General features: G+C 43.8%; 2 protein-coding genes across 2 annotated transcripts in view; both read right to left on the minus strand.

Moving 5' to 3' along the window:
- Positions 1 to 3,140: 3,140 nt before the first annotated feature.
- On the minus strand, positions 3,141 to 58,906 carry SPATA6 (spermatogenesis associated 6). The gene is made up of 13 exons (XM_065409445.1): positions 58,859 to 58,906; positions 52,680 to 52,817; positions 50,641 to 50,689; positions 48,900 to 48,941; positions 47,481 to 47,605; positions 40,834 to 40,914; positions 37,988 to 38,266; positions 36,028 to 36,115; positions 32,685 to 32,725; positions 29,780 to 29,961; positions 15,730 to 15,829; positions 7,250 to 7,338; positions 3,141 to 3,321 (listed from the first exon to the last, which is right to left on the minus strand). The coding sequence occupies exons 1-13, from the start codon at positions 58,904 to 58,906 to the stop codon at positions 3,141 to 3,143; spliced, it is 1,443 nt and encodes a 480-aa protein (XP_065265517.1).
- Positions 58,907 to 95,172: 36,266 nt separating this feature from the next.
- The window catches only part of AGBL4 (AGBL carboxypeptidase 4), a 1,406,728-nt gene continuing 1,357,721 nt past the window's right edge, over positions 95,173 to 144,179 (minus strand). The window contains exons 12-13 of the mRNA XM_065409275.1: positions 113,446 to 113,542; positions 95,173 to 95,293 (exon numbers count right to left, since the gene is read on the minus strand). Coding sequence (XP_065265347.1) covers positions 95,173 to 95,293; positions 113,446 to 113,542 — 218 coding nt within the window. The remainder of the gene's footprint in view (positions 95,294 to 113,445; positions 113,543 to 144,179) is intronic.

Below are 144,179 nucleotides of genomic sequence, written 5' to 3' on the forward strand. Positions count from 1 at the left end.
GCACACAAACAGGGGAGGGGGCCAAACACTTGTTTTAAAAACGGCTTGCAGATTTCAGATGGACAGAGTTGTGTGGCTTGACTCTTAAGTCACATTTCGCATACACGTTTTCCCCTAACAACAGAACTGGATTCCAATACAGGGTTTGGAAGAAAACCCTCAGCTATATCATGGTGTACATATTACAAGCACAATCCTGCTATCAGAGAGGTGGTTAGCGGATACTGATGATACTAGCTGATTCTAAGAGGCAAAACATCTACACACAATAGGAGCGGGGCCAAAGGGTGGCCATTCAATTTATAGCACACGTTACGTTATATAGCAAAACTTCATATGGAGAATATTCCTATCCAGCAAAATTCAAATATGAACGCTTCGTTTCCTCTCCCGTTCTTCCTAAAGGAAGCCCAGACTAAGCAAGCCTGTAAGTTCCCCCCAAATTTAAAGAACTAGGATTGCCACCTGTCAATCAGGCTAAAATGGAACATAAATTACAGCCTCGTCTTTCCCACCAAACTCCTGCCCCTTTAGCCCACACTTTCTTTCTATCCTCCAACTCATTATCCTGGCTTCTCAAGGTGGGTCTCTCTCCCCTGTCTTCCCCCATTCCTTGATTTTCTGGCTGCACATGTGGGGCTGGGGTCTCCAGTCTCACACACAAGGAGATGGCACCTCTATGTTCAGCACCTCCCATGTGTTTAACTAATTGGGCTCAAATTAGTAACTAATTGGCTGAACTACCAGAGATGGGTAGTGGTGAGTAGCACTCCTATATCATAGAATATCAGGGTTAGAAGGGACCTCAGGAGGTCATCTAGTCCACCCCCCTGCTCAAGGCAGGACCAATCCCCAGTCAGATTTTTGCCCCAGATCCCTAAATGGCCCCCTCAAGGACTGAACTCACAACCCTGGGTTTAGTAGGCCAATGCTCAAACCACTGAGCTATCCCTTCCCATAGAGAGAGAATGGGCCAAGGTGCAAAACAAAGGATAGCAGGTGATATCCTAAATATTCTTAGTCCCCACACCACGATTACACCTGTCCTGCTGAGACTGTGAAGGATGCTTGTGGCTGCTAAAATTTTTTAGACAACAGGAAGCAGTCAAGGTGAGGCACACAGAGCGTGTGCATACACAGCACACGCTTCATGTCCTGCAGGTCTAGCATGCCTAGGGCAAACACCAGCTTTGCTCTGGTTACCTGAACAGTAGTAAAGTGCATGCTTACAGTTTTCTCTCAGCTATGACACTGAGGTCAGGCCAGGAGGGAATACTGAACAAGGAGGGGTTGACAGCATGGGCAGGAAGACAGGACTCATGGCAGAGTGCTCATTCACATCAGGAAATCATTTCATCCTGCACTTGCAATGTAGATTTTGGTTGGGTAACTCTAGGTCACATGCTGGCAGAGAGCCAATCAAATTCTGCCTTGGCTTTTCATGATGCGTAAGTGGTCTTCCCAGTTTCTTTCTGCCATCTTTTCATTGGTCATTTTTATCTATTACAAAACTATTGTAGTACAGACCAATAGGGACCAGAGCCACAGAAAAGCAGCCCAGTTTAATGGATGAGCACAGGGCCAGGATCCAGAAACTTGTACATTCTAAACCCTGCTGTGCTGTGAGTACCAAGCTTTGGATAAGTCTGTGCTGTACATGTCCATCTCTAAAAAGTGACTTACTAATACTTCTCTAGATTATAGGAGGTTGTGAGGGTTAAATAACTGGTTAATTTTTGTTTTGCACTCTGAAAATCTAAAGCACTGCAAGGGCCAAGCATGATCAAGGCCAGGAACATGGAGATGTTAATCCAGCTATTGGTTTAGCTGTTACCAGGAGCAGAAATGCCTGTATTCAGTACATTTCCTTCAAAAGCCCGCTTTCCCGAAGCTGCGCTGCACAGCCTTTCAATGTGTTCTGCACCTGACTTACTCGTTCGCTGGCTGCTTCCTTAAATCAATTAGGTTATCTTAGTATTAAAGCACGGATTGGAGTAGGCCAACATTTAGTCCATCCCCGTATGATGGCAGGTTACAGTCCTAGATTTCTGCCATCTGTACAACTAGTTTTCTCCTTTGTCCAAAAGCAAGATATAAGATGGCACTAGTGTGACTGAATCTGTCCCAGCTGCCTGCTTCTGTAGCGAATGCGCCAGGATACACATTTCCTTTTGAAATGGGAGAAACAAGCGGGAGATGGACATGCTTGCCCTTTTAAATCACTCAGATGGGCAGCTTGCCCTGGTCTGTTAATGTGGGAGCTGTTCACTGTGAGGCTGAAAAGGTTCCCTCTCCTGGGAAAGCATCCAACTACTGCCGAACATTTGGTGGCCTTTAACGAAAAGATGCAATTGCTGCCAATACATCCCCAGCAGGCTAGTAAGGATGGGCTCCAAATGTGGTGGGATTGTGATGCACGGACTTCATAATGCTTGCATGGGGCATCTGGCTCTAGCCCGAAAGTGATCTGGAAACTTTCAGACATCGTTACATTGGGATGCATGAAGAAGAGATGTTTTCTTATAATATATAGATAGTTCTTTTCAAAAGAGCTTGCCAGTAATAGAAATTTCCTGGCTGAGAGTGCTGAGAAACACTTTCAACACAGCTACAGGGTTACTACTGTATCAGAATTTTTCCCTTCTCCATTTCTAGACCTGGAATGAGCAGACATTATCCTTCTAAAAAAATCCCTCCAAACAGATAGTCTTGTACTATGATCATCTCACTAGCTCTTTAAACACTGGGGCAGGTTTCACTTTCAACCACTTATATTTAAATTGCTAATAACTGAAACAGAGTTGGCTGCAATCAAAGCCTGCATTGATGACTGATAGGAGCATCCACTTTACTCAGCGCCTGCTTCAGAACTGAAAAGGACGAAGAGGGGGTGGATGAAATAGCACCATCCTAGTTTCTTAAGGGAACAATGCGCCTGCTTAACTTTAATTGTTTCAGATTTTCTTTTTATTTTAAAATTTTGCTTTTGGGGTCCCAGCCTCAAAGCCCCACTAGCCCAGAAGAGTTCTTCCCAGTGAACAATCCATGTTAAAAAATAGAGTACAAATATTTGTTACACAAAAATAATTCTCATTAAAAATAGTAACCTTGTGCACTGTACATTTCTGGTTGTATTGCTATCAGGAGTGTATTTTTCTTTTTGAAATGGTGCCACAAGCTTTTTTGTACATGTTTCTGTATATTTTCTCCAGGCTGTCTTCAAAGATAGCTCTGTGGGGTTTTCCTTTATACACAGCTGCACGGTTGGACCAATATTCACCATTATCCAAGTGAACGGTGGTGTTCTGCTGAGCCGATGAACTGTTAACATAAGCAAAGCCAAAATGATCAGTCTGAGGAGAAGAGGAATCATGAATCTGCAAATGCAGTGTGAACAGTAATAGAAATTAAAACAGTAATAGATACAGTGCTGAGAAACCATGACATTTTACAAATAGAAATATAATTATACCGAAATTATTCTAAGAAACAGAAGCCCATGTTATTAAAATACAGAAGACTTAGTTCATGTAACCAAGTACACTTTATAAATACCTCTGCAACAGAGGCAGAATTCGTTTTGGAACAGAATGTGGTTGCTTTACTGTATTTTGATTGGCAATGTGATTAGGCATTGAGCCCTATGCAGCAGCTACATAGGATGCGTGTGTCCTTTGAAGGTCAAAATGTAACCATAAGCAGCTATTTCAATATGAAGACAATCTATTCAAGGTAAATTAAATGACTGCAGTTGCAGCTATAATGTGTTCTATCCTCACCATCTCAGGTTAAAAATATATTTTACCAAATACATTATGATATAATGGCAGTGGAATGTTACTTGTTTCTTCCCATTATGTGTCAGTGTTTTAATATTTGTAAGAAAAGATTTTCATATACCAGTAGCTTCCAGAATTCATTTTCCTAGAACTATCAAGTAGAATTTATCCTCTGAAAGTCTTCATTACCAAGCACTGACAAATTTTAATGCATTTATATATCTAAGCTTCATGGATTGTTTGCTTTCTGTTAGAACCTTTGAAATAAATGGTTGCATTATAATAAAACCAACCAGTTTGATTTTATGTTATTATATCTGAAATTAGGTCATCAAACATTAAAAAGGTAAAAATCAGTTCTGGGGGTAAATTTTTCAAACACACCTAAATGACTTAGGTGTTTTTGAAATGTTTACCCCTGTTCTCTAAAGGTTCAGATCCCAACCCTACCATCTTCTGGATGGGAAAATAAACTGGACATGTAAAGTTTACTGGTGGCCATTTTTGTCTAGAAAATAGAAGTAAGATTTGATTTTACAGCTAAACTTCAAAATTGTGTTGCTTATGCATATATTGATCAAGTCAAGTCACACCACTCCAGCAGAGTGACAGAATTTCCAGGTCTTAATATTCTGTCTTGAAGTTAATATGTATTAAACGATGTGACAAAAGGGGGAACCAACGTATGTGAAATTATTCATGAGGGTATTTTTAGGTAGCAACAGCATCTCGTACTGAGGTTTCCACTGAAAGGTGCACTTAAAACAACGGGAATGGGGTGGGGAAGGATGAGAGATTTAGGGCCAGATCTCTAAAACCTGGTCTCTCTTTTTGCACATGATAAACAGAAGGTATAATCTTCCACTTACAATTATATGCTGGGGCACAAACAATGTAATTTGGAAGCCAGTCTACAGGCTATAGAAACAGGGAGTTGGGTGAAAAATGCATCAGCTGTGCCCACAATTGTGGGCACAAGGCTGAAAATGCATAAAGGCCATCTTGACACTTAATCCCCCCCCCAAAACAGGCCTTGGTATTTTAAATCAATTGACTATTTGCAGTAAATTAAACATAGCTTTCCTTACCATCCAGGTAGAACTGCACTTTACAGCTTTGACTCATAAGAAATCAACACACAAGGAATGTCAAATCAACAAGAGATCCTCATAGTCCCATAGTGAATTTGGACAGTTCTATAGAATTGGAGGCTAGGTCAAGATACCAGATTTGTATTTTCTTTTACACAGCCCATACCACTATCTATCCTCCAGAAGAGAAGTCACAGTCCACAGTCCAGCAAATAAATATCCTAGTAGGACAATGCATCCACCTTCATGTATACAACTCAACCAACAGTTCTACTTCCTTATTTAGACAGATTGCTCCCTATAGTCTGTATTTGCACTTCCTTCTAATAAAAACGTAATGTGGGCCAGAAAAACTAAAGTTCCTCACATGCCTCCATTCAAAAACCATCACAGTAGCAAACCAGGCTGACTCATGAAGAATGAGAGTAAAGTCAGCAAATTCCATATCAAGGTCATGACAAAGCCTTAAAGCTTAGGGGCTGTCTATTTTTGGTGCATTTCCATTAGTCACTCCTTGCTCATGAGATATTCAGCACTGGTATGGACAAAGACAGCCATGTTACAGAAAAGCCAGTCTCCTGTCTTAACTGGAAAGCATCCTGACAATCTGAGCTAAGTGACCTGGGAATTACACACACAAATCATTAACAGCAGGATTTCTGCACACAACTCCCCACTCTGAAATACCTGTCATGTGCTTTTATTCCTTCATACATCTCCTTTAGGAGTCCCAGAAGTTCTTTTCAGAGTGAGTCATACACTAAATATTTCACACAACATGGACCTTTTCCATACTCCCAGTGGTTTTCAATCATCTACTTTACTGCAAACATTTCGTTGGCAGTACCATGTCCTTCTCTGAACTCTGTCTCTGTCCTGATATCCTGTTGACAAAAACTGTGCAAACCCTGAGCAGTCAGATTATGTCTCTTTGCCTTTTGTGGAGTGGAATTAGTGTTGCCAGTGTCTAACCCCAAGATGCAGTACTTTCCCAACTTGAACGCCCCATTTCATATCCCGTCATTTCTTGATGCTGTAGTACTGGGGTTATTTCCCCCCCCCCCTCAAGGCTTGAAGTTTCAACATCAATCTTAAAGTCTCAAAGGTGCCTCAATACAGAGATGTGTGTACACAGACACACAGATACTTTGTTTGCTTCAACTGTCAGGGCAAGGGAACATAAGGGATACTGCCACTCCTTTATCCTAAGTGTAAGTATAGAAGTGTTATCAACAACTTATGTAGCAATTGCTCTAAAACTTAATAAAGCGAAAAGTAAGTGTTCTCTGACAGAAGAGAGTATGATTGTTATTGTAACCCTTAGTTACACCCTAACTGCAGAAATTAAAATGTAGGGTTTTTTAAACGATGCCAATAGCAAACCACTAAATGTTACAAGTTCACTACACTGCATAATATGAATGTTCTTCCTGTCTGCACATACAATGACAACTTGGCAGTCATTGTGAAAGTTTGCATCACATTTAAGTGTCAAAACATAGCGATTTTAGGTCAAAACCGCCTAGATGTAGCACTGCAATTCTGGAGGGTTTTTTAAAAAACAAAAAGCAAAGGTACATAGACCTAATAATGTTTTATATGTACATAGTGCCTTTCATCCTCAGAAATCCCAAAGTGTTTCACAAACTACCACCAACACCCTTTCCTCACCCTCCCACCCCCGCAACTGCAACCATCTCTAGGATACGGGATGGCAATGAACCAATGAATGCACTATGAGTAGGAATGCTGGAGCAAGAGCTTCTTCAGATGAAGAGTGCCAGAAGATACCAAGCCTATGTAAATCAGATAGGACCTCAATTTTTGAGGTCTCATCTGAAATACATACACTAAACTGTCGAGTACTGTGTTTAATCCACCCTATCACAGATGAAGCATAGAGTACGACACTTGATCTTAAATTAAAAAAAAAAAATCCTCTCTCAGTTACATGCCTGGGAAAAGCTGTCTAGCTACTAAGCATCAATTTTCACATTTCTATAATTTAAAAGATAACCAAATACTTTTTACAAAATAGAAAATTTGCTCTCTGGCTGACATTATAAAATCCAAATTACTGCCCAAGGATCATTTTTATGACCATGTACATCCTGAAAATAGGGATTAATGAAGGTTAGACTGACAGTGTCAGTCATAGCAGCATGGAAGACACAGTGATAATTAACTGTATTTTGCTTTTAGGTAAAAAATCTTAGTAGGACTAACTCAGAGAAGCATTTGGCCATTTTACAGCATAAATAGAAAATGAATTCTTTAAGTATCCATTTTGCAGCTAGATGTTAGCAATGTGGTGTACATGTTGTTTCTATACCAATTACCAGACAGGACAGTATATATAGTAGTAACCAAACTTCATACCTGCTCTGTAGTTCACTGCCACATAATGAGTCTTTACACGAAACGTCTCTTGTCTTACTTGAGTCTCCTTTCGATGAGTTACTCTCATCCTAAAAAACAGAAATCAAATTCTCATTAGCCCGGTTTCTGATTACAATAGTTTCATTTAGAAATAGTTTCCTTTCATTTAGTAAATGACTATTAAACTGCTTACATTTCTTGAGGGAGAGAAAGGAAAAGGTGTAATGAACCAAATACTACCTATGATCAGTTTTAATTAAAATCACTGGAACTCAGCTAATAATTTTCAGGTAATAAACTGGAAAGAATTTCTGGGAGCTGTACATCCAAGGGCCTGTGCAGAGGATGGTAGTCACTCATGCTCACTATACACACACAGGGTTGAGTGCTAGGAAGCATGCTGGTGGCAGCACTGCATTTGTATCTTGCAGAAGGGGTATGTGGGGCTCAGGAGAAGGGTATGTCTTTAGTTTAATGGACTTTAAGGTAACTGTGATGTATTTACTAGGGTGACCAGATGTCCCGATTTTATAGGAACAGTCCCGATAATTGGGATTTTTTTTTTTTTTAATATGGGCTCCTATTACCCCTCACCCCCGTCCCGATTTTTCACATTTGCTATCTGATCACCCTAGTATTTACTGACTCTGCAGAGATAGTCTTAAAAAGTAACTACTTAGGATTCTTCATCTTCCGAGTGCTTAACAAACATTAAAGAATTAGTCCTCTGTGCAAAAGGTAAGTAGCATAATACCCACTGAAAGTCAGTAGAGCAACCAAGACTAGAAGGTAGGAATCCCTTTGTGACGGGTCCCCCGCCCCCCTGGGGTGCCACTTAGAACTGGGGTACCACTGGCCCGCCTGACCCACCAGCCTGGGTTCCCTCTCTGCTGTATTGTTGGGCAGCCTGCCAAGCCCTTCCTCAGGCTTCAGACTGAACTTTACCAGCACACGTACAGGTAGGGACAGACCCAGCTGCAGCTTCACACAGATGCTGAGATTAGCTCTGCAGGGAAAGGCTCAGCTAAGGAACTACCCAATACTCAAGTGCACCCCACCCCCCTCTAGAGGGTAAATCCAAAATTATACCGTCTTGCGCTGCACAGAGATTCGTACAGTGTAAGCTCGTGAAATTCGCCCCCTCCCTCAACGTGGAGAGGAATATACACAGCTTTCGGCCCCACAGTTATATTTTCCACCCACTGGTCTTAGACAAAACAAAACAAGTTTTGTAGTTATTAACTACAAAAGATAGATTTTAAGTGATTATAAGGGAAAGCAAACAGATCAAAGCAGATTACCTAGTAAATAAAACAAAACATGCAATCTAAGCTTAATATACTAAAGAAATTGGAGATGTGTAGCAAATTCTCACCCTAAATGTTGTTTTAGGCAGATTGCAGAGCATCTTGAAGGCAAGCTGCACTTGCTTGCAACTTAAAACTCCAGTTATTCCTTTCCCAGGCCAGACAGCCCTCTAGCCTGGGTTCAGCCCTTCTCCCCCAGCATGTTTCCTAGGTGTTTACAGCAGTCATCTTGGGCGGGGAGCCAGTGAAGAAGGAACCACGATGATGTCACTCCCCTGCCTTAAACAGTTTTAACATATGGTGGGAACCCTTTGTCTCCCAGTTTGATTCCCGTGCCGGGTCAGTGGAAAAACACTAGTATTATCATGGAGTCCAGTACCAGGTGACTTGGTCACATGTGCCTGTAGGGCCCCACAGCCATGACTCAGAGGCTGTTTGCAGTGTCCCCAGGAAGGCTTCCCAGAAAGGCTCTCCTGGCGGGAGATTAGCATCCTCTAAAACCTATTGTTCTCCCTAATGGTCCTTCCCAACCAGCCATCTAGACTGATTGCATTCTGTCTAATGGGCATTCCCCAGGTGTAAACACATTTGTAATAGATGCATAAACAATATTCCTAACTTCAGATACAAAAATGATACATGCCTACAAATAGGATAATCTTATCCAGTAAATCATAACTTTTTCAATGATACATCACATGACCTATCTTGTATAAAATACATCACAGTTATGCCATAATCATATCTTAACAATATCTTTATGAAGAATATGGGGGCGTAGTGTCACACCCTTCCCTTGCTTATCCACACCTACTGTGCAGGTATAGAATAAAGGACTGTACAGAGTCGAAGCTAGAAGATGTTTTCAGCAGAAGCCAACTGCTGCAAGGATTAGTGAACAAATTACCTTTCACGTATGCCGTTAATATAATCAAATTGGTTGAGAACACAAAACTGGGAAACAGGACAATGAATATAAAGGAAAAAAGAGAAATAAAATGGAGAGCAAGCTGAATGGCCTAGGACTGTGGAAAGGCTAACGCTATTTATCATGGAGAAATAGAAGGTAATGAGAGTGTAAACAGGAAATCTGACTCTGCCCTCAGCAGGCACACTCTACAAAGCACCGAGCAGAAGGAATCAGGTGCAGTGATAAACCCTGAAATGTTTGCCAGAAGCAAATTAAATTTTGGAAGGCATAAGAAGATGCATCAAATGTAAACAGGAAGATGCTGTCCATAGAGCTGTCTGAATAACTGAGTTTTTGGTTTGCTAGCAGGTCCAAAAAAGAAAAAGAAATCAAATAAATATTCATAGGAGCAGGGACTGGAACACCCAGGTGAGCGCTGTAACCACTAGGATTATAGTTTAGAGTTGTTCTCATGCTCTCTGGCCCAACGGATATACTATGTGGAACAGCTTCAAGAGGAGATGACGGAGAGCCCCACCCAGAATACTTTATAGCCTGGTGATTAGGGCATTCACCTGGAAGGTGGGAGACCTGAGTCCTTCTTCCAGAGTGGGGATTTGAACCAGAGTCTCCCAAGTGCCAGGTGGGTGCTCTAACCACTGAGCTACTCTGTATAAGTGGGGCACGACCATTGCCTCCTCTTCCGTTTTGTGAATGGTACCTACGTCTCCTGGTGAAGCCAGCCCCCCCCCCGCCCCCCAAAAAATCAACACTTCCTGTTTTTTTCTTGTTCTCAACTGAAACAATTTGCCAAAAATCAACAAATGCACAAAATGTTTTGGTCCACCCAAATCTACATGTTTTGGCGAAAGAGCTTCAGATTAAATATTTTGCCCAGCTCTAGTTTTCCCACATGTTATAATTAGAGCTGTAGTAGCCCCCTTTAGAATATTCTCCAGAGTTTTGGTCCCAGTACTTTAAGAAGGCACTACAGATATAAAAACTTGCAAAACACAGTTGGCTGATGTTGCACTTGATCTCAAGGTCTGTGGTTATTTGGAAAGGTTAGAGACATTAGGCCCTTGCTCGCTGGAATAACAGGAATTAGAGACCCTTCCGTAAGTATAACAAATTTGGACAGGAGTGGAGACCTGAGCCAAGACCTCAGTTTCCTGTATGCTAATTTGCTTGCTGTATTATTACCTTGTCCTCCCCTCCTCATCTGCCTCACCTACCTGTTGCCTCCTATCACAACCTAGATTTTGAGATCTCTAGGATAAGAAGTGTCTTTCTACCAGGTGTTATAGAGCACCCTGAATTATGGTGCCTCAGGTGATGGTGCAACACAAATTAATGATACATAATACATGTCAAAAAGCAATTCTCTGCTTATTTAAGTGAAGAAAGGTGATGTGAACATGAACAAAAGAGAATAAGAAGCAGTGCTTTTATCTGAAAGCCAGTCAGTTATAAGTGTACCAAAAATAAAAGATCCCATCCTGCCTGATGTCCTGCCTTCTTGTTTCTTCTCAAAGGGTCTCACTCCCACCTGCCCTCCTAAATGGGATAGTCTTTTTGGGCAGGGAGATGGGGTCACAGAGACTTGCCTTACCATTGTTCAACACAGCCTGTACTAGCCCATCCACTCACCTGCAGAACTGGCCATGTCTGCTCAAGCCAACACAGCACATCCTGTCAAGTCTGGGTGAGCGTGAGGGAGAAATGGTTCAATATGGCGGTAAGAGACAGGAAACCCCTTGTGCAGAGACAGCTTAGGAGTGGCATGAGGCTTTATTTTTGTGTTCTCAAATGATGACTTTTCAAGACAGGGCCAGTGGAAAAGGGGGGTTTGGAGGAAAAGACTCACATTTCCCCATTTGCAGTTCCTCTTTAATAGTTAAAAGCCATTTATGGCTTCATGGGAAGACAATGTAGCCCAGGGGTCGGCAACGTTCGGCACGCGGCTCGCCAGGGTAAGCACCCTGGCGGGCCGGGCCAGTTTTTTTTACCTGCTGACGCGGCAGGTTCGGCCGATCGCGGCCCCCACTGGCCGTGGTTCACCGTCCCGGGCCAATGGGGGCAGCGAGAAGCGGCGCGGGCGAGCAATGTGCTGGCCGCGGCTTCTCACCGCCCCCATTGGCCCGGGACGGCGAACCGCGGCCAGTGGGGGCCGTGATCGGCCGAACCTGCCGCGTCAGCAGTTAAATAAAACTGGCCCGGCCCGCCAGGGTGCTTACCCTGGCGAGCCGTGTGCCAACGTTGCCGACCCCTGATGTAGCCGGTCATCAGGCTGTTTTAGCAAACTAGTAAATCCTTTTATCTTAGAGTCATGGTCTGGTGTTCAGGAGAAGCAGTCAAGGACTATTGGAGCTGGTTTAGGCTGTGCAAACTTTCATTACACATAAGTGCTAGACCATGATAAAATTCAATTTGCCATCCTAAATTCATTGGAACATCAGAAGAGACTGACCTGAGCTGTACCTGCTTTTGAGTGCTTAGAACACAGAAAAATGTTACCAACATCTTGTATTTAACGGGCCGCAGTGCAGCTCACACAAGGTCATGAAGTTCATGGACAGTTTAGGGAAGGTACAGTGTGTGCACTTACATTTAGTCAAATAGTCTTAACATGCACAGAAAAAAAGTCTCTCTAATAGCTTTGAAAAATAGCCAAGGATGGACAGAAAAAATCAGATTAGGAGACTAGGTTCTCATACCTGAATATGAATGGGTGGGTACAAACATATGAATTATATGAATTTTAGTTACTGTCTATACTGTAAATCTGGGGATTCAGACCGAATATCTTTCATTTGACAAGAATTTCAGTCTGTGCGTATACCTAGTTTTGTAAATAAATTTGTAGATTAATAATTTGAAAAGTCAAATTTTTGTCCTCCCTCCAAAAGAGAAGTTACAGGAGCTCATGGATGTCATTTTAGGCTAATCAGTAACAATTCATTCTCATCCCTTCATGTAAAGAAGTCATATATAGCACCAGAGGGTCCTGTGGCACCTTTAAGACTAACAGAAGTATCGGAGCATAAGCTTTCGTGGGTGAATGCCCACTTCATCAGACGCGTCTGATGAAGTGGGCATTCACCCACGAAAGCTTATGCTCCAATACTTCTGTTAGTCTTAAAGGTGCCACAGGACCCTCTGGTGCTTTTTACAGATTCAGACTAACACGGCTACCCCTCTGATATATATAGCACCATTAGTGTCAAACTGTACCTTTCAGTAAATATGAAAATCCAACAGTCTAAAGTCAGAGCAGGTACAATATAACACACAGCTGGTAGAGGGCGCTAAGGGTACACTTCACTGAACAAGTATCGCTCTCAGAGGGTATGTCTATACTACAATTAACACCCATGGCTGGCCCATGCCTGTTGACTTGGGCTAAGGGGCTGAGCCTCGCAATCCAGAGCCAGCAGGCGTTGAGCCCCCGGCTCGAAGCCACTAGGCACAGGCCAACTGGCAGTGTAGACATACCCAGAGAGGCTGCATAGAACTTGGAGTGTGAAGCCGGGGAAGCATGAAAGGAGACATGAATTTTAGCATGGGAAAAGGAGACAAGGGAGAGTTAAACAGGAAGTATGGCAGAACATAGTGAGGAGGCTGGGTTGGGGGTAGAGATGAAGGAAAGTATAAAAGCAGAGTGGAGCTATGGAGAGCTTTGACAACATGTGGATCTTAGCAGATACATTTTGGATGAACTAAAAGAGGAAGAGAAGAGGGGAAGGCCAATGAGGAAGAGGTTACAGTAACCTAGGGAGGAAATTACTAGAGCATGGGCTATCACCTTGGCAGTGGGTGTGAAAAGAGGAGACTATTTTTGGAAGTATTGTAAAAAAGGAAATGATAAGTTTTGGCAATGGTTTGGCCATGATGGAAGAATCAAAGACTAATCAAAAATGACACTAGGCATGAGAGCCTGTAATACAGGAAAAATGGTGGTGGCATGAACCAATTCAGGAAAAAGCAAAGACAACGGGGCGTAGGGGAACAGCCAAGACTGGGTTCACGATCGTGAATCAGAGGTAGCAGCAAGATGCAGAATTGGAAGTAACAATAAGAAGCAGAGAAGTAGATTTATGGATAACTACTGCTGTAAAGATAGTTATGGATGAGATGACCCAGAGGGAGTGGGAGGACAGAGCCAAGAATGGAGTCCCAGGAACTCTGACGAAGAGGGAGAGGAAGAGAAGATAGTGCCATAGACTATAGAGCTAGTTAGAAAGGAAGGAGAAAAACCAAGACACGGTTGGATTGAATTGGAAGACCAGGGACAAGGAGGCGTTATCAGTCCTTTCAAAGGTGAAGAGAGAGCTAAAGCTATTAGATCTTGCCAAGATATTATCCTGGGTTTCTTTTGCAAGAGTGATTTTGCCACTTGATGCTACAGAAAGCTAGTCTACAAGGTGTCAAAGAGAGAGTTGGTAGGAAGGAATTGTCCATATGATCAAGAGAGGAGGGAAAGTACAATACAGTAGTTGGGATTCAGTAAGATTTTCATGATGGGAGAAAAACAAGGGAATGTTTAATATTAAGAGAACGTAGAGGATAAAGATGAGGGAAGGAAGGAGGCTTGGTCTCATGTCCAGTGACAAAAAAGTGTGATAGCACCAACATCTCAAATCAACCTTTGAACAAAACTGATCTATCCATACTCGCAGTGAAACCTGAGTACAGGTATAATTGCTATTTGTGCCAGAGTGCTGAAGATGTAGGAGTTTGTATTTGTGAAGTTCTCAGTAAAGAATGGTTTAAGATACTCAGTGCTGCAGTAAGCTGGTATGGCATATAACATGCTTTGCTCACCCTCAGCTATGTTGCATGCACAGGTGGAGCGACAAGAGAAGTCTGTGCTTTGGAGATAAGAGATCTCGCGAAGGGAAATTTCTCTAACAGTATTCACCCCATACAATGGTAGAGCTTCAAGAGGGGAATTATCGGACTAAATGGAACATCACAAAAGCGTTTAACAGATTGTCATACTGTTTAACTTGTCAACAGAGCACAAAGGACATAGATGAACTTGAGCAACTTGAAACTTCAGGAAATAGGTTCAGACTAAAGAGATTTCTGGCTACATAGATTTGAGGTTTTTTAAGCGCAGTTCTACTCTGAAGAGTGTTATGAAAAAAAGAAGAAGAGATGCCTTCTTGTCTTTGGATAGGGTAGCACAACAAGTCAGGAGACCAGTTTCTATTCCCAGCTGTGCCACTGACCTACTGGGTGACCTTGGCAAGTCACTTCACCGTTCTGCACCTCAGTTTCCCCATCTCTAACACTAGCTCTCTTTCATAAACCCTTTAAGTTCCATGGATGAAAACATTTAAGTATTATCACTACTGTGTAGATCTGCTCCAATTTGAGTTTTACTAGTGTTTTTACTCTCATTACCTCTGACTAGCCAACACAGCTATAGGAGAGTGACTTGGATTCCAGCCTAGCTTACAGATCAGCAGCACTGTTAATTGCATTTCAACTACAGAATTATTGTTGGGGGACCATGAGCCAGAATGAACACATACTGACTTTCAGATTCCAGGTTGAGTTAGGCAATTATAATAAAATCTTTTTACTTGTAAATTGATTTGACCTGGAGTCACCAAGACACAAAAACGGAATCTCATTATGCCAATTTTACAAAATCATTTTCAGAGCAGAATTGCTTTTATGGCTGTAGAAGCTTAACTTTTAAAAAAATCTTGGCCTATGTTTCTAGGACTCCAACACACTAGAATATGGGTTCACTTATCTAACTACAAATGCCCTTAAGTTCTGAGAGAAGAATGAAATTCGCTGATCTAGGGCATAAACTTCTTATTTACGTAAAGAGCACTCTCTTCCTCCACCATTCAGAGAAGGTCAGGTAATGAAGAAAAAATTACATGCATCTGAGGAATAAAGATACCTGTACAAAACAGCTGAATACAGTATCCCCGGCTGGGTGACGTTCAGGCACCTGGGAATTAAGCTTTCTGAAGTCACACAACACATTTCTATTAAGTTTATTTTAAATTGGAGCAGGAGAGAGAAATGTAAAGATTAACACAAATGTCACTATCCCTTGATGCTCTGTGAGGGAGTTACCCACAACCCCGTCCATAAAGGCTGCATAGTGCCTGCCATACTGTCCATGACTTCCACAGAAAAGAAACCTTTTATTACTCAAAACCTATAGGAGGCACAATTTTTTTCCTAAAATATTTTGTGGCAAATAATGTTTTTTAGCTTGTAAACATAAAACTTACAAATGTTAGCCTTTGCCTAGCACTGTGCGTCCTTAAAATGTTTTTCACTCGTTTATGGATCTCTTCTCCATTTGCTGGTGTAGACCAACCAGAATTAAATCTATAGGAGAGGGGGGGAAATAGAAGAAATATTCTTAGTTTAAAGAGGGCCAACACTTTTTGCTGTGAAGTTTTTTTTAAATTAAGAAACACAAATTATTACTTTCTATTTGGAATGTATAGAAGGTTAAAGTTCAATCCTCTCTTTCTCCTCTGGGATAGAGCTAAAGCAGTGATACTCAGATCTTGGTGGTATTCAGGAGCCAAATTAACAATCAACATTACCCAAAAGAGCCACAGTAGTGTGAATTTATTGTTTCATTTACTATATATTCATATTTAAGCAGTACAACGGGGAAATACTTAGCATATATATATATATTAGTATTCTCACAAAAAATGACTGACCAAGTATTATTATTATTTTATCAACTACAATTGGTTAATAACATAGGATAGTAAAAGCATCCTGATTGGTTAATAACTTAGATTGGTTAATAATTAAATCACACAGCATTTTAATATCATGTGCAGCAATGAACCTCAGTCTGAGTATCACTGAGCTAAAGAAACCTTTCGAAGGGGCGCATTGGGAAAAGATAGCCACAATTTCAATGATGTGCAAGCGTTGTCCATATTATCTGTGCACTGATTTGTAACTGTAAAGTTTGTGTGTCATATCTGTACTATTGCTATGGTATAGAAAAGCTAAACAATCATTTCATCCCCAGCAATGAAATCCCATTTTCTCTTCTTACATGAAGAATTAGATACATTAAATTCCCTCCACCAAAATGAATCAACAGAACAAACCCCAAACCACCAACAAACCCCTGAAAGTCACAAAACAGTTTTATGAAACTGCAAATTCAGTTTCCATCTTACAAGACGTAGCCAAGTTCTAAGTCCTAATTTTTTTTTTAAAAGACGCCTACATCAAAGAAGAAACTCCATCTGTTAATGCAAAACAAACGGATGGATTTTATTCTTTCATGACATGCACCCTGTTTATTTCATTTTACTTGAAAAAGTAATTTAAAAAGATTTCAGTTCTACCTTTCCCCATGCATTTAACTTTTCAGAATAGGAGTTAATCTTAAATAGTTATTTTTCTCCACTAAGATTTTGGGATCAGCTCTTTTTACACGTGTTCTTCATTGCTGACCTACACTTTTGCTGTCTCTCTCACACACCCCTCGCCAAACACTTTACTATGTTAGAATATTATTATTCAGGTTGCAAAGTCCAGCACTCAGAAGTTAGGAGATGCCAGAATTAAGGTTCCCTGTGCAACCTTAATTCAGCCCCCTTACATCTACGCATTACGATACAGTCTTTCATTAGATGATCAAGTACTATTTTTTCCCACAAGACCTCTGCCTCAATCAGTGCAGTGGATTTCTTCTGAAGATAAAACAGGGCTGTGTAGTGAAGGAGGCTGTTATCTGTACAAGTCCTGTCTCATTTGTTGCAGAATTTGGAAGGCATGTAGTGAATGAGGCCAAGGACCGCAGGAAGAGAAAGGCTGGTCTTCTGGTTAAGGAGTTGAATGCTGCCTGGAGGATGGGTTTCTATTCCTCCTGCTGCCACAGTGTTCCTATGTGATGCTGAGGAAGTCACTAACAGTATGTGATCATGCAATTAAAGACTATGACAATGCATATGCACAAGGGAGACGCATTAAGGTTGCACAGAGAATTTTAATTCTGCCATTACATAACTTTTGAGTGTTTGACTTTGCAACCTTAAAAATGTTCTTTTAACAGTTTTTCTGTGTGTAATTTCCTCAATTTTTAAAATAGCCAACTGAAAAAACAGGATTTCTACCATGTTGCATCATATTAGCAGGGATGGAACCTTTAGATCCACTACACAGTCCTCTGCTACTTGAGCTAATGGAGTAACTGATAGCAATAGTAGGTTGTCAACCTCTGTGTGGACCAGCAGTAGAGTGGTATGGGACCTTTGCCAGCAGGTTTCACAGATCTCTCCCCCCAAGCCCTGTCACCTTGCCCAGCTAGTTCCACTTCCCCCTTTCCAGCTCCACACCTGATCTCTCTCTCTGCTCCCCACACAGTAGCTCCCAGTCTCTTCTCTCAGGCTCCTCATCCCATCAGTCTCCCCCACGCCTCCTCCCCCATTACTTTCCCCAGTATCCACCTACACTGGTTCCTAGCTCCAGTCTCTTTGTCCAGCAAGTCCCAGTTTATGAAGTCTCTACTGAGCATGTGTGAACTGCAATTTTTCAATGGCTTACAATTTGGCCAAATTTGGGGCGATTTTAATGTGGACAACACAGGGCCATACTCTGAGAAATTTCAAGTCCCTGCTCAAAAGCACGGAGATGCTAGAGCTGTTTAAAGAAAAGGGCACTCGAATTCTTAAACATGGACAAAATGTACCTTTCACTAGCCTCTTTCTCAGAACTCAGGGAATCATTTTGGCTGAAATTTTCAAAACCAAAATCAGCCTGAGGCAGACACCCAGCATGGAAAATTTCAGCCCAAACAGTTGAAGTCTGGTAAAGTTATAAACTACTGAAAATAGGGTCTTATGGGATATGTTGGGCAACCTTAATAATAGGCAGGGCTACCACCCCAGCCTATAATTATTATTGATTGTTTAGGCACAGTTGCTAGATAAAAGGGGGGGGGGGGGAGACTGTTTTTTGCTGACCAAGAGTTTGCAAAGAAGGAAGGCTAAACTGATGATGATCAAATATGTTTATAAAAAACCCCAAAAGTATTGCCAGGGCAGGTGGAGCTTGTCACCCTTGGTAGACAGCTCAACTAGGAGAAGGGAAACTCCAATTTCAAACCAAAAGGTCGCAGGTTTGGATAGCTGACCTACAAAGCTCCTCCAGCAGACATGCTCATGTGAACTGACGTCTATGTCAAGTACCCGGCAAGCTATGTACAGCAGCCTTGTTTGACTACTGGAACTAGGAAAAGGCCGCTAAAAGAAGTTAAAGAAGCAAGTGAGTAAGCAGACGTGCAAGTTGGAATGTAGAACATTCTCTGGAGGAGGTCTGGAACTATGCGAGGTCTGAAAATGAGGCGAATAGTAAACATGACACGTATACAAGAGATCATAGGGAAAGTTGTAGAGCCAAGATGCTGATGGAGGGTTACAAAATCTATTACTCAGGGAATTAAACTTCCTGAAATAGTGTTGTAAATTGTTCCAGATGAAACCATGCACAGGCATATGATGGAGATTACCAGAAGGTTGGACTGACTAATGGATGTTAAATTGTGTTGGGAAGATGTCACTATCCGTATAATAAGTTGACGTGCACCACAGTTAGGAGAGTTCTCATAGACTTTAAGGTCAGAAGGGACCATTATCATCATCTAGTCTCACCTCCTGCACAACGCAGGCCACAGAATCTCACCCACCCACCCACCCACGCCTGTAACAAACCCCTAACCTATGCCTGAGTTATTGAAGTCCTCAAATCATGGTTTAAAGACCTCAAGATGCAGAGAATCCTGAGAGGATCAAAAGAGAAGTTTTTCGATGAGTTGCTGTGCCTTATTGGAAACATACCATCCAATGAGAAGACATTTATTGGAACAGATCTAAAATGCACACATTTGAACTGACAAGGCTGGATATGAAGCAGGCCATAAGGCACTGGAACCATAAACACATTTTCCATGAGGGGGGAAAGGTTCTACAGACTTGTCTGGCATTGGAATTGGTGACTGCACTTGCAGAAGAGGGAAAGCCATCTCATAACTTGTGCCAGTGGAGGACAAGTCCCAAACTGATTTCTTAGATAGATCACAAATAATTAATTGTAAGGTAATACCCAGAAAGCGCACTGTGAGACAGCACAGACTTCTCCTTATGGACTCCAGAATGCAGAAACATCTGAGCCCCTGGGCACCAGCGGGGCCTAAATGATGGCAACTTAAAGATGGGAATGAGAAAACCTTCAAACAAAGAGTAATGCATAGACTTCCTGACTACACACAGGGATGGGTGGAGGACAACTGATTCAAATGAAAGTAAACTGTTAGAAATGGCACATGAAGTCCTAGAAATGATGTAACCAACGCCAAAAAGGATATGAAGGGAGATTTGGGTGGTGGACTCCTCAAGTTAAAGAATCTGTTGGGGGTGAAAAATAGTAACCTTCCAAAAAAAAAAAAAAAAGCTGGTCAGTGGCTTGAGGAGAGATAAGATGGCATACATGGAGGCAAAAAAGCAGCCAAAACAAGTGTTGTGGGGGCTAAAAGTGTGGCCCGTGATGTGTTATATAACCGACTAGGAGGACATGAGGGAGAGAAGACCATCAAAAGACTTGCCAAGGCAAGAGAGAAAATGTTGAGAGACGTGAACAAGTTTGCTTACACTAGAAATGAATAAGGAATATTGCAAATAAACGGAGAATTAATTAGCAAAGTTTGGAGTGATTACTGTGAAAGAGTGATGAATGAGGAGAACCCAAAGGAGGAAATAAGAACATGTAAGCTGAACTGAGGCCTGATTGATTGCATACAGAAGGAAGAGGCTACAGAGGCACTTAAGAAAATGAAAAAGGGAAAAGTACTTGGGCCAGATGAAGTACTAGTGGGTGAAATGAAATCACTGGGAATGGAAAGTATTAAGTATCTTATACGTTTGTTTATCATAGAATCATAGAATATCAGGGTTGGAAGGGACCTCAGGAGGTCATCTAGTCCAACCCCCTGCTCAAAGCAGGACCAATTCCCAACTAAATCATCCCAGCCAGGGCTTTGTCAAGCCGGGCCTTAAAAACCTCCAAGGAAGGAGATTCCACCACCTCTCTAGGTAAAGCATTCCAGTGCTTCACCACCCTCCTAGTGAAATAGTGTTTCCTAATATCCAACCTAGACCTCCCCCACTGCAACTTGAGACCATTGCTCCTTGTTCTGTCATCTGCCACCACTGAGAACAGCCGAGCTCCATCCTCTTTGGAACCTCCCCTCAGGTAGTTGAAAGCAGCTATCAAATCCCCCCTCATTCTTCTCTTCTGGAGACTAAACAATCCCAGTTCCCTCAGCCTCTCCTCATAAGTCATGTGCTCCAGACCCCTAGTCATTTTTGTTGCTTTCCGCTGGACTCTTTCCAATATTTCCACATCCTTCTTGTAGTGTGGGGCCCAAAACTGGACACAGTACTCCAGATGAGGCCTCACTAATGTCGCATAAAGGGGAACGATCACGTCCCTCGATCTGCTGGCAATGCCCCTACTTATACAGCCCAAAATGCCATTAGCCTTCTTGGCAACAAGGGCACACTGTTGACTCATATCCAGCTTCTCGTCCACTGTGACCCCTAGGTCCTTTTCTGCAGAACTGCTACCTAGCCATTCGGTACCTAGTCTGTAGCAGTGCATAGGATTCTTCCGTCCTAAGTGCAGGACTCTGCACTTGTCCTTGTTGAACCTCATCAGGTTTCTTTTGGCCCAATCCTCCAATTTGTTTAGGTCCCTCTGTATCTGATCCCTACCCTTCAGCGTATCTACCACGCCTCCCAGTTTACTGTCATCTGCAAACTTGCTGAGAGTGCAGTCCAACCACTCAAAACTATTCTTAAGTAAGGGAAAATGCTGGATGAATGGCGTGAAAGCTTTGTGGTGCCTATTTTTAAACATAAAGGAGATATTACGTTGTGTGCTAATTATCAACCAATTAAGCTGATATCACCTGCTGTGAAAGTATGGAAGAAGATTATTGAAAAATATTTATGTGGAATGGTTGAAATTTGGAAGGATCAGGCTGGATTCATGCCAGGAAGGAGCACAATTGATGCCATATGTGCACTATGAATCCCCAAGGAGAAGTTCAGAGAAAAAAAGATGGCAGTTGAGTCTGGTCTTGGCATATAATTATGTACCATAAGAAATAGTTCGGTATAGTGTGTAACAGAAGGGTTTCCCAGAAGGATACCCCGTCATATCCAGGATATGTACGACAGAGTGACTACCATAGACAAATTGAATGGGGCCACAGTAGAGATTTTCCAGTAAATGTTGGCCTATGTCACAGGTCAGTTTTGAGCCCCTTTATGTTTGTGGTTGTCATGGATGTGCTAAGTGAGAATATACGAAGGGAGGTGCCTTGGAATCTGCTGTTTGCTGATGACTTAGTGATATATGTGAAAGATTGAGAGACTCTGCAAGCCAACTTTGAACAATGGCAACATAGTTTTGAGTGGTTGGACTTCAAGTGAATGTTGGTAAGATCAAGGCTAGGATAATTGAAGGAGGAGGACTCACCAGAAAAGATGATATATGCAGAGAGCTTAGAAGAGTGAAAGTGATTAAATATCTAGGATCAATGGCTCATGCTAACACAAAAACCAGGGGTCACCCCATGAAATTAATAGGCAGCAGCTTTAAAACAAACAAACAAAAGGAAGTAATTCTTCACACAATGCAGAGTCAACCTGGAGAACTCGTTGCCAGTGGATGTTGTGAAGGCTAAAACTATAACAGGGTTCAAAAAAGAATTAGATCAGTTCCTGGAGGATAGGTCCATCAATGGCTATCAGCCAACATGGTCAGGGAGGCAACCCCATGCTCTGGGTGTCCCTAGCCTCTGACTGCCAAATGCTAGGAGTGGAAAACGGGATGGAACACTCTATGCCTGCCTGTTCTGTTCATTCCCTCTGAAGCACCTGGCACTGGCCACTGTTGGAAGACAGGATAGTGGACTAGATGGATTATTGGTCTGACCCAGTATGGTCGTTCTTAGGATGATGATTCCCCTGGCACTACTCTAAAGCTCTGTGGTGGAGGTGGCAGCAGCTGACCTCAATAATGTTAAAAGGCAGAGTATCTGAAACTGTAATTCGATCCATCTTAACATATGGAACAGAGAGTTGGCCAGCCACGATAAAGGAAATCAGTATGCTCTCCACCATAGAAATTAAGACACTGAGATGGTCAAAGACAGAACAAGAAGCTATGGTCTCAAGTTACAGTGGGGGAGGTCTAGGTTGGATATTAGGAAAATCTATTTCACAAGGAGGGTGGTGAAGCACTGGAATGGGTTACCTAGTGGAATCTCCATCCTTAGAGGCTTTTAAGGCCTGGCTTGACAAAGCTTTGGCTGGGATGATTTAGTTGGTGCTGGTCCTGCTTTGAACAGAGGATTGGACTAGAGGATCTCCTGAGGTATCTTCCAGACCTAATAGTCTATGATTCTATGAAATGGTTGGACATTCTATGATAGGAAACAAAATGAGGTCGTAAGGGGCCTAATGTGGGTTTCTCCAAGTGAAGACAAGTTGAGGGAGGCTGGTCTACATTGGTATGGGCATATCAAGCAGAGATCAGACAGCTACATCAGTAGGATGGCTCTTTCATGGTTGTGCACAGAAGATGACCCAGGGGAAAGACTAAAGGCACTGCACATTGGCCTTTCTGAGGTCTATTGATATCTGGTCAATCTGCACAACAGCCTCGTGTATGATCATGAGTTCTGGAAGAAGACTCAAAGTCATCGACCCCCAAAAGAGAAGTGGCAAGAAAGATGACAATGATAACCCAAAGGTTTCGATGTGATCTAAACTCTCATGCTTCAGAGAATAACCAACCTCTAACTGAGCAACTCCAAATATGGGCAGGTTATTCCATACGTGTTCTACTTCAAGATTCCTGTTCTTTCCTCCATTTTTCTGTATCCATTTTACCTGTTCTAAATTATTCATTATTTGGTATGCCTTCATGTCTTCCCTGTAAACAGTCCCAATCTTTTCAACCTATCCTCCTACAGAATATTTCCATGCATCTAATCATTTGTCATCCATTTTTGACCCCCTCCTGTTTCTACTATCTCCCTTTGGAGAGAGAATGCGTAGAAATGACATAGTCATCCAGGTGAGGGTTATCACTGATTTATGTATCAGCATATTTTCAGATTCCTTATATAGTTTAAGATTTTGTTTGCTCTTTAACCATCACTGAGCAGATTTTTTCCATTAAACTAGACATAATGTCTTTTTCTGGAATGGTTACAGTTAATTGAAAACCTAGCAGTGTGTATGAGCAGTTCAAATTATTCTTTTCTTCTCGAGGTAGAACCTAAAAACAAAACAAATCTTGTCGGAGTAACAGATTTTAAGTAACCATTCTTAGAAAAAGGCAGAGTGGTCTGTTGACTTTTCTTAACTGATCTGACATCAGAGAAATTATGAGTGAGAGGGCTGGATTCTGCCTTTTCGTCATATAACTGAACTAGGTCTGAACATTACAAGGAATACATTATATTATTATCCAATAAATTGCTAGAAACCTGCAGCTCTGCTGAAATGCTCTGACATAGAATGAACTAGAGCAGGTTAGAATGAAATAATGACCCCCCCCCCCAAAAAAAAAAAGAAAAGAAAAGAAAAAAGAAGAGCAGGGTTAGTAACGTGATCGTCCAACGTCTGGTCACTAATTTCAAACCCTAGCACTGGGTAAATTACTGCTGAACTTGTGCATGTAAAAAATGTAGATTTGCAAGCAATTCAAGTGTGCCAGTTCCTATTTCCACAAATGAAACATAGTCCATGAGAGCATGGCACTTTGTCTCATGTATACAGCAATTTCAATTTGTCAGATTTGCTTGTGTTGTTTAATACTGGAAAGAGAGGTCAGACATGTTGCTGTAGTTTACAGTATTTGCTTTTTTGAAACAGAAAATAAAGCGGCTAAAGTTTGTTTGGAGGATTTCAAAGCACTGTTACTGATCTTATGTTTATAAATATCCATTAGGGGTCAGATGCTCTATCTTGGAAAATATAAAACCATATTTGCTATTTTAGTCACTCATATGAGATGTATCCATGTACCACAGCAGAAGACTAAGTATTTAGTGCAAAAGCTATATGCATTTCTTCAGTGGCATTACTGAACAATCCACTAGTCTGCACTGTGGTATAAGAAATGTTTGTTGATCACATCAGCCCTGAACTTAATTTACAAAAATCAAAACCTTAAGTATGATTAAAAACAGTATCAGCTCCTTTTTAATTAGTTTTGCCAGTATCTTTACTGTCTAATTTTAGTAATAACTATAAAGCCTAATCCACATTTTAAGTCAATGTTAATATTTACACCAATCAAAAGTCATCCGAAAATAAAATGATGCCAGAAAATGTAACACCCATAATCTAAATTGAAACCATCTAATGATGTGATAACTCCTATTGGAGATATTTTATAAAATGGCTTTCAGAGCACAGCTTCTTAAATTATAAATAAAGGAATTTCAGTTGCCCAAAACCACTAATAATGCATTTTAAAAACCACTAGCTACTTATTTATGTGATTAAGGTGTCAGTATTCTATTGCAATGTTGGAGGAAGTCATTTCATTTCAATGGCTGTTTGCCCTGATAAACTTCTATAGCTGTATTTTGTCATACTTCCAATTTTCCTTGGGCCTTGCAAACATTCTGCAGTTACATCAGTTTAAATTGTTTATTGATTCCAATAGATTGTATAAACACTTTGGAAGTATAGCTCAGTGACCTAGAAAATGCCAGATCAGAGAAGTTCTCATCATTCATTTCAAAGATGCTATGTCAAGTACGATCTAAGGTACAAAACTATTTTCCCTTGGAATGTGACTAAAGACATTTATTTTCTTTTATGAGGTAAGGATTTTTTTTCAAGTCATGCAAACAGACAACATTTACCTTAGTGCAAAAAAAGAATTAAGTCTGGATGTTACAATACAGATGAATACAATTCTCAGACATCCACTAGGATGGAACAGACTATTAGAAATTCAAATAGATGTGTATACTATTTAAACACCAGCTTACAACTCTCAACTTGTATAATAAATAGGTATTTTCAAATGTCAGACAGTCCAAACATTCATTTGCACATAGCAAGAAATCCTACACCATCTTGGATAGCAGAGTTAATGCAAAAGCTTACTGCAAAACGTTTGCATCAGGTATAACTCCTTCCCCACCAGCAAACCTTCCAACTGTGTGTGTAAATGTGCGCATGTGGCCTCCATGAAGAATTTATCAACTTCAAAGCAGAAACTTCATGCTGAGAAGAAACTACATAGAAGGACAAACTATCACAGGACAGAAATCAATAAAGTACTGTAGTAGCAAATTCACAATTGGAGAGCTCTATTGCAAGACAGAAAAAAAAAAAAAAAAATAACTCCTTAGATAAATATAATCAGACAAGCAGCTAAAAGAATCTTTGAGAAACTACCCATGTAACATGAGAGATCATCCAGAAAAACCAAATGGATAGAACTTGGATACTTTGTATCTCTGCAGTACTCATGGTAACCAGAAGAAGTAACTTTATTCCCAGTTAAAGGATAGGAAGTGGCTACTTACCAAAAACAACCTGTTCTCGGCATATATTGCCAACACAGAGAGATGCTGTAAGGATTGGTCTTACTGGCATAATTATGTCAGGAAGAGGTGTGATTTTTTTTGCTGACCTGATTATGGCAGTAAAAGCCCGCCTGTAGATATAGCTATACCAATAAAAGCTATATGGTTTATAGTATATAGCTTATTTCAGTTTCCAAATCACAAGAAACTATACTGGTATAAGCACCTTTATACTGATATCACTGCTCCCAGACTATGTCGCTTTTGCTGCTTTAAGTGTGAAGGAATAGCTACAACAACCAACTTTTTTTAAAGTGTAGACAAGTACTAAGAGTCATACTATGGCAGTACATAATTGTTTTGAGCAGTAGCTGGTGGGTGCACTCAATTCCTCTTGAGTGCTAAATTCTGTAGACAGGGAATGCATCATCCCTTCTAATGGTCCCTCAGTTCCTTTACACCCCCAGAAGCCCTGTGTAGAGCTGGGCTCTGAAGCAGAAAAGAGGTAGCTCTATGGAGGCACACAGAGAACAAGAGCTCTTGCTGATAAATTTGTTAGTCTCTAAGGTGCCACAAGTACTCCTGTTCTTTTTGCAGATACAGACTAACACGGCTGCTACTCTGAAACTTGCTGATAAGTAAACTCATTTAATTTAAAGCATGAAGGCTAGCCAATCACCTTCTAAGGAGGTGGGTCTTAAATAATGTCCTTTAATACTACCATTTGCTCTGGATGTGGTGTCAAGAAAATAGTGATTCGTAGGTGTGAACTGACCTCTAGGTAGCAGCCCTACAAATTTCACATAAGGGTACATTGCATGTATACACCATCAACTTTGCAATGCTCTTGTTGATCGAACCTTTAAGCATTCAGGCACACCTGGTATATATCAAAACTGGATGCATTTTCTTATCCATTGTGACAGTCTTTGAGCTCAGATGGTTGATCCTCAAATTCTTCTCCAGAGACCATAAATTGTCTGACTTCTGAAATGGCTTAGTCCTGTTTAAGTAGAAGCCAGTGCTCTTGACATCCATGGTGTTCAACTTCACCTCCTCAGCATAATTATGGGGCATTGTGAAAGAGACAGGCAGAGATATCAGTGATAGAGATGAAAAGTCAGATATAAATTGGTCTAGATTGGGGTAACGTAGCCACTGGTCTTTGTGGAATACGGTATAAGGTGACAGATCATCAAGGCCTGTAACTCAAACCCTCCTGGCCAAGTTAACTGTGACAAAATAGGAGATCTTCACTGAAAAGCAATGAAGAAAGCAAGACCCTAAAAGCTCAAACACCCTCCCATGAATTTATTTAATACCAAGTTCAAGTCCCAAAGTTGAGTAGGTTCCTGAACAGGAGTGTACAAGTTTGTATGACTTTTAAAGACGTGTTTCACTGGGGGACAGACAAAGCCAGAGCACCTTTTCACAGGGCCAGGTTCAGGGCCAGCATAAGCAGTAATAGCAGATGGAAACTGCAGATGCTTACCTAAGAACAGCTTTGATAACAGAGACAGAAGAAAGTCTAAATCAATTGGAACTGGACAGGAAACCGGGTCACAGCCTCTACGGTGAGCAAACTTTTAAAAACAGTTATATTTACCAGCATTCTGCTTTCTAGTGGAGGTGGCTTTCTGGACTCCATTTTAAGACATCTCTATAACATGAGACGAAGGACCTTGAAGTCTGGATGCATTACCCTGCTGGGACAGGGGATCTTGACTCAGGGAGAGAGTGAATAAACAACCTTGGGACAAAACTAGAAGCCAAGAACTTGGGATGAAATCATGACTCCACTGAAGTCAAAGGCAAAACTTCCATAGACTTCAATGGAGCCAGGACACACATGATCAACTGGACCCATATTGGATTAACTAAGATAATCCAACTCTATGCTGCCAAAACTTTCCCAGTACTCTGGGAATGAGAGAAAACAGAAGAAAGGAGTAAAAGGAGACTCTCTTGGCAATGCAAAAGAAAGTAGTCCTACACATAGATCTTTGACTGTTCTCAAGCAAACCTGATTGTGGTTTGTTGTTCTGACTTGGAGCAGATGAATCCATGTTACAGCAATCCCACCTGGCAGGAATCACACAAGCACCTGAGGGCAGGAGTGACCACTCATGATGCTCCATACCTTTCAGACTGAAATCAGCAGTTAGGAAGTTTTTACACGTGCCACTTGCAGAATGGAAAGGATTACTTCAAACTGGATGCATGATTCCCAAAGCCCAATTTGTCTCTCAGCACACCAGAAATGACCAAGTATCATGACTGTGCATTCTCTTCTCAGCTCCAACCAAAGAACTTCGATCTTTAGCTGGTGGAACCCATTTCAATGCTTGTAAAGGAATCCAAAACAAGGGGATGATTTCAGCTTGAGATTTTGCATCAGGCTTTATCATCTAGCAAGGCTTAGCTGCCAAATTACTTGTGCTTGGGGAGATGGGGGGGGGCGGTACTTTCATAGGAGAAAATCACCTGTACGTATGCGCTATTGGAGCCTCTTCCAAAAGCAAGTTATGGACCAGTCTTACAATGCTTTGGGGCCCTTTTTGAGAGTCACAGCCTTTAGCAGAGGGGTAGTCAATAGGCAGACTGCAGGCCAAATCCGGACTGCCAGGTGCTTTTGAATGGACCCCAAAAATCTGTTCGTTTACTTATTATTGTTATTTTTTTATTATTTTCGCTGGAGTCTGGACCTTGACTATACCTTGACACAATTCTGAATCTCTGCTGGGGAGAGACCTGTGAAGTGAAACAGCAAGAATGTTGACCTGATTTTGAGCTGGACTGGCAAAGATGAGTATCATGCAAAAAAAAGCTAAAGGTTGTTTTCAAAGTGTTGTTCTCTCCTGTCTACTGCCTGTGAAAGACCCACACAAAAGAAAAGGGGGTAAAATCGATTAGGGTGGCATAGTGACCTTAATTACACACACAGAGTTATCAAATACACAAACAAGGAGAAAAAAAGAGAAACATTAACACACAATACACACCAACCTCTCAGTTATAGTCAGTCAGAACGCTGTAAAAGTGTCAGGCAGGGGGCGATGGTAAGGGGACACCAACTTAAACTCTAACGAGGTTTTAAAATCCAGCCCACATATGCCCCACTAAAACTATATTTCTACATATTTTTAAAGAAAACCCTAAAGTAAAGTTTCTATTTATAAAAAGAAGCTGTAATTGTATTAGATATAAATACAAACAAATATTGGGATTGAAAAACAATCAGAAGTAAAAAGTTGAAAACACCTTCAGAATATTTTACCAATGCAATCACCACATTTAAGTTCCTGATGTTTAAGTCAGTCTTTGGAATATTAGCATTTTGCTTGAGATATATAATAGACATTCAGAGCCAAAACTTGGACTGAGTTATACCAAATATTAGAAACATGCAATTGGAGAAGAGATTTTTTATTGACATGATATTGGGACCCATGTCAGTTGGGCTGTACTGATGCAGTTGAGAGAAGATTGACGCCCTAAGTTTTGTACGTGTGATCCTTTGATGACAGCTCAAATGACTACATAAAGTAGCAGGAAATCCACAGTCATTTTAGCCTGTATAACCCCAAACAGTCAACCTACAGTTATGCAAACATAACTGTTATTCACTATTGCCAATTCTTCCAAAATTTCACAGACAACAAATGAAAACAAGCCTTTACCTTTCTCTAAGAGAAGAACGGTTTAATACAGGACTTGAGGAATGTTTCTGCAATGAGGAGGGTGCTGAACGTATTAATGAACTAGTAGAACGAAACTGCCTACTAGCAGTACCCGACATCGGGTGCTCATCACAGCTGTCAGAAGAGCCATCTAAGTCTTTCCCATGATGAGACCTGATAATCTGTCAGAGAAAAAACAGCAGCAGAACTTCAAACAATATCTAATGAGTGCCTAGGCTATGCCTGTGCATAAGCTAACAGGGAACAGAGATGTACACTTTCCACTTTTTCTGTATGTAAAACAAAGTTTAAAAATTAGACTTGTCTGTATTAAGAAATACACATAAGACAATTATTTACAGAGATTTGCATATAACATAGGAGTGGGAACGGCAGCACCCCCCATAATTAAGATTGCAATCCAGGCTAACCCCCTGTTTTCAGTCACTGATATCTTTTTGAAGGTTTCACCTTTCTGGCTGAAATTTTCCAGGATTGGTTCTGAACAGGGACTTTTTAGTCTCAGCAAAAGCTCTTCAGCCATATTGGATTATCAAACAAGATGGTGGTGGGGAGGGAGACAACATTTTCCCCATTATAAAAGAATTTTTTGCAATTTTTTTGGACCAGCTACAGAGCTGAAAAAAATTAGAGACAAAAATCTGAAACAGCCCTCACTGAAGAAAGTGCCTTGCAGGTTTCTAGTGAAAAGAGACTTTGGAGATTTCCACTGGAAGTGTTCTCTATTTGCCCAAGTTATGACCCTTTAAAAAACTGACTACTACACCCGTACAGTGCATTTTGCATGGGTTTTCTCTCTAAGCTTGTAAAGTGCTAAGGAAAGTTACACCTTGCACGCTTGAGTGATGGGGTTTGCTGCTAATGAAAAATGTGCAAGCAGTGCAAAGGGCTTCGAAAGGTTGCTATATTCCTTAAGTTTCACAGAAAGGTGTCCCACTGTGATGAACCTTTTTAGTATTCCACCATCTTGATCCAGCATCTCACTCCCTGCTGGTCCCATCAACTAGGGCCAAATTCTTGATCTCTAGATACTGCTTCAGCCCCATAAGGGAGAGCTTTGGACACTGTAGAGATGCCAGAAAAGGCTCCATGACAAAGATGTGGGGCAGGATAAGGATGCACGTTTTCCAGCTTAGAGGAACAGGCCACGTCTCATCTTGTTTGCCATGCCCACTTATGCAGAAATAGCATTTCTAGATCAAGATTCAATCTGTTCCCATATATTCCTACAAAGAGAGTCATCATAGCCTTATTCAAATGTAACCTTGACTAAAGCTTTACACCATTGGCCCTTTAAAACTTCCTGTACCCTGTGGGAGAAAGGAATTTGATGTGTTATTTTACACCACGCATGTACAGGAACTCAATAATATTCCATGGAATTGTCCATGCTAGCCAGGAAACCCTCTGAAAGGCAGGACTGTATCTGACCCCATTGTATAAGACAGTATTTTTAGGTGAACTTTAACCAAAGTTTAATGCCCCAGTCACACCACACAGAAGACCTAAATTAACAAATAAAAGCCAGGAGAGTCCTAACATTTTGGCCCCATGAGCTAATTCACCTGACAATTTTAAAAGAGGCAGCCGATGTTTGTTACAAAATTAGAATCCCATTCAAATGTAATCTTCAGATTAAACACACACACACAGACAAACAGCATGCCCAAATATCATCTGCTTTATTAAATTTAACACTGATTTCCCCTTAAGAGCTACATTACACCAATAGTAATTCTCAGGTCCTCTTACTCTACACAATATTAACATCTAGTTCAGAGCTATACAATAATTTTTGGCAACATAAAAGGTATATTCCCTTTTGCCTGTATTTTTTTTGTTGGAACCAGGAATGCTTAAGGGCATCAGGAGAGTGATGAATTTAATCTGTATCTGTGATATCTATGTGCTCCAAACAATGAGTGCCGCTAATATCTTCTTCCCCATTTGAGAAAAATGGATTTGAATTAAAACATCCATCATAAAAGCATATTTAGAAGTTCTCTGTACAGTTTATCACTTATCACTATGGAATAATCCAGAAGCAGCACAATATGTTAGACTTACATGCCACATAAAACTGCAGTCCTACATAGTGAAAGTTGAGAAGCTGACAAGACTGTTTGGCCTGAACCAAAGTTTTATCCTTTTAATTCACTTTCCTTCTCCCTCCCTGCATCACCTCTCTTGCCAGCCATTAGGAAATCTAATAGGGCACACACACAATAATTAACGGTCTACAGTCTGCTAATAAAATTTCCGGGGTATTTCAGGAAAAACAAAAATTAGGAAAAAAAGGATAAACAAGTTACATCTCATTTCACACGTCTATCAGGTGGGTGAGATAAACAAGCCCCTCCATCCCAACCAAGAACACGTGAAAAGCAGCTAGCTGAGAAAGGAAAGACAAAACTTGAGAATAAGCACAAGAGCCAAACATTTGAAGTAATGAGCAGCAATTTAAAAATGTGGGCCCTGCTCTCATCTACACCAATGCTCTGGTGATACAAGAGATCCGCTTGAAGTGAATGTAAATGTAATTTCACACCCACTTGAAAGTGCTTTGACTCACCCCGGCATCATAAAGTGAAAGTGACTTTACTGTAAATAAAAATTGGGTTCTATAACTGCAGAACATGATTTACTATGAATTGATGTCCATAGTGTTAACAGTTTGTGCAGAATGTTTTGAGAACGCTTTATAGTACAATGAAACAATATCTATATTTAATAATGGTCCAATATACAGCATCAAACAACAAGATGAAGAAGTTGTATACTTGATTTCACTCAGGCACCTTCAACAGAAATCCCACACACTTTTCTATTCCACACACTCCAAAACAGAGACAAATTTACATGCAATTTTATTTGCATTACTTACTTTAGTATGCTTGGGTCTATAGCTGCCAAGAAGAGAAGGATCTGGAAAAAAGTGCACCCCAGCAGAATTTTTAAACAAGTTTTGAGACTATAGGTCTAGAAGCTACATGCAGTTTAGGGGGAAAAAATTAAAAGTCTTTCCCAAAAATCACTTATAACTCACCTTTCAAACAGTAGCCAAAGCAATTTACTGTTGTTATATATTTACATGCATTTACATTCTTCAGATGCAATTTACATGCATCTGAAGAAGTGGTTTTTTTACCCATGAAAGCTTATGCCCAAATAAATCTGTAAGGGTACGTCTATACCCAGCCGCTAGTTCGGCGGCTGGCAATCGAAGTTCTGGGTTCGACTTATCGCGTCTTGTCTGGACGCGATAAGTCGAACCAGGAAGTGCTCGCCGTCGACTGCGGTACTCCAGCTAGACGAGAGGAGTACCGCGGAGTTGACGGGGGAGCCTGCCTGCCGCGTGTGGACCGAGGTAAGATCGAACTAAGGTACTTCGAACTTCAGCTACGTTATTCACGTACCTTAGTTCGATTTGGGGGGTTAGTGTAGACCAAGCCTTAGTCTTTAAGGTGCCACTGGACTCCTCGTTGTTTTCGTGGATACGGACTAACACGGCTACCCCTCTGATACGTGATATTTTGAATTACACAATGTAATGTCACGGCCATTAGTGTTTTAGGGTTTCAATTTCTTCATCTGACAACAATAACTTCAGGTCTGACTGCAGCCTAAGGCTATGTCTACACTAGAGACCTTACAGTGGCACAGCGGTACTGCTGCAGCTGCGCTACTGTCAAATCTCTCCCGTATCTGCTCTATGCCAATTTGAGAGAGCTCTCCTGTAGACATAACTAAACCACCCGCAACGAGCGGCGGTAGCTATGTCGGTGGGAGAAGCTCTCCTGCTGACATAGTGCTGTGCACAATACCATTTATGCCGGAGAAACTTAAGTTTTGCCGACATAAGTGGTAGAGTAGACATGGCCTAAGTTAATGGGATCTCATCACAGAGGATGAGTACAGTTTTGTGAGTGGACTGAAGTGACTCATATTGTTATTCATTGCTTAAACCAATGTAAAGTAAAACTATAACCAGAATATGGCCCATATTTTCTACTACACTATAGTAAGCCACTTTGATAAGGATGTCAAATTTCCATCCTAAAAGAGAAGTCCACTGTGTATCCACAGGACTGGAAATGTCCCAGCTATTCTCACTCTGTGCTGCTATGCCTCGAATCCATTTGGTGGATAGTACACCTCTACCCCGATATAACACGAATTCGGATATAAAGCGGGAAAGCAGCGCTCCGGGGGAGGTGGGGCCGCGTGCTCCGGCGGATCAAAGCAAGTTCGATATAACATGGTTTCACCTATGACGCGGTATGATTTTTTGGCTCCCGAGGACAGCGTTATATCGGGGTAGAGGTGTACCTACAAGGTAAGAGTGAGTTCACCTAATAATATCTAATGCTTAGTTCTTCTGTGCAACTTTAGATATCCAGAGAGCAGGAGAAACAGAAAGGGGCTACCATTCTATCTACAGATACATGCACAGAAATCCCACTGATATCAATGGCTCCCAAGTATTGATACAATGTGCTTATATCTAAAAGAGGCCATATATTTGGGATCCTTCAGGATGAAAGCTTCCCGCTTAAGCACTGGGGCAAACCCTTCTTTAATTAAAAGCGCTATAGTATCTGTAGAGCCAATTTTTCAATAACTGTCTCTGATTCTGCAGGCACAAAATGAATTTAGTATCTAATTTGGGGGTGCAACCAAGTAACCAAATTTCTAAATCCCCTCCTAGAAAGCAGACAAGACCTCCAGTTTTCAGTCTCATCCAAAAGATCAATATATACATGCAGTAAACTGCGTGGACTCAGTTAGCTACCTCCAGAAGGATGAAAGAGGACCGAGCTGTCATTTCTAGGATTAGAACATTTGATTCCAGGAATCTGTATTTTTCAGAAGTCTGATCCTTATAACTGTTACACCCCAGGACATAGGCAGGGGGTTGCTCTCTACCAATAGAATCTTATGACTGTTAGAAGTGACAACTCTTTTCTGAGGTAGATTTCAGTCCCCTAGTGACTGGTCCAAGACCACTACCTCATTTCATATAAGTGCTTGATGCCTCTAAGGTGGTAATGTGGCTTTGATATTATCAAACTGCAACAGATTCAAGTTTATGACCCTGAGGTGAAAGGCTTTGCATCCCGATGTCTACATCTGGAGCCTCCAGTCCTTCCACTATGGGCAAACTGCAAAGTACCTTTAATTCATAGTGAATTGCAATGAAGGTATTACTAGTGAGGAGTCACAATAAAATGTAAATAGAAGTACACAAAAATACCGATGAAGTTCACTACAGTTCATGCTCTCATACATGAGGAATACTGAACAAATTAAACCATGTTTTAAAGTACCACCTTCCCTAATTTTACTTGAGACAGACAGGGAATCTCCAAGTCTGTGGAAATATACTATATGGAAGGAGGATTCAACATAGCTCTCCACTAAAGGATTCTAACTTTAATCCATGGATTACTGGAAGCAACAAAACAAATAATCCATGTCATGCATATGGGAAATAAGAGATCAGAAGCTAAATAAAATGGCAAAGCATAGCCAACACTGTAAGAAGGCCAGTATTTTTCAGTGCATATGAAGATATGTAATTATTTTCCCTGCCCAGTACACCAACCCTGTAGGCTAACAGTAGCACGCCGGGTGTACTGAAATTCAGAGGCAAGCATTATAGGGGCTTCAGCAGCTAGGCCTGGTGGGTCCCAATAACCAATCAGACACATGGCTAAGTGAAAGGGTATTTTACTTTGGCTGGCAGGAAAGGGAAAGGTTGCAGATATCCTAGGTACAGAGGCTTAAAATAGTTACAGTTCAAAGTGAGTATTAGGGATTTTTGTTCGGGTTGTCAGGGCTCCTCAGGCCTAGTGCTTGGAGTGCCCTCTCCAGTGCCATCTTTGTTCAAGCAAATAGGCATTTGCAGGTTTCCAAGCCACGGTCAGTGAGGGTCTCTCCCCGGGTTCTCCGTGCCTTGCTCCTTGCTAGCGTAGGCTGTACTTTACCAAGGCACCAGCCTATGTTGGGGGACACACTGTTTTCAGATGATACAGAACTAAGGACCTAATCATTGGAGTAATTAGATATCCTAAGCCACTTTTTTTATAACAGTAGTTTCATTCATCCCAGCGTCCTGGCTAAATCCTAGGAAGAAAGGACAGTCTTTCCACACTAAGGGGTTAAAAAGCCTAACCTGCTGTATGGAACATGAGTATCTAAGACGAGATACACAAGTCAATACTTACCATAAGATACCCTGGACCAACCTTCTCGTCCACTGTCTCTGGTGGGACGCCAAGTATGAACATCAACAGTGGGGCTCGGATGTTCAATCTGGAGCCAAAACATTGTTAAAATGTTTAGTGTTGGAGATAAACTTTTTATACGACCACACACACACAAATAAATTAAATTATCTTTCCTTCTCCTGTATGTACACCTCTGCTCCTTTCTGGTTCAATTTATAAATTTAAGATTTTTGATAATATTTAGGAAGTTATTCTCAGAATTTTGTCTGTGTAAATGTAGTATTATTACATATACACAGACAATAATGTAAGAACATAGTCATGAAAACCCTTAGATGAGAAATTATAAAGCAAACCAGAAAGGAGGTGCGAGGGTGACACGCAGCAGAACAAGACGTAACTTATTGTCTTATATATTGATGCAAATCCACTAGAACCTTCTTACAGTAACTCAAAGTAACCAATAAATACAAGTTCTTGTTTTGAATTTTGCCAAACATGCAGCTTTGTTACAGATAGTCTGCTACAGGCACCAGTTACATAACAGGAGAAAAGGAAAGGCCTTCCTTTTTGCATTCACTACAAATTAGATATCTAATATTTACCAGAAATAGTTCAGATCTTACCAAGATATTTAAAGAGTTGCTCTTCTTCCTAATTAAAGGATAACGTTTTAGCAAGTTCAAATTTTGATCTTAATGTAACACACAGAATTCCCAGTCCAAGAAGACCCCAGCATTAAAGATACCCGTAAGGAGTGTTATCACATCAGAAAGGTAATGGAAGTCTGGATATGGCACATTAAAAGAATGCAGCAGGTACACATTTTCTTTTTGTAGAAGAGGCACAAAAGTAGTCAGTAATCAGAATCAGCAATTGTCATGTAAAGGTGCTGTAATTACACTGTGAACATCACCTATAGATCAGAAACAGAAGAATTGACTAATTTGAGTTAAAAGAAAAAATAATATCCATGGGAGTACGATAAGCGGTAGGATGAAGATTAATGGTTGCTTAAGGCTCATCTGAATTTCTAAAGGGTATCTAGGAGTAAAAGAAAAAACTTGTAAGTGAATTCCAGAGTTTGACAACATATGCTAATGAATTAATTAGTAATAAGCTAAAAAAAGGAATAATCAGAGAAGTAACTAAGATAATCAGGTAATGTGGCAGATAAGATCGCTGGAATTGCACACAAGCCCTGATATCATAGCACAGAAACAAAAGAGCCCAATTTCTCTTTCTCTCTGCAATCTTTCAAGGTTGGATTCTTAAGGTAGATGTTTATAGTGATCATGGGAAATATTAAGAAAAAAGAAAATTAACAAAGTACATATCAAACAACATGATCCTTCAAGATGTTAAGCACTCTGGCCCCAATCCAGCAAAATACTTAAGAACATGCTTAGCTTTAAGCAAGAGTAGTCTGTTGACTTCAGCAGGACGACCCACATACTTAAAGTTAAGCATATGCATAAGTGCTTTGCTAGATCAGGGTCAGAATGCTCAGGAACTTGAAGGATTAAGTTTATATTTTAGTAAAGGGACAATTTCAAAGACAAGATGATAACATAAAGAAAGGAACGAAGGAGGGAGTCTGACTTTTCATAAAGTCACTGCACTCTTTTCAAATCCTATTCAGCCACTTTTAATACTAATACCAATTACTTCCAACTTGAATTATGCACCTATTATGCTGTCCAGTGTGCTAGAAGAAAAAGAATGGGCACTCAGAATTTAAACATGGTATTCATGAAAGAGTTTGATCCTTGTCAGTTACCAACGCTGACAAAAGGACTTTTATTCTAGTTAATTTTACATTTAAATCACTATGTAGCAGGCTGTTTAGGAGAAAAAAAGATTTTTCATATAAACTAGGATTTGGGGAGTAATATTTAGCAAAAGAATAATGTTTGATCTGAGCTTAAATGGGAAACACTTTGCAGAGAATACATACATGTCTAACTACAAATGGAGGTTTATCGGTTTCTCTTCTGAATTCAAAAGGCCCCAGATTTAAATGGGCCAGTCGTTGTCTGGCTTCTTCTGATAGCTCACACATTCGTCTTTTTGTGTATGGAGATGGAGATCGTGATTTAGAAGCTATTGTGGGCTGCTCATAGTTCTTTGTTGCTAAGTAGTGCCTGTTTTTCTCAGGTGAAGGGGTGTTTTTCTTTGGTGACCTTGTTTGTAATCTTCCATTTGGTGTTGAATGATGCACCCGATCCAAATTATCCTAAAGTGAAAAGAGAAATTATGTGGCTTGACAGCATGCCGAGCAAAGATTGCTACTGATAATACAGCAAACAAACATCTGCAAAGCGGGAACCAACATCTCCGACAGAAATAGACGTATGTCAGTTCAAGTTACCCTAACAAAACTATAATCACACAGCAATTTAGAAAAAAAGCAGAGATGGTCCTTTTAAAATAATGTGCTTAAAACCAGGAGAAGGATAAAATGCACATTGTTAAATGTCAGACTTTAAGGTTAAGTGCCTGATATTTATCCAATTAGCTTGCTCACACAGTTGGTGCTAAAGACACTATATAAAATTAAGTTGAATTATGTTACTTTAGTTCATTTAATGACAACTCTGCCTAGCATATATGATTAAAAGTTTACAGATTCGAAAATATTTGCTCAACTTGCTACCATCTTTTTTTGTAAAATATTTTCAAGTTTTTACCTTTCTGAGTGTAAGGTTAAATAAATCTGCCTATTTTTTAAAAAACAGTGGATGGCAACAGACTGAATTCTTGTTTATGGTTAAATTATATGCATTTTAGAAGCTGACCAAAGATTCATAATTAGTTAACTGCTTTGAAAAATGCATTTTCTTGAAAGATGGGGAATTTACTGGGGTATTTTGTTAAAGAAAAGGCTATTAGCCAAAAGCTATAATAATACAACTTTAAGGACCCACTTTCCAGTGTTCCTCTTCAGTTATGCCAATAATATAATACAAATGCAAAACCAAAACATTTGCCTGTAAAAATGGCATTTTTTGCATCCACAAATACAGGGTTTGGAGGCAAAGTTTGGAGACCATTTAAAATTCCAGCATAGGGGTCTAGCTCAGAGTTGACATGAGCTTTAAAAATACCACATTGTGACATGCATGGTATATTAACAAGCCACAATTCTTTTGTAACCAGCAATACCAAACTAAGAATTATTAAGAAAACAGCCAGCCCGAACTATTAACTTCTTCACTTACCAGTTTAAAAGTCAACTGTCAAGATTAATGCTTTCAGTACTGAAGTTTAATTTGAAATACATTATCACTCTTTTGTCATTTCAGCACAAAGTCATCTTTCAGCTGCCTCTACAAGCTTTATAGTTTGAGACATGCTAGGAAAAAAGGCTATGCTTTGAACGCTTTCTCAATGGCACATTTTGGCTTTGATGTCACAGTAAAATGAACTGGAATTTCAGGTAAAGTTTGGCTCCAAATACCTTATTTTATTGGTATTTCATTTTGTATATTTTTTATGACTTTCCTTTGGAAATTACTTTTCTTTTTAAAATAAAAAGAGATGACAGACAATATTCTGGTGCATATGCAATGCAACTGCGCTACATCAGTGCATAAGAACTGAAACAGAAATTGACTAGAGTAACTGGGCTGTATTCAATGTTTATTGCTTGCCTTTCCATCTGCACTCACGGTTACGTGTTTAAGACTATATATGCTAAGAATCTCAGGTACCTGTTAGTACATTAAAAATCTCAAGTACATGCTATATACATTTCAGAAAAACACCAATATGACAGCATCTCTTTAAAGTGACAATGTCAACTTGATTTTTTTTTTTTTTTAGGTTTATCAGTTTAGAAGCGTTCAGTTTTCTAACAGAATGTGCCTTTTTAAAAAAAAAAATCCTCCTTTAAAAATGTTGATAAGGGTTTTTTTTTAATTTTGCTCCCCTGCTTAAGGATAGACCCAACATCATCACCACCACCCAAAAATTCACAGGCTACCCCTTTCGCTCTCTGTGCACATTCCTGCCTACCACCTGTTCATTTTCAGTTTTGCTGTCGCTATTACTAATAAACACCATTTTGAACAACGTGGAAAAGAGTGATGTCATCATATAAGTGCATAAGACAGGAAGCCCAGCGGAGGCTCAAAACAGTGAAACTGACTATACACAAAATGTTGTCAAACACACAAAGTAAACAAATTGCAGAAAAATAGTTTCCTCCAGTCTGTTCAGTTAGGGCATCTAAAGCATTACTTATTGTTTCATAATTTTCAGATGGCTCTTTGATTGACAAATTGATGGTCGCCTGAGGAAGTGAGGTTTTTACCCACGAAAGCTTATGCCCAAATAAATCTGTTAGTCTTTAAGGTGCCACCAGACTCCTTGTTGTTTTTTAAAATGAAGTCTTCATCTCCATTACAAAAATAATTTCTCAAGATAATTACAATTATACTTTATGTATTGGTTTGTTTTGTTTTTAATAATTTGTCATCTCCAGGTTCACCCAGCTACTGTTAGATAATGACGAGAAGACATCTTCCCGACGCCACACACATCAGGGACTTGCCCCTCAGCTGATCACAGGATAAGGCAACTGTTAATTGTTTCGTATTGGAGGCACTCTCAGCACCTAGCCTTCTCTTTACTCATGCTTGATTAAAAATTTAATTAAGTTGTCAAGCACCTCTGACAACTGTTTTATCCAAAACAAAAGGATGAAAAAAGTTTGTAGGGAGTAGCACATGCAAACATTTGACAGCACAGCTGTCAATTTAAATCTGGAAATTAAATCACAAACAGTTAAATTATGCTAACCTGTACATGAATCCTTCCTGAACTTAACAGGCTTTCTGTAATAAGGGAGCTGGTAGAAAATCTCAATTTTGGTGCAATTCCCTAGAAGAGAGACAATAATTGAACATCAAGCTCCAACTAAAGATAAAGGGTATCAAAGAAATAAATGTCACCTAATGTAACAAACCATTCCTAATTTTAAACCATTTCCTTTGTTAATTTCAGCCTTTAATAAAGATAATTAGAAAAGACAGAACAGCAATGGTAAATGTCAAGAAGATAACATTTGCATTTCTGACAATTCAATTACAGATGATTACATTGCTTTTGTACAACAATTAAGGTCTGACTTTTATTTCAATATATTTTTGTCAAAAGCAGTTTTAAAGATTTTTCATGTCATGTTACAACATCAATAAAAATTCAAGTAATGCTTTGCAAGTTTCATTCCTACTGACTTTGCAAACTTATTTATAAACACATTATTGCTTGTGGTTTCTGTAGCTTATGCTAAACCAGGGGTAGGCAACCTATGGCTCGTGTGCCGAAGGCGGCACACGAGCTGATTTTCAGTGGCACTCACACTGTCCGGGTCCAGGGGGCTCTGCATTTTAATTTAATTTTAAATGAAGCTTTTAAAACATTTTTAAAACCTTATTTACTTTCCATACAACAATAGTTTAGTTATATATTATAGATTTATAGAAAGAGACCTTCTAAAGACGTTAAAATGTATTACTGGCAATCGAAACCTTAAATTAGAGTGAATAAATGAAGACTCGGCACACCACTTCTGAAAGGTTGCCGACCCCTGTGCTAAACTAATGTTTTTCTATTTACTTATATGTGAACTTTTGGTATTCACTGACTGTGTATAATGTTAGAAAAAAATGTATACAGAATTAAGGGCCATACCATGTTCTGCAGATCAAGGGACAGAGGGACCCATCTACACATGCATTTTTCTCAGCTGTGCAGAAGAGAGCTAGGGGTTGGCTGTCCCTAGGGAACCTCATCCCCCAGCCCCTCCAAGCACCACACATCTATCCATGTGCAGATCCCCAGACCTGCAGAGGACACTGGGGTCTAGGTATCTGAACATGGAAATGGTGCGGAGAGGGAGACAGGAGGGTGAGGGCTGGGACATTCTGCAGGACAGCCTGGGGGTCCTGGGCACTGTCACAGGTGGTAGAGAAGGTGTACTACCACAGAAAGACAGAGGGGCTTTGGATTCAGTATGGAGGCAAAGGACCTCTTCCCCAGTAGATCTCCAAGATCATCCGAGATTTCAAGGTAGCCTTCTTCAATTGTGAACCCTGCTTCCGTCACCCTAAGAATTTTGGGGGAACTCCATGAGTGAGACCTTTCTCTGCCCCTTCTTACCCCACGCCTACGCCACTGATTTCCCTACCCTCCATGAGATGGCATGATCTGGCCCCAAGGTAGAGTACTGAAATCAGAAGTGCAAGAGACAAAAAAGCCCAACGTGATCTTCGTTACCTTTAGCCATGACAATCATCAGAGCCCTGGATGGTGACAAATTCAATCTAGTGGTTAATTTTAGTGAAAAAGTCAAACCACAGGGTATAAACACATCTTAAAGCTGACCTTCTTTAATCAGCACTCATTTTTATTATCTACATGAATTATCAACTGTCTAAAAAGGAGAAAATTAGAATTAATACATCTCCTATGAAAAGCCTCAGTAGAGTGCCTACTGTTCTTAAAGAGACCAAGAACTATTACAGAAACTTTAGACATTTGTTCAACAGAGAAACAGTTTTTTGAGAGCAAGTTTGGACTAGCACCTAGGTATTATAGTAATGGATGCCTCAGAAAACCCGACAGACTAGCAGCAAGAGAGGACAAAGAGTCTCAACTCCTTTGTTCTACTCACTACTCTGCCACTGGCTTGAGGGTGTAGGCATCCTTGGGCAAATTACTCAGCCTCTCTGTGCCAACTGTTTACCCAGCTGTCAAATGGGTATAAAATGAACTAGAGCAAGGGAACACCGTAAAGCTAGTTAATGCTTATAAAGGACTTTGGAAGCATCAGATGACAGGTTTGCAACTGTTAGCAGAAAGAGGAAAAGCAGCCTGTTTAAAAAAAAAAAAAAAAAAAAAAAAAAACAGCTCCCCAATTGGGACTCTAATGAAAGATAATGAAAGATACTGGAGGGGAGAAAAGGTCTGTTTAAGTGATGCTGCAAATATTTCACAGAGGGAGAAGATAGTACGTTATATAAGCAGTCACAATCAGAGCAGGTTAATCATGTTCTTAGAGGTGAGGTCTGCACAGAAATGTTGAAGAATCAGCAAAAGCATCAGCAGGACAACACCGGAGCAGGAAAAAAGAAATAAAATTGTTCTGAGAGAACTCCAGGAATGCCTTGTATTCTTATTGTGTGTTGTGAGCCTTGTAAGACATTTAGCTAGAGACATTATCAGACAAGTGCCAGCTTTCTGGAGGAGTTCTGATTTCTAATCTTCGGATTCTTTCCAACTGGCAGATTAGCAGTGCTAATCAGACACTGCTTGTCACTGCCTAGCTGAAGTCCAGAACAGTAACCTTGCTTTTGCTACCTTTAGTTTTAACACAAGAAAAAGTTACTGAGCATCAAAGCACTATTGTAGCACAGCTATCAGTCAAATATACTGTGACCTTGCACTCCATATGTTTTATGGAAATATGCTTATGAGTGTGAATATGACGTAACTGGAATATGCTTTATGCAAAAGGTCTCTTGTGAGGTATCATAACAAAGGTTATAAACTACTGAATATATTCCTCCTATTTGTATACATGTATCATTCTTGTATCTAAAGCTAGAAATATGAAGTATAACTCTGAGGTCCTATTGTAATTATGCAAAGTGTGGGCCACTAATGGTGGTTTAGAATCTTGATGGCTCCCCTTGACTAGGACAACTTGCAAGCCTTCCTGTGTATGCGTGGGCCAACCCAGGAAGAATGGAGACTAAGGGTCTTACAGTGACATGTGACCATGTCACCGGATAATGAAATCCATCTTAAATCTGGTACTTTTCCATTTAGTAGGAAGGGTGGGGATCCAGAGAGACAAAAGATTCCTGCCTTGTGCCAAAGCTTTAAAAGGGGGTGGAGCAGGACAAAGGGGGCTGCCAGTCATGAGAAAACCCCTGCTTACCACCTGAGATGTCTGCTGGAACTAACAAGGACTGTAACTGGGGAAAGGATTGGGCCCAGACTAGGAAGGAGTCTAGCCTGTGAAAGAAGCTTATCTGGAACTTATCAAGGAATATTTAAGTATTTCATATAAAGTAGAACAGAAGCTTATTGGAACATCTCTGAGGGTGAGATATTACCTGTAATCAGTTTCTTAATATGTTAGGCTTTGACTTGCGTGTTTTTGCTTTATTTTGCTTGATGACCTACTTTGTCCTGCCTGTTATTACTTGAAACTTAAATCCTACTTTTTATAATTAATAAAATCACTTTTGTTTATTAATAAACCCAGAGCAAACAGCTGTGCATATCTCTCTATCAGTGTTATAGAGGGCGGACAATTTATGAATTTAGCCTGTATAAATTTAATTCGGGGTTTGGATCCCATTGGGAGCTGGGTGTCTGGTGCTGCAGACAAGTAACCTGCTGAGCTATTTTTAGTTAAAGTCTGCAGCTTTGCGGGCGTGGCCCAGACCCTGGGTCTGTGTTGCAGCAGGCTAGCGTGTCTGGCTCAAAAAGGCAGGGTTCTGGAGTCCCAAGCGGGCAGGAAAAAATGGCTCAGAGGTAATTTCAGCATATCAGGTGACAGTCCCAAGGGGATCTCTGTGACCGAACCAGTCACATACACTTATTACGGCAGCTTGTTATAACTTTTCTTGTGGGAAGAACTCAATTGACTAGTGTGGAAATAAGGTGAGTACTTTTGGTTCTCAAGATCATGATTAATATTTTACCATTTGCAATAAAATTTACATACATTGATTGCTGCCCACCGGAACAGCAAGTATATCTTACTGGTGCAGCTTAGGAACACCCTTCACCCAAGAGGGAAGAGAGCAAAGGGGCGGGGCAGAAGCATCCATCATTCCAAACCTCAGGAATCTGAAGCAGTTTAGAGAGTAGAGGGAGACCCACCCAAAAGGAAACACAGCTGGTATGATGGGGATCTGGGAAGGAACATTTGAGACTCTTTCATCTTGGTTTTGAATGGGAGGTTGTTTCCCTCATGGCTGCCCAAACCATCAGCTAGAGAAATGAGACGCAAATTGTTTAAATTATTCTTGGGGTACAGTCATTACCCACATTAACCTTCTAAACCATTCCATATTTCTGGGAGGGAGGAGGTACACATGCTTCTGCAGGAACGGATTTCACCATCTAAACTGCTCCACATACTTTCCTGGGGGTGAGAGAGACTGGAGCACCTTTTTCCATTCCATCATTCCAGTCTTTTTAGGGCTGCTACAGCTTCATTATGCAGCTGTCAATGCCCCAGCTGGCTCTGCTCAACACCTCAACAAGAATCAAAGGCCCTAAAGCACAGCTGAACTACTATGGTTCATTACAGCGATTGTTGCAAAAAGCCAACTATCTGGACACTTGTATCACAAAGAGGTAGACAGCCTTTCAAAATGAATACAAATACAAATACATTTGATTTACCATAAAGAATTTGGGGAGACACGAACTAGCTTTTCAATGGAATTAAAGAATTCCAAATTTTAATTTAAAAAAATTCTAATAAGCTTCATATTTAATACTACTCCACCATCAAATATTTACTGTAAGTCCTAAACAACAATGTATAATAGGACTCTATTTTCTTTGGGAAAAAACCTTCCTATTAATATTAGAAGTTACAATATAAAAGCAAATCATACTGCATTAGGGTATCTATCATCAAACTAAATATATTTGATAACATGCAGATAGGATGCTAAAAAAAAAAGCTATGTATAGAGCAGTTATTGTGGAATCTTCCAAAACAAGGTGCACCTGTGTATTGAATTTTGACATAAAAACACTCCTGGTCCAGATCTGGATTGGTTATAAACAGGCTTCAAATTGCATCACATGATGTTACAATTTTGTGGTACAGGAGAAATCGCTTACACACACCTATTTGGATTCCAACTCACCCAACTAAATGTTCATTTAAACAAAGTTCATTCAAATACAACCTATCATCATAAGCCCATCTCTGCTACTCAAGTCATTCAAATGAAGTATGCTCAGACTCCAATGTGAAACTGCAGAACTGGAAATAATTTCAAACTGGACACCATCATATTAGGCCTGAATAAAGACTGGGAGTGGATGAGTCATTACAAAACCTAATTTTACCATACTAATTTCCCCCTACTGTCACACCTTCTTGTCAACTGTTTGAAATGGGCCACCCTCATTCCCACTACAAAAGTGATTTTTCCTCCCTTGGTATTCTACTGTTAATTGAATTGTCTCGTTACGCTGACACTCCCCCCCCCCCTTCTTTTCATGTGCTGAAATATATATACTATAATATATATACACCATGCATCTGATGAAGTAGGTTTTAGCCCACGAAAGCTTATGCCCAAATAAACGTGTTAGTCTCTAAGGTGCCACAAGGACTCCTCGTTGTTTTTGCTGATACAGACTAACACAGCTATCACTCTGAAACCTGTCACCTCTATTTGTAACTGACAGGGTGATTTTCAGGTTGCCCTTATGGGGCACAGTGTACCAGCTGCAAGCCATTTTTGACCTTTAATCATGAATTTAAGAAATCTAGTAGTAACTGACAGGTCAATTGAGCCCCAAATCATCCCAATCTCAATGTTCTGTCACTTTAATGATATCTCCTTTAAAGTTGCTTTCAGGACTATCCCGTTCCCATCTGAGAATCGTCAGCTTTAAATGCCTACCAAGGTGCAGGCCGAGACCAAACTTATTTTCATTTAGTGTACATTTGAGCCCGCAGCTACAAAAGATCAATGCTAATTCATTCTGTTCACTTTGCCAATCACCCCTCAGCTATTATGGCTTTTTTGAAAGCCTAAATGTGGCTAGTTTCTAAAATGGCTTGGCCAGTCAATGTGAATGGAGGCTAAAGAGAGTCTGACAAGTTCTAGAAGGGACAACCAAAGCTATAACAGTGTCTAAACCAAGTTTTAATACAGTTTATAATTATTCATTCTTATTGTGTGAGATCCCTTAATCCCCAATGTGTGCTGGAGACACACTGCACACCGTGCTGTACAAACAGATGGATCAACGGACCTTCACCCAGAGGGTTTCCGATGTAACTGGAGACAAAATGCAACAAAAAGAGTAAGTGGGGGAGAGAGTTACCCTGTTACATAGTTCAACTGCTGTAAAATTTGATGATTCCTGCTGGTCGTAAATCTAGCTTCCCACCCACTGGATGGGTGAAAAGAAGAAATAAAGGCTATGGTACTATATATCAAAGCAATCTAGATACTAACTTGTTCACATTATACAAGTATTGTTTGCACATCAAATTAAAATAACATTTCCAGCAGACATATTCTATCTTCACAAAGTTCAGCCTTGGATTAGGACTTGCCATTTCAGGTATTGAATTATCTGTCAAAAGTAATCACTTTTGGCTTGAGGTAGTTCACGAAGCTGTTCCTGTGAAACACACTGTATCATAAGTACCATACACAGTATGCACTTACTGTAAAACTAGAAGACCGCTTCATTAAAACTTCACGATCTGAACCATGGTGCCCACGAGTAAGCTTAGGGTCAGGGAACAGGAAATCTCTTGTATTTTCTTCATAAGTGGCTAGAATTTCTCCCACTAAAAAGGAAATATGTACTTAATGTATTGGGAAACAGTAATACAGTGTAGACACACATGCACAAGACTATGCCGAAACTAGTACAAGTTTTTACCTTTAAAAATTAAGAGTAAACTCTTACTATACTAGGCCATAAGACCATTGACTAAAGTGGGACTATGCCCGATAGTAAGAATGCACAGGATTGGGCCCTTAAGCAGCTTTTACTCAATACTGTATCAAATTTATGTAAATCAGACTGCCTTTGTTGCACTAAGAGACATGTAAAAGGTTTTCCTACAACATTTCTTCAATTTCTTTCCTTCTTCCTCTCCTATGTACAGCCAACGGTTTTCTAACAGTAGCCAACTTCACATCTGTTATTCTGTATTACAGAACAATTATGGTTGTTAATCAGAGATTTAGCCAGCTGTCAGAAAGGAATTTAGGTACAATCAAAAAGAGTATTTCAAGATCCTCAAATCTTGTTCTATTTTCTTTAAGGAAAAAACACAAGATAGATTATATAAAACTTTCAAGTTGTTCTACCACAGTCACTTTTCCAAACGTCCATTATAAGCTATCTCAGAGCCCCTGAAATTAACGTTCTCCTTCTAAAATCTCCTACGCTCCCACAACAACAAAATCCACACTCAGTTTGTTTCTTTGTATAAATATCCCAGTGAGCCACTGAGAGAAACAAGTATTTTCTTGCTTGCTGTGGTGTTATTAAGGACCTGTAACTATGGGTGCTTTTAATTCCACAGTTCTCAAACAAGTCCTGCTTCTAATGCAGATTTATATTATCCATGGGAACATTTGAATTTCATTAAGATCGATTTTTTATAATCACACAAACCTATAACAGAAATATGACAAATCGTTATTTATTATCTTCAGCTCTCCCCAGAGACCTATAATATTTATAGCGTGGATAAGGGTTTTCCCCAGTGGTCACCATTAAAATAAAAGAAAAGTGTCATTTTGAGAACAAGATTATGCACTTTGAAACCTCACAGGCAGACACACCACAAGTGAATTTTGATGCCTTTAATAAGTGTGCATTGAGTGATTTCGGTTTATTTTCAATTTTTAAAGTATTATCACTTTTGTAAGCCTGAGAATGGAACATTTCAATATTAGCTTTATTCTCTTTCAAAAATGAGATCCTCTTGATCTATTAACATTTTATATTCAGAGGACTATTTGTTGAAGAGCTTTCTACATGGTTTGTATGTTGAGAAAAATGATTGTACGTCCTCATGGAAATTCACCTATTAAACTGCATAATTTATGAAGAGATTGATACAATACCTGGAGGAACAAGTTGTATTAGTTCAAGTACTGCTGTGTCAACTAGAAAGGAAAAAAAGTTTTTTCATAAGTCAAAAAATAAACTATGATCAGAAGTAATTTTAATATGCAAAGTAAAAGAGCAACCATTCACTGATTTAAACATCTCAACAATGTATGGGCTAATGTAATAAGTACAATTATGATGTACCAATAATAAGAGCAGATTATGAACACTTTATATGAATACTACAAATCTAAGCTAACACAATGGAGTCCTTAGGCACTACCATAATGCAAATAATAAATTATTGGCTCAAGCTTATAACAGACACTGTCAAGTTTGGCAGTAGATGGATTCAATCCTTTGAAGAGACTACAGAGAAGCCATGAAGTTTGGATCCTGTTTTGGACAATAATTCTTGCATTGTTTAAGGGGATCTAGATTTGGAGTTTTAGTTCAGGCACAATACTTTTTTAATATGATTCATCATGCTCAATGTATGTCAACATTGTTCATTGTGGAGTTACTCTGTTTAATAAAATCACAATCACTTGACAAGGTAAAACACTCAGTGAAGTTCAAAGTACACCTCTACCCCGATATAACGCTGTCCTTGGGAGCCAAAAAAATCTTACCGCGTTATAGGTGAAACCGCGTTATAGCGAACTTGCTTTGATCCACCAGAGTGCACAGTCCCCCATCCCCCCCGTCCCACCCGGAGCCCTGCTTTACCATGTTATATCCGAATTCGTGTTATATTGGGTCACGTTATATCGGGGTAGAGGTGTATTTGAACAGAGCTTGCTATATGTGGTCAGTTTGTTGAGTTCTTGAAGTCTTTGTATGTGAATAAGCTACGTTTTTAACTGTTTTAAATTTCGCTCTCTTGAATACACTAGAAGAAATGTATAATTTAGAGATTTCTGGAAGTGACCTCTTATTTATCTATATTCCTGGTAAGTTATTACTATCAAAAGAAGCCATTGCATCTCTAAAACTTTCCTAGGCTCACATTTGAAGGATCACACATTGAGCAATGAGTATTTCATTGAATGATCACACATATTTGTAGCCGATCATTCTTAAGCCACTAGTGTTTCAAAGAGATAGTAAGAACGTTTTCCTATCTAACCCCTCAACTCTCAAAAATATCTTTAGATTCCATATTATTAATATATTAGCCTCCAAGGGCTAGATCCACAAAGGGATTCAGGTGTCTAAATGCCATTTTAGGCACCCAAGTTTCAAACTTTAGATCCTCTAAAGCCCCTGCTCAGTGGTCACATAATCCCATAGGAACCTAAATTAACCAGACCCCTAAGTTTCCACTGGTAAAGTCCCTTAAGCATCGAAATTTGTGACTGTGGGCATGAGCAAAACTGTTTAAATCCTGACACTGCTGAGCAGCTCGGAACCCAGCTCATGCAGGGCTCTCAATCTCTTCTGTTAAAGCTGTTCTACTTTATATGAAATACTTAAATATTCCTTGAAGCAGGGACTGGACCAGAGTCTCCCGGAAAGAGCACTAACCACTAGGAGACAGAGTCTCTCGTTTTCTTTTGCCCCATGACTATTTTTAAGGCACTTAACTCCCCACTGCATTCTATACAGAGTCCAAGCACCAAACTCGTGGCCATGAATTCTGCTGGGAAGCAGAATGCCTACATATTAGGCACCACAATGCTGAGCCTAAGCCCTCTGTCTGAGGATCTAGCCCTAGGTGCATACACTATAATGTATATAAAAAGCAAAACCTACATTCAAGTAGTTCAACAAGTTCTCCAGGATCAACTACATCAGTAAATACCTAAAACAAAAGATTAAAAACAATGTAATGGACACATTTGATCAGAAATAAAAGATGTGCTTAGAGAAAACTAAAGTTTGCCTTTGATTGATTATTGCAAACAGTACTATTCCCCATAGGGAAAATAACAGAAAACTGAAATTATAACCTGGCACTGAGACAGAATCTATTTCTTAGAAAGACGGCACTTTTGGTCAGCTGATTTCTAACCATTTCAAGATTCTTCCTCTCCATCTAAATTATGTGAGCCAATCACATGAACATGCAAGTGCAGTCTGCACAAATTTCAGCAATATAAAAGACAAATAGCTAATCTCATTAGAAAAGTTCATTTTTCATCTTTAACTGAAAAAGATTAAAGGGACAATGTCAGCAGCTTTTTTAATTATCGGGTTTTCTACACTGAGCAATCCCACAATTTTCTTAGATATTTGAAAATGGAATTATTCTCCCTTTTGTTTTTTCTTCTTTCCATTTGTATAATGTTGATAATTCTTCTGGCACTTGTAACTGAACTTAAAATAATGTGGCACATTTCCATTACACTCTTGTTTGTGCATAACTATTACAGCACCGCCCTGGGAATACCGTTCATTCACTAACTACTGCTGTAAAGCCAGGAAGAGCAGCTCTCTACAACATTTTTGCAAGTCCTGCTAAAATAGTGACTAGTTTATTATAATTTCTAGGGGAAAATAGATTAGTAAGTTATAGTTAAACTGCAGAAGAACAACTCCGCTGAACAGTTGCAAAGTATGCCTAAATTGTACTCTATTGACAATATGCTAAGTTTTCATCTTCAGAATATGGACTGTAGCATTACAGAATCTTTCAATGAGATTTGTAAACAAACATCACACCCAATTAGAGGGCAAACAGCAATTTTAGCTGCAGACAGCAGTGTTGGACGTTCAGCGGCTGGCACTCTTCCCACTGATTCAATAATGAGCCACTGCCTCAGCATGCTGTTGAGGGACACCCTACTGCTGGAGGTACCAAACTTTTGAAGATGTAAAAGTAGAGAGCCTGAATACCTCAAGCTATTAAATGACACTATTTGTAAGAGCGTGGATGTTATTCCCACTGCTCTGGCTAAATTCCTACTTAAGAAATTGCACTCTATAAATACACCTAGATTTCTCCCTCAGTTTCAGCTGAATACAGTAATCAGCACTTCCTGTCCTAAGTTGTTTTGTACTCTAGTTGTGCACTGTTAAATAGCTGCTATGTTCCATTTCCACCTTGCCTTTCAATGGTGGGTGAAATTATCCCTCTCCATGCCTTACCTATCTCACAAAGGTGTTGTTGAGGCTTAATTAGTCAGTCTTTGAAAGTGCTTTGGGATACTTGGATGAAAAGCACTAGAGACATGCAAAGTATTGTTATTCATGAGTAGTCAAAAACCGGAATCATGTTTGTAAGGTACAGAATTTCATTATTCCTATGGCACTCACAATGAAACTAGTAGGGACACAGAAGAGGTGATAGGCAACGGTAAATTACAAGGCTATAGTGCCATCAAGGGGACTCTTGCGACATCAAACCAGGAAAGAACAGCTCATATGGAGAGAGCTGTCACCAGAAAGCCCAAGCTCATATTCCATCTTTTTGCTACCGATAGTTTTTATAATCTAACTTTGTGATTTTTCATTTTCATTCTTCTCCCTATTCCCTACTTTTATTTTCCATTTTGACCTACATTTAAGAAGCATAACACTTGGCAGGAACTAAGAGGAACTACTGGGGAAAAAAAGGTCATCTCGTAAAAGAAGAACGAACAAAAACCTAAAAATCCTTATGATATACTATGGTCATATGCTCACAAATTTATTTGAAATTACCATATCTATATTGAAAAAACAAATGTCTTTTGTGTTGAAGAGCTGCTGAAATTAGTAGTAATACAATACCATTTTCAGTTTGATCATTTGTGTTTGGGGATTCTGGTTCTTTGTTTTTTGAATGCTCACGTCTGATGTTATGCTCATACCTTTTCAAATACTAGTTTCTCTTCTAAGAAGAGTGGAAATGCTGCAGGGACACATTGAGTCCTTTTGTACTGTCCAAATACACAGGCGCTGAGATAGAGCTCACTTTTGTCTTTCAGCAATACTCCAGGGCAAGTTATCTGGAAGAACAACATATTTATTATACAAACTTGAGCTTCAGCATTAGAATTAATGGTTATATTTGGGAGAAAAAATAGAATGGGCTAAGATGAAAATAGTTGTTTGCTTGGGAACCATATGGTAACATATTTCAGTGGCACACCCTCCTTTTCTAAAGTAATTCTAGCCGTACTTACTTATAGTAAGGCAAATACTTATCGTTTTAAAATATTTAGGACTAAGTTCTCCCCTAGCGTAAGCAGTCACAGCTCCATTAACTTCAGCCAGAGCTGAACCTGACTCCCCAATCTTAAGGTCACACTTTATAATAGCTGCTGGTGTTCACGATCCACATCATTTAATCAGTAAGGGTTATATTGAGCAAACAATGACACATGAGATATCCAAAACACGTCCCAAGAGCCAAAAGCTGTCCAAGTCCTAAAATGTAGCCTCCCAGCAGTGAGGACTCAGCTGATGAACTGGTAGTTTTTATTGCTTGTGAACTAATTCAATCTGCCTAAGAAAGGTACATTTGTTTTAGGGTTGGATTTTTTTTTATTTTTATTTTTTAAGTTTATGGAAGTGTATGTGGGAATTAAGTGTAGCTCCTGGGCTCCTGGAAAGTTGCCAATGCAATTCCTGATGTTGCAAAGTTTGGGTACCGCAGGAGTACCAAAGGGAGACTGGACTTTTTTACTAGAGAGATACTCCTGGACATTGCTGGTGGGTGGCCACTGCATTGTCTTTCACATCTATTTCTAACTCATGGGTTTAGTTCTCTGGCTAGTGAGCATCTCATACATTTTTTCAAGCTGTGATGTACATCACACAATTCTCAGCTGTTCTCTCGCATTAAGAACACACACAAATCTCTTCCCCACAGCTATATGTTATTTTCTCCAATTCTGATGGTTCTGCTGTGTGATCCAGCTAGAGAATTCCCAGTCACCTTTCACTTCAGTTTATGCTGCTCTCATATTATCACAGTATTATAAATGTGAGGTTGCCTCTTGCAACACAAGGTTGCAGGAGAAGCAGTGCTCAGATTTTCAATTGCCAGCTAGAGGAGAAAGGGAGCAGACTGACAGGAATGAATTGAGGTATGTTTGCTACAGTTCTCCTTCTCTCAGATGAACATTTTGCATGAGGAATGCCTACTGGACCTAAAGAAAGATTCTTCATATATCACAGAAAAATAATCCTTGAATGAAAGAAGTTATGGAGGCTAAATCCAATGGATTTGTGCAGTGCTTAATTTGTAATGAAAGAGGTGCCGGGGCTCAAGCAATTTTTTTTACATTCATAACTGACGCAGCAAACCCAGATGTGCTGGGGCTATGAACGGCCAACCCTAAAGGTGCCGGGGCTCACCCCAGCACAAATTAAGCATTGGATTTGTGGAATTTAATGGGGACCTATGGTCTAAACAAGAAAGTCTGTTAAAACATATATTAGCTAAGCAAAAGGTTTCCCCCTCCAAGAGCTATTATCTCTGATGAAAGGCACCAGGTTAATAGTCTTAAAGATTGAAGCAGACCTGCCAAGTATTACACCTCTTGCATGAAACTCATGCATACGTAAGTATGAATGCAAGAGAGACTTCCCCATGCAACCCCCTGTAGCCTAGGGGAAGATTCCCTGAACTACAAGCTAAGAGACAATGAGTTTGTCTCAGCTCTTCAACTGAATGTTCTTAATATTTCTGTGCACTTCACAACCCTTATAACCAAGGCCTCATATCTTTACCTTAGAGGAGGCAGCTAGCATTCCCCCATTTTACAGATAAGAAAAAAGAAAGCTTGAAGGAGGTCACTGAAGGCAGAGCTGAGAACAGAATCCAAGTCTCCAGTCCGACAGACCCAAGTTTCATCCAGTTTCCCATTTTGCCTTGCCAGAAAAATGAAGTTCTTCCCAGGTCATCGTTCGGGTATGCTGGAAGCTTGCACTTCTGCTGCCCTGTAGACAAACTAAGGGCTTCATTTAGCAGAGCTGCAAAAGCACTAAATCTATAATTTTTAAAGCCAATTTATGGGTATATACCAGTGAATTACAAATATACATTTTAACTCACTAAATAATTTCCATAATGTGTCACATGGAGCTGCACAGACCTTGGCAACTACACTGAAGCCCCTATTTGATTGCATCGCTTAAGGACAATGGACAGTTTTACTCTATGCTTTGTGACATGCTATGTACAAATATGTTAATATTATCCCCAAGACAAGTACAGTTAGGGGAGCGGCAGTGCTATCCCCAAACTGATCTCAGAACAGACCTGGAGGGACTACCAGTAAAGATACAGTAACAAACTAGATCAGCATCCATGCTCATTCAATTTGTGTCTTCTGTGCCAAGCTTACCAAAAATGTGTGGTCACAGTGGTCTTGTGATGCAATAGGCATCCAATAAGAAATGGAATGAGACCCACCAAACTCATTTCATATAAGGGGACAGCATATTATAATGAACCATGATCTCCTTTCAAGGGGAGTCCTGCTCTTTGAGTTTACATGCAGTTTTAGGACTGTGGTGTGCGTGTATTTAACTAACTCCAGACTCAGGGCTTCAAAAATCCACTTGCCCACTCTCTACGAACAAATAAGATGCTCTCAGTGTCAAGGACAAACAATGCTCATCAACTCCTACAGAGTTTTCACTTACAATGAGGTGTTAGCCAATACGGTTGCAAAGGTAACCTTCCAAATGTGAATGGAATGTAAACAGGTGCAACACTAACTTCCTTAGCCTGCAGACACACAGCTCTAGTAATTCAGCATGTTGCTGCAGGTAAGAACTCTCTAGTTGGCAGTGAAATGAAGAATCGGGTGAAGTTCACTCTGCGGCTACTTGGGAAAGGTACGGGCAGCATCAAAGGCAGGCACTGGAGCTATTCTCTAGGAAGGCGCATTCAGAACCGAGGCTGGTGGACATAACTAAAAAGCCTCCTTTGATTGCAACCTGGAACCTTGAGGGTGGGAAGAGTAGCAAATATCCCTAACTGCAGCAGCCAGAGGCGAGGAAGTAGGGGCTACCCTTCCCCACACCCCATTACAGCACCCAGAACCCGGGGTTCAAGGAGGAACCGAGAGAAAATACTAGTTCTTCTTTCCAGCAGCCAAAAAGGGCTTTTTGGGGGAGAAGGGGGGGGGGGGAAGTTAACTTTAATCAGACAGCCATAGATACAGGCTAATATGAATCCTACCAAGCTGCCATCCCTGAACAACTGTAGGAAAGCTAGTACCCTCCCCATCCTTCATCTCATAATAAGTGCATGGTCATGTGGCTGTTTTAGAGCAAACATGCAATTACCAGCAGTAGGAACAAATCAGAAAGGAAAAACACCAGCTCCATTTCCATCATAGGCTCTCACTGACAATGTGAGGACAATGCATTTTCATATTTTAGATGGCATCCAGGATTTTCCTTTGTGCAAAGTGCATTCAGGAACCAGTGGGCTAATATAACCTATAGATCAAAGCGAGCACTGACCATGCAGAGTCAACCATAATCCCAACCTCACTTTGCCAGCTGGCACGCAAGGTGTCTCCAAAGGTCTACAAATTATGGTTGGGGATCATGGGAAGAGACAGTTATGTTGAGTAAATCAGAATATGGGTATGCTACTTTGAGCAGTCACAGGTGAGGTCACATGATTCCTCCATAACATCTCAATTCACAGTAGTCACCTGGAGAAATATATGGATTTTAATTCCAGTTGTATTCAGTCCTGGCACGTCCTGCACTGCACACAATTGAATCAGATGACACTACTTCCAGCTGATGAAAGTGAAAACATCACCATTTACACTGCTACTGACACTTGTCTCCAGGCAAGTCTAGGGTAAAATATAGCAGTCTCCACTCCTCCTTTTACCTAAAACAACGTTTTAGTCCAAAGGAGAAACTGCAGGGTAGGAGCTTCTACCAGAAAAAATTGATCACTTCCCTTGCATGATTGCCATGAGTAAGGCACTACCCAATTCACGATCCATTTTGGTCAATTTCACAGTCATAGGATTTTAAAAATCATAAATTTCATGATTTCATAGAATATCAGGTTGGAAGAGACCTCAGGAAGTCATCTAGTCCAACCCCCTGCTCAAAGCAGGACCAATCCTGAGACAGATTTTTGTTTTTTGTTTTTTTTGCCGCAGATCCCTAAATGGCCTCCTCAAGGATTGAACTCACAACCCTAGGTTTAGAAGGCCAATGCTCAAAACTGAACTATCCCTCCCGGCAGTTATTTAAATCTGAAATGTCATGGTGTTGTAATTGTAGGGCTCCTGACTCAAAAAAAGAGGGGAAGTTTGCAAAGTTATTTTAGGGGGGGTTGCGGTTCTGCTACCTTCACTTCTGTGCTGCTGCTGGTGGCGGCGCTGCCTTAGAGCTGAGCAGCTGGAGAGCAGCAACTCTTGGCCAGACCAACTCTGAGGGCAGAGCCACCAGCAACAGCGCAGAAGTAAGGGCGGCATGGTATGGCATTGCCATTCTTACTTTTGCACTGTTGCTGGCAGGGCACTGCCTTCAGAGCTGGGCGCCTGACCAACAGCCGCCAATCTCTAGCCACCCAGCTTGGAAGTCAGCACAGAAGTAAGGGTGGCAATACCATGACCTCCCTGCAACTCCCTTTTGGGTCAGGACCCCCAATTTGAGAAACGCTGGTCTCCCCCCCGAAATCTGTATCTTGGTAGTCCATCGATCCGATGATGACAAATCTGTGCAGATCATCTATTGTTGGTCTCATGGTGTGCCCTCTGATGACTGTACAAGCCAATTCTAGAGGTGCACATTTTGCTGCAGATGGTGCATGGAAAGTTCGCGGTCAGTGGATTGTGCGCTGCTGATGCTCTGTGACGTCGTTCGCGTGCCTCTTGTAGACGCAGGCAGCGGTCTTCCTCAAAGGCAATGCAGGTATTTCTGACTGTTGCACGCCACTGTGTTCTGTCGCTGGTGGCGTCCTCAAGGTTCCTAGGTTTGATACTGCTATACTGCAGATTGGCTTTGATGGTGTCCTTGTAACGTTTCCGTGGACGACCTACATGCCAGATGCCCTGGGAGAGCTCACCATACAGAAGCTGACGGGGGATACTGTTGGCATCCATGCGGCTAACATGACCGGTCCAACGTAGCGGACTTCATGATCATCATTTCGATGCTTGTCATCTGGGCTCTCTCAAGGACCTCGAGATTGGGCACTTTGTCTTGCCAGCGGATCTTCATGATGTTGCGGAGGCAGCCCATGTGAAATGCTTCGAGCTGCTTGATGTGACGCCTATATAGTGTCCATGTTTCGCACCCGTACAAGAGAGATGAAAGAACAACAGCTCTGTACACAAGCAGTTTTGTTGACATCCGGATGTTGTGGTGACTTAAAACTTTGACACGCAGACAGCCAAGTGCCTGGCTTGCTTTGGATATTCGTGTGCTGATCTCATTATCCAGTGATCCATCACTGGATATGACACTACCCAGTTATTTAAAGTATATCTTTAAATATATCTGAAATCTGTATAAGAGTGGGTAAAAGCACACAACAGACCGGATTTCACAGGAGGAGACCAGATTTCACAGCCATGAATTTGGTAGGGCCCTAGCCATCAGAAATACCAGCAGCCTAAACTAATTCAATCCCCCCCCCAGGTCTCCAGCGCCCCCGGTCTGAGCGGGTTCACTCCCTAGGAAGACTCGGGCCCTGCGCTCAGCCCGCCAGGGGGCCGGGCAAGGCGAGGGCGGCCAGGGGAGGAGGCTGAAACTATCGGCGCCGCAGCCCATCACCGCGCGGCAGGGCGGGGCCAAAGAGGGACACGGGGCCTTTTAACCCACCGGCCTGCTAGGATGGCGGCCCAGGTGCTGCCCCCGGGGGCCAGCTCGAACCACAGCCCCGGTCACCGAGCAGCTCAGCGGCCAATGAGCGCCGGACTCCAGCTCCTGGGGCGTGCGGCCGCGGCCTTCCCGTGCCTCAGTTTCCCCGCTGGGCAGCGGCGGCACATCCCCGGCCGCAGCGCGGGGTCCCGCTGGGGGCAGGCGCCCGGCCAGGCTTCCCCCGCCCACTCACCGAGCGGAGCTCCAGCTCCAGGGCGCAGACCAGCGCCTTCCGCGGCATTGGGGGGGCCGGGCCGGGCGGGGGGGGCTGCCCGGGGCCCTGGCCGGAGGGGAAAGGGCGGTTCCGGGCCCGCACAGGATGCGCCACGCCGCTAGCTCGGCCCCGCCCGCAAGGAACGACGCCGTTGTCGTGGCAACCGGAACGTTTCCGGACGCTACCATGTGACCCAGGGCGGGGGCGAGGCTAATGGAATGACGTTAGCGCCATGGGCAGGGTCAGACCGAGCAAAGCCCTCGGCGGCTATGCGCATGCGCGATAGGCGGAGCCCAGTGGTACTAGCGCTCGGGGGGGGGCTCACGCTGTGCTCACAGCGTCCCTCCAGCCCCTCCCGCACCGTGCCCCCGGCGGCAGGCGCCACTGGTGGGACCCCTCCATGCACCCTTCCATCGCTCCGCAGCTGTGAGCCCCTCCCACACTGCCCCTCCCCACTCTGCAGCCCCTGGCCCTGCACAGCCCCTCACCCCCCTGCACCTCACTGCTGCAATCCCCATCCAGCACCCACACAGCGCCCCAACCCCCTGCACTTCCCTGCCCACAAACCGCCCCCCCAACCCTGCACCCCACTGCTGTGATTCCCGACCCTGCAGCACCCCACTGCCCACAAACCGCCCCTTCCAACCCTGCACCCCACCGCTGTGATTCCCCACCCTGCAGCACCCCATTGCCCACAAACCGCCCCTTCCAACCCTGCACCCCACCACTGTGATTCCCCACCCTGCAGCACCCCACTGCCCACAAACCGCCCCTCCCAACCCTGCACCCCACTGCTGTGATTCCCCACCCTGCAGCACCCCATTGCCCACAAACCGCCCCTCCCAACCCTGCACCCCACCGCTGTGATTCCCCACCCTGCAGCACCCCATTGCCCACAAACCGCCCCTCCAACCCTGCACCCCACCGCTGTGATTCCCCACCCTGCAGCACCCCATTGCCCACAAACCGCCCCTCCCAACCCTGCACCCCACCGCTGTGATTCCCCACCCTGCAGCACCCCATTGCCCACAAACCGCCCCTCCCAACCCTGCACCCCACCGCTGTGATTCCCCACCCTGCAGCACTCCACTGCCCACAAACCGCCCCTCCCAACCCTGCACCCTACTGCTGTGATCTCTACCCTGCAGCACTCCACTGCCCACAAACCACCCGTCCCAACCCTGCACCCCACCGCTGTGATCCCCACCCTGCAGCACCCCACTGCCCACACACCACCACTCTCCTCCAGTCCACACACAGCCCCTCACCCCCCCACCTCACTGCTGCAATCCGCAACCTGCACCCACACAGCACCCCAACCCGCTTGCACCTCCCTGCCACCAACTGCCCCTCCAAACCCTGCAGCACCCCACTGCCCACACACCACCCCTCTCCCCTACTGTTCACATATGGCCCTGCATCTCACTGCTGCAATTCCCACCCTGCACCCACACACCGCCCCACCTGCCTGCCCACAAACCACCCCTCCCAAACCTGCACCCCAGAGCTGTGATCCCTACCCTGCAGCACTCCACTGCCCACCCACACCCCTTAGAATCATAGAATATCAGGGTTGGAAGGGACCTCAGGAGGTCATCTAGTCCAACCCCCTGCTCAGAGCAGGACCATTCCCCAACTAAATCATCCCAGCCAGAGCTTTGTCAAGCCTGACCTTAAAAACCTCTAAGGAAGGAGATTCCACCACCTCCCTAGGTAACCCATTCCAGTGCTTCACCACCCTCCTAGAGAAAAAGTTTTTCCTAATATCCAACCTAATCCTCCCCTACTGCAACTTGAGACCATTATTCCTTGTTCTGTCATCTGGTACCACTGAGAACAGTCTAGATCCCACCCCTCCCGCCCCAGTCCACACACAGCCCCTCACCACCCTGCACCTCACTGCTGCAATTCCCATCCTGCACCCACCCACCGCCCCAACCCCGTCTCAGCCTGTAAAGTCCCCACTTCCGCACCCTACGGGGATCTGAGTCCTACTGCAGAAGCAATTTTCCTCCCCATCCTATTTAACTGGAGGGATGAGAGCCATTTGGATCTTTCAGTCATGATCTGGTCCAATGACTGCTCTGCACTATAGACCCAAGCAGCTCTGATAGATAGGCTATTAGGGAAGGAAACCCCTCTATCAGCACAAACATTTACTGATTAGCAACACTAGTGACCAGAGGTACAAGAAACACATGCTAGTTTCAAGGATTCGGGGTTTAAAAGGATATAAGCTTTCCCCTAGTATGGAAGTGCCTCTTCAACTCTGAATTCCTTTGCTTCTGCAGGCATAAATCTTCTCTTAGCATTATTTCCACTCAGTTTTATGGAGGTGAATAAAGATGTCTCGGTGGCTGCCTTGCATAATATTAATTTTTTGCACTCAGCTCCATCTAAATGATCAAGAACCCAGTGCACCTTCTGCTGCTGCTCCCCCTATTTGGGCAATGTACAGAGAAAGTGAAAATCCTGGCAACAGGGAAGTAAATGGAAAAATTCCTCCTCCTGATTCTGCTTTCACTTCTACCACTGAGAATCGGAGTAAGCACTAAAAGAATTGGAGTTACACCAGTACCAGACAAACATGAGGAGAATCATGACCCTATTTTCTTCAGTGGGAGCAGGATCAGGCTTTAGATTTGTTGCGGCAGGACATTTTCTAGACTATTCACTTAGTCCTGCTGATGGGGGTTCAGGGATCCAGAAATGTGGAGAAGGGAAGAAATCACATACATGAAGAAATCACATACATAAAGCAGTAGATGATATTGTGGTGATCAAAGACTTGGAAGTACCCTGGATTAGAGAGAGGCAGAGTAGATAGTTTAGATCAGAGAGCAATTGTGCCTTGATCCAATTATTTTCCATTTCGTTTAATTTGTCTCTACCTTTAAAGCCTCTGTATTGACAGAGCAGCATAAAAGAGCCTTAATTTAACTAAGAATTGGGCCTCTTTTCTCTTGAGATTTCATCACTGAGAGTAATTGCCCTAACAACAATTGTGGAAAGTTCAATGAAAACATCTGCTCTATGTGCAGTCCTGGAGGAGGGCAACAAAAAAATTGCTAGGCATGGAAAGATTTCCATATGAAAAGAAACAAAAGTTTAGGACTCATTTTATAGAGGGTAAGAATACAAGGTAATATGAAAATTAAAAGGCAACCTGTTCAAAAATTATAAAAGAAAGTGCTTTATAAAGACATAATTAATCCGTGGAACTCACTGCTACAACAAATTAGTGAGGCAAAGATCTTCAGAGGATTTGGAAAGCTAGATATTTATATGAACAATAGGAATACCTGCAGCTGGGGCAGTGATTGTCTTTGTTCTGTGTTAATACAGCACCTAGCACAGTGGGATCCTGGTCCACGACAATTGCAATGCAAATAAATAAATTATAATACATAAAGGGATGTGTTCATGCTACAAGACCAGACTTAGGGTTAGTAAGAAACTTCTCCCATAGGCATCTTATTGCATAGTTGTTGGGGTTTAATATTTGCCTCAGAAATTTCTGAAACCGACCACTGTGTGAGAGAGGATACTGAACTCGATGGACCTCTTGTCTGATCTACTAGGACAATATCTGTGTTCACATCTCATTCCTATCTCCAGATTAATTACTGGGATAACGGTACCTTGCACAGTGCAGTCATATGGCAAGATTTTGATTAGTACAAGGGAGCTCCCAGAAAAAGCTAATGTTAAACGATCTCTGCAAGTGGTGGAGTAAAGCAGAGAGAATTTTGTAATGCAAGAGATTCTAATGGGATCTAGGAGGAGCAAAGTAAATTGTGTTACCACTGACACATATGCCAGGGAAGATAGAATGATAGGCTATAGATGAAAATCTATAATACCCATAAAATCATTATGGGCAAAAGTCCCCGTGGACTTTGTCACTCTCTCCAGTCTATATCAAGCATGAGCCTCTGCTCTCTGTTCCTCTCCAATCTCACCACGCTCTGTTAGAGACAGCTTTCTCGTATGGAGCGCCAACCACCTGGAACAAGCCTGACTACGTGTATGTCTACACTACTGGCCGGATCAGTGGGCAGTGATTGATCCAGCGGGGATCGATTTATTGCGTCTAGTCTAGTTGCGATAAATCAACCCCCTAGCGCTCTCCCGTCGACTCCTGTACTCCACCTCCGCGAGAGGCGCAGGCGGAGTCGACGGGGGAGCGGCAGCAGTCAACTCATGTGGTATTTAGATGCTGCTTGTATTATTAGAACTGGGAGCACTGGCTGTTGGGATCTGAAAGGACAGGAAACAGGAAGGAGGGGGGAGGAGTTGAGGAGGCTGAGTGAGAGTTACAGAGGGTGCAGCTGCAGCTTGGTAAAGAGGTTTCCACTGTAAAAATAAAGTCCTGTTGAAGCTTGTTAGTACCTTGCCTGGTTGATACAACAACTCACCGCAGTGAAGACACCACGGTAAGTCGATCTAAGTACGTTGACTTCAGCTACGTTATTCATGTAGCTGAAGTTGCGTAACTTAGATGGATCCCCCCTCCCCCAGTGTAGACCAGGCCTCAATCTCGATGTTTCTTCTTGCTTTTTACAGCCTCTCTTTCAGTTCTGATTGGGGGAAGTGATCTCTATTCTGCTACTAAGCAGATACTGACTTTGGCTAAAGTGAATATCAAGCTTTGACTTTTGAAGTAAATTGTGACTGAAGTAAAGCCAAGGTTATATTTTCACGGCGGGACAACATATCTGGCTAGTCAGCCTATGCATTGATACCTACATTCAGCGTGTCTTCAACAATCTCATTATTACAGTGACGTTTCAGAGTGTAAACAGTTCTCCATTGAAATGAACAGTCTAAGAGAGGAGAAGAAATGGATGGATCTATTTTAACGTGCTTTCATTACATAACATTTATTCCAGATCTCAGTGTTATTGGCTTTGGCTGAAGTAAACTATAGAAAATTACTCAATCATTTTTCACTCAGTCACAAACCAGGGACTGTTTTATGAAGTGCACATACCAATAGTCATCATTTAGGCCCTGGTTCTGGAAAACAACCCTTACTTAGATCATCACTTAAGGGGGATATGATAGAGGTCTATAAAATCATGAATGGTATGGAGAAAGTGAAAAGAGAAGTGTTATTTACCCATTCATATAAATACAAGAACCAGGGGTCACCCAATTAAATTAATAGGCAGCAGGTTTAGAACAAACATAAGGAAGTACTTCCTCACAACACACGCAGTCAACATGTGGAACTTGTCAGAGGATGTCGTGAAGGCCAAAAGTATAACTGGATTAAAGAAAGAATTAAATACATTTTAGCCAAGATTATGAGGGACACAACCTCATGCTCTCGTTGTCCCTACACCTCAGACTGCCAGAAGCTGGAACTGGATGGTAGGGGATGAATTACACCCTCTGAAGCATCTAGTACTGGTCACTGTCAGAAGACAGGGCTAGATGGACCACTGGTCTGACCCAGCGTGGTCATTCTTATGTAAGATATAACAGAAACAGTTCAAAACAATCATCAGGTGCCCAAAATAAAGCCCATCACCACAACACAAACATTTCTATTTAGCTCTAGCATCTTCTATTCAACCACAGCGCTTCTTCCATCCCAGTCTCTTCTCACAGCCGCTCCTCCTAGTTGAAACTTATTGACCTTATTGAGGTTGCAGGAAAAAACCATCCCGATGTGTAGAAAGAATAGTAAATATGGCAGGTGACCAGCTTGGCTTAACAGTGAAATCCTTGCTGATCTTAAATGCAAAAAAGAAGTTTACAAGAAGTGGAAGATTGGACAAATGACCAGGGAGGAGTATACAAATATTGCTCAGGCATGCAGGAGTGAAATCAGGAAGGCCAAATCGCACTTGGAGTTGCAGCTAGCAAGAGATGTTAAGAGTAACAAGAAGGGTTTCTTCAGGTATGTTAGCAACAAGAAGAAAGTCAAGGAAAGTGTGGGCCCCTTACTGAATGAGGGAGGCAACCTAGTGACAGAGGATGTGGAAAAAGCTAATGTACTCAATGATTTTTTTGCCTCTGTCTTCACAAACAAGGTCAGCTCCCAGACTGCTGCCTGGGCAGCACAGTATGGGGAGGAGGTGACCAGCTCTCTGTGGAGAAAGAAGTGATTCGGGACTACTTAGAAAAACTGGACGAGCACAAGTCCATGGGGCCGGATGCACTGCATCCGAGGGTGCTAAAGGAGTTGGCGGATGTGATTGCAGCGCCACTGGCCATTATCTTTGAAAACGCATGGCGATCGGGGGAGGTCCCAGATGACTGGAAAAAGGCTAATGTAGTGCCCATCTTTTTAAAAGGGAAGAAGGAGGATCCAGGGAAGTACAGGCCAGTCAGCCTCACTTCAGTCCCTGGAAAAATCATGGAGTAGGTCCTCAAGGAATCAATTCTGAAGCACTTAGAGGAGAGGAAAGTGATCAGGAACAGTCAGCATGGATTCACCAAGGGCAAGTCATGCCTGACTAACCTATTTGCCTTCTATGAGGAGATAACTGGGTCTGTGGATGAGGGGAAAGCAGTGGATGTATTATTCCTTGACTTTAGCAAAGCTTTTGATACAGTCTCCCACAGTATTCTTGCCGCCAAGTTAAAGAAGTATGGGCTGGATGAATGGACTATAAGGTGGATAGAAAGCTGGCTAGATCGTCGGGCTCAACAGGTAGTGATCAATGACTCCATGTCTAGTTGGCAGCCGGTTTCAAGCGGAGTGCCCCAGTGGCATAGCCAGCTTTTAAGAGGAGGGGGAGCAAACCTAAAAAAGGCGCCCCCCTTGGCTCCTCCTCTGACCACGTCCCCGGCTCCTCCTCCGGCCGCTCCATGCCCCCCCCCCTTGGCTGGCTCCTCCAGCCGCACCGCCCCTCCCGCCCATGGCTCCTCTGGCTGCGGCTGCCCGGCCGCCATGCTGTGCCCCCCCCCTTGCTCCTCCGGACACGGCTGCCGGCCCGCCGCCAGCCTGCACCCCCCCGTCGCTCCTCTGGCCGCGGCTGCCGGCCCGCCGCCAGCCTGCACCCCCCCCCCCCCTTGCTCCTTGCCACAGCCAGCCTGCGCCCCCCCTCCCCCGCTCCTCCGTCCGCGGCTGCCGGGCCACAGCCAGCCTGCGCCCCCCTCCCTCTCCTCCGGCCGCGGCTGCCAGGCCGCCGCCAGCCTGCGCCCCCCTCCCTCTCCTCCGGCCGCGGCTGCCGGGCCACAGCCAGCCTGTGCCCCCCTCCCTCGCTCCTCCGGCCGCGGCTGCCGGCCCGCCGCCAGTCTGCGCCCCCCCCCCTTCTCCGGCCGCGCCCCCCCTCACTCCGGCCGCTTTTGCAAAGGCGCCGCTTGGAAGCAGCTGCTTCCTCTGCACCCCGCTAGCTATGCTACTGGAGTGCCCCAATGGTCGGTCCTGGGGCCAGTTTTGTTCAATATCTTCATTAATGATCTGGAGGATGGCATGGAATGCACTCTCAGCAAGTTTGCAGATGACACTAAACTGGGAGGAGTGGTAGATACGCTGGAGGGTAGGGAAAGGATACAGAGGGACCTAGACAAATTAACAGAGGGTCCTGTGGCACCTTTAAGACTCACAGAAGTATTGGGAGCATAAGCTTTCGTGGGTAAGAACCTCACTTCTTCAGATGCAAGTAATGGAAATTTCCATTACTTGCATCTGAAGAAGTGAGGTTCTTACCCACGAAAGCTTATGCTCCCAATACTTCTGTGAGTCTCAAAGGTGCCACAGGACCCTCTGTTGCTTTTTACAGATTCAGACTAACACAGCTACCCCTCTGATACTAGACAAATTAGAGGATTGGGCCAAAAGAAACCTGATGAAGTTCAACAAGGACAAGTGCAGAGTCCTGCACTTAGGATGGAAGAATCCCATTCACTGTTACAGACTAGGGACCGAATGGCTAGGAAGCAGTTCTGCAGAAAAGGACCTAGGGGTTACAGTGGATGAGAAGCTGGATATGAGTCAACAGTGTGCCCTTGTTGCCAAGAAGGCTAATGGCATTTTGGGCTGTATAAGTAGGGGCATTGCCAGAAGATCGAGGGACGGGATCATTCCTCTCTATTCGACATTGGTGAGGCCTCACCTGGAGGACTGTGTCCAGTTTTGGGCCCCACACTACAAGAAGGATGTGGAAAAATTGGAAAGAGTCCAGCGGAGGGCAACAAAAATGATTAGGGATCTGGAGCACATGACTTATGAGGAGAGGCTGAGGGAACTGGGATTGTTTAGTCTGCAGAAGTGAAGAATGAGGAGGGATTTGATAGCTGCTTTCAACTACCTGAAAGGGGGTTCCAAAGAGGATGGATCTAGACTGTTCTCAGTGGTACCAGGTGACAGAACAAGGAGTAATGGTCTCAAGTTGCAGTGGGGGAGGTTTAGGTTGGATATTAGGAAAAACTTTTTCACTAGAAGGGTGGTGAAGCACTGGAATGGGTTACCTAGGGAGGTGGTGGAATCTCCTTCCTTCGAGGTTTTTAAGGTCAGGCTTGACAAAGCCCTGGCTGGGATGATTTAGTTGGGAATTGATCCTGCTTTGAGCAGGGGGTTGGACTAGATGACCTCCCGAGGTCCCTTCCAACCCTGATATTCTATGATTCTATGAAACTGAGCCCTCCAGCTCTGACCTTCAGGGCCAAACTCAGTCAGGGTTTCTCTCAGGACCCTCCTCCTCACTGGGTTCTAGCATCCAAATTACCCTGATGTCAAACAAAGTCCTTCCTGCAGCAGCTTCACTCACTCCCTGCAATTTCTGGAGCTTGCAGTCTTTGCAGCTTCCTGCTGCTCTTTATAGGGAATCACCTACTCCAACCCAGGTGTAATCAGAGTTGTCTAGCACCAGGCCCTCCAGCTTTTCAAAGGCAAGCCAGCCTGTAGCAGTCTTCTGGTTTTTTTTTTTTTTTTTTTTCTTAGATGGCTCCCATCAAAGTACTGATTTATCTGGTAAGTTTTGATGAGACCATAGCCACTGGAGGAATAGGCCAGTTGTGCAAATCAGAACTCAGTGGTACTAATCAGAATCTCGCCATATGACTGAATGTCAGACACATTGGTCCATATTCATCCTGCCTGTAATTCCAGTGAAGTCAACCCTATCACAGCTACAAACAGTACATTCATTCCTTCTCTGGCATATGAAGGATGATTTTACACATCTAAAAGGTCACAGCTGCACCCTTTAATCAGTTCAAAACAGGTGACACTTCTTCATAGATTATGTAAAAAATGCAATCAGAATTCTCCTATGTGGAGACACTGCACAAGAGAAGTTTCAGCCTGAAACAAAATTCTTCCAACTAAGTTATAAACTCCTGAAAATGGGGGTTTATAATGGGACTGATGATAGCGCCTTAACAATAGCCGTGTGAATGGAGCTGCTACAATTAATGATACTTCAGGAAGATTTATGGTCCTTAGACAGGGATAAAACAGAAATATCATTTCTCCTCTTTGCCTCCCATCATTTTATCCTCTATGAAATTTTATGTGAAATAAGTCAAATGAAAAATGTAAGCTCTTAATCTTTTCCAAGAGTCCTGTCTCTCACTTGATGAACACTTTTGTAGAATAAATTAGGGGTTTTTATTTCTCATGTATGTACCGCTTTGTATTTGAAAAAGCAAAGCAAAGAACAGTGTCAGGCTGGCAAAGTGACTCCAGATGATTGTGGTGGAGGAACTAGAAAGTAGCACCTGAAAGTGGAATTTCATTGTTGTGCCACCCCAATGCCAATTATCCTGATTTGGCAATAACTCAGTGTAAATGGCTGGGGAGGGTAGAAAAGGGAATGGATGTCGTTCTGCTAGCATATAAAGAGCTGGACAATATAGTACTGTATTTTAGGGCTTCTGCTAAGAAAAGTGTGCAGTGATGTCTCTGTCCACAACAACAATAGCTAAGTGGCCAGTCAGGGAAACTAAAAGAGACGACTTGATTATAGTGTATTAGTACCTTTGCAGGAAGAAAATATGAGTTACTAAAAGGCTCTTTAATCTAGTGGAGAAAGGCATAATAAGAACCAATGGCGGGAAGCTGAAGCCAGACAAATTCACATTAGAAATAGGCACACATTTTTAACAGGGAGGGTTTTTACCCACTGGAACAAACTCCTGAAGGAAGTGGTGGATTCTCTATTTCATAGATTCTAAGGTCAGAAGGGACCATTGTGATCATCTAGTCTGACCTGCTGCTTAACACAGGCCAGAGAACTTCCTTACAATAATTCCTACAGCAGATCTTCTAGAAAAAAAAACATCCAATCTTGATTTAAAAACGATCAGTGATGGAGAATCCACCACAACCTTTTGTAAATGGTTCCAGTGGTTAATTACTCTCATCGTTACAAATGTATGCCTTGTTTCCAGTCTGAATTTGTCTAGTTTGAACTTCCAGCCATTGGATCATGATGTCTTCAAATCAAGACTGGATGCCTTTTCAGAAGATATGCTTTAGTCAAAACACAAGTTGTACTGTAGTCAGACACAAGTTATTGAGCTGAATACAGGAGTATCTGGGGGAAATGTAATGGCCTGTGATATACAGGAAGGTAGACTAGATGATATAATGGTCCCTTCAGGCCTTAAACTCTATGAATCTATGAAGTATGTTAATAAAATGCAGTAATAAAAGATGGAGGGTTGTGCAGAGGCTAACGTGGGGGGGGGGGGGGAGTCGAGAATTTTTGGTTTATGTTCCTGAGTTGCTGTGAGTGATCTTGGGTAAGTCACTTAGCCTCTGTGTGCCTCAATATTTATCTAATTCACATGGCGCCTTGTGACTTATTTTAAAAAAAAAGCCAGTGTTTTATATTGTATCTATTTCAGGAGTTTGTACTGCTACCCGTCACGTCACATCTGAGCAGCTTCCACATGAAGCAGAATGGTAATTGTAAAGTCAGTCGTGAATTTCATGTGGTGTCTGGCTCTTTTCCTTATTGTAAGCTGTAGTGTTTTGCACCATTACAGTAGATACAATTGTACTTTCTTTAAATAAGGGCTGAGGCTACATTAGCTAATATATAGTCCTGAAATTGTTGGTTGAATCTTTCGTCCTTTAAAATGGCTCGGATCCAGCAGGAACAAAGAGGCCTTTTTACAGGAACACAGTGTTTTCAAAGGAATTCACTCCACAAAGCAGGAAATTCCCTCCTGAAAGAAACTATTTTAAAGGGCCAGCACTGTGTTATGGCTATTATTGGTGCTCTTCCTACCAAGCACCATAAAATCATTCGCGGCACTAGGCAGAAGTGGGGGTGAAAGCATAGAACAGCTTGCACGGGAACAGAATGAAAATGCAGCCACGAAAAAGAGAAGCATTGAAATCCAAAAGAAATGCAATTGTCAGTTAATATTCTGGCAGGCTGCAGCAAGGAGTGGATATAAGAGGAGGGGGGAGGGGAAGGGTGAGTGAGGATTTTTGTTAATCACAGGCTAAAGGAAGAAGGAAAGCTTTAAAATGAGCTTTAAAAAAGCAAAAGTGACCTAGCAGCCTGAAGGGGAGAATTCCAGATCAGCACAAATGTAGGATAAAATGTCTGTGGGAGGTAGAATATAGGGAGACACCTTGTGGTCTGAACTTTCCGATTAACATCTCATGGTGGGGTCTCTTCTCAGCTCTGTCTGTATGACATTTGGAAAGTCACAATTCCTCCAGTCTGCAATGTACAGTGGGGATATTAATATGTACCCACCTTTGAGCATCAAGCGTAAAACTTATCCCCTTTGCAAAGCACTAGCTTGTCATCTGAAAGGCCCTAGTTAAGTACAAAATATTATCACTACTAAAATCTATTTTTAATTTCTGCTAATTGCAACATAAGAAGGAATGGTCCTTAGCACGGAGCTTGGATTTTCATGTGGATTGCTGATTAAATGTTGACATGCTAGAAAAAAAATATGAATAGTGGTTACTTTCCACTGCTTGAGATCTTTCCAACTGAACACTTTGATTTAAAAATACTAAAACTCACTAGAACACATTGCAGACTAATCACTTCCCAAACACATTTGTAATCAACCTTACCCTCTCCCGCTCCTCCCCCCACTTCCATGAAATCATTTTAGATCAATAAACCCTTAAGAGCTCAGTTCAGCTCTCAGTTACAGCAGAATAAATAAGGACCGATTCCACTAACTTAACAGGTATTCATTCTGGTGTGTCACTGGGTGCAAACAGACCTTAACTGGCACTTAAGTGGTTCATAGTCCTTGGGTTGACCCTCTGCATGCTGGTGAATTTCAGTCTTTGAGAGCAGAATTTGACCTGTTATGTTTTACCTGCATGAACTTAATTTAAAACCCAAACAAATGGATTTGTTTTGTTTGGGAGGATGGGGAGGGCACTGGCATGGAATGGGGAAAAATTTGCTAAACATGCTTGCTCTACGCCACTACACTCCATACCAACTTTCAGCCCGGCGTGATTTTTTTTTTTTTTTTAAACAACCAAAGTTACAAAAAACCTTCCGAGAACTGGGCTTTATGAGGGTCACGCCTACACAGCTGTAACAGCCACTTCACAAATGGGCCGCTGCTTATGAACCACAAGAATAATATGGCTAAATGTGCCGACTTTTGCAGTTTTCTCCTCTTTTGTTGAAACTAATGAGTCACGATTAGAGTAATGCTTTTCTGTGACTCCAAAACCATTTTGCTTAATGAGGTACTAAGTCTTTATAATTAGGCCCAGAAGGGAACTGGGATGTGGCCCCTTAAGAGCAATAATTATTTAGGTTATTTATGGTAATAAAAAATTGAAAATAGGAATTCTTCCTCAGAATGTGACTATTTATTCTTTTACATATTGCCTAAGAGGCAATTACCCTATTAAGGCTAAAGACATTAATTGAAATGTAAATTAAATGTAAATCGACTAATTAAATTGATATGTAATGAACTTGTCATGCAGGCCTCTGAGATCAGATGCATTCTGCTAATAAACAAGTATTACAGAAGCACAATTGCCCCACTAGAGGTAAGGTTTTTGAAGTGCTGCCTTTATGTACCCCCTATACTCAAGGCTTTGGATTGCATAATTAGAGGCTGAAGAGCGATTGTAAAAAAAAATGACATTGTGAGTTTCCAGATTTATTCTCTCTCAATTACGCCCAAGATCAATTTTGTTCCACCACAAGAGAGTTTTCCTAAATGAGAGTGCCCCACACTGCAGCTGGATTCTGGTTTCCTCTTGCGGACTAGGCTCTTTCTGCCTCTTATGTGAACACCAGAGGTTGCGGAGCGTCCCATAAAAATCCATATGACCACTACCCTATCCTCCTTCAAGTCTCTCCTTACATCTCAGCTCTGCCATCATGTTTATAAGCTGCTTTCCAACAGCTAGGCAGCTGGTGCTCTGTGTCCGCTGCTTCTTACACTTATAATGGTCTCACGGTTACCGTTCCCTATGAGTTTGTTGCATCCATTTCTCTCCCATCTCATACGAAGATTGTAAGCTCTTTGGGGGCAGGAGCCATCTTTCTGTTGGGTGTGTACAGTGTCTAGCTCCAGGGGTGCCTTGCAGTGTGATACAATACAAATAATAATAAAAAAAAGATTCTGCAATCAGAATGGTGCTGGCAATTGCGTTCATGATGCACAAGGCAGAAGAGAGTCTGGTTAGCATTGGCGGTGGGAGAATGAGCTGGAGTAACATCTTGCTTTTCTCAGTAAAGAGAGCATGTAAGGGTGAAGGCACACAGGTTAACCGGTCCAAGGGCGGCCTTTGATATGGTGAGGTAGCAGAACTCCATGAATAGAAATGTAAAGGACAACCTCAGCTCTCCTTCATTTACTTATTTATTTTGTGACCTGGGGGCTAATGCATCTCAAACAAATACATGTCCTTGTGAGAATATAAGAGTGGCCATACTGGATCAGACCAAAGGTCCATCTAGCCCAGTATCCTGTCTTCCGACAGTGGCCAATGCCAGGTGCCCCAGAGGGGTTGAACAGCACAGGTAATCATCAAATGATCCATCCCCTGTTGCCCTTTCCCAGCTTCTGAGAAACAGAGGCTAGGGATACCATCCCTGCCCATTAATGGACCTATCCTCCATGAACTTTTCTAGTTATTTTTGGAATCCTGTTATAGTCTTGTATAATAGAAACCTACTTCCACAAATAGCAGCTGATCCCCTAACATTGGTGTAAATAGAAACCACTCATCCTGCTGGGTGCGGGAAAGCAGATAAAGAGGGGTCTAGACATGGCAGAACCAAGGTGTGGCTTAGAATTTGGGAAATTTTTGCCAATAGCTTTCCCCAGAACTCACCCAGCTGTAGCCACACCTTGACATTTAAGCATAATTGTTTTGCACTTACTAACTCTTTCTTTCCATGCATAATTTACTCCACCCTGGTGTCCTTTGTGGGTAGGGGTATTTAATAAACATGTTGACTATGGTTTCTTTTAAACTTTAATACAGCATCTTGACTCATACTATTGAAAAACACTCCAGTCTGAAGTTTACAGAGCAATTAAAGACCCTCCTGGGGCCCCTGCTACACAGAGAGTGTCAGTGTATGTAGATTAGAAATTGTGAAGATTCTCCCTCCGGCTGAAGAGTTCCCAGACAAATTCCAGAGATCATCAAGTAGTCATATTTCAGTGGGCTTTGTGTCGTACACAACATACCAGTTTAATTAAACTACAATGCACCTCATCTAACAAACTTTTGGATCTGGCTATGCTTCTATTAATTTCTTTTAATTAGCTATTATCAAGAAATAAAATGAACATCAGTCTAAAGCTGCATCTTTGCTGCTGGAAAACATGCGCTCTGGGAAGAGCTTTCTGTTCTAATCTGGGTTGTTGTACCCCACGTAGAGCCATGGTCTAGGAGGACTTCACAACAGCTAAAAAACCTGACAAAGTGAAGAGCCTCTCTTTAATTTCTACTGCCTGGGTGAGGGGGTGTCGTTGATGGATGTATATTACCATCTTATGGAAAAGACCAGCTGACGAGGTGGGTTTCACATTTAGAATGGACGTGGAAAGCTTTGATCCCTCTGACTAGGAACCTCTAATTTTATGTGTCTTTTCATTGATTGTTCCATTGACATCCACGAGCTGCAGAGGAAAAAACATTCCCTGAGGTAACTCAGTCTGTGCCATTTAGGGTTTGGGGCTCAATCCTGCAAGCTTCTGTCTTTCTCTGGTACTTATGAAGCCTCCATCACTACACTGTCTGAGCACCTCACACTCTTCACAACACCCCGTGAAGCATTATTATCCCATTTTATAGAAGAGGCATAGAGACACTAAGGCCTGATCTACACTGTGGGCGGGGGGAGGGGGGATTGACCTAAGATACGCAACTTGAGCTACGAGAATAGCGTAGCTGAAGTCGACGTATCTTTGGTCGACTTACCTCACATCCTCACAGCGCGGGGTCGACTGCCGCCACTCCCCCATTAACGCTGCTTCCGCCTCTCGCCGCGGTGGAGTACAGGAGTCGACGGCAGAGTGATCAGGGATCGATTTATCGTGTCTCTACACTAGACGTGATCAATCGATCCCCGATAGATCGATCACTAGTGTAGACTTACCCTAAGAGACAGATTTTGAAAGGTATTTAGGTGCCTAAAGATTTTCAAAAGGATATAGTGCCTCACTGCCAATGGGAGTTAGGTGCTTTTGAAAATCCTACTCAACACCCATCTGCATCTGTTGACACCTAAATACACTTAACATTCAGGTCCTAAGTGACTTGTCCAGGGTTATACAGGGAGTTTGTGGCAGAGGAGTGAATGGAAAGCAGGTTTTTCAAGTCCCAGCACTCTAACCCACTAGCCCATCCTTGTTCACTGAGCTTTCGTTTAAGCATGTGACTTCAATGGATACTTACATGATTAAGTGCTTTGCTGTATCAGGATAGAGTGTTCAGCACCATGCAGGATTGAACCCTTGAAGATCAAGACCACAACCCAGAGTCGATATTTTGTGGAAGCCAGTGTGGCGATGAGCATACCAGGACTATGCATTCACAGCAGCTAGTATTTCTTAGCAGATGGGAGGCTGCACGTTGTACCACGTTGAGTAGATACAGCCAATTACTTGACTACACTCTCAGTTCAATGTTAAAATTATTCACAAGATCAAATAGCCAACCTTAGTCAGGTTATTAGCCAAAAACAGATCAGTACACAAAAAGGGAGAAGCAATATCAGGAAGCAATCTCGCAGTGTTCACCTTACATAGAAGGTCTGCTTCAAAAACATGCTTCTAAGACTACTCGTATTTATAGCACACTTGATTCCAAGTTAGAGAGCACTCTACAATCATCCACCAGTCTGTACCTGTTTTGCTGTACCATCCTGTACCTTTCCTTATATTATTTTGAATACCACATTCCAGGTGTCAGGGGGATGTGAAGGCACCCCTCACTTTACCAGGACATACTATTAATATATCTAGTCTCTGACAGGCTTTGTTTTTGCTTCTGCAAAAAGCCAAGTTCAACTGTTGCCAAGTGTCATGGGACACCCTTCTGCCATGTACATTGGCCAAATTGGACAGTCTCTATGCAAAAGAATAAATGGACACAAATCAGACGTCAAGAATTGTAACATTCAAAAACCAGTAGGAGAACACTTCAGTCTCCCTGGACACTCAATAACAGACTTAAAAGTGGCAATTCTTCAACAAAAAAACTTCAAAAACAGACTTCAGTGAGAAACTGCAAACTGGACACCATCAAATTAGGCCCAAATAAAGACTGGGAGTGGCTGGGTCACTACAAGAAGTAATTTTCCCTCTGCTGATACTCACACCTTTTTGTCAACTGTTGGGAGTGGGCAACATCCACCTTGATTGCATTGGCCTCGTTAGCACTACAAAGGTAATTTCCCCTCTGTTGATATTCACCCCTTCTTGTCAACTGTTGAGAATAGGCCACTTCCACCTTAATTGAATTGGCTCGTTAGCACTGACCCCCCACTTGGTAAGGCAACTCCCATCTTTTCATGTGCTGTAATATATATACACCATGCATCTGATGAAGTAGGTTTTAGCCCACGAAAGCTTATGCCCAAATAAATGTGTTAGTCTCTAAGGTGCCACAAGGACTCCTAGTTGTTTTTGCTGATAAGACTAACACAGCTACCACTCTGAAACCTGTCACCATAATACAGCTCACACTTATATGAATTAGCATAACTACATAACATTAATATGTAATTAATAAATATAATATAATATACAAAGCAACGCAATGTTTTATACGCACAACGTACAGGTTGGCTAACCAGCAGCTGGATCTTTTTTTAATGTACCTGCTGCCATTCCTATGTATGTTGTGTTACAGTCGTCAAGCTTGCAGGTCACAAAAGTGCACGTTACCGTGGCCAGGTCCATATCTATCACTTGACCTCTCTGTGCCTCACTCTGCCTGCCTGAAAATTAGGAATAATATTCGCCTACTTATCTAGCTGTAGACAAGGCCTGTCGTGAGAGCTAAGTAAGCACGGATTGCACAGAGTGTCCAACACAGACTGAGATTTTCAAAGCTGCAGATGGGCTCTGAATGCTGAATTCCTACCAACATGAATGGGAAAGGGGCCTCCAAAGCAGCTGGGCAGCTTTGAAAATCTCAGCTGTAAGGTGCTACATGAGTGCTGAGCATTAATGATTTATTAACAGCATTAAGGATAATGTACTTCATTTCCATGCTGTTCACGTGGGCCAGACTTAGAGGAGCGGCTGTTGTCGTTCTCAGTCACTGAAAAACAGACCTGTGGTTTAAGCCGTACAAGCTGGTGTACACGCACACATGCTGTCTCTCTCTCACACACACACAAACACACACGGTCCCACGCACACGCATAAATGCCAAGGGACCCTATTTTCTCACTCGCTTTATGAAAGCCAGTTGCAAATGATATTTCTTCAAAAAAAACCAAAGCGAGCCACCTTCTTTTCCTAGTACAACATCCAAGCTAGCTCCGAGGAAGCTAGCTTTACATTGGTGTAATTGGGAGCAGAATTTGTACTTTCTTCTTAACTCCACTTCAACAGTAGTTCTACCTACCGTGGCAATTTTGCATCCTCTTCCTTCTCTGTTTTCTTCCCTTCTTTACAGACGCAACACTTGTCTCACTTGCTCCGCCGAGCCCCTGGGTGGCAAAATTTGACTCCGTATGTTTAGTACTGATGATCGAAGCCCAAGCTCTGGCAGGGCCGGCTCTAGGTTTTTTGCTGCCCCAAGAAAAGAAAATTTTGGCTGCCCCCCGTCCCAGCCCTGGGCTCCTCACCGCACCCACCTGCTGCCCCAGCCCTGGGCTCTCCCCACCCACCCACCCACACCCCCTGCTGACCCACCTCTGGGCTCCCTCATTTCCCCCCACCATTGCCCCCCACACACACCTCCTGCTGCCCCAGCTCTGGGCTCTCTCCCCCCCTCCCCCACCTGTACCTTCCTTCTGCCGCAGCCCTGGGTCACTGGTAACTCGCTCCCACAGCAGGTCATTCAGCATCAATTTTAGATGTTCACAGAACACAGATAGGATTGGTTCCCATATGGTTACAGAACTGCAGTAAAGTGGAACAATTTTCAGCTTGTGTGATTGGAGGATATCCGGATGCATATTATAAGACTGTTCTACATAAATGAGGAAAAGTTGAGGTGCCTTTATTATTTTTTTCTTCCACTCTTTCTTTCTATGGGGAATTTGCCAGTGCAATATCACTGTCTTCCTTTTAAACAAACAAACAAACAAACAAACAAACAAACAAACAAACAAACAAACAAACAAAAAGGCAATGGCTGTTGAAAATAGCAATTCCAGTCCTAATAACCACTGGGAAGCATTTCTTGCTCAATTTTATCCTACTTTTTCTACAGCAAGTTACAGTGGATCAGTATATTTGATTTGGGAGAAATGAAGTAACAGCTGCCCAAACTGAGCTTGAGCACTCCTGAATTTTGAGGTGTTCAAATCTGGAAGGCAGGTGCTGGGGGGGGAGGGGGGGGGGCTGGGCTGTGGCTCCGTGGGGGAGCATGGCAGCATGTATGCAGCAGTGTGTCTGGCACTGCGTGGAGCCAGACATGCTGGTCCGAGTGGCACGGTAAGGGGGCTGGGGGGTTGGATGGGGCGGAGGTTCGGGGGGGCAGTCAGGGGCAAGGAGAAGGGGGAGTTAGATGGGTCAGGGATTGGGGGGGCAGTCAGGGGACAGGCAGCGGTTGGATAGGCATGGGAGTCCCAGGGATTTGTCAGGGGACAGGTAGGGGGTGGGGTCCTAGGGGGGAAGTTGGGGCGGTCTCAGGAGGGGGCAGTTGGGGACAAGGAGAAGGGAGGCTTAGATAGGGGGTAGGGTCCTGGGGGGCAGTTAGGGGCAGGGGGTGATCAGGGGACAGGGTGCAGGGGGGGGTTGGATGGGTTGGGGTTTCTGTGGGGGGCAGTCGGAGCGGGTGGATGGTGGCAGGGTGGGGCTACCCTCCCTCCCCGTGGAGTGTCCTATTTTTTGAATGTTAAAATATGGTATCCCTACCCTTCCCAGTGCAGCTCTCCATTCATAGCAGGCTGCAGCATGAGGTCTCAGCTACCTCACTCCCTCCCCCTCTTTCCTGTTGGTAGTGGCCAAGGGAATGCTGGGAAATGTAGTTCTTTCCCTGCACCAAGGCTGGCTCTATAGGCAGGGAGCTAACCAAGGAACTACAGCTCCCAAGGCCCCCTGTTGCTTCTCAGCTCCCATGCTGGATCCCTGCCGCTCCTGCAAATGGGCTGCCCCAAGCACGTGCTTACTTTGCTGGTGCTTAGAGCCGCCCCTGAGCTCTGTTAATCCCCAGACCAGGTAGTGCAGGCTTCCCCAGCCCTGTATGAAGGGAAGACCACCTCTGGAGGTAGGAGGGTAATGATCTCCATCACCTATTCAAGCCTCAGCTCCTCCTGCCCTGGCCTTTCTGATAGTAGTTGTGTGATGTGGCTACCCATCCACTCGGAACTGGAGTGAGTACAACAAATGGTAGCTACTAAAGCTGGTCTTTGAGTGTCTACGGACCTAGGCTGACTTTGAAGTAAGTACCTAGAGGTGAAGTCTATAACGTTATTCCCAAATCCCTGAGGCCTCAAAGTCCCAAAAGCTCATTTAGGGCCAAAACCTGGTTCCACTGAAGTCAACGGAAGTGTTGTCATTGCCATTAATGGGATCAGGATTTAGCTGGTCCTGCTCTGTTGACTCATCTGGTAGCAGAAGATCCTGCTGCTGCTTTCTTTTATAAAGACTTGTCCATTTTTTAGGTTAGACCAGGAGAACTGGATCTGAGCAGAATATCTCAAGGTAAAAGAGCCATGATAAAATAAATAAATAAAATCCAGCTGACTGTACCTATGATGATAGTCCTTGTCAAGGCTGTATCCCCACTTTGAACTTTAGGGTACAAGTGTGGGGGCCTGCATGAGGAGTTCTAAGCTTAACTACCAGCTTAGTTGTGGTCCGCTGCCACCATTCCCTTCCCTGGGAAGCTTTGAGAAACCTTTCACCAATTCCCTGGTGAATACAGATCCAAATCCCTTGGATCTTAAAACAAGGAGAAATTGACCCTTCCCCCCTCCTTCCTTTCACCAACTCCGGGTGAATACAGATCCAAACCCCTTGGATCTTAAAACAAGGAGAAATTGACCCTTCCTCCCCCCCTCCTTCCTTTCACCAACTCCTGGTGAATACAGATCCAACTCCCTTGGATCTAAAAACAAGGAAAAATCAATCAGGTTCTTAAAAAGAAGGCTTTTAATTAAAGAAAAAGGTAAAAATCATCTCTGTAAAATCAGTATGGAAAATAACTTTACAGGGTAATCAAACTTAAAGAGCTCAGAGGACCCCCCTCTAGCCCAGGTTCAAAGTATAGCAAACAAAGATAAACACTCTAGTAAAAAGTACATTTACAAGTTGAGAAAACAAAGTAAAACTAAGATGCCTTGCCTGGCTTTTTACTTACAAGTTTGAAATAGGAGAGACTTGTTTAGAAAGATGGGGAGAACCTGGATTGATGTCTGGTCCCTCTCAGTCCCAAGAGCGAACGACCCCTTAAACAAAGAGCACAAACAAAAGCCTTTCCGCCTCTCCCCCCCCCAAGATTTGAAAGTATCTTGTCCCCTTATTGGTCCTTTGGGTCAGGTGTCAGCAAGGTTACCCGAGCTTCTTAACCCTTTACAGGTAAAAGGATTTTGGAGTCTCTGGCCAGGAGGGATTTTATAGTACTGTACACAGGAGAGCTGTTACCCTTCCCTTTATAGTTATGACAGTCCTAAAAGTCATTCAGTTTAGTAATTTTGCTAGTCCTACATTAGGGCACCTACTTTCCAGACTGAATTGCGATATGGAATTTTGTTCGGTGGGTTTAACTGAAGCATTGCTAGCTGGAAACGGTAGCATTATCTGTAATAAAGTAACTCCTTCCATTTACTTTCTTGATCTTGTATTTTACGTTGGGCTGACGGAGTCCTAATACCTGGAAAAATGCCCATCACCTACAGGCCCTTATTTGAAAGGAAACTATGGCATGAGGTGCAGGATTTCATCATTTCTCTGCATCAATTTTGCAAATATATTTCTGAGAGAGAACCAACCTGAGATGCTTGTTAATTTCACATCTCATCTTACTCTAATGATAGTGCCCAGCTCTGTAAGAATTCATTTTCACTCAGTGGATTCTCCTCTCCCAGCCCCACTAAGCTAAGGGGACGAATTACTTTTTGTAGGCTCCAATTCTCCCAGCCCTCTCCTTAAACAGAGATGAAATTTGAAAATTAGGCCTAGATCCAAATGGTATGATGGTGAAACATAGATTAGATTTTCAAAACTCTTTCAGTTTTAATAACCTACAGTGTTATTAATAAGACAGGTAATGGATATATTGTGTGTCTGATTATATGTGTGTGTGTATTATATAATATATACATACATATACATTTCTATATACACACACATGGGTTTAGGCTGGTGTAATTACCATCATTAACTGACCCCATATATGGATGTCAGTGATATTAGTCTAAATCCAGAGTAACTCTAATGACTTCAGTGGAGTGACCCCAGATTCAAAATTACATCAGTGTACTTTTTTCAGAGTAGCAGCCGTGTTAGTCTGTATCCGCAAAAATAACAGGAGTACTTGTGGCACCTTAGAGACTAACAAATTTATTAGAGCATAAGCTTTCGTGGGCAGGTCAGAATCTAACCCAGGATTTTTATTTTTCTGCCATTTCAGCACCGTAGGGGGCCCAAGATGAACATAATCCAAGGATTTGAGCTAAACTCTGCATGAATTGTTATTCTCCCCCTGCCTCTGTCAAAGGAATACCTGAATGTGCTTACAGCCGCTGTGCTAGACAACGTCCTCCCATTGGATATAGTTTGCAAAGTATTAAAAGGATTACGAATGAAGACCCTGATCCTGCAATTGATTGTGCACAGGAAAATCCATGCACCAATACGAAGCTCTACTGAAATCAGAAGAGGTCCATAAAGGTTGTGTAGGACTTCATAGCTAGGACAGTACAAAACCCTGGCCAGAGCCCTGACACAGAGACAATTAAACAATCCAGACAAGGATAAATCTTCTGATTCTGCCCATTAACCAGACTGTGAATAATAACGGGTTTGATTTACCAACACAAAGAGTAATCAAGGAAGTGCATTATTGAACAGGCTGCTCAATCTTTAAAAGTTCTTGGTTTAAAAGCGGTTATGTACAAACTGTGACACAAAATTATGAGCTTCATTTGCTTAGAACTAGCCACGTGGATTTAGGAAAGTGCGTGTAAAACACTACCACATTAGACGTCACCGAGTCACCTCTTGCGCTAGCAGTAGCATTCAATGTAGCTAAATGGGAAATTGGAAAACATAATCCCTACTATGCATACAAAGTGACGGGGTCTAAATCAGCTGTTGCCACTCAAGGAAGAGCTCTTGGGCTCACCATGTATAGTTCTTTGAAAACATCTGCTCAATGTGCAACAGCAGTCAAAAAAAGCCAACAGACTGTTAGGAACCTTTAGGAAAGGGATAGATAATAAGACAGTAAATATCATAATGCCGCTATATAAATCCATGGTACACCTACCTCTTGAAAAGTGCATGCAGTTCTGGTTGCCCCATCTCAAAAAAGATATATAAGAATTGGAAAAGGTACCCAGAAGGGCAACAAAAATGATTAGGGGTATGGCACAGCTTCCATCTGAGGAGAGGTTAAAAAAACTGGGACTGTTCCGTTTAGCAAAGAGATGACTTAATGGGGATATGACAGCGGTCCATAAATCATGAATGGTGTGGAGAAAGTGAATAGGGAAGTGTTATTTACCCATTCATATAACGCAAGAACCAGGGGTCACCCAATGAAATTAATAGGGAGCAGGTTTAAAGCAAACAAAAGGAAGTACTTCCTCACAAAATGCCGTCAACCGTGGAACTCGTTGCCAGGGGATGCTGTGAAGGCCAAAAGTATCACTGGGTTCAAAAAAGAACTAGATAAGTTCATGGACGATAGGCCCAACAATGGCTATTGGCCAAGATGGTCAGGGATGCAACCCCACGCTCGGGGTATCCCTAAACCTCTGACTGCCAGAAGCTGGGACTAGACAATATAAGATGAATCACTCAGTAAGTTATCTTGTACTGTTCATGTCCTCTGAAGCATCTGGCCCAAGCCCCTGTTGAAAGACAGGATGCTGGACTAGATGGACCATTGGTCTGACCCACTGTGGCCATTCTTGAGTTCTTATTTCCCACCCACTTTGCACAGGTTTAAATGACTAGATACGCTGCAGCACTGTGGAGTACCAGGCCCACTAAATGTAGTCAGGAATGGCGTTTTTCCCTACTGTGTAGATTGTTCTGTGGCTTGCATTGTCATTAAGTATGTATATTTTCACACTCGACTTTCCACCCGTCCACAGCAAATCAGTCAGTGCGAGCAGAAATGGATTGTCCCATTGCTCAGCTGGTCTGCTTTTCTTGTAACTCCTGAAACAGTTAACTTCTGAGGCCTCAAAGCAGAGAACATGATGAGCACAGCAAAGCAACTGAGAGCTGATTAAAATTCATCCTACTGTATCACCCGTAAATAAGAAATAAAGGATACACGGCTGTGATTAATCAACCATAAATGGCCGTCGCCTGCTGCCTGTATTCCACACAAATGCAACCCAAGCACCAGCTCAGCTCAGCATAAGGGTAACAGGCAGATCATTCTCATTCGTCAGGATTTTGAATGTAAACAAATACTTGATGGTTGGGTTTCTGCCCCCCTTGCAGATTTTCAATGTTTATGAGAAAATCGGTACATTTATTCTGGAAAAAGGCACACACTCACCCCGTGCCAGTGGATCAAAATACATCACTCACAGAACCACAGAAATGCAAGTTTTAATTAAGGAGCATTAGTAACATGAGAGAGAGCCAGCCCCTACTGACTAATAACAACCATATACTTCTGGTTTTAAGCGCTGCTACCCGGATGGCGATAAGCCCTGCAGTACACAATCCACAATCAACAACTGGCAACCAGGCTTGTGGCTGAAACCGGTGGCTGTAAGAATCTGCTACCTGTCACAATCCCGCCTCCATTAAACCCCCAGCTTGTGTGTCTGTGGCTTGCGGTGCTTGCTGCTCCGTTGACTTGCTGGCGGAGTGTAGAAGCTTCTCTCCTCTGTTTTTGTTTGCAGTTTTAGGGGCCTGATCCTTTCATGGACTGGCCTTTGGGGAAAGCGTTGCAGCTGGCCTTTAGTCATGACACCATTCTACACCAACCGCAGCGGGCTTTTCACCTGTCGCAGCAACTGCTTAGAGGCCATCCTTGCAGTGTGGCCCAATGGGGCAGGCCATGTGAGTCAAGGGAAGGCTCTTCTGCCACAGGCCTGCTGCATGTCCACGTGCAAACCACTTAACCTTCACGTGCCTCAGTTTCCCTACCTGTGAAGCGAGGACAATGAACCTACAAAGCCTTTGGAAAGAACTTCGAGACCCAGGCGCAAACAGTGCTGTGCAAGAGCGAGGTCTTATTATTTCGCTTGGCAGCCGGCATCTGCATGGTGGGCCCCACTGCTGCTCAGCTTGCTGCATGAGAAGCCCTTTAAAACTATTTGCTCTGGTTCTTCCTGTTGAAACCTCCCCCACTGAGCGGAGTTGGAGCAGTCCTGCTTGGGAACCAGCCTCCGCTTGCTGCAGGTATTTAGGCACCTGTCGGCCTCGTTACATAAGTCCATCATTTAGGCACCGCTGATGTTTTCTGCTGCACCGCGGGTGCCTCCTTTCCACTGGTCGGCATTTTCAAAGCTGGCCACGTGCGGCTGTCGCCCCACAGTGAACGAGCTGCTCAGAGCCCTAGCTTAAGCCAGAGCCCCGTACGTAGGAGTCGCAAACGAGGTGGGGAACCGCCTCGCTCACCATCTGGGCCTGATCCCGTAGGTGTGCTCAGAGCAGGCCTAAGACCTGATAGCTGTCAGACCCTGCGCAGCAGGGCTGGGTACAGGCCACTGGTAGGTGGTAGGGATGAGGTTGGGCAGTCCAGCACCCGCACAAAAGACAGCTGGGGCAGGCCCATCATGTTTGCTGAGGCCCCATCCCCTCCCATTTCATCCCATCTTACCCCAGTTTCAGACGTTTTGGGGGCCCTTTTTTCTCCCTCTCATCCTCCCATGGGGGGGCGGAGTGGGGAGCACTGTAGGGTGACCAAATTGTAAGTGTGATGGGACGGGAGTGGGGGGCTAATAGGCACCTATATAAGACAAAGCACCAAATATCGGGACTGTCCCTTTAAAATCGGGACATCCGGTCACCCGAGGCCACTGGGAAACACAAAGCAAGCGGGAGAGGTAAGCGGCGTGAGCAGGAAATGGAGAGACATGGTTTTGGCTGCTGGGGCATGGGGCTACCTAAGCAGCTGACCTGGCTCCTAGGGAGAGTTTGTGGTTGAGGATCCCAAGTAGAGGCAGGTGCCTATCTCCAGCCAAGCAGCCAGGTGCCCAAAGTTAGCCAGGGTTAGCCTAAGTGCATGGGACCCATGCACTGCTACAGACAAGGGACCGAATGGCTAGGTAGCAGTTCTGCAGAAAAGGACCTAGAGGTCACAGTGGACGAGAAGCTGGATATGAGTCAACAGTGTGCTCTTGTTGCCAAGAAGGCTAATGGCATTTTGGGCTGTATAAGTAGGGGCATTGCCAGCAGATTGAGGAACGTGATCGTTCCCCTTTATTCGACATTGGTGAGGCCTCATCTGGAGTACTGTGTCCGGTTTTGGGCCCCACACTACAAGAAGGATGTGGAAAAATTGGAAAGAGTCCAGCGGAGGGCAACAAAAATGATTAGGGGTCTGGAGCACATGACTTATGAGGAGAGGCTGAGGGAACTGGGATTGTTTAGTCTCCAGAAGAGAAGAATGAGGGGGGATTTGATAGCTGCTTTCAACTACCTGAGGGGGGGTTCCAAAGAGCATGGAGCTCGGCTGTTCTCATTGGTGGCAGATGACAGAACAAGGAGCAATGGTCTCAAGTTGCAGTGGGGGAGGTCTAGGTTGGATATTAGGAAACACTATTTCACTAGGAGGGTGGTGAAACACTGGAATGCGTTACCTAGGGAGGTGGTGGAATCTCCTTCCTTGGAGGTTTTTAAGGCCCGGCTTGACAAAGCACTGGCTGGGATGATTTAGTTGGGAATTGGTCCTGCTTTGAGCAGGGGGTTGGACTAGATGACCTCCTGAGGTCCCTTCCAACCCTGATATTCTATGATTCTATGATCTAGGTTATGTTCCCAGCTTCACCACACAGAAAGGCACAGAGTTTAAGGACAGAAGGGACTCCCAGCTCATGTCGTTTGACCTCCTGTACATCACAGGCCACCACCACACTAAACCCAAGAACTGAAATTAGACCAAAGTGTTACAGCCCTCCGGAGACTAGCCCATCATGTGCCACAGGGGAGACGATTTAGTATGCAGATAATGAAGCACAGAAAAATATTATGTGACTTGCCCACGGGCTGGCATGGACTCTGTGGGAGCGTTGGGAACAGAACTCTTGGCGTGACATGCTGGTCTCATGGACATCAGTGGCAAAACTCCCACAGATGTCAATGGGGGGCAGGACTTCTCATCTGATGCCTAAGCCCAGCTTTTTATAACCCTGGATTGTGAAAAGCCTGTAAAACTAGAGTTAAGCTGGGCTGCAGCTCCCCCTCCCGCAAGTTCTTCATCAGGTTTTCTCCACTGTATTGCACAATGTGACGTGCTGCATGTTTTGCCTTTTGCAACTCGGGATCCCAGTTTTTCAGATGCTCTGGGTGCATGACGGGGATGGGCCCGAGCGACAGAAATGGGGTTTCCTTTGTGCTTACATGGTGTCTAATTCAGGAAAAGAAATCTCTCTAAGTGGTGCATGGCTCTTTCAAAGCAAATTCCCCATAAAGAACACAGCATCCCTCTGTTGAACTGCAGACAACACACAGCTGAGGCGCCAGTTTGTTGAGCTACAGCCAAGGAGCGTACATGAGTGCAGGCAAAGGTGGCTTGGTACTATTTATGTAGCGCATTTCACCTCAGAGAATCCCCCAACTTACCTGTGCGGGAATCACTTCACCATCACAGATGTGCAGCCACCTCTGGGGTGGAACATGGCAGCTGTTTATTATTGCACAGCAGCATTACTCAGCTATTTTGGACAGGAAGTGAAAACAAAACCATGCTCATCTGAAACCATGAGGAATTGTGTACTAGCTGGGTTGAAATTTGACCTCAGGCACCGGGACTATACCCCTACTCTTGCCAAAAGAGTGCTGTGAGATCTTTAATGCCCATGAGTAGTCAGCAGCTCAGTTTTACAGGTCAGAGAATCATAGAATATCGGGGTTGGAAGGGACCTCAGGAGGTCATCTAATGCAACCCCCTGCTCAAAGCAGGACCATTCCCCAACTAAATCATCCCAGTCAGGGCTTTGTCAAGCCTGACCTTAAAAACCTCTAAGGAAGGAGATTCCACCACCTCCCTCAGTAACCATTCCAGTGCTTCACCACCCTCCTAGTGAAAAAGTTTTTCCTAATATCCAACCTAAACCTCCCTCACTGTAACTTGAGACCATTACTCCTTGTTCTGTCATCTGGTACCACTGAGAACAGCCGAGTTCCATCCTCTTTGGAACCCCCCTTCAGGTAGTTGAAAGCAGCTATCAAATCCCCCCTCATTCTTCTCTTCTGCAGACTAACCAATCCCAGTTCCCTCAGCCTCTCCTCATAAGTCATGTGTTCCAGCCCCCTAATCATTTTTGTTGCCCTCCGCTGGACTCTTTCCAATTTTTCCACATCCTTCTTGTAGTGTGGGGCCCAAAACTGGACACAGTACTCCAGATGAGGCCTCACCAGTGCCGAATAGAGGGGAATGATCATGTCCCTCGATCTGCTCTCAATGCCCCTACTTATAGAGCCCATCTGTAACGTGTGATCGTGCCGGGGCAGGTTTAAATTCTGACTCAGAGAAGAGCGCCACCTTCCGGATCACTAGCACCAGGGCTGGCTCTAGGCACCAGCAAAACAAGCAGGTGTTTGGGGCAGCACATTTCTAGGGGTGGCATTCTGGCGCCGGCCATCATAGGCACCGACTCCATGGCATGGAGAAAAAGTGCCCCCGCCGCCCCAGCTCGCCCCCGTTCTGCCTCCGCCTGTTTCCCGCAGCAAGGCTGGGAGGGAGGAGAAGCCGAGCGGCGGGGCGCTCAAGGGAGGCGGCGGTGGTGGAGTGGGGAGCAGTTCCTCTACCCCCCCTTACTTCCTGCCCCCCCAGTTACTTCCTGCGCCCCCCCACCTCTGCTCACCTCTGCTCCGCCTGCTCCCCTGAACGTGCTGCTGCTCCCCCGTCCCTCACCTGAGAGGGAGGGGGGAGAAGTGGAGCGGCGGCGCGCCCGGGGGAGAAGGCGGAGCGGAGATGAGCTAGGGTGGGAGGTCGTGGGGGGGGGCAGCAGGAAGCAATGGGGGGGGGGAAATGCGGCACCCGCGGGGGAGGAGGTGGAGCCGTGGATTTGGGGAAGGGGTTCGGAAGGGGCGGAGTTGGGGTGGGGCTGGGGGGCATGAAAAAAAGGCCAAAATTTTTTTTGCTTGGGGCGGCAAAAATCCTAGAGCTGGCCCTGACTAGCACAACTTGTGGCAACACCCTGGTTTCCCCCGCACATTGTGTCCCATCGAGTATTAACAAGCACACCTCTGCTTAGGCCTCATGAGATCACAGCCCAGCGTGCCTCAGCCCTGAGTATTCAATAGCGCTGCTTTCCAGAGAAAAAGTCCTAGCGCTGCTAGAGAAATAGAATCTCTGTAAGGTGGTCAAAAAATTCAAACTTTGAAATTTTTCAATGAAAAAACAACAACAACATTTTCAACCAGCTCTAATTTCCACCGTCCTCATCTTACCAGCTGAAAAGGACTCAGGATCCCCCGCATTCTGAGTGTTCATTTAACAAGGCTATTTAAACCCTTTTAGAGTCATTCTTTTAAAAATGTTACTACATATATGCCAGCCTGCTAGAGACAGGCTTGGGTGATCTATTAACAAATAAATAAATAAATGCATAAATCAGATTCTCCTATATTTGATATCTAGTTAAGATAACCCTCTGACTACCATAGTACACTTCTAACCCAATATAACGCTGTCCTCGGGAGCCAAAAAATCTTACTGCGTTATAGGTTAAACCGTGTTATATCAAACTTGCTTTGATCTGCCGGAGTGCGCAGCCCCACCCCCCCGGAGCACTGCTTTACTGCGTTATATCCGAATTCGTGTTATATCGGGTCGCATTATATCGGGGTAGAGGTGTACTGCATTCCTGCAATGCAATTCACATGGGATGCCCTGGGAACATCACTCGGAAACTTCAGCAGGTGAAGAACACGACTCACAAACAGTGCTATGGGATCTTTAATGGCCATGTGGACCAAAAAGGGCCTCCGCTTTTATGGCGTCTCAGAAGACCCACACATAATAAACCTCCAATACTCCATCTGATTTACCTTAGAAGGCTGGAGGATTGAGTTGCCCATGCTGGGATCAGAATTTCTGGTTCCAAGAGAGTCTAGGGGCATTCCGTGCCTAAAGCTAAGCCAACCCAGTTTGCACAGAGGTCTTGTGCCAGTCACAAGCCTGTGTGTCAGCTTCCCCATACATACGATGGGTATAGGATATACTTATCTCAGCTGGGGGTTATGAGACATAGACCTGTTTGTATCTGAGATGCAGCCATCAGTGGCCCAAGTGTAGATGAGGAAAGCTGCTATTTGTACCAGCCGAATGTATCCCTACTCACCGGCCACCGATTGCTGAATGTTAACTCCAAGCATAGACAAGGCCTGACTAATGCTCGCTAAGTGGTTGGAGATCCTTCCTGTTATTATGACCCTTACTTGTTATTATGAAAGATACAACCAAGCTGGTCCACAAGCATTGCCAACCATACGAAGGCCCCACTACAAAGGGAAACTTGCCCTGCTCTGTTTGCAAAGTCTTTGCCATCCTCTACCATCCTTTAAGGTGCTGATGAAATTGGTTTCTCATCTCTCTCTCTCTCTATGGAGGCAACGAGAAACCCCAGATTTGTGATATCTCTGGTGCCAGGTAAGGAAAGCATCTTTTTCCTTTTAACTTGCTGCTGTATATATATTGTTTCCTTGCAGTCTATCTTTAGGTTATAGCAGTTCACAGGGTTTTTCAGCAGATGTGTTATTCAATTACTTCAGGGCTTTTCCATTTGTAATATTATGAAGCAATGATAGCCAGCAGACTTCACCTGTCTTTTAGAGATAGCCAGCCTGGTAATTTTAACTGCCCATTTTATCCACACCAGTAAATCTCATAACATGGTTATAGAGAGATTCCAATTTTTGTAGACGCTTCTCCCGGGAATTCCTGTATACAATATTGCCATAGTCTGTAATGGACATAACCTGTGATTTGATTAATGTTTCCCTAGTGAAGAAGTCAAAGCATTTCATGTTCCTATAACTGGTTTGCAGCTCTGCAGTAAAGGTCGTTGGTGCAGCAGAGAAAATAATTGCAAACGCGGCCCCAGTCAGAATATATAATCCCCTCACAGCGAGGGTCCAATTCGACAGAGTTAGACTGTCTGCGCAGGGGGCTGCGGCAGGATTTTCATGTCAGGAGAGCGGGATGCACAGAAAACAAGGTAATTTCAGTGGTTTAATATTCATGAATCAGCTTCTGTGTATAGGGAGCTAATTCGCCATTGTGCGTCCTAAGGGCGCAGTCTCCCAAGATTAGGGAGAAAACAGTGCGCGCATGTAACTGATTCCACCTCCCCAAAAACAAAGAGCCTCGATTTGTGCCAGAATAAAAGGGTGAGTCGTTCTACATAGTAATGCATTTTCCAAAATCTGGCACAATGCCCAGTATTGGGACCCGTCTCGGAGATTTTGAACCTCTAAAATAGCCCTGGTTGCACCTGACCGTTGTCTTCTGCCTTGCTGCCAATCCCTGAGTTATCAAAGTGTTTTATCGTACAGATCGATAATGTACGTCCAAGTGCCTCTGAGACACAGAGCGTCTTCTCAAGAAGACGACACAGGAACGGTTCAGAGCTGGCAACTCGGACACGTCTTCTTTTTAGAGATCACTTTTCTTCTATTGTCTTGTTTCTGGGCCTGATCCAAAGCTCATTGGTGTCTTTCCACTGGACTTCAGTGGGCCTGGGCTCAAACCCTATGTGCCCAGGTGTTGCTTATGTGGGAGGGAGGGGGAGCAGGGGAGAGGGGAGCGGAAGAGCCAGGTGATTCCAGCTCCCACACTAGCGCTGTTCTCCCCTAAGGGTTGGGCGTCCTGGCCCCTGCTGCACCAGCTAGCAGAGGCAGCCTGCTGTGGTAGTGGACACCGCATGCATCCGGAGGGTGGGCGAGCTCCCCTCACACACTGGGCTGCAACGTGACTCCATGGGCAATGCATCAACACCACTCCCAATGCAGGGCTGTGCCTTATAATCTAGGTTATCTTAACAGACGGGGCCAGCCAGCCATCTCTTGCTTTCCTCGCTTCTTCTACATACCGATATACATGTGTATTTCATATGCACGTCTCTTACCGTGGGCTTTCTCCGTAAGATCTTTGTTTCATAAGGAACACATTTGTTTCTAATCCACACATGCAGCTCTCATTTCATTTAAACAAGGGCCCCATATGTCCATCCAGAGGCAAAAAATAAATCTAACAAATGGCCCTTGAGAGGAAATAAAAGCTCCTATTTCTTTGCAAAATAGTAATGTAACTATTTAGTCTTCTCCTAAAATCCAGCTGCAGTATTGGATTGGCCTGTGGAACTCACTGCTGCAGGGTGTGCGTGTCAGACAACTTGGTGATGTGTAAAGAAGTATTTCTAAATGCATTTTCCAGAGACCATTTGGCATCACATAAAATGGAACTGATTGGTTTTCCTAGTCAATTCAAGGGGAGTTGGGCCTGCTTAGACCTGTGCTGAATTTGGCTCCTAGCCCCACACATTCCTCTTGCTTCAAAAAAAAGGAGCCTTTTCTCCTATCCATTGGTCTGAGCTCTGACCAGAGGACAACCTTATTGCTAATATTAACGGCAGAACCATACCTTGCTGTGACAGAAAATTATTATAAATATTTGGTATTGGTTATAAAATACAGCTGCCTGAAAGCACTTTCCTTTTCCTTTTTTGTCGCTGTAAATAACCACCTCATCACACAGCTGTGTCATGTTGTCCTCCTTGGAGATCTTTGTATGCTCCATACAGGCATCTGTCCCCTTAATTCACAGACCTTTAATAGACATCATTCTTTTAAGGAAAATCTTCACCCTTATGTGTAGATAACTGTTTTCCCTTCAAAAGAAACTGACCGTGAAGGAGAAGATGAGCTAGGAGGTATATGATCGCTGTATGTCGCTAATCTATGTGGAATGGGGGAGTTCTCTTGCATGCATTTTGCATGCATTGGTCCATCTGTCTCCATCCAAAACACAAACACCTTGACTATCAGAAACAACTTCCACAAAGCTGGCTCTGCAGAATTCCAGGAGAGATTTCATTTGGTACAATATTTAGCACTTATGTAGCATTTCACATTGTACAAACATTAAGAGCCTGCTTGTTCCACCCTTACTCGTGTTGTACCACACTCTGAATGGGACTGCTTGCAGAGTAAAATACTACTCAATGGGAGGATGGTCAAATCAGGCCCCAATTTATTATTATTATTCTCTGTTTACAGATGGGAACACAGAAAGGTGGAATGACTTGCCCAAGTTGGTGGCAGGGCCAGGGTTATCGCTTGGGAGATGGGTCCCAGATATTATCATTATTTAATATTTCTATTGTAGTGATGGCCAGATCCACAGGCAGGATTGAACCCCCATTGTACTGTACAAATGCACATGAAGTTGCAGAGGAGGTGATGGTGGAGTACATTGGAGGAGGAGATGTTGCAGGGTCAGGCTGAGATGCAGGATTGAATGGAAGGAGGCAGGTCAGGAGTGAAGAGATTGATCTCCATGGCAATAAAGCCATAAGAATGGCCATGCTGGGTCAGACCAAGGGTCCATCTAGCCCAGTATCCTGTCTTCTGACAGTGGCCAAAGCCAGGTGCTTCAGAAGGAATGAACAGAACAGGTAATCATCAAGTGATCCATCCCCTGTTGCCCATTCCCAACTTCTGGCAAACAGAGACTAGGGACATCATCCTTGCCCATCCTGGCTAATAGCCACTGATGGACCTATCCTCCATGAATTTATCTAGTTCTTTTTTGAACCCTGTTATAGTCTTGGCCTTCACAACATCCTCTGGCAAAGAGTGCATTGTGTAAAGAAATAAATATCCATGTAAATTAAAACAGTAGGAATACAGAAGCCAAATGATAGGAACCTTTGAGAACTGGTAGCAGGACAGTGACCATGCCTCCGTTAGCCATCCTTCACTGTCCAGCCAACCCCAAGGATTGTGAGCACAGCTGCAGGGAGGAAGAGAAGGAAAATGCAAAGACATGCTCAGTTGTTGCATTTATCACTTTATTCATTCTTTCCAGAGTAGCTTCTCCAATGAATACCCTGAAATCCTAGATACATGGAGTCATTCAGAAAGAAACACCAAGGAATTCTGCAAGTGTTTTGTTTCAATCAATATGCAAAGGGAACATTTTTTTCCCTCCAAGTAAACCAACTTTGAAAGTCTTCCACTAAAACCTTATAAAATCCAACTATAGTAATAAATTAACACTAGATTAATTCAAAGGACAAGTTATCCCCGCTCTGCGTGCCTTCTAATCCATATCTCCAAGAGGTCATTTTAATTATCATGCTGTCACCCACTATCCATTACTCTGCTTATAGAGCCGGGAAAGCGGCACTGTGCCTTTTAGATGCATTGGTACCATCATATTAAGGCATTTCACCCTCCTTAAAAATGCACACAGTTTAACCCTGTAACCTTGAAATGCTGACAATATTGAGTTTGTTTTTATCATTTTCCTTCCCGTGGGTCAGCTTATTTCTTGTTCTCAACTTGTTTCCTATTCTCCCGTCTCTCCCCTTCCCAGAGATTAAAAAGAATCAGGTTGAGGGACTGTATTTGACAACATCTGTGCATTTACAGTTTTGTCGCTTTCTTGGGACTTGCTTCTTTTTCAGATCCAAACAGGGCCATATTCTGCCCTCATTTACCCCCACCATGAGGCTGTGTGTGTGTGTGTGGGGGGGGGGGGATGACACAACTGATGCACAGGCTGTAGGTTTGGCTGTATATTCAAACATCGCCGTATAGCTGTGGGTGAGACCTGTACCCGAGCTGCAGAACTCGAAGCCGTATCTTCTGCCCTGACTCTGCCTGCTCTGGGCTTCCTTGTCAGTGCAAAGCAAATGGAAAGCTGCCCTAATGGGCCAGCCATGCATTCTCCTCAGAGAGGGGAATCCTCTTGCCACGTAGAGCCATGTACACTCACCAGACAGGGGCATGTTGGGGACAGGATGAGGATATTCAGAGGGAGGCGGAGTGCCCGGCGCTTTGCCAGATGCCCAGCTGGTGTGTGACACAACTGCAGCCAGTGTAACGAACTAAAGCTGCTTTCAATTTTGCCTAGGGCCTTTTCAGCGCCGTGGCCAGCCCAGGATCAGGGATCAGCAGCTGAGAATCTGGCCCTAAGATCCAGATCTAAACTTCCCCAGGGTTCGGGAATGGAGAGGTCGAGCCCGTCACTAACCCCATAGAACCTGCAGAAGGTGATCACAGAAGGGAACAGTGATCAGGTTTCACCTCGCTTTCCCTGAAAAGCAGAGGGACACTTCAGGTCGGTCACATGAGGCCTGGGGAGGAGGCTGCCCTCTGGAGATGGCTTTTAGCACAAGTTTCAATGCGTGTAGATACTATGGGCCAGACTAGCTTGTGGAGGTGGGGGAAGAAGAGTCAGGGGGTCCCCCCTATGCTTTGCTCCTCAGCCCCGTCATGAAGTAACCAAGAGGGGGAGGCCAATCAATGCTGCCAACAGTTTGTATTGCACTGTTGGGCGTATTCCTGTCCATTACCCAGCAGCTGCTTGGGGAACACAGGCTATGCCTCTTATACAGGTCTAGCCTGGGCTGCTGGTGAGTGTAATGCCTGGAACTGGCTTCTTCAGGCACAATAATGACACCAAAGGGCCCTACCTGGGCACCACGCATCCTCCCCCATCACAGCTCAGCTCATGCTCTGTGAGCGAGAACCATCACACACATTGGTGTGCATGCGTCTCTCGCAATTAACAGTGCTACAGGAGTCTCTCATGACAAGAGCTGATGGAAGAGCAAAACTATGTGCCAGGAAATGAAGGATGGCACAAAGCGGGGTACACGGGAGCATGCCTGCCTACCCCCAGGGGCTATTTCTATACACGATAGCACACGGTATCTCAATAGCACATGAGACTTGCATAAAGCCTTCTGAATTTTACACTAAAGGGGTAGACATTGCACTGGGTGATGGGGGGCTTTGAACTGTTTGCTTAGTGAATCAACGACTCCTTTAAAGACAGAGAGGGGGAGAGGTTTGGGGTCCCCCCCCCACTTTGTAACTAATGGCTGTTCAGCTGCCGTTAATGATTTTTGTGAATCAATCTGTTCACATTTTTCAGAGCTGCGCCAAAAGGCCTGGAACTGATTTACCATTGGTAAAAAGAAAATCAAGAGTAACATTTCTAGCTGATTTCGCCTCCCCCCCACCCCACCCCACCCCACCCCCGACTATTTGTTATTTTACTTATCTGGGGGGACAAGAAAGACCAATTTCAACCCCCCAAGGGGCTGATCCGACTCCACTTCTGCAGTGCCTGCTTCCCAATGTCCTTATGACGAGTGAGAGAGCTCCGTAGGGTTTGTCTGGCTTCTCTTCTGTAGCTTGCGGCCTGGGTGGCTATTCCCTGGGCCCCGCTGGGTGGCACATTTAAAGGGGGGCATTTTTTCTTTCCTGAAGAAGGAAAAGAGAGGGAAGAAAACCATTGTGAAGTAACACAGACTTGCGGCACTGCATAAACCACACAGTTGAGATGTTCTTAGGAAAACCTTTGTGCAGAATCTCAGAGCAATGAGTGTGTTTGCAAGTGAAACTTCAACTGGAGGTCTAATTTATTACAGACCAGTGCAGGATTATTCCCTCCATGAGTCTCCAGTGTTTTCTCCAATCAAACTTTATATATTCCTGGTGATGGGGGTTCCACCTCTTCCGTTTGGAGAAGGTTTCTACCTTTTCCCTCATTCCACTGTCTAGTAATCTCACAGCCATTTTTCCTGGTGTTCAACTAAAAATTCTCTTTGCTTTATTCCACACAATTTCTCCTAGTTATCCCCCCTTTCGCCACTGTGAGTATTTCTCCAACGTGTATGTAACCCACCGGTGAATGTGCGTTACAGGTCCCGCCTCTATGCCACTCCACAGAGGATATGAGGTGTTATAGCAGCTGGTTCCAGAGCCTCATTCTTCAGCTCAAGTCATAGCTGCTCATGCTTTTAGCTCTGGAGGTCCCCATTTCAGTCCCCGAGATGGTGGCCATCGCACGTATGCCCTTTCCCCCACTACAGGCAGACACACGTGTCCTCTGAGGGCCTGTCTACACAGCGCCACAGTTCAGACTAGGGGTGTGTGAACTGCAGGGTACTCTAGCCATCCTGTGTAGACACTGCTGGTGCGAACAGAAAGGTGCCAAGTTCTCGTGGACGTAGTCACGTTCAGCCAGGACTATGTTGACATGAAGCTTTTCGTTCATGCCAGCAGGGTCTACACAGGGCAGTTTGAGTGCAGCACGTTAGAGCACTTTACAATTCACACCGCCGTCATCTGGACTGCGGCACCGTGTAGACGAGCCCTGAGTCAAACTGCTATATTGAATACTGTTCAAATGTTCTCCGAAGTCAGCCCCTCCAGCCCCAGTGACATTTGATGCTCTTCTCCGAATTCCTTCCAACCTCTCTAACCTTGAGCTTGCTAATGCAAAGTTCATCCGTGGGTGTAAAACAGCTGGAATTTCCTTGGGCTTCTTTGCCAATATTGCGATAGGAATTGAGAGTGCCTCAGCTCTTGGGCTGAATCCTGTCACCACGATGGGTCCTATCTCTTTCCACCAGCTGCTCAGCACTGGGCAAACCCTGCTGCCAGTGAAGTCCAAGGGAGTTGCACCACCGACTTCAATGGGAGCAGAGACAGACCAGCTCAGAACCCCTGCGACTTCCCACCCTATACATCCAGGCCCTACTTAGATTATTAAGACTCAAAGCCTTGGAAATGTCTCATTTTCTTTTCATTGCTTTTGCTACTTGTTTACTTTTCTGCCCTTCACCCTCAGCTTCTTCAATGAAACAGACCCAGATAGTGTCATTTTTGTTTCTAGTTTGTTTCACTTCCTGCTTCTCACACCCATGCAGAGTGCTGTCCTGGTTGTGCCCAGCACCGCAGGGAAGTGTTCGCTACTCTTATTTTTAAATAAGCCTCTCTCCGTTTCATTCTTTAAAACTCCTGAGACACTTAACTCCTGTTAGGTTGTAATGCCCCTCTCTTTTTTAAACAAAATCTAGCGCTGGGCCCAGGAGCGGCTCTATGTTTTTTGCTGCCCCAAGCACGGCAGGCTGGCGGCTTTCGGTGGCGCGCCTGCGGGCGGTCCGCTGGTCACGCGGATTCGGCGACATGCCTGCAGGAGGTCCGCCGGTCCCACGCCATCGGTGTCCCCGCTGCCGAAGCCGCGGGACCGGCGGATCTCCTGCAGGCATGCCGCCGAAAGCCGCCTGCCTGCCGCCCTCACAGCAACCAGCAGGCCGCCCCCCGCGGCTTGCCGCCCCAGGCACACGCTTGCTGCGCTGGTGCCTGGAGCCGCCCCTGGCTGGGCCTAACTAAATCAATATCCTCCACCCTGGATTCTGATGCCACTCATGCAGCTCCTGGCAGTTGTGGGCCTGCAGTGCAGAATTGGGCCCGAAAGGCCGCAAAGCGTTACATGATTTAGGCTGAGTTCTGCCTCTCCCGATGCTGCGTCTGGGAAGAAGCTGCAGAGCCCAAGCAGGGGTACCCTAGGCAGCTTCCTGTTGAAAGGCAGAAACGTCTCTCGGGCGCTGGAGGAGCGCAGTGCAAAGAGGCATTTGTACTTGTCCCTCCCTGCCCACACACGCCCTCTCTGGGGCCATTAGTGCTGACAGCATAGCACTAGCCAGCACCCCATCCACTGAGCTCTGCAAGCTTGCGAGTGAATTATGGCTGCCCTCTGTGCAAGGTGCATTCAGCGGGGGAGAAAAGCCTCCTAGTACGCCACCTGCACTGGGGCGGCCATAACTTACCCCTCTGCCTGGTTCACAAATAATATCCTTCTATTTCATCTCTTCCTTATCTTGGCATGGCACGTAATTATCTCGCTCTAGCCAACCTGGCCATTGGGCAGCTATAAAACCAGAGACGACTTTTGATTTTCTTCTCCATTATAAACCGAGCGATCAGTTTCCAGCCTGACTAGAGAAAACAAAACATGCCATCATCCTGCTTCACAATGACTGATAGGCTTAGATCAACCCTCCGTGCTGCCCTCACTGACTCAGCTGCCTTATTCTACACAGTCTGTATCTCTTGATTCTCTCCCCGATGAAGGAGTCCATTTAGCTGTCATGCTGCCAATGCTGTTTGTTCATCCGCTGCTGCTCTGTGAAGATACAAATAGAGCTGGCCCCAGACTCCTGGTCTAATATTAAGTGATCAGCAACATCCTGCCTATCCTCTGAGCATCGCCTTGAGGAGTATTATTACTTACATGGACCACCACAGCGCCTAGAGGCCCAACCAAGATCACGCTCCCGTTGTGCAAGGTGCTGTACAAACAAGTCATGAGAGACAGTACCTGCCCCAAGGAGGTTTACAACTGAAATAAACAAAGGGGGAAAAAAGTGAAGGGATTTGTCCAAGGCCACACAGCAGCTCTGGAGCAGAGCTGGGAAGAGCAGCTAGGTCTCCTGATTCCTAATCCTAGGCACTGAACCAAGTTGCCGCTACTCCTTGATGTCACATTGATAATATGGAGGGATCTACTTTCACCCGGGAGCTGTAACTGCAGTTGGATATTGGTTAGCTCCTTTGTTTTTATTAGTAGAAAGATTTGTCAAAATAGACGTGAAAATAATGGACGTTTACACGGTACTTCCTTTTGCTAAATCGCCATCCTAAGGCACAATGATGTTTTGAAAAGGGGACTGTTTACATTTAAATAAAACAATTGGTTTGGCGTGGAAATGGGGGACTCATGAACCTAATGTGCCTGGAGATTGAATGAAGAACGGGCTTTTTATGTTTTATTTGATTAAATCTTAATGTTTCTGGGCTCAGTGATGGAAACCGAAATCCAACAGCAGCTGCAGTAAATGCTTAAGAACAAACATGAAACTGATCAGAAACAAAGGGCCTGATTCTTCACAGCATCGCTCCCTCTTTACTCCGGTACAAATCCTTTGATTTCTATGCAGTTACTCTGGCGTCAAACTACACTAGCATAGTCCACACCCATCCCCAGAAAGTGAAACTGACCAGTCTCATTACTCCCGGTCCACTGAGTGAAGTGAGGAAGTACAACAATATGATCAGGGGCAAGAAGATAAAACAGATCTTTAAAACTCACTCATTTTTAATAATCTAGGGTGTTATTTGTAACACAGATAAGGGAAACAGTGCTTAACCTTTCAGCCGCAGCAATAGATCTTATGGTGTGATTTTTAGATGTAATCTAAGTACCTGGTGAACTATAGCATCTGCTGGTTCATGAATACCACGAGCACTGTTCACTTCAGGTCCATACGACAAGGTGATTTTGGAAATACAATAAACTGACAGCAGCCAGTGATCTAACTATGGCTTTTAGTAGGTGCTCATGGAGCACATGATCATTAATGTTACAGTAATGGCAAACTGTTCTGCAAACTTAACTCTCCCGGGCACTTGGCATGCCAGCTACAAGGCCATATTTAGATCAAAACTTGCAGTCAACTTACTATGTACCCAAAACATACCTCTCCGGCAATCTAAACACAGTCACCTTTATGGCTGAAATTTGCCACACTTGATTGCGCCCTAAAAAAAACATTTCTGAGGTAAGGAAGTGTGGAAAACAAATTTTTCCTAGGGTATAAAAAATTGAACCACTCTAATTTCAACAGGAAAAATAGTTCAAGTCTGCAACTTGGCATTGGCAGAGTCCACACTGATGACTAGTGTCCTAGGGCCTTCTTTCCCCCCCCTTGTTTGCAAAATGGGGCTACTACTTCAACTTACATCAGATATCTAAGCCAGACAACAGAGAGCCAAGATCACATATGCCCTAAGCCCAATGTATTACCCATTGTTAACAAATACAGAAACTGTCTGAGTCATTCTAACTCTTTAGGAATTTGTAATTCTTAGGCTATGCAAATGGTCCAGTAAACTCAAGAACGTGGTGTATATAAAAGAATAGACTTTAGAAAAAGACAGTGCATAATGGAGGGCAGGTTATTGCCTTGGGATTCACAGTGCAAGCAAGACACCGTCTTTGGTCTTGGGCACTTTTATACACACAGATTATAGAGTCATAGAATTCTAGGTCAGAAGACACCAACAGATCATCTCGTCCGATCTGTATATCATGGGCCTATTATGGGCCACAGGCAAAGAACAGAAGGGACTGAGGTGCACCAATGCACAAGTTTAGGGCGACCATATTTCCCTATGCTGAATACGGGACACCTGGTAAAATTATTTGCATTCAAGCGAGTACAACAGCAGTCAATCAGAACTCTGCAGTACAAAGGTTCAAATTAACATCAAGTTGACTGAGCCCATTAAAAAGAAATACTGTATCGTTTTATTTACTTCTTATATTTAAGGCTTTAGGGTTCACACGGGGAGAGGTGACACACACATACTCCTATACACCTCTCTCACACGGGTGAGGGGGTGTGACCAATGGACCTTCCCCTCCCTGCCCTGCGCTCTCTGCCCTCCATGCCTGGCTGGGCCCCTGGGACGGACCCACCTTTCCTGGTACCTGGCGCAGTGTCTTCCCGAGGCAACATGTGCGGGGGCACGCAGGGTCACATGCCCCCCTCCTCAGATTTACGCCAGGGTTCACACCAGAATGTGGCCAGCAGCAGCCTTTCGGCACTGTGCGGGAGGGAAGGGACGGGAGCTGCTTCGGGGGGAAGGGATGACCTGGCCTGTGTCTTTGCAGCGTTCATCTCTTCTCTCCCCCCTCCCCCCTGCTCCCCTGTGGCTGGAAGCAGCTTGTCCCTTCCTGCCCACACAGCATGGAAAGGCAGCTAACAGCTCCCTTCCTGATCCCTGCAGGTGACTGGCTAAAGCCCTGAAGCATGAGATTTTAGGAACATAAGACATAAACTGGATGGGACCCCCTACCCATCACAAGCAACCCCATCATACAATCCCACTCCTAAATTTCTCCATCTCTCTCTCAAACCTAATTAAGTTATTTGCCCCCACAACTCCAATTTGGAGGATGTTCCAGAACCTCATCCCTCAGATGGTTAGGAACCTTCTTCTGATATCCAGCCTGAATTTGCTCATGGCCAGTTTACACCCACTTTTTCTTGTGCCAACACTGTCCTTCAGCTTAAATTGTTCTTCACCCTCCCTGGTGTTTACCACCCTTATGTATTTATAGAGAGCAATCAGCTCCCCTCTCAGCTTTCATTTCGCTGGGCTAAACATGCCAAGCTCTTCAATTTCCTCTGATAAGATAGGGCCTCCATTCCCCCTCCTTAGTAGCTCTTCTCTGCACCTGTGCCAGCTTGAATTAATCTTTCTTGAACATGGGTGACCAGAATGGTATACCATATTCCAAATGAGATCTTACCAGTGCCTTGTACAATGGCATTAACACTGCCCTATCGCTACAGGAAATGCCTTACCAGGTACATCCTAGGATCTCAGGGTTGTTTTGAAGCTGCATCACATTAGTGGCTCATAGTCACCCTGTGATCGACCCACACACCCAGATCTCTCTCTTCATCTCTTGCTTTCAACTGATGAGCTCCCAGCTTATAACAGAAGTCCTTCTTATTCGACTCTAAGTGTATCACCTTGCACTCTGTACTATTGAATTTCACCCCACTTCCATTACTCCAATCTTCAAGGTCATCCACATCTTCCTATACAATATTCCAATCGTCCTTTGTATCGACGATGATTACCACACGCCTACTTTTTTATCCTAGGTTTGTCCACAGATTAAGCACTCAGCTGATAAGGGGTAGATTTTAACTAGTGACTCTGCAGCCTGCAAATGAAAGGGGAATGAATTTAATTGGATCTTATGTTGAAAGGGCAAGAAATAGAGGGTTATACATGTCCACATGCCAGGGATCAAAATAGGCTCCCTGGAATTGAAAATGGTTACAGAACAATGGACTCTTCCTGCTGATGATCTAATTTTTACAATGTTTCCTAGGTATACAAGACGCGCATTTTCCAAACAAACAATTAACAACTGATTAATTCAAATGCTTCAGTCTCTGAGCGGCACAAGTAACTGGCACCACGTTTGACATGGCAAAAGGATTTTCTGGGACTGCCTGACAGGTTTGAAAGATAAAAACAGAAATCAAATGGCACAGCAGATAATACAAGCGGAGGCGCTGGCAGTTAGGTAATGTACATATTCCAAACCTAGGCCAATTATAAACAATGAAAACAAATTTACCACGTTATAGGAATGGTCCGAAATCCTTAGACATTAGCTGACAAGGTATTGATTTTCTGGTGGATACAACTGCCTATTTTAAGGACAAAAAGCACAAATTCAACCCCCCACCGCTGTGTGCACGCATGTGCGTGTACCATTTGCACCAGCTCATGCCGTCATGGATGAGGGGGCCGTGTGTCACAGTGCTGCCAGGAGGACTTGACATACTCACTGGGACAGAGCAATGGAAACGCAATCTGCTGCACTTGGGGAAGACTCCTGGTTACTGCTGTGAGAAGCACCATCTTTCACCTTATACCGTGTGAAAAAGTTATTATTTGGGTCACTGGCTGTTACAAACCCCCCGGAGGGTTGGGAGAAATCATTTCAGGTTGATCCAAAATGATTATTTTTTTTTAAAAAAATCTTGCCAAGCAAAAAGTCGAAACCAATGTTTTGGATCTATTGAACCATTTTGTTTGGATTTAAAGCTTTTTCTATTAACACCGTTTATATAAAATTGAAGGACATTTCAAAACAAGACGTCAGCTTGAATCCTAACATTTCGTTTTGAAAAGGGTGAAACCAAAGGTTACGATTTTAATCTCATTTATTTTAACTGAAGCGCTTTGGTGAAATCGACATGATTTTGCAAAATATGTCGGTCTACCCAAATCTGCATTTTTCACCCCAAAAAGTTTCGGTTGCAAACTTTTGCCCAGCTCTACTTGCAAGTGCTTCTCTCTCGGTCGCAGGCACAACCATTGCTACGTGGGTGGTGTCCCTCTGTCTCCCCCCATCCCATAGTGGCAAAATATCATATGTCAGGGCGTATATATTATAGAACAAAAGTCTGGACTAGACTGTCATGTTGACTACATTCCCATGTCCACAGCTACAACCCAGACTTTGGGCCACTTGCATAGGAGCATAGGAACTCCTTCTGGGACTGAGGAGTTGGGGGAGGGGAATGGGAGGAAGTCAGGGAAGGGCTGGAGCTTTGATTCCAGGATCCCACTTGCTAGGCAGTAGCTGAGACAGCAGGGAGGAAGGGATAGTAACTTTACCAATGGATGGTCCAGGGCAGCAGTAAATTACTCCCCTCTTTGTTTCCTGGAGATAGTATGTTCCCCTGGCCTGCTCCTGGAGTACAGTGGTTTATACACCATCATTTGCTCAGGGGAGTGCCTCAAGGCATGATCTAACCTTATGTGTTTTCTGCGGTTTGGGAGTGTGTTTAGTGTGTGCTTGAACTCCAGGGCTTCATTGTTCCAGCCGGGATTGTGATTTCTCAGCCCTTGACAGGGTAATTGTTGTAACATGGTATTTTTGCGAACCCCTCCGCTGGAGGCTAGCCAAGCAATGCAAATCTCCCAGAACACCGTAAATGGATCCTTTTCATTGAACCCACGCAAATGTGTCTCAGTTTAAAACCTGAAAGGTTTCTTTAACGACAGCTACAAGTATCGGGATCTGCATAATACGTGCAGATGCATGTAGGAGTAAACTGACAGATTATAATTATCAATAGCGAAGGGGGAAAAACAAAAATTAATTCAAGGCAAAACATATAATTTGCCTTTAAACTGTAAGAGCGTTTCCATTTCTAATGCAATTTGCCGCCCTGGAAATCAGATTAAAGTTGTTTGAATTCTCAGCAATTTTTTAAAAATACATTGACCTACTTGGGAAAGTAATGCAGATTTTTAGAAACTGATGTAGCCTGGTGCTGTCTGAACACAAAAGAGTAGGCAGCAGGTAAATGATACTGTCACGAGGTATAATTTCTGTGTTAGCTTGTGATGTATCCCAAGGCATCACCCATGGATGGCTACAACCTGACAAAAACTATTTCCCCATGTTTATTTTCCCCCCTTACAGTTCCTCACACCTTCTTGTCAACTGCTGGAAATGGGCCGTTTTGATTACTACTACAAAAAGTTTTTTTTCTCTCCTGCTGGTAATAGCTCACCTTAACTGATCATTCTCGTTATAGTGTGTATGGTAACACCCATTGTTTCATGTTCTCTGTGTATATCTCTTCCTACTGTATTTTCCACTGCATGCGTCTGATGAAGTGGGTTTAAGCCCGTGAAAGCTTATGCTCAAATAAATTTGTTCGTCTCTAAGGTGCCACAAGTACTCCTGTTCTTTTTGCGGATGCAGACTAGCACGGCTGCTACTCTGAAACCTATGGCGGTAGACGGTGCAGCATGACTGGTAGCCTTCATCGGCGATCTGGGTGCTGGTAGCTGTGGGGCTGGCAGCCGTAGGGCTGCATTGCACCAACCCCTTACCTTTTGCCTTTTGGCAGTGGATGGTTTATTACGACTGGTAACCGTCCTCGTCGTACAGCAGTGGCTGTCAATCATGGGCACCTGGGCAGACATGCTCTGTCCTATCGAACTGTCTTGACAATGATGGCTATCAGTCGTAGTATACTATTTTCTGCCAAGCGCCCAGTATTTTCTGCTAAGCACCCAGAAGAGGCCGAGGGAGATCTGGGTGCTGGCAGACATGGGGCTGGCAGACGTGGGGCTACATTGCTACACAGCAGCAACCCCTTGCCTTTTGGCAGTAGATAGTATATTATGACTGGTATCCGTCATCATCATACTGCAGTGGGTATCAGATCGTGCTATAGAATATTTGTAATTCATGCTGGTGACACCTGTTGGTAGGAAGTGGGAACTGCACCTACCACAGCATTCCCATGTCGTCGTCATAAAATTCACAAGAAGAAGTTTGCTATTCTCCTCTTCTGGGAAGGCTCCTGATTTGTTAATGGGAAATGTTGAGAACAGGTTTGTTTTCTCCTTATATTATTTATGTGATTTCTCCCCACCCCCCTTCTTATGGGCAGTGTGTAGTGGAGAGAGAAGGAAAATACACCATTTATTTAGCAGTGTCCGTGCAGGAAGCACTGCCAATAGCACTTACAAACTGGATGCTTTTCAGTGTCTCAGGAACTAACTAAGTCAACTTGCTACCTCTTGTGTAGAGAAGTGTGAGCTGTTGACATTACAAGCAGCCCTAGGAGGTTAAGAGCCCTGAGCCCTCTGTGGGCAAGAGAAGCAGCCTGACTTCCAGATGCCTCGAGGAGGAAGGCTCCAAGGAAGTCTCTCATTAAAGTCACAAGTCAGTTTTCTCTCTTATTCACAAGGCACCAAAGGAAGGAGTGGAGGCACTCACACCATGCACACACCGCTCTGAGCGGCTGTGGCCGTTTGTCAGTGCTGCTGGAATGTAAATCTGGAATCGGAGTCACTTTTCCATCAGCAGATGTGGAAGACTGTACGTTTGACTTGACTATTTCTGGCCTATGGAGACGGTTAATTGAATCGAATTTACTGAAAGGTCCAGAAAGTCGGTTTTTTCAATTAGTATAAGCATTTGGTGGGCAAACCATTGCCTTTTCTTGTGTCATGTCACTGCACCAGTAGGGCAGCATGGCTAACGATGCACCAATCTCATCTCTTTCAGTAACCAAGGACTCATGGCTAAAACACATAGGGACAGATTCTGATCTCACCCCAGTGTAAATCCGAAGCAACTCCACTGGAGGCAGTGGGATTTTTCAGATTTATCCCAGTATAATTTCTATTGAAGTTTGACCCATCGGGTGCGCCCATATGAGTTTTCCTTCTACGGTGTAAAGGGACTGACTCCCAATTCTCCAGTTCAGTTTATTACTAGCATTAGGAACCAGCTGCATGATTTACCACACTCTGCACTGCTCCTCTAACTTCTGTCTGGTAGCACCAAAGCTGGTGGGTGAATATAGAATCATAGAATATCCGGGTTGGAAAGGACCTCAGGAGGTCATCTAGTCCAACCCCCTGCTCAAAGCAGGACCAGTCCCCAACTCAATCATCCCAGCCAGGGCTTTGTCAAGCCTGACCTTAAAAACCTCTAAGGAAGGAGATTCCACCACTTCCCTACATTTATATTGGCTGCCCTAAGACTATGGAAGGAGCTGGTCCTGGACGTTCCCTATCTGAGACAATCCCTACTGGTCTTTAGAAACACATTGAAGACCATTTTAGTCTGTACATGTTCTCGTGCCTGAGGAGTGATTAGGGAGATGTGATGGTATGTGAGGTGTAGTATCTGTATGCTATTGTATTTGCAAAGCATTGGATGGAACCTCAGCACCTTAGCAGGAGCACCAAAGAGTTGCAATTATTATTCTCTATTGGAACTAGATTGTGGCTTTGCTACATGCCTATGTATGGGATGGCATGGAGCAGTGATGTCCCAGGAACAGCACAGGGAAGAAATTGTGCCTTGGAGGCATAATTCCCTCCCTGCTTCCCCATTGGCCCAGGGAAGGGATAAATTTGCTGCTATCCTACATCCCCAGTAAATGACCCCCTTCACCACGCCAACTCCACTGCACTCACTGGAGAGTTGGAGGAATAGAGTCAGGGCTCCACCTGTTCTTCAGCCCTCCCTGCCCACCTGCTCCATGTGGGAGCTGTCGGCGTGAAGTGCTCTTGTTATTCGTACTCCACTCCTGCACATGCAGAACCAAGGCCTGGGCAGCCCAGGTAGGGGTGTGAAGATGCCTCTTACTTCTCCTTACAGCCATGTAGGCCAAGGGACAATTGAGCCCTTAGGCACAGATTCCCAAAGGTATTTAGGAGCCTAATGTTTACTGATTTCAGTGGAAATTAGGAGCCTAAATATCTTGGAGGAGCTGGGCCTTAGTGTTCCTCCTAAAAACAATCACAAAATGTTTTACTAAGAGGCTTCCCAGAGTTGGATGCAGCAGCAAATAAGCAGAGTGAAGAACAACATAGGAAGATGAAGAGGAGGAAAGAAAACAGCTGTTTAGTGTTTTCTACGAAACAAGCTGGTGGTCTCAGTCCCAATTCCCATAGCATGTATGAAAACTGGCCAGAGTATTATTGATGCGGTTCTTGAAGTGTACAGAGTAGGGATTTAGAAAGACCACTACAGAGGGAATTTCACTAGCCAAGACTGGAAGCATCAAGGTATAAACAAGAACGTCAGCATAGGCTGGATCAAAGTAAGGGACACCGTCTGGGACAATGTGATAAACAAAGGAAGAAATAGAAGGAAAATACAAGAATGGGCTCAAGAACGTCTCCAAGGCTCACGCCCAATCCTACGCAGGAACATATCCTCACCTATCTCCATAAACCCTATGAAATAAATGGCCTTTCCATCTTTACCAGGAGGTTATTACATATGGACCAAGGAGCACAGGAGCCAGTTCCAGAGTCCTGGAACCGGCCCCACCTATAATAAGGGGGATCTAGCCCCCCACTTCTCTTGGGGGGAGGGATAGCTCAGTGGTTTGAGCATGGGCCTACTAAACCCAGTGTTGTGACTTCAATCCTTGAGGGGGCCATGTAGGGATCTGGGGCAAAAATCTGTCTGGGGATTGGTCCTGCTTTGAGCAGGGGGGTTAGACTAGATGACCTTCTGAGGTCCCATCCCATCCTGATATTCTGTGGTTCTTACACAACTGTGGCAGAATTTGAGAGTTACTGAGGAGCATAAAGGAGATGAGCACAATAAGGAATGGAAGCCACGTACCCTTCCATTTATCAACAGGTCTCTCATAAAGCCATTAGAACTTTTCTAAACGGTATTCTTCTGGTCTGTGTGCACTTAACACACCCTTAGATAGCAGCCTGTGGCTGCAGGGTGAGCTGTATCTTAGATTTAGTCCCTCTGAAATGTTCCAAGTCCTTCACGCTAAGCTGGTATGTTGTCTGCTCAAACAGCTCTAACAAACCAATGATTTCTAATTTTGAGGTCTCTGTTGCTTAATTAGTGATTCCCAGGACACACATATCCTCACTCCATAATGTGTCTAGCATTTCCAGCAATGCTTTTAATTCATTGGTGCACATATGAGGACATTACAACCTTTCCCCCCCATTGGGTCATCTAAACACACACTTACATATTTTAAAAGGGAAGCTTAGCCTCTAGGAAAATAACCATTTCTCTCCCAGATGACGCAGGCCCTTGGCTGTTTTTAAGGTGTAGAAGGGGATGCTGGTTTGGAAATCAGGGAAGTATTCCAGGAGCAGGGAACCAGGGCAAATCAGGACTTACTGCCTGAAACTAGTCCTAGTGAGAAATGATCCCTGAGCTCTGGGATGCACTTCCCTTGGGAGATGAGCTAAAGGCTCAGACAGGGGGAGGCGGAAGGCTAACTGGCCAGATGCAGATGTCTATAGGGGTCAGGGAGGCAGAGGCGAGGGGCAGGCATGGAGCAAAGTGAGGGTGGAGTTGGGTTGGGACACCCTGTGGTGGCAAAGGACATGGAAAAGCTGGAGGGAGCTGGTCTCCTGTGGGGAGGATGGGGACAATGACCCTTTTAAAGAGAAGTATGAGAAGTGGGAGGGGGCTGGAGTCCCCACTGAAGGGTGAGTAGAATACGACAATTATTCTCATCCTGTAATTCACCATGGATGTGCACTAAGGGATGCAACAGGGATGGGGGAGAAAGAATCGAGTCGGTGGGTCTGAGATTAGTTTCTAGCCTCCAGGTGTTCACAACACAAAATGCCCCACCACAACCGACACACTTGTTGGCAGACTCAGCAGTGACTTCAAGGACTGACATCCCATCTTAACCTTAGCAGTGGCCCCTCCTGTACTGGACAGAGCCTCATTGATGGACGGGGCATGAGTCAGTATAAGGGAAATGTCGACCTGCCTCATCTGCACAGTTTTTGTACCAGGATAACGATTTCACTTAGGGCAGTGATTTTTAACCAGAGCAGTTGTATCAGTGCAATCCCTCCTGTGGATGCAGTTATATCAGTATAGAGATCCCTCATGGGGAAAGCTGTTCCCTTTCATCCTGGAATAACGGCATCTGTGCTAGGAGGCAGAGGGATTGTACCACTTTATTTACCGGTAGAGTTAAAGTGGTACAACTTTTGTGTGTAAGTAGCTGGCTGGTGAGCGTGTAACAGGTCCCTCTGTGTGCCAATTTGCAGAGAGATGAATCGTTAGCGTTCCCCACTTCAGCTCAAGCTGTAGCTCTGGAAGCTTCTGGTTCAATTCCTGGTGCGTTGGCCAAAATAGTGGCCATCACATGTAAACAAGGCCTTCCACTTCCAATGGTCTAGGGCAGTGGTTCTCAAAGCCGGTCCGCCACTTGTTCAGGGAAAGCCCCTGGCGGGCCGGGCCGGTTTGTTTACCTGCCGTGTCCGCAGGTTCGGCCGATCGCGGCTCCCACTGGCCGCGGTTCACCGCTCCAGGCCAATGGGGGCTGCGGGAAGGGCGGCCAGCACATCCTCGGCCCGCGCCACTTCCTGCAGCCCCAATTGGCCTGGAGCAGTGAACCACGGTCAGTGGGAGCCGCGATCGGCCGAACCTGCGGACGCGGCAGGTACACAAACTGGCCCGGCCCGACAGGGGCTTTCCCTGAACAAGCGGCGGCGGCCCTAGTTTGAGAACCACTGGTCTAGTAGATCTGTCGGTAAACAGATGATTTTAAGTGGCAGGCAGCCTGGACCAGGGCATTAGATTAGGTGTCAGGGAACCTCAACTCTATTACTAGAGATGTCTTTGACTTCAAATGTAGCCAGGGGCAAGTCATTTCCGTGTTCTGTGCCTAAAATTCTCCATCTGTCAGATGGGGACAGTGCCACTTAACTCTTGGTGCTTTGAGATCCTCTGATCAAATGTGCTACATAAGTGTCACAGACTATTATTATTTTAAGGCCTGTCAATCCAGCACCATTCAGCAGCACTAATTCCCTCAAACAACCATTGTTCCATGTATAGTAGCTGGCACAAAGGATCCAATTAGTTTCCTTTCACATATGTATTAACTTTTTGCTGCCTTCCTTTCATGAGTATAGAGAATCTGGTAATGTTATAATGTATTTTCATAAACTGTAGTCAAAACATGTCCTGGTTCAAGTGAATATCTGTGCCATATAATTAGCCCCGATTACATAGATATGTGGTACCATTTTATAGATTCAGATCCATTTCTTTTGTCATTTCTGAGCCAAGGCATAATTAAAGCCTCAAAACTCTCTTCCCAGTAGTAGCTCTAGGACTTTCTCCTTGAACATGTTTCCAGTTAACATGACAGCTTCAAAGAAATACTTCATTTCATTCACCTCTGTGTGTGTGTGTGTGTATATATATATATATATACACACACACAGGGCCGTCCTTAGGATTTATGGGGCCCTACACAGCATTGTTAAACTGTTGCCCCTATGCCCGACTTGCTCTTAGCAACACAAACATAAGCTTACAGTATTGGAAAACTTGCCACATGCACTTTATTTAAAACAGTTTAAACAAATGAAGCACACTCTAATGCTGATGGACTATACTTGCACTAAAGAAGTAGCGCTATAGAAAAAATTCTGATTTATTCACAGAATGATGCGGAGAGTCCCGGTCCCCCGCAGAGACCTGACCCCCAGACCCTCTCCCTTCTGCTACTAAGGACACTGCAGTGCACCCCGGGTGAACAGGAGCCAGCCTGCTCCTATCTGCGGTCCCGGTCATAGGCGCAGACTCCGTGGATGGGCGCTTCGGGGCTGGAGCACCCACGGGGAAAATTTAGTGGATGAGCCAAGCTCCCCCTCTCTGTCCCTCCCCCTCTCTGTCCCTCCCCCCCACGCCTCTCATGCGCTGGCAGCCTCGCGCTTACCAACTCCTCCCCCTCCCTCCCAGCACTTCTGGAGCAGGATGAGTGGGGATGGGGCACGCTCGAGGGAGGAGGTGGGGCGGAGGTGGAGCAGGGGTGGGAAGAGGCGGAGCGGAGGCGGGGCTTGAGGAAGGGGTGGAGTGGGAGCTGGGCCTGGAGCGGAGTTGGAGGCGAGGACCCCTCAGCAAGATGAGAAGTTGACGCCTGTGGTCCCGGTGATGCCCCAAATTTTTGGGTGCCCTACAGAGCTGCGTATGCTGCATATGCCTAAGGACGGCCCTGTATACACACACACACACACACACACACACACACAAAAGAGCTATGATCATATGTTATGTAAATAAGCCCAGGATACAGATAGAAAAGGCATTTGTCTACTTACTGGGAGAATCTGGTATATTTACTGAGCTACCAGGACATTAACAACATGGATCACTTAAAATCTATTCCCTAAACATACATCGTCTTTGGGGTGAGTATTAACCAATATGTAGAAATTTACAGTAGTATGCGATAGTAGTCTAGGCAAAAGAATCCCCCCCCCCCAGTAGAGAGCTGTGGGGGTAACAAAAGAAATTGACACTGTGCAAAATGATTCTATACATGTATATACTTCCCTTCTGGTGTATCTGTCTCTATAGAGATGGGCATGGATGTCTGAAGAGATTACAATGCTTCTGTTAGCACTGACAGTGGCTCTTTAATTTAAAAAATAATCCTTATGCTGAGGTAACTGAGTAGTGCTATTGAAGGGCATTACACTGCCTGGTGGTAATTAGGTTCTGTAATAGGTTTGGCTTCCCAGACTCAGAGGCAGTGGACACTAGGAGTCTGGAAGAAATGATACATTCAGTTTGAGGAGAAAAGAGGAGGAAGATGCTAGATGCTTTTCATCGCCAGCCCTGCTGGTCTCTGCAGAAGGACAGCAATAATAACTGCACAGCTGGTGATCCCACTTCATCCCGGCCACAAACTGTTATGTCAAAGTCATCAGCGGAGAAAGGGAGATGGAGAATGTTTCAACAGTTACTGCAGCAGAACGGGTACAATCTGACCATGTCAATAAGCATCTGCCAAAATGGCTGCAAGTGGAACATACTTAAGACGCAGCGTTCTCAAAAGAATCTCTGACAGCTGATCTGTGGCCTAGACTGAAATGTGCTATAAAAATATTGTCACTAGAGCTGGTCAAACATTTTCCATCCGGACATTTTTCCCTCCGAAAATGCCGACTTTTCTCAACTGACGCACGTTCCTGCAGAAACCTCATTACAAAATAAATCAAAACCAAGTTTTGGCCTTATGGGAATAGAAGATAAAATAAATTTAAAAACAAAATAAAAAAGTCAGCACTGAAATATTTGGATTGACCCAAAGATAGTTTTTTTCTGAAAATTTAATTTGGCCAAAAATTTCCAAATTCTTTAGTTTTTCTCCAAATAAGAATGAAAGCAAATGTCAAAATTGCAGACATTCCGAGGAAATAGAAATGCCATTCCTGCTTGGTCTGCTTGTAACTTTTCACAGTGCTTTGTGTGTTCAAAGCATTGTATTTATTATAATCCTCCCCGGAGAGCTAAGGGCTATTATCCTTGCTTCACAGACAGTGAAACTGTGTGTATTTCTACACTTCAGGCTGTGGGTGTAATTCCCAGCTCAAAGAGACATACCTGTGCTGGCTCTGTTTGAGCTAGTGCTCTAAAAACAGACGTGTAATCACAGCAGTGTGAGCGGTGGGAAGGGCTAGCGGCTCCTGGTACATGCCTAATGTCTTGAATGGGATCGTATTCGGGGTAGCTAGCCCTTCTTGCATAGCATACCAGCACGGCTACACAATATTTTTAGCGAGCTAGCTCAGTAGAAGCTAGCGCTGGTATGGCTCCTTGAGATAGAGCTGAAGGTGTAAATCCTAAAGTGCAGATGTACCCTGAGGCACAGAAAGGTGAGGTGAATTGCCCAAGGCTATGTAGCAGGCCAGTGCCAGAGCGGAGATGAGAAACTGGGAACTTGAAATGCTCCGCTCATGTCCTCTTTAGTTCACGCTGCCTTGTAAGGTGGTTTCACCCCATTTCCTAGTGGACATGTGTCTGCATCACAACAGCCATTACAACTGGTCCCGATGGCCGAGGAACCATAAATATACATGTGACTAACCCCAGGGACTGTTCACGGTTGTCAGATTAGCCGCCTGCTTCAGCAGAGAAGCTAAGCGTCAAGTGGACCTGAAGCGTTAGCTGCTCTCTCCCTATTCGAAGTGATCCTTTTGTTCAGGGCTGAGGCTCATTGGCAGGGTGGTGTGTGGAATCTATAACACTACTGCCGGTGCCAGACTTGGTCTGAAGAGAAACAGAGCCGTTTCCCCCGAGCACCCAAGATTTCACTTCCAGAATGAAAGGTATTTAAAATCCAGCAGGTCTGATTCTCCTCTCTCTTACACTGGTGTAAATTAGGAATAAGTCCATTGAAGACACTGCAGTTTGGTGTACAGCTAGCAGGAGAGAAGAATTCAAGCGTGAGATCTCCAAAATCCCTGGAATAATATTTTAGGCATAACCCAGGTATTTTTCAGATCATAACTGCTTGGTTTAGAAAGAAATTTCAATAAAATAAAAAAGAATTAGAATAACAAACTTCTTAGAAAGCCACAATCCCGTAGATACCAGCGAAGTGTAGTCAGGAAGGGTATTAAAAACGTAGTCCTGGTAAAGCAAGAGAAACAAACGTAAAAAGAGCTGAGATTGCTTTCTGACCTACCGTGTGTTGGGGATAGGTGCCAGTGGTCTCTCTGATATGGTGTTTAGCCGGTAGTAATCCGAGAATGTTCTGGCCACATTTCTCCCTAACTTCATATCTGTGAGTTTTTAGTTAAGGAACTTCTTTGAAAAGGACTTGGGGGTGAGGGGAAACAAGCAGAGTGTAAAGGTAAATTACTGTTATTTGATGCATGAACAAGTTTTACATTAACCATCCCACAATGCCAAAAGCTTCAGGGCAGGGTCAACAAAATAACTTATGTCAGCAGCTAAAGTGAGTGTCTTCTGGTTTGCGTCTTGTTTTCATAGGCAGAAAATATGTTGCATGAAATCATAAAGGGAAAGAAACAGGCCCCTCTGATGTACTTCGCAAATGTCACTGGGATCTCAGCATACTTTCATCTCTCATGAGGGAAAGTAAATACCCAAGAAGTTTAATCAGTCACGGTGCACATTAACTTGCTTCTCCTGGTCCAGGGTATCCTCCTGCAGGAAAACAGCCAGCATCTCAGCAGTACTGCACTTGCCTCCAGGAGCTGAGATCTAGAATTTCATGGTATGAACTCTAAATGGTTCAGTACGCAACCTCAAAGTTGGGAGCTGAAACATTGGCTTGGGCTCATCTTGAGCTGCACACACCTGCTGACCTAGGAAGGAGCTACTGTACTTTGGTTCTGTGGTGTAATTCCTGACCTAGAGACTTGGATTTGAAAACAGAACTGGGAGGTACACGGTAGAGACTAATCCTTGGAACTGTGAAGGGGGAGGGCATTGCACAAAATTACCTATCAGGCCTACTCTGTCTCTAATCACCATGAATTTCACCGAATGCCAACCTTAACATTCAGTACTAAGTAGACACTGCGCTATCAGAGGGCCTGTTCATCTTGCTGAGATGTTACAGCAAGGCAACTGCTCTGAGGCTTCACTAAAGTGATTGACTTGGTAGAAATTAAACAATCCAGGGTCATTTAAAAAAAAACAACGGGAACACTGTTGTCCTGGACAATGTTTGCATTGGGTGAAATGCATCCCTGTGCTGAGGGTCAGCACAAGGCCTATGCAATTCTCTGGGCTTGCCTTCAACACTGGGTGAATTTCGCCCATTATGAATGAAACAGGTTTCATCATCTATGGCTCTGCCCTGTGAGATTTTACTGAGGACATAAAGACTGCTATGTTTGCCTGCACAGTCATGAACTGCTGGTCTCCAACGAGCACTTGGGGATAATCAAAGCCAAAACACTATATATATATATATATATATAAAAAAATCTAAATTCTACTCTGCAGTATTTTTCAAGGTGTCCATTGGCCAGTGACAATAACTCCTGTTTCAGTGGCAGTTCCACAGTATATGAGCTGGGAACCTCACTGTACAGAACCTGGTGAATCTAAATTGACCACAACACTCCTTCCATTTTAGCTGCTTCGTGCCATTTTCCTTTGCCAGTTTAGGAAAATCAATCTATTTCGGTTTTATTTTGTAAAATTATATCAATTAGCTGCTGGTGCTTCCATTAGAAGGAAATTCTGGAATTGCAACGTGTCAGGGGTTTTTAAGCCACTTGCATAAAGATGCCAGCTTCTAAATGAAGCTTTTCTTATCCACCTACTCACCTTAGGATATCAGAACAAATGAGATTTAGACATCAGGTTCATGCAGCCTGGTCAGAACCCTATTCATTTTTTTTTTCAGAAAGGGGGAAAGACTAACTCGGAATAGTCGAAAGTTTTGACTCTGTGACTGGAAGCTGGAAAATGTTATAAACAGATGTGACCCTAAGAGGCCTGGTAAATTAGCTAAGGTCTAGCTGTGGTAGATGACCCTTGATGACTGTTCAGAATTGCAGTCCGGCCAATCCTGGATCGGCTTCCTCCTATATAGATTCCAGTGCTTTGCCTAGTAGTGTTTTAAGTGGCTTCACTACTTCTACTGAAAGTCTGTTTCAAAAGGCTTCCCCAATAGGACTTTAATGCTAATGTTCAACCTACCACTTCACATGCTGTTGACATCTATACTGTATATCCTATGGGCTCTGTTATACCACTCAGGACAATCAGAACTATTGATATGCACAATATAAATCTGGGAGTATGCATGGGCTGTGGGGGTGTTACCTATGTGTGTAATAGTCAGCTTAGGAGAAAATTAGCATAGCTGCAGTATAAGGTAAGTAGCCTTGCATTCTGGCTACATATTACAGGGCTACTGCCTGTATGTGCATGGAAGTGTGACGTTAGAGAGTCAGAAGATCCTATCACTCCATAGAGGCAGCATCTCTTGGAAAGAGTTTTGTCATTGTTGCTGGAATTTGGGGATGGTTGGGTTTTTTTATGATTCTGCAGATGCTGAACTCAAAGCAGCAGCAAAGTTTATGAGTTCCAAGTATCTGGAGAAAGAAGAGGAGAGGGCTGTTAAACATTTATGGCTTGATTTTATGCTTTCTTTCATTTTGCCCAGCACATTAAAAACACTGAGCAATAACTGGGTCCAGGAAAGTCTCCAGGACGTTTTGTCAGGGCTAATGTCTTTAGATTCCTCTGCTAGAATCAGCCCCACTGTCCTCCTCTTTGTCTTTCTTTGTTGTAGGTGCTGTGGTGGTGGGAAGTGCCCTCCTAGTGAAAACTTCCCGGGGGAGGGAAGCCCTCTGTTTACACCTACAGAACAGGTGCAGCCTAGGCAACCGTCATGCTAGCTTCTCCATGATACCCCACCATTGTGTTTCAATGGAGAGGTCCATTTTTACAGCTGCCTCTTGTCAGTCTCCATGCCCAATACAGACCTTTATGTCTTTGCTAAGGCTGCCAACAGACAGGTTCTCAGTGGTACCAGATGACAGAACAAGGAGTAATGGTCTCAAGTTGCAGTGGGGGAGGTCTAGGTTGGATATTAGGAAAAACGTTTTCACTAGGAGGGCAGTGAAGTACTGGAATGGGTTACCTAGGGAGGTGGTGGAATCTCCTTCCTTAGAGGTTTTTAAGGTCAGGCTTGACAAAGCCCTGGCTGGGATGATTTAGTTGGGAATTGGTCCTGCTTTGAGCAGGGGGTTGGACTAGATGACCTCCTGAGGTCCCTTCCAACCCTGATATTCTATGATTCTATGAAGGGAAGCAGCAAGTTTGGGAAAGTACAGGAGAGGGTCTGTTCTTGCACATTAGCTGCCAAATTTTGCACACGCAAGAGGTTCAGATAAGGACATAAACTTTTGGATCCTCATCCGAACCAAGCCGAATGCCCCAGACTTCTTACTATTTATTATTATTCACATTTCTAAGGCACCCACCATTGGAAGAGCGAGGCAACTGAGGCAGTCATCCATTACTTGTTTTCAGTCAAGATTTGCTGCTCCGATTGTGCACCTGCCTGCTTAGAACGATTCACTGCAATCACAGCCCCCAGTATTCTGTCTGCACCAGGACGCAATAACAATCTCCATTTGGAACCCAGTTAGCAGCACAAGTCATTAGTGAAGAAACTAAGTGTTGCTGCTTTAATAGCTCACTAATCATTTAATAATGTCACTACTGCAGAGCGCGGTGGCACCATCCATCAGCTTTTGTTTTGCTTTTAGAAATTCAGGGTCATTCTACTTCCCAGGGTGTGGATTCTCTCTTTCCCCTCTCACGAAGCACAGCAAACTGCTTTAAATAATTAGAAGCAGGACTGCTCCTTCAAGTTTGCATCTCATTTTCATAAGGTCCGATGTCATTTCTGTGGACCAGGAAGTGAAGCTTTGGTGACGAGGACGATTTGACAAGGGCAAACCAGTTAGCAGCCCCTGTTCGTCTTTGATAAGTCCTGTGGGGTCTCTGCCAAGCAGATCACAGTTCTGTTTTTATGTCTCATCTAGAGGACAGCACCTCCATCAATTTGAAACACTGTGCTGGGTTATTAGTTTATGGAATTCATCCAAGTTTAGTCCTCAGCAGGATTTAAAACATTGACCTTCCAGTCCAGAGGCACCAATTACCAGACCTGCGTACGCCTTTGGTTTAGGCAAACACATCTAAGTTACCCTAAAGAAAGGGAAGGGGCACAAAGGGAAAGAAAAATGAGATGCACAGAGAAAGAAAGATTAAATCTTTGTAATAGCTCAAATTAGAAATCGGAGGTTGCTCTCTATCAGACAACACTGAATTCTCCAGCAAGTCTCAAGCCACCACAACAAAAATCATATTGTTTATGAAAAAAGGAAGACATTTTTGGCTCCCAGATGATGGTGGGCAGCGAGTGTATTGTCAGCTCCCTATTATCTCAGGAGATATGGATGATGTTTTCCTGTACATTTAGAAGCACTCCCATCAATGGATAGAAGCCACTTCTAACTGCCATTCTGAATGCGGATGCTTATTGGAAATGGCATTAACTGGCTTTAAACCACAGCATTATATCATGCTAGGGTGGATCAGCCCTGGTGTTATAATTTATTAGCACTATTTTCTCCTCCTTTCAGTTGTTTGTTCCCGTTGTTTCTATGGAGCTGAAATTAATCTTTCATCACTAATCCAGTGCTGCCCTGGTCTGATCTGATTGCGAGCATAACAGTCAGGTTAGATACAATGATAACAGTGATGAAGAGTGGGAGTTTTTGGAGAGATGGTGTCCTGGGAGCTTTTCTTTTCAAGCCATCACCATGTAACACACATACCTGTGCAAAGCTGAACAGCGAGGGCTGATTTTCTGGGCAAAACAATACATCCTTCCTCGCAAAAAGCTACTTCTGGGAAGCATAAAAACTGTGGCTGATCATAGGCTTAAGTATGTTCTAGTGTATCCGGAAATATGTGTAAATCTGATACACAGAAATCGTTAGCAATGGGGTAACTTGCTAAAAGGTCAGAGGTTTTGAGGCCTAGCTTCTTCCCATTGACGCTTATGGCAAAACTCCCATTGATCAGTGGGAACAGGCTTGGGTCCTTAGGTTGGGAAAGCACCCTGAAAGCCTCAAATAATTGAATATCTGAACCTCCTGGGTCTGCATTGCTCAAACAGGCTTTTTGGTCAGAGTTATGGCACTTTAAACCAAGGCTGGATGTCTCTCTAAGAGATATGGTCTACCTCAGCCACAAGATATGGGCTTGATGTGGGAATTACTGGGTGAGGCTCTCTGGCCTGTGTTATTATGCAGGAGGTCAGACTAGATGATCATAATGGTCCCGTCTAGCTTTAAATCCTATGAATCTATTAACTTCCTGCATCTGGTCTGTCTGGACGTATCAGAAGAGCTGGCTGTCTCCCAGTATTCCAACACATGATATCGCAGTAGGTATATTCCCATGTCCTCTGTCGCTGGTTCCAGTCAGGGCCTGAAAGCACAGAGGCTCATGAAAACACAACAGAACAGGGGCTGCGAACAGGGAGTTTCGCAAGGGAGTTTAGAAGGGGAGTGGGAAGGGAGTGGGAGTCCCTCGCCAGCCGTAACCCCATCCCTGTGCCCCCCCCCTAAAACCTATAAACCAAACCACATTCCAAAACTCCCTTCTGTAAACCACCCTTTCACTAACTAGGATACAATGCAGGCAGAAGCCCAGCAGCAGAGTGGGGGCTATCCAGTTTATTGCACCGACTGTTGCATGTATGATTACCTGCCCTGTGGGCGGGTGGCTTATGTGTGCAGTCGGTGCAAGGAGCTCCTGGCCCTCAGAGACCATGTACGGACTTTGGAGGCCAGGGTGGCGGAACTGGAGGAGCTGAGAGAGGCAGAGAGGTATGTTGATGAGGCTTTCCGGGACACTGTAGAATTGTCCCACCTCCGCTTAGACAGCACCTGTGCTGTTAAGGAGGAAGAAGGGCCCAGGGAAGTAGAGCAGTCAATGGGAGCAGAGGGAAACTTTCCCGTAGTTGGGACCCTCCTTCCAGATGGTTCTGGGGTTGCCTCTCGCACTGAGGTTGCCTCTCCGGGGGAGGGAACTCCAGTTTCTAGGAAAAGGCAGGTGTTAGTAATGGGAGATTCGATTATTAGAAATGTAGATAGCTGGGTCTGTGATGACCGGGAGAACCGTATGGTGACTTGCCTGCCTGGTGCGAAGGTTGCGGATCTCTCGAGGCATCTAGATAGACTTATGTGTAGTGCTGGGGAGGAGCCGGTGGTCGTGGTACATGTAGGTACCAATGACATAGGGAAGGGTAGGAGAGATGTCCTGGAAGCCAAATTTAGGCTGCTAGGGAAGAGACTGAAATCCAGGACCTCTATGGTGGCATTTTCAGAAATGCTCCCAGTTCCACGCGCAGGGCCAGGTAGGCAGGCAGAGCTTCAGAGTCTCAATGCGTGGATGAGACGATGGTGTAGAGAGGAGGGGTTCACGTTAATTAGGAACTGGGGAAACTTCTGGGATGGGAGGAGCCTATACAGGAGAGATGGGCTCCACCTAAACCAAAGTGGAACCAGACTGCTGGCACTAAACATTAAAAAGGTTGTAGAGCAGTTTTTAAACTAGGAGATGGGGGAAAGCCGACTGCTGCAGAGGAGCGTGTGGATCGGACACAGACTTCTCTTAGGGGAGAGTCTGATGATAGAGAATCTCCAGGTTATAGTCAGGAGCAGAGGACTGAAAAGTATAATGTAAGGGCCGGATCAGATGATAAACAGCCACATAAAAAAGAATCTGGCACATCAGAAAAAGGCAGGCTAATAAACAGGGACAAGTTTTTAAAGTGCTTGTACACAAATGCCAGAAGTCTAAATAATAAGATGGGTGAACTAGAGTGCCTTGTGATAAAGGAGGATATAGATATAATAGGCATCACAGAAACCTGGTGGACTGAGAGCAATCAATGGGACACAATCATTCCGGGGTACAAAATATATCGGAAGGACAGAACAGGCCGTGCAGGGGGAGGAGTGGCACTATATGTTAAAGAAAGTGTAGATTCAAATGAAGTAAAAATCTTAAGCGAATCCACAGGTTCCATAGAGTCTCTATGGATAGAAATTTCATGCTCTAGTAAAAATATAACATTAGGGATCTATTATCGACCACCTGACCAGGACAGTAATAGTGATGATGAAATGCTAAGGGAAATTAGAGAGGCTATCAAAATTAAGAACCCAATAATAGTGGGGGATTTCAATTATCCCCATATTGACTGGGAACATTTCACTTCAGGACGAAATGCAGAGATAAAATTTCTCGATACTTTAAATGACTGCTTCATGGAGCAGCTGGTACGGGAACCCACAAGGGGAGAGGCGACTCTAGATTTAATCCTGAGTGGAGCGCAGGAGCTGGTCCAAGAGGTAACTATAGCGGGACCGCTTGGAAATAGTGACCATAATACAATAGCATTCAACATCCCTGTGGTGGGAAGAACACCTCAACTGCCCAACACTGTGGCCTTTAATTTCAAAAGGGGGAACTATACAAAAATGAGGGGGTTAGTTAGACAAAAGTTAAAAGGTTCAGTGACTAAAGTGAAATCCCTGCAAGTTGCGTGGGCCCTTTTTAAAGACACCATAATAGAGGCTCAACTTCAATGTATACCCCAAATTAAGAAAAACAGTAAAAGAACTAAAAAAGAGCCACCGTGGCTTAACAACCATGTAAAAGAAGCAGTGAGAGATAAAAAGACTTCCTTTAAAAAGTGGAAGTCAAATCCTAGTGAGGCAAATAGAAAGGAGCACAAACACTGCCAACTTAAGTGCAAGAGTGTAATAAGAAAAGCCAAAGAGGAGTTTGAAGAACGGCTAGCCAAAAACTCCAAAGGTAATAACAAAATGTTTTTTAAGTACATCAGAAGCAGGAAGCCTGCTAAACAACCAGTGGGGCCCCTTGACGATGAAAATACAAAAGGAGCGCTTAAAGATGATAAAGTCATTGCAGAGAAACTAAATGGATTCTTTGCTTCAGTCTTCACGGCTGAGGATGTTAGGGAGATTCCCAAACCTGAGCTGGCTTTTGTAGGTGACAAATCTGAGGAACTGTCACAGATTGAAGTATCACTAGAGGAGGTTTTGGAATTAATTGATAAACTCAACATTAACAAGTCACCGGGACCAGATGGCATTCACCCAAGAGTTCTGAAAGAACTCAAATGTGAAGTTGCGGAACTATTAACTAAGGTTTGTAACCTGTCCTTTAAATCGGCTTCGGTACCCAATGACTGGAAGTTAGCTAATGTAACGCCAATATTTAAAAAGGGCTCTAGGGGTGATCCCGGCAATTACAGACCGGTAAGTCTAACGTCGGTACCGGGCAAATTAGTTGAAACAATAGTAAAGAACAAAATTGTCAGACACATAGAAAAACATAAACTCTTGAGCAATAGTCAACATGGTTTCTGTAAAGGGAAATCGTGTCTTACTAATCTATTAGAGTTCTTTGAAGGGGTCAACAAACATGTGGACAAGGGGGATCCGCTGGACATAGTGTACTTAGATTTCCAGAAAGCCTTTGACAAGGTCCCTCACCAAAGGCTCTTACGTAAATTAAGCTGTCATGGGATAAAAGGGAAGGTCCTTTCATGGATTGAGAACTGGTTAAAGGACAGGGAACAAAGGGTAGGAATTAATGGTAAATTCTCAGAATGGAGAGGGGTAACTAGTGGTGTTCCCCAAGGGTCAGTCCTAGGACCTATCCTATTCAATTTATTCATAAATGATCTGGAGAAAGGGGTAAACAGTGAGGTGGCAAAGTTTGCAGATGATACTAAACTACTCAAGATAGTTAAGACCAAAGCAGATTGTGAAGAACTTCAAAAAGATCTCACAAAACTAAGTGATTGGGCAACAAAATGGCAAATGAAATTTAATGTGGATAAATGTAAAGTAATGCACATTGGAAAAAATAACCCCAACTATACATACAACATGATGGGGGCTAATTTAGCTTCAACGAGTCAGGAAAAAGATCTTGGCGTCATCGTGGATAGTTCTCTAAAGATGTCCACGCAGTGTGCAGAGGCGGTCAAAAAAGCAAACAGGATGTTAGGAATCATTAAAAAGGGGATAGAGAATAAGACTGAGAATATATTATTGCCCTTATATAAATCCATGGTTCGCCCACATCTCGAATACTGTGTACAGATGTGGTCTCCTCACCTCAAAAAAGATATTCTAGCACTAGAAAAGATTCAGAAAAGAGCAACTAAAATGATTAAGGGTTTAGAGAGGGTCCCATATGAGGAAAGATTAAAGAGGCTAGGACTCTTCAGTTTGGAAAAGAGAAGACTAAGGGGGGACATGATAGAGGTATATAAAATCATGAGTGATGTTGAGAAAGTGGATAAGGAAAAGTTATTTACTTATTCCCATAATACAAGAACTAGGGGTCACCAAAAGAAATTAATAGGCAGCAGGTTTAAAACAAATAAAAGGAAGTTCTTCTTCACGCAGCGCACAGTCAACTTGTGGAACTCCTTACCTGAGGAGGTTGTGAAGGCTAGGACTATAACACTGTTTAAAAGGGGACTGGATAAATTCATGGTGGCTAAGTCCATAAATGGCTATTAGCCAGGATGGGTAAGAATGGTGTCCCTAGCCTCTGTTCGTCAGAGGATGGAGATGGATGGCAGGAGAGAGATCACTTGATCATTGCCTGTTAGGTTCACTCCCTCTGGGGCACCTGGCATTGGCCACTGTCGGTAGACAGATACTGGGCTAGATGGACCTTTGGTCTGACCCAGTACGGCCTTTCTTATGTTCTTATGTTCTTATGTTCAGAATGGCAAATTTGGTTCTTCTTTGTTATTCTTCAGATGTGTTTCCTCAGCGATTCCTGGCTGACCTTTGCCTCCTCAGCGTATAGGCAGGAATTATGCACAATCCAACAACATGCATTTTTCTCCTAAGGAAAATCCCCAGTGATTATGAATTACAGAATCGTTACCATGCACATAAAGCAAGTGAGTAATGCTTAAATCAGTATGTAAATAAATAAATAAATGCAAATACAGCCAAAATAATACTGGATGCACAACAGGGTGACTAGATGGTTTGATATCTGACTCCACATGCGATTGATCGAAAGGAGAATGATTTTGCAGAAATACTCTATATACACAGGACCTGATTTCTCATAAACACTAATGCCCCTTTAAACTGATCTGACTACATACGTTATATTTACACCCAGAGCTGAGCAAATAATTCTTTTTTCAGTTGGGTGGTTGAACTGAAAAATCCGAAAAAAAGAATCATTTGTTTCAAACTGAAACTGGATTTTTTGTTGTTGTTGTTGTTTTTCATTTTTCTCACCAAAAAAAAAAAAAAAAAACCACATTTTTTTTTGGTTGAGGTTGATTGAAATGTTTTTGCATGTTGATTCATAAATAACATTTTGCTTCAAAAATATTGTTTTGAAACAAATTATCAAAAATGTTGGGTTTTGAAAACGTGCAAACAAAATGTTTCAACATTTCCAAAATTTTTCAGCTGAAATTACTCACCAAATTTGTGACCAATTTCAGTACCTCAAAAATTGCACTTTTAAGTTAATTGACTATTGGTCAACCAAAAATATCATCCAGTTTTATTTCTGATCAGTTTAAGGCTCCTACACACTGTCAGGATGGCATAAAGGGGCCGTAGTATCAATGCGAATAAGGCCTACAGTATCAGAACAAAGTAGAAAATGTTTTCTCCCTCTTGCTGTGCAGGTTCCTTAGGGGGGGTTATCTGAGGGACTCAGGTAGGAACCACACCGTCAACTGCATATTAACCACCATAAAAAGAGGGTGAGTATTAGCACCATTGAATTTTAATTTGTTATAATGCATGTTGCTCCAACTTCCCTCGAGAAACTGGTACACATTATAGTTTTAAGCAAGCTGGCTAAAACCAGAACACTGCAACTTCATTAGTTACACCAAGAATGAATTTGGCCCACCGTACACAGGCTGAGGAAATGAACTCACATTAAACTCTGGGAATATGTTCTTATACAGTACCAGAAAGATACTAGGGTAAGTCCATTCCAGTTATTTGAAATGTTTCTGATCTTTGTATTGTTTAATTCGTATCACTTTCCAAATCTGTGGGATAGCTGACCTCTGCCCTTCACGCAGTTAATGAAAATTACAGAGCTGATTTTGTTTGATACACAGAAAGAAGGGTCGGGGGAGTAAGCAGTTTATGTGAAAATTCAACTTTGGCAATTTTCTTCTCTTCATGACCAGTGTTCTTAAATACACTGGGGAAGGAGTGGCAAGAAAGCTGGAGACTTTAACAGTTGTTTTATTTCCTACTTCCAGTTAGGTTGGAAATGCAAGAAGAACGGAACAACGATTTCCAGCTCCAAGTGGAATCTGAAAGTACAGTGCAGCAAATGAACACGAATGGAAAATCACATTTTGAACTTTCTCAAGACGCAGTTGGTCCATCCCTGATTACACCTTACACACTTTGCAGTATGCTACTGCATTTCTAGCTATTCTTGTTAGACATTCCTCACTTGTGTTTGACAAATAATGCTCATTGTAGTCCAAGTGAAATCAGCTGCCTGCTTGACAGCAGAACCACTGCTACTGGCCACCACACCAAAAAGATGTTTGAAACAATTTCACAGCTCAGAATCGCTGGGAGATCAAAGAGTCAAAGGTCATAATTGGGCACTATGGAATGCAGGAAGCAATTGACTCTTTCTTCCCCTCCCTGCAGCTTGTGTTTCGGGACAGGGAATAATTACTAGCACTGACAAGAGTGAACCGAAGAAGAAGAAGAAGAAATGTGTGTGTGGGGGGGGGGGGAAGAGGTATTTTTAAAAGGCCTCTTGGATACATTTAGTTTTCAAGCTAAAAATAGGAGAGAGATTGAGATGCACAATGATCCAAGCGATTGTGGATATTAGGAATGAATGAATTGGTTTTGGGAAGAAGATGATAAATCCTGAATTGTTGACTGCATTCTGGGTAGCCTCTGAGCCAGCAACAAGGTAGGACCCGCAGAAGAGAGAATGCTAGGCATATGGCTCGCCTCACTGTCCCCTTATGATAAGGAATCTGTTGGAGGGTCAGTGATTGGGAATTGGGAGTTTAGGAATGGGGCAAGAAAAGGGATTAAAGGCTTGATCATTGATGTCAATGAGAGCCTTCAGACCCGTAATAGGGTTGGGAGTGTGTATACGAGAACCACCACTGAACCACTTGAAACTCACCCATCATTTACAGGCTACGTTCTTTCTTCGAGCGCCAGCTGTGGCCATGGTGGCTAAGGGATGCTTGGGGCAGGGGAGAGCAGGTGTGAAGGTGCAGGGCGTTAGTGACAGTGCCCAGATGCACTGTCTCGGAAGCGCAGAGGCAATTCGAATGCCTCCTCGGCCCAGGACGAAGCACGCTCTGGAAGGACAGGGATTTATTCTCTCTATCCGAAATGAATCTCAGACCATTTCGAGGTCACACCTCCCACACAGTGCCTGCCTCAGAACTCCAACCAGCATGGGGCCCAGCTAAGTCCCTGATATTTCTCTGCATCTTGTGCTCAAGTGCAAACACCTGGACCAGGGATACCCTGGCCTAAGTGCATATGACGATGCAGAGGGCTCCCGGTGCCCTCTCTCCTGCCCTTGTGTGTGACTCTGGCCAGCCTAGCTGTAAAGTGTTCATTTGAAAGAGTGGAATAGGAGCCATCGGCCATCCTGCATTTACAGCAGCCGTTCCTCGGTGAGTTCACTTAGCAAACACCCGTTGCTCGTGGTTTGAGCGCAGCTGAACTAGGCAACACCAGGTTTAAGTTGTACTGATCACATCTGGGGTATCGTTGTGCCCCTCTGTCTCTCTCAGGCTTGGCCTCCTTCCACAGCCTGTTCAAATGGGAGCTTGGTTTCGATAGCCGACTTGCACTTTCTGGACACCAGGCGTGTCAGGTTATAGAGCTGTCAATGCTGTGTCCATTCCCACAGCTACCAGTTTAGGGGGAGTGTTGTTTCCCAGACCTCATTTTAGTACGGCCACATGCAGTTGGTTGTCAGTGGGAGTTATGCGTGTATGAGGAATGCAGGAACTAGCCCCATGCAGGTGTTAATAGTTGAATTTGAACTACATCTGAAAGGGACATCCAGTAGAAATGACCCAACTATATAGCTCGTTCCTCCTGTAATGCTGCGGGGCTAACCCCAAGCCACCCTTGTGTAGTTTAATTAAATTAAAGAGGAAACTCCTTGTGGGATTGCAGAAGGGGTGGGTCACAGAACCCCCGGATGACAGGTGATAAGGACCCCTAGGCCTTTCATGCAGAGGCCCTTGTTTTTGCACACTAACTTCTGGTCTCCATAGGAGCACAGCTCCCGTTGGTTTCCAACGTTCTTCTTTGGTGTCTGCCACTCTCCAGGGTGAGGGGAAAGGCAAGGACTTAATGCAGACTGGGTCAGAGTGAATTTAGCTGATTTCCCATGAGCTAGGTTGAGGGAAGATGCTGTCATTCCCCACGGGCAGAGCAAAGGGGCTTCTTTGGGGTTTGAGGAGGGGAGGGTGCCAGGAGGTGATACTCTCCAATTCTGCACCTCGAGTGTCAGGTCCTTCAGCCATCCACCCAGGAAGGTGGAGAGGATAATCTGGTCCTTAGTGGACTAACACGGCTACCCCTCTGATACTGGTCCTTAGTGAATTTCTTTCCTTTTCCCTCTTGCCCTTAAATAATATAAGGAAGCGTTTGGCACCATTGCAAGGTTCCTGGGCATTGTGAAGGGACAAGAGCTGGACCCACACAGAGAGGAACTTATCATGGGGACTAACACTGGGAACCGTTGTGGTACAAACCTTAAGCCACCCATAGATACAGATGGAATTGATAGGATTCCTACCCTGCTGAGAAGGAGCAAAAACAGCTTGGAAGCACAGGACATTTGCTGCAAATGCTCCACCTGACGATAAGGAATGCTGAGGCCACGCCTGGCCGATTCTGCGTGTGCCAGACCAGGGAGGAAAGATGCTCTCACTATACCACAGCAGTTTATTTTTCAATGCAAGCACCGCTCAGGGTCAGAGAACAAGCCCTTCATCCATTCATGGCTCAGTCATGTGTGAGGTATAATCCCACTGTGGGGCAACAAACGTTGGAGAGAGCAAGGCGTGATCTGGTGATGTAGGACTGGGAGTTGGAACTCCTATTCCAAACCCCGCTCTCCCAGGGTGTCCTCCTGTGACCGTGAGCCAGCCTTTGCAAACCTCTTTGCCTAACAGTTCCCCTCTGTAAAATAATAATCACATACACATATACATCCCTCTCCCTATTCCTCACATTTATACACAGCCAGCCCCACACAGACATATATATATATATCTGACTCGGTCCCCACCATCAAACTGCTCACTGTACTGCATGAAAGAATGAAAGCAAAGCCAATGTAATAAAATACATATTACCCACTTAAAAGACAAACACATAGATTCATAGATTCTAGGACTGGAAGGGACCTCGAGAGATCATCGAGTCCAGTCCCCTGCCCTCATGGCAGGACCCAATACTGTCTAGACCATCCTGGATAGACATTTATCTAACCTACTCTTAAATATCTCCAGAGATGGAGATTCTACAACCTCCCTAGGCAGTTTATTCCAGTGTTTAACCACCCTGACAGTTAGGAACTTTTTCCTAATGTCCAACCTAAACCTCCCTTGCTGCAGTTTAAGCCCATTGCTTCTTGTTCTATCCTTAGAGGCTAAGGTGAACAAGTTTTCTCCCTCCTCCTTATGACACCCTTTTAGATACCTGAAAACTGCTATCATGTCCCCTCTCAGTCTTCTCTTTTCCAAACTAAACAAACCCAATTCTTTCAGCCTTCCTTCATAGGTCATGTTCTCAAGACCTTTAATCATTCTTGTTGCTCTTCTCTGGACCCTCTCCAATTTCTCCACATCTTTCTTGAAATGCGGTGCCCAGAACTGGACACAGTACTCCAGTTGAGGCCTAACCAGCGCAGAGTAGAGCGGAAGAATGACTTCTCGTGTCTTGCTCACAACACACCTGTTAATGCATCCCAGAATCACATTTGCTTTTTTTGCAACAGCATCACACTGTTGACTCATATTTAGCTTGTGGTCCACTATAACCCCTAGATCCCTTTCTGCCGTACTCCTTCCTAGACAGTCTCTTCCCATTCTGTATGTGTGAAACTGATTGTTCCTTCCTAAGTGGAGCACTTTGCATTTGTCTTTGTCAAACTTCCTCCTGTTTACCTCAGACCATTTCTCCAATTTGTCCAGATCATTTTGAATTATGACCCTATCCTCCAAAGCAGTTGCAATCCCTCCCAGTTTCGTATCATCTGCAAACTTAATAAGCATACTTTCTATGCCAATATCTAAGTCGTTGATGAAGATATTGAACAGAGCCGGTCCCAAAGCAGACCCCTGCGGAACCCCACTTGTTATACCTTTCCACCAGGATTGGGAACCATTAATAACTATTCTCTGAGTACAGTTATCCAGCCAGTTATGCACCCACCTTATAGTAGCCCCATCTAAGTTGTATTTGCCTAGTTTATCGATAGGAATATCATGTGAGACCGTATCAAATGCCTTACTAAGGTCTAGGTATACCACATCCACCGCTTCTCCCTTATCCACAAGACTCGTTATCCTATCAAAGGTTTCAGAGTAGCAGCCGTGTTAGTCTGTATCCGCAAAAAGAACAGGAGTACTTGTGGCACCTTAGAGACTAATAAATAATAAATAAATAATGCTCTAATAAATTTGTTAGTCTCTAAGGTGCCACAAGTACTCCTGTTCTTTTATCCTATCAAAGAAAGCTATCAGATTGGTTTGACATGATTTGTTCTTTACAAATCCATGCTGGCTATTCCCTATCACCTTACACCTTCCAAGTGTTTGCAGATGATTTCCTTAATTACTTGCTCCATTGTCTTCCCTGGCACAGAAGTTAAACTAACTGGTCTGTAGTTTCCTGGGTTGTTTTTATTTCCCTTTTTATAGATGGGCACTATATTTGCCCTTTTCCAGTCTTCTGGAATCTCTCCCATCTCCCATGATTTTCCAAAGATAATAGCTAGAGGCTCAGATACCTCCTCTATTAGCTCCTTGAGTATTCTAGGATGCATTTCATCAGGCCCTGGTGACTTGCAGGCATATAATTTTTCTAAGTGATTTTTAACTTGTTCTTTTTTTATTTTATCGTCTAAACCTACCCACTTCTCATTAGCATTCACTATGTTAGGCATTCCTTCAGACTTCTCGGTGAAGACCGAAACAAAGAAGTCATTAAGCATCTCTGCCATTTCCAAGTTTCCTGTTACTGTATCTCCCTCCTCACTGAGCAGTGGGCCTACCCTGTCCTTGGTCTTCCTCTTGCTTCTAATGTATTGATAAAAAGTCTTCTTGTTTCCCTTTATTCCTGTGGCTAGTTTGAGCTCATTTTGTGCCTTTGCCTTTCTAATCTTTCCCCTGCATTCCTATGTTGTTTGCCTACATTCATCCTTTGTAATCTGTCCTAGTTTCCATTTTTTATATGACTCCTTTTTATTTTTTAGGTCATGCAAGATATCGTGGTTAAGCCAAGGAGGTCTTTTGCCACGTTTCCTATCTTTCCTATTCAGCGGAATAGCTTGCTTTTGGGCCCTTAATAGTGTCCCTTTGAAAAACTGCCAACTCTCCTCAGTTGTTTTTCCCCTCAGTTTTGATTCCCATGGGACCTGACCTATCAGCTCTCTGAGCTTACCAAAATCCGCCTTCCTGAAATCCATTGTCTCTATTTTGCTGTACATCCTTCTACCCTTCCTTAGAATTGCAAACGCTATGATTTCATGATCACTTTCACCCAAGCTGCCTTCTACTTTCAAATTCTCAACGAGTTCCTCCCTATTTGTTAAAATCAAGTCTAGAACAGCTTCCCCCCCAGTAGCTTTTTCAACCTTCTGAAATAAAAAGTTGTCTGCAATGCAGTCCAAGAACTTATTGGATGGTCTTTGTCCCGCTGTGTTATTTTCCCAACTTATATCCGGATAGTTGAAGTCCCCCATCACCAATAAATCTTGGGCTTTGGATGATTTTGTTAGTTGTTTAAAAAAAAGCCTCATCCACCTCTTCCACCTGTTTAGGTGGCCTGTAGTAGACTCCTAGCATGACATCACCGTTGTTTTTTACCCCTTTTAGCCTAACCCAGAGACTCTCAACACTTCCATCTCCTATGTCCATCTCCATAAAAAAACCTAATGACTGATTCCTTTTTCTTTAAAAAATGTTAATTAATTATTACGTGGGACCCATCGCAGTGATTTTATCAACGTCTTGGGAAAACGAAGCTTCCAGGGGCTGTTAAGGAGGAAAGGATAAAATGAGATGGATGTCTGGAAGGAATGACATCTAAATCATCAAGCCAATCACCGTTGCCACATTCCAGCCAAGAGGTGGCTGCATTTCAGTGATGGATAAAAAGGATCTTTGTGTATAGTTTTGGAAGTGCTCTGAGATCCTGTGGGATGACAGGCAGCGCGGACAACGGGCTGGATTCTCCGCTGAGCTGCATCTTGTACAGTCCTTCCAGCAGCACTTTACATCCTCTCTGCATGGGTGTAAATGACACCACAGGGGGCAGAGCAATGGAATGTCAGCCGCAAAGCAAAGGCACTCCAGGCCGAGTGATTTACAACAGTGTAACACCAGATTACACTGGTGAAGGGGAGAAGCAAATCACGGGTGTTATTACTAGTACAGAAGCCACGGAGTTTGCCTGAGTGAGGGAAGAGTAAAAACATTTTACAAATCCATTTTTTCCCCACAGAAATTGCCTCACTTTATATGACAATTCCCGTTTCCAGATAAATTTAGCATTTTCTGAAACCTTTGATTTTCCCTTTTTGTTTTACATGCAAGCTGTAATGCAGCGATAAGGTGATTTTATATTATATATATTCCTCCACAAATAGTACTGCTCTGCCTTCTCCTCTGATTGCAATCACAAAGCCCATGCTAAAAGCCTCCTGAAAGCTATTTGCCAAAGCCAGTCTCTAGTTTTATGGCATACCCCCCGGGGAGGGGCGTTGGCAGCATTGGGACTATACCTTTCTCTCTCCAAGGTTACGAGGCTGTGAATGCCTGTGGCTCTGCTATTTCCCACAGAGCATTTAACTCAGACGAGGATGTGGCCTTACAAAACGTCAGATCTAGAGACTTTGGGCTGAGTTCTCTCATTTACACCAGTATAAACCAGGAATATCTCCATTGGCATTACACCAATGTAAAACTGGTGGCAGTCAGAGGAGAATCAGGTCCTTTTAACCTAAGGAGGAGTTTCTAATGCAATCAGCTATTCTGGGTATTAGCAGACATCTGTATTAGCTGATGGGATGGCTTTAAAGTCAGTGTATGCCCTTGTGAACAGGGCATTTGTACTAAGAAGTCTGTAAACCAACACAATCTGTAGCCTCTGGAATTTTTTTCAGAGGCCTCTCTGGTAACTCGTCATTATCCAGTGTCTCATTTATGGCTTTACCGTAAAAATCATCTTACTATGAGCCCTGTTATCAACCCTTACTCGTGAGTAACTCCTAAGCAGTGGATTGGGAGTTCAGACTGAATGAAATGTGCTGGATGCAAGATTCCAGAGGAGAAGAGGCAGCTGGGACATAAATATTGGTTTTCTTTTAAAGAATGCTTTTTGGAGTGAATGAATGTTGGTGGAAATTTGGACACTGGTGGGCCCAAGGGTTTGTATACCTTATAGTCTAGTATAAGACAAGAGAAAACAGATAGATACCGACAGAGGGGGAGTACAAGGAAACAATGAGAGAATATTGGTAACCATGAATAGACCATGGTCTGGGCACACCAGTGTCCAACTGTCCACCAACATTCATTCACTCCAAAAAAAATTGGGGTCCTGGTCAATGACTGAGGCCCAAGGTGCTGTGGGAATATAAATAACTGCTCCTAATAATAATGCCAGGAAGCTGATTTCCCTCTATTTATCAACCCAACAAGTTCAATGGCAGTGCAGGCTTTCATACACTGCCTCCTCGCTGTGCCTCAAACACTGGCCTGGAGGGACCTCCTCTACAGGATAGCTCAGTCCTTGGGGCCTCTTCTACTGCCAGGAAGACATTTGTTAGGTACCAGCAGTGGTTTTGTAGCAAGGACGCTGATCCACTGGGAACTGGACTGAGACTAAAAAGCTCTTTTTGCTGCATGGCCCCCAGAATGGGAACAGTTTTCACAAACTTGTTTCAAACTGGCAGCTTAGAGTCTTTGGCCCAGATCCTCAGCTGCCCCCACAGGGGAGAAGCAGCGTTTTGTGGGCAAGCATCAGGGAGCCTGGCTACAGTGTCCTGCTCTTGGGGCTGGTTTTGCTTTGGCTCAGCCATGAGGCCTGCCCCAGACTCCACCGGCTTGGCAGCATCTCCAGGGAACCACCAGAGCATGCTTCATCCAAGGGTGGAGGAGGTGGCTCTATGCCTACTGGGGACTACCCTATGTTGGAGGAATAGCTAGAAGGGGAGATGTGGTTTGTTCTCACACCCTTTGCATTGCCAAGCTGCAGAGTGAGGGACCAGGCTATTCATTACTGATCCAATGAGACCAGCGGGATGCCCGTTCCTACCTCTCCATCCACTAAGATGGCCTCCAATTTAAAATTAAACTTCTCTTGGAAAGTTCTATCTGCAATCACAGAGAGAGGCTCTCCTCGGACTGAGTAACCAAGCCCACAGCCGGCAGTACCGAGTCATTTGAAATCCGTTCTGCCTTCTCCAACTAATTCAAATATCGGTTGCATTCCACCTTGCTTTTCAAAGGCAGCTCAAAGAAACACACAAACAAACCGACTCCATTAGGAGCTGCCAGAGCTGACTGGCGCCCTTTCAGACACACCCCTTTGAAAAGGCTAATGAGTCTGAATGGGGAGGAAGAGATGGAGGAAAAAGGAGTGGGGCTGATTCTGGGAGGTGCTGGGGTGGGAGTCAGTGGGAGAAGAAACTGCTCAGCACTGCACAGGATCAGACCCAGAGAGAGAGCCCCGTTTCCTTGGCATAGCATGCCTCTGAGGTCTCTATAATTCATTAGAAAAAGCAGGGTGCTGAATAATCAGGGTGTGGGGGCGAAGGGGGGACGATTGCTAACTGAGATCCCTAGGAGCCTGGCATCTCCAATCTCTAGCTCCCATTCGAGTCCCTGGTCTCCCCGAAGTGAGCGATCCAGAAAGCTGAATATTGACAAAATATAACGAGCTCATTGAAATCTAAGCACTGCAATTAGCAGGGAAGAATGGAGCAGAGGGGCTGGGAGGCAAACTGTCATTATTTATAATGTCGATAATAATTTACACGGAGTTAAAAATATCAACATATCCCAACGCTTGCTGGTATTTTCTAGCCCTCCATCAGCTCAATGCCCAGTGAGTACGTGACACCCAAAACACATGAAGGCAAATGACTAATGCCTCAGTCTATAGCCCACACACCCTGGGTCCACCAAGGCCAGCAGGACTGCAGGATCAGGTGGAAGTGAGCAATCAGTCGATACAAGCCAAAGGAGGAGTATGTAGCATCCCGCTCCTCCTCAGACATTATCCTGTGCTAATAATGGCGTCAGAGTGATGCAGAGAAGAAATGGAGCTTTCCAGACAACCTGTCCCTGCCTCATGTTCATCCAGGAACAGTTTTCATTCCCTCCCAGTCTCAGACACCGCCAGCCCCTTTTCACTTGACGTTGAAATTCACCCCTGCTGTCAAGATGTTGCTTCCACAGCCCTGCTGACACTAAGGGCTCCTCACCAACTAAATCAAACCCCATCCTGGACAATCTGGAGTTGCTGAGGAGTTGTCATACACTGATGTGGTGGGGGCTCTGTGAGGCATTGTGATTCCTGGATGCAGTACCCCGCTGGAACACAGTCTCTGTACCAGTCCTTATTCCCCCTGCCCTCAGAATGAGACATGCACTTTAGCTGAGTAAAGTCCCCCAGGTGAAGGTACAGAGGAAACCATCCTTCGTCTCCTGAGCACTGATGGTTTTTGTAGAGACATAGGTTAAAAGCCAGAAAGGACCATTAGATCTAGTGTATAATGGAAGCCTTAGAACGTCATCCAATTACTCCTACATTGAGCCCAATAGCAGGTGTGTGACTAAAGCATATCATAGAGAAAGTCATGCAGTCAGGAGCTGAAGACATCAAGAGATGGAGAATCCACCACTTCCCTTTCCTACCCACTATCCCTCTCTTTGCTGAGCTCTGAAATGCGAGGGAGAAATAACAAAGAATTGGGACAAAAGTAGACACCTTTTAGAACTTTCTGAATAGCCATAGCATGGAGAGAATAGCCAATGGAAGGAAGGAATCCTATGCATGGGCTAGTTCCTAAGGAAAATTATATTCTTGGGAATACAAAAGGAGAAGATCAAAAACTCAGCGGCACCAAAATTTTAAGTAGGGGTGACCCTTATCAAAGGTTCCAGTCTCACCCATTGTCCAGGCCAACAAAGACCAACCAATGCTCTCCATCAGCTTAATGGACAGTGTCAGTCAAGTGCTAATGGAGAAATAGCTTGGAGTGAAAACATATTGAGACAGATATTGGTATAGGACACAGAAAGGGGAAAATTGTGGCGTGGAGAAGCTGGCTTTGACCATGGCTCACTGGGTATATAAACCCAAATATACTTGTGGACTTGGTAGAGGAGTATTCATGTGCTTTTTGGGTAGAACCTGGGTCCTCTCCCTGCACAGGTATACATACGGCAGCATCTGAGCCACAGCAACCAGAATTTATTGAGGCTTCTTCATTAAAACTAAAGTGAGATGTAAAAAATAAAGGGAGGGAGTGACGGGAAATAGGAGAAGAGTGTATTTCAGTAGAACATGCTCAGAGAGAATGCAGGAGGTGGTGGGTGAAATTGAATGGGAGAAAGGCAAAAAACAGAGTAAATAGAAATTGTTCCAAGATAATTGAAAGTATGTCCGAGCACTTGTGTGTGCTAGCTAGCAATAAATATGCTGCCTGGGAAAGTGAGCCACTGTGGGCAAATAAAGGAAGTGCAAAAAAAGCAATCAAGGGGAAGGAAAAAGCATATGCAAGCAGAGCTGTAGTGTAGAGGAACAGAGGACAAAGAATGAAGCTGAGAGGCTGGAAATGGTGCAGAACTATGCATCTTGAATTGCATTCCAATCGGGCCCTTCGGCCTAGATGCAGTGGCCTGGAAGAGCAGCAGCTGGATGGAGGTCTGAATTGTAAGTGACGGCATCTGTCAGGGATAGTTGGTGGGTGGGGAAACATGGTTGGATACAATTACCTCTCTCTGGCTACCTCTTCCAATATAGCAAGTAAGTACCTGAAATCAGGCTTTGTTCTAAATGTGGTTCCACTGGGTATGAAGCAAGTGAGCTTCAGCACGTAGAGTAATCCTGGTGATCAATGTCAGCTCCCGGCTCTCCAGGGTAGGTACCAGTGTTGAGCACACCTGGCTAGAACAGACAGGTTCTTGCCTCTCTAAACAGAGACTTACATTGAGGATAAGCAGAAGTTCTTCAATATGAAATGGGCTCTCCTACATAAAAAGCCCATTCTTTTATCCAGAAGAAATATTACACAGAGAGTTAGGAGATCTAGGGAGCAGCTGTGAAGCAATCAAGGCCAATACAATAGAAGTACAAGGCAAACGTTTCTGTTCAGATTCGTATGGTGGATCCTGATCCTGCTTTTATTGTCTTCCTTCGTGGATGCCCAGAAAGACTTCTGTGATCAAATGGGAGTGCCACATATACAGAGGAGCACAGAATATCACAGTGTGGCTTCAACAGTCAAATTTCGCCCTAGCGTCTTTCAAATAAATAAGCTATAGAATTAAATAATGCAGGACAGCATGTGGTATAAATTGTAGAGAATTAACTGCAGATAACAATAGTAGATAATAAAATACTTGGTTTTTATCTGTTAACTTAAAGAGGCCAGTAAGAATGATCATCCCCATTTTACAGATGACATAACTGAGGCACCGAGAGCTTAAGTGGCTTGCCCGGTGTCACAAAGCAAGTCAGTGAAAGATCCAATAAGAGCAACAAGGTTTCCTAACTCGCAGTCTTGTGCTCAGTCCATAAGACCACAGTTTCCCTATGGTACTCCTATCCTCACAAACTGCCAATTAAGGGTGGCAGTATAAAACCCCTCAACACAAAAAATAACTGTATGATGAGCAGGGCTAGGGGAATAGTGTGAACATATTTTGACAAATGTTTGCTTGAATTGTAAAAACAAAATCCCAGCTCCGCTCCCAAGTCTGGAACCGGTGTCAAATTCAGTTCTTGGGTGATTTTCCACCCCCGTTATTCAACCTGCGCTACCTCATTACAACTCACGCACCGTGCTCTATGCCAAAGCCCACTGCTTTCACTGGGCTTTGGATCAGTTGCATGGTTAATAAACCACAGGATTCTTTCAGGAGGCTAAAAAGAGACGGAGAGAGAAATTAAGGGATCCAGGCAAGGAGTTAAGGGATGTTTGCGGATGAGATTTGAAAAGAGGCAGAAAGGCGCCTAGCCCAATATCTTGGCCCTTGTCTATGCCTTTGAGAATGACCTGCAATGTACATATTTGATTAAAAATGGAAGAGACCAACCCACTCCAGTACACACATTCTCCGATTGTCATGGAAGCCTGATCTGTTCTGTTTGTTGCACCATTTCCCATGCAAGCCCCAAAGTGCCTTTGAACTGCTGTTGTCTTGGACAGTATGGAAGGATTTCATAATGCTTGTTTGCTGCATCCTCCCATCATGCCTGCATCTTGGAGGAAAGACAGACTAGTTCATTTTGAAGTCAAGTATCCGTCTTTTCGACTGCTTGCATAGACCAGGGCATCAATAAATTACAGCTTCTAGGGATTAATTGACTGGAGCAGGGTTGGTTAACTTTATGACTAAATGGGAACTAATCAGCTACCAGGCAGAATGGAGCAGTGTTACATTTGCACTCAGTGAGTTTGAGCAGAGAGAAGAATAAAAAAAGATTACGGATGCCGAACATAGAAGGAAAAAGGTTTTCTCCCTAAAGAAAATGTACACAGGCTTTCTTAGATCTGAAATGATATCTCCCTCAACCTCCTTTCTTTGTGAAAATCACTACTTCTGAAGCAGAAATTCTACTGAAGGGAAGATCCTATTATCAGCAGCAGTCACATTTCACAGCAATGTGATTAACTGCCGGTCACATGGTACCCTAGCTCACCACTTGTAGACAGCTCAATAATTTTAACGAGGAAAGAAGAGTCTTTCTTTCTTTCCCTTCAGACTTCTCTTACAAGGCAGGCAGTGAATTTGACCCTTAAGGAAGACCCCGCAGGGACCTGGATATCACTTATCAAGTCTAAATATGCATCCCTGATCCAGGTTGATGGGAAGTGTAGCATCCTCATCTCGACTTCTCCCCCCAGAACAAAACCAGTCACCTTGGCCAGGAAATGTACTACCTCAATCACAGTCACACTTCAATCACCAGGCTGTCTCTTGTCTCAGCTCCTGTCCTTGGTATGGAGTATTTACAGCCCATCTGTCTGTCTCAAACACACTTCTCACTCAAGAGGGAAATTAATCTCTCTCTCTCTCTGCTCTCTCTATCCTTTCCCCCCTCCTCCTTCTCCTAACACTTGCAATTTGCCATCAACAGCTTCCCTTTTCTCATCTACAATTCTCTATGACTTTGAAAATTGACTGCACCCACACACCTGGGCACAGTGATAGATAATTGATTGCATTTTTATTTCGCTTCTTTCCTAAACTGTTTTCCTTGCTAATGGCCAGATCCCCAGTGTTTGGGTTTTTTTGTTTTTCTGTTTTTTTTTGTTTTTTTTTAAAACAGACATTTGGTTTAGAGGGAGAAAAATAATCTAGGAACATTCCCACTTCTGTATGTTAAGGGGATTAAAAATACATGGAAATGGGTGAGGATCCTGGCAGGGGTGGATCAGGTCTCCCTGACTGAGGGATATAAGGGCTAGTAAGACAGATTCTCCGTGGCTTTGCAACACGGCATGATGGAGTGGCAGTGCTGAAGGGAAAAGCAGAGCAGGTAATTGCAGGCAGATTCCATCATGATCACCTCATCATCAAACCTCTGATATAATAAACATTTCCACAATACCTGGCAACCAAGGGTTTCTCAGCTTTGCACAAAAGTGGGTGTTATCCCCAGGTGGGGAAACTGAGGCACGGAGAGCGTGTGGTGTGATTTATGCATGATCACATAGAAAATCACACTCCCCTGAACTAACCCACACTAGATCAAATCGACTCCCAATGGCACAGAATATAAAATTGACTCCTGGGGTTTCCTAAATGGGGTGGCTGACTGCAGCAAGCCATGAGGACATTTATACTGGCAACATTTTAAAAATTATACACTGCGCCAAACCAACTGAGGTCATGCTTCAGAGGGGGAGTGTTGTCCCAGTGGTGGACTATGGGACTGGGAGACAGGACTCCTGAGTTCTAGTCACAGCTCTGTCAGTCTCTCACTCATCAAGGCAAGTTCTATAGACCAAAATGGTTGAACACGAATACTTAAATTTAGGCCTCTAAATCCAGATGTAGGCACTGCGAAAGGTGTCCTGATTTTCAGAGCTGATGAACATGTACAGCTCCCTTTGACGTCAGTGGGAGTTGTGGGTGATTAGTACCTCAGGCCGCCTACCATTTAGGATCCTAACCTCAGACACTCATGGGTGAAAAGACTGGCTTTAACTATTGTGACTCAGTTTCCCCATCTGTTAAATGGTAGTAATACTCGCCTCCCTGACAAGATGTTATGATGATTAGGGTCAGATTCACAAGTTGATTACAGCCCCTTTGCACCACTCAGGTTCCTCTGTTGAAGGGACGCTACCTACTGGCACAGTACTACACCTGCCCCCACCCTCCTGGCATGGGAGGGATGTTGTAGGATGAGGGGTGTTTCAGGAGCATGTTGGCAGTGGGGAGCAATCCTCCACTGGCATATTGGTCCCTCCATGAAGGTCAGTTAGGAGACCTTAATAGAAATCAAGGAGAAAAGGCATATGGTCATTTGACCTCCCTTTAACTCCTGATTGTCTAGGAAGACATCGGGTTGGACTGTTCAGCACAGGCGGATTGCCTGGATCACACTGACACTGGATGTACCTCGGGGCCAACTTTTACATGTATTTTTTTTTTTAATTTGAGAAACTGACACCGTTTGAAGTGGGAGATAGGTCAAGGGCACCTTAGAAAGTATTTTCTATTGAAAGACCACGCCTACCCTGTGCAATGGTTAGCCAATTAACAGCCTACGGAAGGGGGGAGAAGAGATTATATGACTAGGAAATCTGAAGCACTTCTATTTCTTGAATTGCACTCTCGGTTTCTGGGAGATGTGATGGGGTACAGCCTGTCGAAGTGAAATAACTCCCAAAGGCCCGTTACTGCTGTTCACCTAGGAGAAAACAATGAAATCATAATGCTTATGCAGAGAACTGTGAAACAACCCGGCTGACACCACCTAGCTTGATTCAGGCATGAACAGCTAATGAGCGCACTGAAATATGTAGCTAGTACAACACTTTGTATGTCCATAGTAGTACACACGGACCCAACACAGAACCCCACATCCCACCAGAGGAGTTTGGATTTGAATCCCTAGATCTGAACTTGCCCCTATGATTCCGGTACCAGTTTGGTTCCAAAACCAAAAGGAGCCTGATACGCAGGGCTGGTTTGAACACAGAGAAAAATGGTGGCAATTGCATGAGAACAGCCATTCTAGTGAGATTTCAGTCCATGATTGAGAAAATCTTGTGAGAACAGATGGTCTTGGGAGATTTCTACAATTCAAGATGGCAGAAAACCCATACAATAATCTGATTTTGCACAATTTCCATCGCTTTGGCCGGAAACCTCATGAGATTTTGGCAACATCAAAAACCTCAAATTGACAACCAACCCCAAGCCCTGGTATATACTTGCACTCATGCTTTAAAGTCTAATCCAGATCCAAACACCACCTCCAGAGCCCCAAGTCAGACCAAGCACCTCCTCGTTCCATAACCAGGACCATTTAACAACGCCCTCTGCCAGCAAAGTTTGGGAGCTCACATACAATAAAAAGTGGCTCTGAACCACCTTACTGCTCATCTTACAAGACCAAAGCCACCCCTGGGTTTTGCTCATCTCTAATACACAGAAACATACATACTCTGCTTCTAACATTTCCAACACAATTCGATAGGCATGCTACATCCAATGAGCAAGAGCTGGGAAATAATATTTAGCTCACACACGTATTATAGCATTTATTCTGGATAGTTTTACAAACTGAGGTGTCTGATTCCTCTGACTTGCTGTGGTGTCAGAGCACAGGTTTGGATAAACTGGGCCAACCTGAAATCTGGAGTCATAAGCTGGACCTCTCCCTTCCTGGAATTGGCTGAGAGGATAAAGGGATGAATGGAGGAGGCTCCACAGAAAGGCTGAACAGATGCCCACAGGCTGTCTCCTGGGCTGTACTGAGCCTGGCAGGACACTGTGGTAAGATCTCCTCTAGAAGCAGGTTTAGAGGAGGATGGGTGATGATTTACAGTTAATGAGTGGTGTTTAAACTATTCATCCTTTACATGGGGAGAGGGATAGCTCAGTGGTTTGAGCATGGGCCTGCTAAACCCAAGGTTGTGAGCTCAATCCTTGAGGGGGCCATTTAGGGATCTGGGGCAAAAATCTGTCTGGGAATTGGTCCTGCTTTGAGCAGGGGGTTGAATTAGATGACCTCCTGAGGTCTCTTCCAACCCTGATATTCTATGATTCTACATACACATTGGTTTCTGTGAGTACATGGTTCAGCTCTGGCTTTGTAGTCTCAGGCTTTTCTCTAACCTTAGCTCAAGGCTCAGAGATCCAAGCATAAACTTGTTTTACCCCATTCCTCCACCCCTATGTTCTTTCTGTAACAGCAAAGAATGTTAATTTAAGAATAGAGAGAAGCCGTCTCATGTGAGCTTCTTAGAAATAAGCTGCCATCTGATCAATTTAAAGTGATCAGGGATCACCACCTTTAGCCCTGACAAATGTCAAATACACATCTGGTGGCAGTCTAATTCATTTTTAACATTCCCTTTAAAAGTCAAAACACAAAATGCCCTTGTCATGGTTGGCTTTTGGGTCTTCAGGAGCAGGACACGATAAAGGCAAAAGAAAAGAGAATCATTTCCACTTCTACTTACCTGCCAAGACCCGAGTTCAGCGTTCCAAGTTGCCCCTTACATTGGCAGATGTCATCGGTAGAACCCGGGTTGTCAATGAGGATTAAATGCAGGACCTCCATAATCAAAACCTTCCATTGCGGAAAGCTCATATAAAAAGCTGCACATCGGAAGCCATTTGCTGTGCAAATCTGCTGCATATTCTTGAGTGCCATTCACTGGCACCGTAACTATTAACTAGTTAGGCATGTCGAGACAGCTCTCTTTTATAGAGCGCTCCTGTACCACACACCAGTTGAGCTAAAGGAGTAAAGGTTCGATCCGATTCCCAGGGAAGTCAAAGGAAAGATCCCCTTTGACTGCAGCAGGAGTTGGCTCAGGATTTCAGGGTTTGTCTGCAGTGCAGCCATGGGGTGTAACTGCAGCACATGCAGACATACCCGAGCTAGCTTTAATCTAGTTAGCTCCGGTGCTGGGGTAGTGACGCTGTAGCAGCATGAACTTCAGTGCGGGTTAGCCCCCCAAGTAATTAGCCAGGCTTCTGGGCAGACTTGTCCAGGTTGTGCTGAAACCTGTGCCGCCTCGTCTTCACTGCTATTGGGTACACGAGCTAGCTCGGGTATGTCTACTCATATGCACCCCCCCCCGCGCTGAAGTGTAGACAGGCCCTAAATCTGTTAGTGGGCAGCAGGCTGTTCTAGTCACTGGGGATAGCCACTACAGGGAGACATGTTCACAAACACTAGAAGGACTTGTCTACATTACCTGCTGGATTGACAGGCAGCGATCGATCCAGCGGGGGTCGATTATCGCGTCTAATCTAGACGCGATAAATTGACCGCCGAGTGCTCTCCCGTCGACTCCAGTACTCCACCAGGGCGAGAGGCACAGGCAGAGTCAATAGGAGAGCGTCAGCCATCGACTTATCACAGTGAAGACACCGCGGTAAGTAGATCTAAGTACGTCGACTTCAGCTACATTATTCACACATAGCTGAAGTTGCGTAACTTAGATCGATCCCCCCGTCCCCAGTGTAGACCCTCAGCCAGTGTAGCACATTAGCAATTCAGCTCCCTTCCCACATTAACCTGTTCCTGTTGTCATCAACTGTCCCGTGTCAAACATAGAACATTGCACACTAGGTCCTATTAGGTTAACATCTTAGTTCATATATAAAGGGACACCATCAACTTGACACCTAATCAATTTAAACCAGATTTAAACATTTCAAATACTAGACCTGCCACTGAATCCTGCCAGATAATTTTTCATGGGTTTACAATCAGATTTTCCTATTTTAAAAAAAAGTTCCACACAAACAAAAGTGGAAATTCAATGAATAAATGGTTACACTTACTACACATGATGTGCTGCCGAATGCAAGAAGAAATCAGACTTGGGGGGAAGCAATAGAGACACATTACTTTTCTCTAAACTCTTTCAGTTAGAGCAATCTTACCTGTAACAAAAGTAGGTAATAACCCTCCACCCCCAAAGAAATGTGATTTTTAAATTGAAAGTTCCCCTTTACATGTAACAGAGTTGAATGAGAAAGCCAATGCCTGCTCTTTATGGCTCTACTCCTGTTAGGAGGGGTATCCATTGGTTATTAGAAATGTCTTCAATATCTCTTCTTTATAACGTGTCATACAGGGGTTTAATCTTCCAGCGGGGGATTTGCATAGATAATTCCTAGTCCAGTTCATGAGTGTTCCCTATATAAACTCCACTTTGGTGTTGGGAAAACAATCTCCCAAACAGTTACAAATATTAGATATAGATATAGACAGGTATCCTGCATGGGAATTAGGTACTGCAGAGACCAGAGGTATCAAAATTTTAATACCTACACAATCAAAGTCTCAGGATAGTAACTTCAGTGTTACTCTGTGAGTGACCTGTCTTAATTATATTCTGGGCCCTACAGGAGCTGGACCTAGTAGGAATAGATATGTAATTCCAGTGTTTGTAAATGGAGCAAGGCTGGTATTCTTGTGTAAACAAGCTATTTCTTAGCCACACAGAAGTGAGCTTCGTGCCATTTAAAAGGAAGCATCACAAGTGCAGAATGAAGGATTCTAATGTCAATTACCCTCTTAACGAGAAGAATCAGAGCCTGAAAGCTCAAGGAAGGGAGGCCCATTGAGAACAAGCATGGGAGATAAAACACGGCCCCGTTATTTACGGTACAGGCTAAGACTGGCGTATGAGGCTGAAGGAGCCTTGAAATGTAGAGAAAACAGTGAGATTCCAAAGCTCGTGTTATGCTCTTAGAGGCCGGAAGGAAGGAAGCTATTTGGTTGTGAAAGTCTAGTCCCTAGTCAGACAACATCATAAGCCCCTGCCTGCCACATACTTTAATTGATGGGACTGGCAAACCATGCTTATAACAGGCTTTCGAGGGGGATGTTTTTGAGGTGATCTGAAGATTAAGATGGAGTCTGCAAGAATGAATTGCACTGGCCAAACTAGAAGCCAACTGCAACGCCCCTGCCACCAGACAGTGCTGAGTTCTTCACCTCCGTGACAGTTACAGTCAGCCACAACATTTCAGAGGGGTGGTGGAGGAGCGCTCGCTGCAAGATGCAGCCTTTCACCTGTAGGCTGCTGTTTCACATCCAGCTCAGGTAACTTACCCTCACATGGCATTTG

Source organism: Emys orbicularis, chromosome 8, assembly GCF_028017835.1.
Source record: "Emys orbicularis isolate rEmyOrb1 chromosome 8, rEmyOrb1.hap1, whole genome shotgun sequence".
NCBI classification, from domain to species: Eukaryota; Metazoa; Chordata; order Testudines; family Emydidae; genus Emys; species Emys orbicularis.

Bases quoted from the DNA above. Each gene is read 5' to 3' on its own strand.
- SPATA6 (XM_065409445.1), bottom strand. From the start codon at position 58,906: ATGCCGCGGAAGGCGCTGGTCTGCGCCCTGGAGCTGGAGCTCCGCTCG. The intron at 50,690-52,679 runs GTATGAGCATAA...CTTTTGTTTTAG, and splicing joins AGAAACTAGTATTTGAAAAG to GTATTTACTGATGTAGTTGA. The intron at 7,339-15,729 runs GTAAGTTTTATG...TCTGTTTTTTAG, and splicing joins CTAGGCAAAGGCTAACATTT to GATGAGAGTAACTCATCGAA.